This window comes from Barbus barbus (assembly GCF_936440315.1).
Source record: "Barbus barbus genome assembly, chromosome: 38".
Classification (NCBI taxonomy): Eukaryota; Metazoa; Chordata; class Actinopteri; order Cypriniformes; family Cyprinidae; genus Barbus; species Barbus barbus.
The window spans coordinates 3,682,882-3,809,430 of NC_136716.1; the positions used below are offsets into that span (position 1 = coordinate 3,682,882).

Here is a 126,549-nt window from a genome sequence, read left to right on the forward strand (position 1 = left end):
ACTAGAAAAATAATTAAAATGATATTTGAAACATTCATGTATTATATTACATTACATTAATATTTATTTGTAAATTAAAATATGGTTCTTCTGGTAGCACAGTTGAGTTTGGCGGAAGATGCGTATACCACGTTTGTCCTAAATATTTGAGTGCGTTCACAGTCTCCCTCTAGCGGCTGGCCGGTGAAGTGCAGCTCTGCGCTCCGCTCCCTCTAGCGGCGGGCCGGTGAAGTGCAGCGCTGCGCTCCGCTCCCTCTAGCGGCGGGTGTGAGAATGTCTCCCGCCTAGAGGCTTCTCGCTACACGCTCTGCTCAAATCCAAGGGAGACGAACGAGGCGCCATCTTTCGTGCGTTTCTCCCTGCAACGATGAGAAAATGATCTCGAAACCGGTGGTCTACGCCACCTCCAATCTGTAAATAAAGGCGTATATTAAAAGAACTCGTACCTGAGCAAAACATCGATTCATAATATAAAGAAAAAATATACATTTGCTATCCATAATCCACTGAAGGGGACGGCAGCGGCGAGGTGGTGTCTAGTTTCGCCCATTTCGTGATTCCGGAGCCGATAACGACTCACGAAGCGGACGCAGATATGGCAAAAGCGGCGGGGTTGCTTGATCAAACACTTTATTTCGTGCTTTGGTGACATTATTGTGTTGTTGAAGCCAAAGGTCGGTGGAATAGTTACCGAAATTCCCTCGGATCTCGCGCCCGTCACGTGGTAGGTTCCTCCTTTTTCTTTGTTAGTGGACGATCTCGAGCAGCAGCTCTTCTGTTACATAAACATACTCCTGCAAACCTGTTTCACTCACTGTTGTATTTGCAATAACTGAATGTGTAATTGTATTAATCGCTTTAATACAGATGACTATCTAGTGCAATAAACGCATAATATTTAGATTTATTTCCTCATTTTAACTAAAACGGATCTATATACCTTCCTTGTTTTTGATGTTAGCCTGTGCTAACTGATCGGTTCTCGTTCAATTTAGTGGTCAAAATGACTTTCATAACGCAATCGAGGCCATTTGAGAGCATATTAAACATGTGTAATGCCCCTATTTACTGGAATACGAGGCTTATCTAAGTTAGCAATGCATTAAAAACAGAATCCAGTGTATTTTATGAGCTTCTAGGTCTAACGTTAGTCTTCGAGTCTGAGCTGTGGTCTGTTCAGTAAATGCCTGTTAACGCAAAACGTTGCATTTGTGTGTTATGCTAGTAGTAGCTTGTTCGTGTGTGCGATCTTTATAAACAAACTTAACGTTAACCTGATATATGTTATCTGTTATTGATCTGCAGTGTGTGTTATACCGGTATTTCCTGTATTGTGTGTACTGAAGGAGTTCGTTTGTTAACCGGATTTGTCATGTTTACTACTTTGACATATTAACCCAGTTAAAACTCGACAACTCAGAGACACCGCGTTTTATTTGAGCGTTTCAGATCCACTAATTAGTTGCTAATTAACATAACCCAACTTTCCTATTTGAAATGCAAACGCCGGTGTTTTAGTAAAATAATAGTTTTCTGTATGTAGCGGGTCGCCCCCTCATTGGCTCCGTCATGTTGACATCACGTGACCGGTCCGTTTCATGTCATGCAGTTGACCGAGTTATTACTAATAATAACTATTAATAATATATTTACGTTATAAGGTGTTTTCAGCAAGTGCTCAAGGCGTTTTACAAAGCAGAGACAAAGACAACATACAATAAAATAACCGGTTTTGTGTAAATTTACAGCCGTTAGTAAACAATTGCTAGAGTTGTGACCGATAAAAGCCCTGTACTTTTCAAGTAAAATGAAATGTGTCAATATACATCCTTTGATAATGCAATGGCTATTAAAATAGTAGTGAAATACTCTACAGCTGTATGGACTGTATATGAACCATTATGAAGAGATGGTCTCTTATCTGTTGAGGCCTAAAGGCATATCCCTAATTCCGTCGACACAGATGGTCTGCTGAGGAGGAGGGGACAATGAGGAGGCTTGCTCTTACATAAGCTTGAATAGAGTTGGTCTTTCCCTACTAACGACTATGGTAATGGTCCCTGCTCGGTTGAGTTTTCATTCCCTTTTTACTTTGAGGGGAAGAGCATCAGGGCAGATGATTAATGTCTATGAAACACCGATAACACGTATTCCTGTTTGTGCATACTCACACTGTTATCACTAGTTATCTTCTGGTCTGTGTTTATTATATTTATTCAATGTTTTGAGACTAAAATTCAATATGGCATCACAATTGACCTTTATATTTTAAATGTACGTTCCTTGTTTTGCTGTGAATGATTCTGTATTGTTGAAGGCCAGCTGGCTTGAATTTTGGAGAAGAAATATCAGACAGAGATTGCAGTTTATGTTTCAGGTATGTGGCTTATTTTCCTAATTTTGAGCCACATGACGAGTCTTGTAAGAAAACATGTAAGATAAGAACTCTTATTAAAAAATATCTTCACTCAATTCATATGTATAAATTGATCAAATCAAGCTCCACCCATTGAATATTCTTTTTAATCATACATGTGAGGATTACACTAGAGCAATGGGTTGCAAACTGCTTTTCTGACATATGGCAAATATTGGTGCAAATATTAGAAATTAAGAGAACTTTTTAAACGGCTTGTATCTCCAGCAGGTTATTATTAAAGTTATCTTAACTTTCAAAATATTCTGTATATTTGCAGTCTCCTGAATCAATTTTTTTCCTTTTGTAGCCAGGCTGTGTAGGTGGGCTGTAGTGAAGGTTTGGAGGTGCAGGCTGCCGTGCCCATTCCTCGGCCCTGCATGGCTGCGATGGCGCCCGCTTTGACCGACGCCCCAGCCGAAGCCCGCCACATCCGCTTCAAACTCGCCTCTCCCTCATCCAACCTGTCCCCCGGCAGCACCGAGAACAACAGCAACGCCAGCAACATCCTCATTTCCGACTCTGTTTCGGATTCTGCCAGTAGCCACACCAACGGCAAGTGTCACGTCAGTGCCGACGACGTACAGAACTTCGCCCATTACCACAGCGTCAAGGGTCAGGAGCAGGAACCCCTGTCTAAAGCCCCGTCTCTGGGCAAGCTGGCACCATACTTGTGCTCTGATGTCAAACCATTGCCCTCGTCCACCAAAGTCAAGGAGTCGCTGAAGCTGCAAGGTGTCCTCATCAAGCAGTCGGTGCTGAAGAGCCACGGCCTGCTGAGCGGCTCCATATTCCCGAGCGCTGCTGCAGGCAGCGACTTCCTGCTGCGCAAGCGGCACGCACTTGAGCTAACTGGAGGTCAACTGAAGAGCCTTGTCAACGGTGCCGGAGCTGGAAGTACCATGGTGCCTGTGAACGGACTCTCCAAGAAAGTGGCTGTACCTAGTGCCGCCGTGGCTGAGAAAGGCAGTGTGGCCACAGTGAATGGAGACAGCAACCAACCTTCCACCAATGGGGAAGCGTTGTTATCCGTGTCCTCCAAGTCTGTCGGTACCTTTGCACCCGGTGGACAGAACGGCGATGTGAAGCCACAACAGAATTTGACACCAAGCGTTCAAGGCATGTCATCACATAAGGAGCTCACAGCTTTGTCTGAAAGCACGGAGGTTAAAGCAGAACCGGAGAGTCCCGTTGTTGAAACAAACAGTAACAATATCGTCAACTGTCCCTCGTCCATTTACTCTTCCCCAGTCCGTGATGACTCATCCCTTTCAACTCCCAACCTGGAGGCTCTGCTCCAGGATCGGGCTCAGCAGAGCCAACACAGGCAAACGGACATCGAAGGCCGCCTGCTGCGTCTTCGCAAGCGGCTGCAGGTAGTGCAGGCCAAGCAGGTGCAACGGCATTTCAAACAGCAACTCTCTGGTTTTCTGGACCGCACTCTGACCCCGACATCTAGCCATAGGGCAGACCAAGGGGCGTGGAGAGGCTCTCGTGCTTCCGTGGACACCCACGCGCATAATCTGAGTCGGTTTTTGAAGGGTGGTAGGGTGGCTTCAGAACTGGAGCAACTGCATTTGAGCGGCACCACGTATTTGCGAGCAACGGAGGCTCAGTTTGACTCGGACGCCACCGAGAGCAGTTCGGGAGGAGAGAGCGACGTCGAGGAGGAGGAGCTGGCCAGGGCGGATGTTGACCAGCGTCATATTAAACTGTAAGTCAAACAGTTGTTTTCAGAAAGAGTCTGCTTTTAAAGACATGAAATGAAGCTCATGTTGTAGATCTTATTGTGAACGGTTGTTTAATCAAAATGTCAACTGATCTTTCAGTGAAAATGCTAGTCTTCTCTCTGGTGATGTATGCAGAATTTTTCTAATCATGTAGTCCCCTCGATCCCTGTCCAGCGTGTTCATTATCATTATCTAACTTTTGCACCCACACCTCAAAATCCAATCAAAAGCCATGTCCCACCCTACATATTTTATTTCATGATAATCTGTTGCACTCAGATCAGATGTATGTGACAATATGGAATGTTTAGAACATTTTTAGAACACTGTCATGCACGAGGTGCATATGCAGTACATCTGAGGAGAGTGCAAAAACTCTTCCACAACTCAAATGGAACCTCATACGAACCTGATTTGAAACAGTTTAGGCATAAAATACAGTGCATGGGAGACTATTGACAACTGATTTTGGTAGTGTTTGGTGTTAGCATGTTGTTAATGGCGTTTATAAGCACTAGGGTTTGGCGATGTCTACAAAATTGGCATCAGACGATGTCTCTCATCCAGAGTGCAACCAGCTTGAGATGATGGCGAATGATTTGCAAATCCCGAGCACAACTGACAAACATCTGATCTTGTAAAATGTGTGGTAAGTATTGCCGCTCCATAGTATAAACAGAGTACGTGCGATCGTGAATCTCAAAAGTGAAACTAAAAAGCGATCGCGCAAAAAGCAGTTTCAGTGCCAGGCATAATAGCGGCTCCCTGATGCCCACAATTTAGGCTATATATTGTATAATTACCCAATGATATAACAGCGAGAGAAATTAGGCTGCTGAAATATATATTTTCCTCCCATCACGTATTTATTCCTTTTTGGGGTCCCGTAGTAGGCTACACGGCATTTTATTTCCAAACACAGTACTGGGATGCGAGGGGTATTATGTATATATTTGCAAATATATAAATATATATATACATGCAATTTTTGTGGTAAAATTTTATTTAGTTTGAACCATTTATTAATTGGTTTTAGGTGAATAAATTGGATTTGTAATGAACATTCTTTTGCACTATCCATCATCTTGGTTGGATTTTTCTTGAGCCCATATCACCTTTCTTTCAGGGACGTACTGATGTACTATACACTGCACTTACCTGAAACATTCATGGAATATTTCCATTCCCCAAAAGGTTCTTTATAGTGGAAAAAGTTTTTTTTTTAGATGAATAAAACGTCCTTCACACTAAGAAAAAAAAGGTTCTTTTTAAGAAGTACAGGGTTCTTTGGGGAACCCAAAATGGTTCTACTATGGCATCAGTGTGAAAACCCCCTTTTGGAAACTACGCAGTCTATAATACAATGCACTCTATCCTGCAGTCTGTGAATTTTATAAGGCTGTTTTGTCATCTAGCATCAGCGTCTGATAACCCCTCCCTTTCTGTTAGGTAAAGAAAGCTGCTACAGTTGAGTGCACAAAGTGTTTTTGGTTAACAACGTGCATCATCTGGATATCTAAAGTACACTTTTTTTCCTTTTTGGAATTTTCAGTGTGAGTACACCTCTCAACACACACTGCAAAAGTGCATAAGTATGTGAATTGGGATGCACTTTTTGATTTAGTCTTGGTTACCATTGTGCAGCATTACTGTGGTGAAGCAGGCACGTTATGTGGCCTGTTCACAGGAGCCCTAAGGGAGTGTGGGGGCATGTTTGTGTCTGTAGGCCTGTGTGTTCATGCCCTGAACCTTGTAGAGAGTCACTGTTAATTTCCAGTCCGACCTTGTTTGTACAGTGAGATCATAGATCTTTTTGTCATAACGCAGTCTAGTCTAAAGTCATTTCAGCTGTCCTTCTCGGCTGTGGTCTTATTTGAAAACTTCAGCGAGGTTAAATTTCCTGTTTGGCCCCCGAGGGAGAGTCTGATTCATTGTAGGTGAAAATAGAGAGCGTGAAACAGAGAACCCTGATGTTTAGCTTAATATTAAAATCAAAGTAAACCACAGGTGATAGATAAAAAAACAGTTATTTTTAAGCCGTTCCACTTTAAAGTCTAATGTTTGTTCCTACTTCCTGTTTTTTGTTTGCGTATACAGAGAAGAGAATAAGCATTGTGAGCTCTGCCTAACAGAAGCACATGCATTTCAGACCCCTTGTGCTGGTAAACTGTGCATTATATATTCAGGAGCTAAAATCCTGTTGCTTTGGAGTTTAGCCCAATGAGCATTTAGATTTAATATTTAGGGAAATAAGTGGCTGGAAAGATTTTAGGTTGATTTATCAATGCACGCTGTTTTAAAAGGAGCCATTTAGCAGCTTGCTGACTTGGCTTTGCACCTTTGACCTTAATAATCAGGCATCCGTGAATGCAGATTTTGGATGTCAAATTTGAGCTCAATGAAACATGCTCCAGTTTCTCTAAACGCCACTGTCACATGCTCGAATCCATTCAGGGTGTGGGTTTGCTGGGTGAACCCTGATGATGATCCTGCTCTAAATAAGCGATTTTTCAGCCCCGTTTCGTCCTTTGCAGCACGCTCTGACTAATGTTTCTCGGCACATGTTTATGACATCATGCTGTGATGGTTGGGAAATTAGAGCATGAGGAACTGCTGCTTGTTGACCTCTGACTGCAGTTAAATCAAGATGAATTTACACTTTGTGCATCCCAGGGCATTGATCTCAAACACCCAAACTCATTATTGGAAGCTTTTAATGGAACACAGCTGCTATGCAAATGGAAGAGTTACTTTTACTGCAATTAAAGACCACTTTAATCCACCGAGAGCTGGAGTGACTGCTGGAGCGCTTTACAGAGGTGGGGGTTTTAATGGTCTGTGCTCAAAAAGTCGGCAAAAATTGAAAACAAAAGTTGTTCATTTTCCTTTTACGAGTATGTCGACAGATTGTGGAACGGTTATTGGCTGGTGAAGATAATAGTGTGGGTAAATCTCACTAAAATATGTCCAGGTCACATTTCAGTTCAAAATCAAAAAGAATGAAATAAGAAATTATATTTTGCATGAAGCAAAACCTTTGACTTTCTTTCATCTGGGGAACATAAACGATGTTATTTTGAGAAATGTGTTGTTTTTTTCCATATAATGGAAGTCATTGTTTCGTTACCAACGTTCTTCAAAAAAAATATATTTTTTAAGAAAGTCATACAACAAGATTTTCTACCAGAAATACTGTAATGCATACATTTAGTTTTTGATAAAGAGTTTCAACTGTTGTAAAAACAAAATTACCCCAACATTTTCTTGACTTGAGATTCACACGTGCATGTGAGAAAATAACAAGCTAATCAGGAAGTGCCTTTTTTGATCTGATAAAGACAAGTATCCGTGAATTTGTTTGTTTGAGAAAAACAAGCCAGTTTCAGTCCTTCATCCTTAAACTGCATTCATTGTTTTTGTAAAAAATAATCATTCATAATATCTCCAAATCTGCTGTTGGCCTTTGACAAAAGCTGATGTATTTAGGAAGCCTATGTGTGCCCCTAGATGTTTGGAAACCATCATAAACACTTGTGTTTTCAGGTTTTTCCCTGTTCTTTTGTCTCCTCTGACACATCTATCTCTCTCTCATTCTGGAGTCTTTCTTCACCATTGTCCTCTTATGTTCCTCCTCCTCCCATTCTCGCTGTCTGAGCTGAGCCCACTCGTGTTACGTAACCTCTAAAACGTTCTCTTTCTTTCCGACTTGCATTCCTCCACCCCTTTCTCACCATCTTTCCCCCCATAATTCCTCTGCATTTCTCTGCCAGGCCTAACCACCTCACATACTTCTCTATTTATCCCCTCTCTCTCCATCCATCTGTTCAATTCTTGCTCTCTTCCTTGCTTGCTCTTTCACATCATGACTCAAGAATTACAGCTGTGTTTTCGACCCCCATATAAAATATGCATCCAATTTGCGTGGATTCTTATATTTCACCCTCACGCTACACTTACAGCTTGGTCTGTATTTGGGGGGAAAAATACCCAAATACAGAAAAATAGAAAGAACGTTTTTTTCCCTGCTAAAAAAAAACTAAATAGTGATTTAGTAATAAAGTAGTGATAAAGTAATAATAAAAATGATAGTATTAAAATTAAAATTAAATATCATAACAACATAATACTGGTTATTATTACTATTAAATAAAAAAAATAGGAAAATAGGAACGATTACTATTGTAATATTTAATTGTAAAGTTAAAAAATGTTTATTTATATTAACTATTACAATTACAAATATTTATGGTTACATTTTTTTCCAAACATTTAACTTTTTTATTTTGTTGAAAAAAAAGAAATTGGGAAAATAGTTCCAAATGTACGTTAAAGCTACCCAAATTCAGAGCAGATGCAAATTTTGTGTGGAGCAATTCATAGCTTTCAGTCACATGACCGGCTCGAAGACCTGGAGGGCAAAACATCCATAGAACCGCAGGACAATCCTGTTAATTTCCCATCTGTTTCACGGACGCAAATATTTAGATCACCTCTCAAAAGAATAAAACAAAGGTATGTGACCAAAATGCAAGTTTTGGCCATTTGCAATCCATTTTAAGCACCCGCTGCAATAATCATTAAACAGTGCGACAAAATGTGGTAAAAACACTTAAAATGCTTTAATATATTTAATACAGTAATATTAAAATATCAAGTTCGGTAATCTCTATATTAATGAATAGGGTGTTTACTGAATTTCGCCTGTTAATATCTGTGTTTTACTATATTACTACTTAATGCAAACTGCGTAAAACATAATAACTGGCGGTCAGTGGAGCAAAGCTTCGTTTTGCCCTCCAGGTGGGCGTTCCTATAAGGGTGTGACGTCACGCTGCAAATACCAGTGGATAATGAGCTGCTCGCGTGTAAATGAACACAGTGCTGCACAATTTCAGTTATAATTTGATTAATTGTGCAGCTCTACTTGCAGCTCTGTTCCAGAATCTATTTATTTGCTAGTGCTAATATTGGAATCACTTGTTGTTAGTCAAGTCTCCCATGCACAGTTTTCCATTTATTTCAGGTAGCATGCTGCCTTGAAAGGCAACTTCTTATGCAGGCAGTAGACAGCAAGATGGCTGAGTAGAATACTATCATATTGTAAAAGTTCATCTCTCCCTGTTATAATTGCTTTCATTTTCTCCTTAAGCTAAAATACAGTGTAACCCTTGATCTATATGAGTGAAAAATAACAGGCAGGGCTCCATATAAAACAGTTGGCTAAGCCAGCGTGTCAGTCAGCTGGTATTTATCTGTGTTTTTGGTTCATCCAGTCCCCCCCGTCTCACAGTCTGAAACCCAAGAACAAAGGCAGCCGAACATTTATGCTAAACGACTGTCTTTGTACTCCCTCCATCAGCCCAATGTGATTTATGAAACACAATTACGAGATGATTCACTTCACAGCAGGCTCAGTGAGGGAAGACGACTCCTTTGTTGTCGTTCACTCCGTCGTCCAAACGCACACGTGTGGAAGAGTAGATAGTACTCGCCCTCAAACCTGTATCAGTTCCTTTCATCTGTTGAACACAAAAGAAGATTGTTGGTATCCAAACAGTTCGTGGTAGACATTGAGTATCATAGAATTCTATGGAAGTCAATGGCTACCATCAGCTGTTTGCTACCAGTGTTTGGAACAACTTGCTGATTGTTAATTTTTATGTGAACTTAATTGTCATATAGTGAATATAGTCACTGATAAAAGGTCTGTGAATGGCAGCTCTACACTTTGTGTGCCATTATCTTCCATTCATACGCATTCATAAATGCAAGTTCATACAAAGTATGTTTTGCATGAACAGTTCTCATGAACTCTGACCTGCGAATTTGTATGATGTGAAGATTTATGACCAGGGGTGCCGCTACGTTTTCTGGGCCCCGTGGACAGCATATCCACTCGGACCCCTGCTTTAGAAATTGCAGTCCAGGGGGTTGTTCCCCCACCATACAGATTGCGTTGTGCGTTCCTCTCGGTAAATCGTGTTTCCGGTAATCCCACTCGGTAAAAATCATGATTGCGATTCGTCCGGCCCTTAGAATCGTCCTAATACCACCTCCCCCCCCCCCCCGCCCTCACGGCACCCCTGTGTATGACCAAAACAAAAAAGATATGTAATGTAACAACATGCACGTTTGCAGTTTATATTGCATATGTTTACATTTTGGATTTTTTATTATTATTATAATTTATGCATTCAATTTATGTTTTTAAAAAGAAACGCAGAACGTGATGTCATATCACAACCTTTGCGATGTTCTTGAAAATGTTTATGCTAAAAGTCTAATGTGAATGCGGCTAAATTTGCTGTAGTAAACTAGCATAAATAATTTAGTCGCTTTATTTGGAGCAGGACTCAGTGTTGCCCTCTGTTGGCCTGGCTCTTGAAATGATATAGTCTCAGACGGAACGTTGGCTAAACGTCTGATGCATATAGCACACTTATCTGGAAACACTTCAGGAGTGTCGAAGTCGTCGTCGGATTGGTTGAATTATACACGATTTCCTGGAGACGTGTGTCATGTTCTTTAATGTTCCGCCTGGAAACCCCTTGGCGACAAACCCCCCCACGAAAGAAGAAAGCTGTCATGTTTACAACTGTGATGACAAAAGCTTATCTGGATCAAATAAACGCTGGATTTTCAAAAGTATGTGAAATAGTTCGCGGCATAGAATCTTTAAAATACATTTGAAAGTTTCACACACTTATGTGTTACACTTGATATTATGGTGACATTTCCACGCCCCGAAACGTGACGCTGAACAAAACGAACTGTGATTGGTTGTTTGACATTTCAGTCATACGGCCTCATGGGTGGGCCTTGGCCAATGAAAGCTATTCCAGACCTTCAGCCGTCAGTCTGGAGGTCTGGCTGCGCGAGACTAGAAATTATACATCATGGAAGTGATAACGTACAGATAATCAGCCGTGATCATAAAATAAATGTTATGTGACCAACTTACGGTACATTATCCCACTACTTGTTGAATAATTATCTAAATAGATGTTGATTTGTAGATGATATAATAGACTAGGGGCAACTCAACTCAACTCAATTATACGGTCATTATACAACAGCGTTGTTTTAATATCATTGATTTACTATTTTTTAGATTAGATTTCATGTTTAGATTTTCTGTTTTCACTTTAATTTCAGTTAAAGGGGACCTATTATGCTCCTTTTTACAAGATGTAAAATAAGTCTCTAATATCCCCAGAGTGTGTATGTGAAGTTTTAGCTCAAAATACCCCACAGATCATTTTTTATAGCTTGTTAAAATTGCCACTTTGTCACAAATGGGCGGGACTTTTGAACAGAGGGAGAATCTGAAACTGCTCGTTCTGAGACTGTTTATGACTTTTTTAGATTATAAATATATGAGTGGGTGGATTTTTACCATTATAGGCCACACAACTGTGTTCAAACACCTTATAAAAGTGATTTTTGCATAATCGGTCCCCTTTAAAGTTATTTTGTTGTGTGATTTATATAAGTTCTGTTATTTATTTATTAGTTTGTTATTTTTGTGCTTCAAATGAAATGAAATGAGAAGTAGCCTTGACAATTAGCTAAAGTGAAATAAGTATAGTCTATTTTATTTCAAGTTATTAATGATAGTGTTTTTGTTTTAGTTAACAACATCTCTTCCAACCTTCATGGACAATTATATATCACTCATAAATGAATAAATACAAAATGAATAGTAGTTAAGATTGATGTGGTTTGGAATTGGTTAAAATGTGCTTGGAAAAAAATCATCAGAATATCAATGTGGCTAATAATTATGCACACGGTGTATTATACAAAAATGAATGACCTCAGACTGACCAATCAAACAAAGTATTCCAGTGAGCAGTGTAATCATATTGAATATCCCATGTGTGATGGCGGTTCATAGGGCTCATTTATCTCATCACAGTGAGTTGCCGGCTTCCACGTGGGCAAATGTGAGCGGCTGCGTGTGAGGGCGTGCTCTGTGTGTATTCTGAGGCAAGGCGCTGTGGGAATGTGCTGAGAGGGACTTTGCCATGAGATGGTGGTGGTGTGCTTTTGTGTATACCGCTCGCACTACAGTATCATGAAACCCTGATAGACCAGTATGGACAAAAAGTTTCACGTCTGCAGTCACAATAACAACCCATCACACACAAATACATCTTGCACTGCACACGTTTTTGCCCAATAAAAAGCTCATCCTCCATAAGTTATTAAAACCTCATGATAATGGTACAATAAACCAGTGTAAGTTTTTTTTATTATATTTATTTTTAATTTAAGTACATTTAGGCATTTTTAAAGAGAATTCAGTTCTGACAGACAGGCACAGTGCAAGTACTGATTAAAAATTTTTTTTTTTTAAATAATTTGTCATGCATAAACTATGAAAAACTCACAAAGCAAAGCCAAAATGATGGCAGCCTAATATATCTGCTGTGTCATTGATGTTAAAAGATAAAATCACTCATTGCTCTTGACTGAATAACTTATAGCTTTAAAAAAAATCCTATATTCAGTTTATGTAGTTAATTGCATTTAAATCTTTGTTCCATTGTATATGTTCTATTGCTTGTAGTTCATTGTTTTTTATTTTATTATTGACCATTTATGTGTTTTTTTTACTTATATTAGGCTAGTATTACGTGGAATATGCAATTGTGAAATTACAGTGTTATTGTGAAATTATTCATATTCGTATTTTGGTCATATCACTCACCCCAGATATATTTCCCTTTCCTGTCATCTCTGGTTTGTAAAGGATGTTGTTTAAATTCATGCTGACAAGTGTCATTTTGTGGGACTGTGACATAAAAACTACATAAAAACTACAGACTGTATTTAAAAAAAAAAAAAAAAAGAGATGATTCATATTGTGCAGTCTATAAGTGACAAGTCCAGATGGGGTTCTGTACTGAATGTGTTTAGCAGTGCCCACTATGTGTTAAACATCATCATTACAATCTAGATGACTGATTTCTTCTTAATCTTGACCATCAGGGCTGGAAAAGTCAGAGAGAACAATCCTGAGGGTTTCCTGTTTGTTTTAACTGTCGTCACAGTCAGTTTTAACTCACTGAAGTAAACAAAGCTAACCCTCTAATGACTTTCCTAGTTAGCTGAACAACTAAATGTCCAGCTTGTTTAAAAGTGTTTAACCGGATTGTTCACTTTTCTGTCTCAGATGGAGGAGAGCAGAAGGGCGGTTTGCCAGGGAAAGAGCCACAATCATCAGTCACTGGACATGGCTGCAGGCTCAGATATCAGACCTGGAGTACCGCATTCGACAGCAGGTCGACATCTACCACCAGCTTCGCTCCAGCAAGGTTAGCCGACGCTTGATATCTACTGTGTTTGTGTTATAAGACAAAAACAGCACCCAGATTCAGGAATGGTTGAAATTGGGAATTAGTTTAATGGAATCTGGCTGTGTATAAAGGTGTTTTTTTTTATTTTTGCATGCTCTCTGCAGGGTTCTGTGGAGCTGGGAGACTCCACCCCTTCCTGCCAGAGAACCGTAAATATGACGGAGACTAATGAGAATGTCCCGACCTCAGCAACATCCCAGAATTTCACAGAATCCCAGTCTCGTTTGGCGGACACATCTGAGAACGACATCTCCATTAGGTTCGGACTAATTTAGTGGTTAATATTGTGTCGTGTAAATATTTGAACTTATTATTAGTATAAGTTCTTTTCATTTGCTAACATAATGTAATAACAGGACCCAGTTGAAATTAAGTGCCTGTAACTACTGTGTACTCGCATTTAATCACTAATGCACTTGTTGTGTGGACTAAAGTTTTTTTCTATGAATTTATGCATTACAGTACCTAATAAAAGTATGTGTGCATCTGTAAATATATGTGTGCGTGTGTGTGTAAATATATTTATATACATAGACTCACACACAGGGGTGCACATAAGTGGTACGCAAGCAAAATAAAAAATGCGCTGAGTAAATAAGTTCAGACTGCTCATTTGCATACTGACATAGTTGCACAATCATCATTTTAAATCGACTAACTGTAATATTGTGTAAGATTTCAATTTGAGCTGAAAGCATAAATCTAGGCCACGCGTTGACATTTCATTAACTGACATGCTTCACACGGCGGTGCTTAAATCAGCAGTGCGCAGACTTGCTTACTGGTAAGGTTTGAAAATGCTGATAATTCAAAGAAACAAATAGACAGAAAGAAAGAAAAATGTAAATATTAGCGTTGTTTTTTCAAGTGTACTGTAAAATGTTTTTTTAAATTTAATAGTATTATCACACTTTATGATTTTGTTTATCTCATTTAAAAAGTAAGCTAGCTAACCCAATAAAGGGCAATAATACTATTATTGTTATTTAATTTTTTTGTAGTTAGGACGGTATTTGGCCGAGATACAACTAGGCCTATTTGAAAATCTGGAATCTGAGAAAATTGAGAAAATCGCCTTTAAAGTTGTCCCAATCAATAAAAAAATGCATATTACTACTCAAAATAAGTTTTTTAAATTTACAAAATATCTTCATGGAACATGATCTTTATCCTAAGGATTTTGGCATAAAAGAAAAATGGATAATTTTGACCCATACAATGTATTTTTGGCTATTGCTACAAATATACCAGTGCGACTTGGTTGATTGGTTTAGAGGTCCATCTCATATATATATATATATATATATATATATATATATATATATATATATATATATATATATATATATATATATATATATGAGTTGTTATATATGTGTGTATATATGTACACGTGTATGTATATATATTTTAACATTATTAAACATTATTATATAAAATACAGTTAACCGGCCATTCCAGCAAAATGAACTCAGACAGGGTGAATGCAGTGGGGGTCTTGTATCACCATGGAATCATATTACCTGTTAGTTTAGCAAAAACTGGATTTTATGTTGTTTCCTATTTTTGTTATTTCAGTAGTGTGGCAGAAGTGTCTGACGCATGCTTGTCAAGTCTGGACAGCAGCTGTACATCTGCACGAACACGCCCACTGCTGACCTGCAGGAGACGACGTCTTGTCCACCCGAACACTGTCCACAATCTCAACGGCAAGGTGCGTTTGAGTGAAGTTTGTTGGTATATATGTATCAATATTCCAGGAGCACATTTTTGGCTGTTTTTGAAGTGTATCTGAAGTAAGTTTCATTCCTTTATCAGTTTCAGAGAGTGTCTTTCTCACACGTGTGTGAGGTCAACGGCTCGTGTGTCATGTGTGGCAGTGCTCCTCTCCTCTCCAAACCAGACTTACCGTTTAATCGCCCTCTGCTGGAGAGAGTCGCGCATCAAGACCGCAGCATCCACCCTGTTCTGTCCATGCAATCGGGTGAGATGCACAGTCAGATGCAATTAGAGCTAACAACTATTTTCACAATAGGTTTTTTTGCAAATATACAATGTGATTTTATGTATACAGTATGGTATGTATACAGTATTACTTTATAAAATGGTTTTAAAAAGTGTAGGGTAAACGTACCTATTAAGCTCACATACCCATTAAGCACTTCCATTTTTGAGATCAGATTATAAAAAGAAAAAATAATTTATTATCCTACTTGATGTCTTAACCAGTTGATGTTTGTTACTATATACCTCCTGTAATTTCAAGTCAATCAGACCATTGCACTGAGATATGGGTCTCCATGTGTTCACACTGTCTGGGGACTATTTTGAAGGCTAAACTAAAAACTTTCACCAAAAGAGGAGCCCTTTAAATGTGTGTTTTTAGATGTTTAAGACCTAGACTATTTATTTAGCAAAATCCTGTCATTTTAGTAAATATTACATGAAATTTATTAAAAATTGTTGCCGCTCCAATTAAGCTCAGTGTGCTCTCTGAACGTCAATGTAAATACTTCATAAACAGACTTTAAATATTAACTGATGGTTGTCACTTTAAGTTAATCAAGTTTCTATGGATTCGGTCAAGTCAAATCTGCAGACTGGCTCAAAATCATGTAGTGTTCTCCAGCCTTAAGAGACTATAAACAAGATGACATCCATTTAAAAAGAGGCTTCATAATGAGGCTGTGTTCATCCCCATGAATTAAATGTTTTATTTGATTTTTGAATATTTTTATTTAGCTGAACGTGGACTAGTCTAGGTGTTGCAATGTGCTTAAATGACACTTCACTATGAATATAATTGATCGACTTGAGTGCCTTGTTGTTTGATTTTAGTGTTCAGTTGTTTTTTTGTGATTGACTTTGTACCTTAAAAAAAAAAAAAAAAATTTTTTTTAAATTGTCCTTAAAGTAAGCTAGTATTTTCAATAAAATATGATGTGAGCTTAATGGGAACAGGGGTGTGCTTAAAGGGTACAAAATGTACTCATTAAGCACAGCCAAACCTTTTTAATTTAATTATGTATATCTTAATTGAAATGCTTTTGTCATTTAAAATAAAAAATTAAATTTTTGTATGAGAGATTAATATTTTAACATAACTTTTTGTACTGAAATCAATATCTTGTGCACTAAAAATGTCTCAATGTAGATTTTGGTGAGCTTAATAGGTTCGTTTACCCTATATATTGTGTGTATACATATGTTTCTTTTTTAAAACATTTTATAATATATATATATTTCTGCTAGGGAAATTATAAATGATGGATTGGCCCCTTCAAAGTGGCTTTATTTGGTTAGCTTATTTTTTTAATTAGTTAAAATATATGCAAGGAATAATTGACGACGGGCCGTTGAATCCTTATAAAATAATGCACACCCGAATTGGTGATGTGGCCACGACACGAAGCGTTTTTCTACTTAAAACGCTATTGAGAGTAGGATTCATTTCTTTCGCATCTCATCCAGTGCCTCCGGTGCTAATTCCAAAACGTCGTTTTAAACTTCGTAAACGGAGGCTTGAGCGGTTGATAGCAGAATAATGCAGTTAATAACTAAGTTATCAGAGAGAGAGAGAGAGAGACTTACCTGTGAGTCTGTGCATCTCTTAAAAGTGTTCGGCATCAGTGTCTCTAGTAATAGGGAAACTTTTTAAGTTCTTTTTCTTCACAAACAGCACCATTATTGTTACCTCGCTTGTGAGAAGTCATGTAGTTTTCAAGTCAAGTTGTTCAACTATTTTACTGATAAAATCGTTAGAGTAGCGCTAACAAGCGCGTATGTGCAGAACTGTATGTACGTCTGTGAGGGAGAGAAAGAGTATGGGTTTTCCGTACATAATAAAACGTAATTTTGTGGCAAAAACATAGAAATGATCCTATTGTTTACTATATTTATTTGTTTGGCCAGTGTCGTTGTGGGTTTTGGTTCTTTTGCTGTTTTAGACTGTAAAGGAAATTTTGAAATAACTCAAATCATTTGGCGAAGTGATACAGATATGTAATGCGGTCAAGACCTGCCTTGAACTACATTTGCCGTGCGTTTCCCTAAAAATAATTGTACACCTTAGAACGTTCATCAGCCAATCACATTCTCTGTAATTTTGACGGACGGGGGTCATAAAAATTCTGTCATAATCTATTAATACCCGGCATTTTAATTTTCATATTTTAATTATAATAACACTTTTAATTGCTTTTATTTTTGTTCACATTTTCAGTTTTAATAATGAAGCATATAGGCTTATGCATTTACTTGTTTATGATGAGAACAGATGAACAGAGACTGTATGTCACTTTTCATGTTCAACACACCCCGCAGTGACAGCCGAGGCAACTAAAAACAACTAAATATGCTAAGGCTGGGGAAAAAAAAAAAGATTTCTCGATTTTAATGGATTTTCATTTTTATGAACCAATATCGATTCTTAAATCCCAATCGATGCTGTTTTCAGTTGAAAATGAATGAACCGTACATATAGTACGCCTCCCATCCAATAAATCGTAATAGGCTAAGCTTTGTGCTTTGTTACTTTTGATATGAAATGGTCTCAAATTTCAATTTCTGTCCATTTTTTTCAAGCAATAAATATCATACTCTTTAATGTGGCGTGATAGATCGCTGTAGACACCGTAGATCAAGCAAAGCGGCAGCGCACGTGAACTGATCATCTTTCGTTTTACTGATGGGTACTTCCCTGTGCGTAATCAAAGGCATTGCAAAAGAATCGTGACCGTTTTATTTTTGTTCTGGAGCTGATGATCCCACGCTCTGCTGCCACACTGGAGTGTACTCACCACCAACAGGACAGGGGTGGGAATTACAGTTATAAATGACCCCCAGTGTAATCTGTCAAAAAGTGACGGACAGCAAAACATGAATTGTAATGATTCTGTAATTTATTTTCCTCCTTTCCTCTGGTTTGTTTCTCAGATGTGGCTCTCAGCTTACAGTTGCAGAAGGTCTTGAGATCTCATTGGCAGACTCGTCCGTTTGACAGGATCAAACCACTGAAGATCATCTCTCTCAAACACAAGCTCTCCATTACACCATCCTCCTCGTTCCTCTCCAAAAACAAATTCAGACTGTCAAACTCGCATGCGGCTGCAGTCCGTAAGTACACACACATTTCTACTCACAGACACTGACTGTGACAGTCACTGAAGTCATTAATTTTTAATTCTTTCTCTCTGTCAGGGTTGGCCCGTCACAAGAACAGGTCGGAGAGGCTGCACAGGCTGCAGGTGGACAACATTTCATGCGTCCCAAAGCTGGACACACTCACACCCTGCAGGCCGGATCGTGCGCTGGACCGGAGTCACAGCAGGAAGAGGGTCAGAGAGCATTCACTGGACAGAGCAGACTGTGAGTGCACTGCTTTCCATACAAGCATGACCCTAAATGTCTTAAACGGCCTGTCTAATGAAAGCTTTTGGTTATTTCAGCTATGCACAGTTACTGACAGCAGCATAAAACAAAGCATGCAGTCATAAAATCTCATTTCAGTAGACGGAGGAGCACCTAGGGTCAGATATTAATGGGGGCTTGGGGCAAAAAAGACACCAAAAATGAATGCAAGATACCAGGGTGAATAACGCCCCTGTACAATTAAACTAAAACAATCATGACTGTCATGATTGAAGTGAAACATAAACCTAAAAAGTCTTATGGCATTGCATTCAGATATTGTTGCATGTTGCTGTTTATCAACATTAATTAGCATTATTACAATATCAAGGGCAATAATTGGCATTTTTTGTCTAAATATTGCAGCCATATCCTGTAATGAGCTCTTGTTTTGTATTTATATACTTTACGTAGGCTATTTAAAATATTAATCTCATACCATTATGCCATGTGGGATGCAGCTCTTGTGACACCTTTGCAAGTCAAGTCACCTTTATTTCTAGAGCGCTTTATACAAAACAGATTGTTTCAAAGCAGTTTTACAGTGATAAATAAGGAAATAGTGATTCAGTGATGCAAACAAACAAATTAAATTCTACCGAAAAGCTGCTCTAAAAAGACACGAGTAAATAGTGTAAAAATAACTTGTTCATAACATTTTATTGGTTTAAAAAAAAAAAAAAAACTAACACTAGCTTTTCTAATCTTTTTGTATTTTATCTATTTATTTTCTTTTTATTTATTTTACAATTAACAAAAGCAAAAAGGCCTCTAACACTAGCTTGCTCTATTCTTTTTCTATTCTATCTGTTTTCTTTTTATTTATTATATAATAAAAATAAAAAAAACCTTGCTACGTGTACCGTGTTAAGCTAAATGTGACTTGTTATAGCACTTGCATATCATTGCTCTTTTGTTAGTTTAATTGCTTCCGTTGTCCTCATTTGTAAGTCGCTTTGGCTAAAAGTGTCTGCTAAATGTAAATGTAAAATACTGTGGTATTCTGATTGATTGAATCAATTCATTCATGAATTGATTGAAATATTGTCTCTTAATGGAAAAGTACATTTTTGACCCTGGTACCAGACAGCTCAGTGAGACCAACACACCATTTAATTTGAAATTACATGGTTAATAAGCACATATGTGTATATATTTTTTTTTCTTTTCCTCATATAGCACCTAAAGTGGTGATGGATGCATGTCCAAGTCCATGTGCATCTCTGTCCAGCCTTCACTCCTCCAACACCAGTCCCTTGACCAGACAGCTCTCCCTCCCCATTGAGAGCAGCACTCCTCTGGGAAACAGCGTGGTACGTTCATTATTTTCTGTACAATAGTGTTGGTTTGAGCCAAAAGCGCTCATGACATGTGGCATAGTTAAACTTTAAGTGACTAGAGTTTGAATCCCAGCTTGTGGGACAGCCACGTCCCCCTTCCCCTCCACTTTGCTTCCTAGCCACTCAACAGTATACTGTCTAATATTGGCAAAAACATGCCAAAATAAATCTTAGTGCAGTCTTAAATGGTACTTAATACATAGGGCTTAAATTTAGGGTTGAAAGAACGGGAATCATAATATGTCCTAATGGTGATTGTTAAACTTTATATTTAAACAAACGTCAGCACTGGACATTCAAAGTCAGAATACGTGCTCTTGTTAGGATTTTAAATAGAGCTCATGTGTTCACTTTTCATTCATGTTTTAAACAGCCCGTTCGGAGAAGAAGAGGCGAGAGTCCGTTTGATATCAACAACATCGTCATTCCAATGTCAGTGGCCGCCACCACCAGAGTGGAGAAGCTTCAGTACAAGGAAATTCTCACACCCAGGTGTGTCTCCAAGTCACTCACTGTGCGTCTTAGTCCACTGTTCATTCAACTCCATGAAAGCTGACTGTATCGTATTTGATACGCCTATTTATAAGCCCTAAAATGATAAACATGATCCAAACGCACTGAAAAACCTGTTGTACTTGATGTACTACATGCTTTCTGCCGTCTGATTGACAGTTTTATAGCAAGTAAAAGGCCTTTTAGTATAGTTGTAAAAAATGTCGCAGGTGTCTTCTTGCTGTGAAATGATTTTTATAAAGTAAATGTAAGAAGAATCTAAGGATTTCAAGATAAACACTTGATCATGTTAAAATGTAAATAAGATGATACATCAGGCCTTCGAGGAACATTTATTTGTTCATCTCTCAATCATCATTGTATTGCATTGCATTCTAAGTTTTGCCCCCACATTAAAAACTTAAAGAGCTTTGATTTGAAAAACTAAACATTAAATATCATCCTATTATGGCATTATTGTGAGAGATAAAGTGACAGCTGATATTTGAATCATTTTATTAAGTAGTCTTTCACACTGTTCTCATTGATTTAAAATACAAGCTATCGGAATTTGATCTTTTTGGCCATATAAATATCAGAAAATGCCCAGTTGCATAATTTTCTTCAGTTTGGGCCTCTGAATAAAACGTTTTTCCTTCTCAAGTTTGAGCTCTATATTCTCACTTTATCATACTATATGGGTCATAAAATCCTTATGTATCAAATATGATACTGAACAAAAAACACATGCTAATAGTTTTTTATTTTGTCTAAAGGTTTAATAAATTGTTCCATTTCAAACATCTGCTCTACTCACACTTATTTCTCTGTTGTTCAGATGGAGGGAAGTGGACATTTTAGCCAAACCACTGGCAGAGGAAGACAATAACATTCCGGTATAACAGCCATCTTTTTATTCTTCTTCCCATACATTCCAATTCAACCTCTTGTCGATCCTTATTAGTGATGTGACCCAATGATTGATCCGTGTAGGTGGAGGACCTTTTAGATGCCGCGTTCACTAAACTCCACCAGCAGTTAGAGGATAAGGAGCGCTCTCGCTGGCGATGGACGGCTCTCGCACCTGCCAAGAGGAGAGGCAGCAGGTACCTGCCCTACTTGATCTTACCAGACAACGTATTTCCTGTTTTGTGGGTTTATAGTTAACCATGTCGTTCCACAGGTCCTATAAATCCCTGGACGGGCGAACAACACCATCAATAGTGGGAACGAACCCTTCGACGCCTCAGCCCTCATCCCCAGACATAAGTCACTTCCACCTCCTGCAGGACTACGGGCCGGTGCCGTCACCCCTGAGCCCCCCCAGCCCCGACACGCCGTGCTCCCGCGACGCACAAACACCTCACACCAGAGACGCACACAGACTGCTGTACAGCGAAGACACGTGCGGCTCCACTTCAGACTGCACCTTTGAGGAGACGGTAACAGACACGCATTCTCACACCAGTTTCATGATCATCATCCTGCTCATTTTCTCCATAGAAAAAAATGTAAATGAAAAAATACATCCTGCTTTCTAAAGATCAATCTAAAATGAAAGCGTTAGTATTTTTGGAAAAGCGTTTATCTTTATTGGCTTTGTCTCATCGCCACAGTCGCAGCTTAATCAATTAAGTTAACATATAATAGCGGGTATGCAAAATTGACAGATGCACTTTCAACTTAATACAATACAAAAAAAACTTGAAATAATTCAAATTCGTTTACTTTCTTGGCCTTACAGGAACAGTGTAAACGACAATTATTTTATTTTGTAACATTTTGAAGCATTGTTTTTATATAACATAACAAAACATAAATCTGTATAGATGAAAATAAACTATATTTTAGTCAAAAGTTTGAGTTTGGATTTGAAAAGAGTCTCTTCAAAAATATAGTAAAAACTAATTATTTAAATATGTAAATTGTATAAATATTACTACAATTTAAAATGACTGTTTTGTGTTTTAATATCTATCCACACGAACGTTTCAAAACCTTTTTCTGTGCGGTTTGGCCGTTCGTCCACACGCTAACGCTGCACCAGGTCACTGAAACCGAACATTTTTGAAAACTCCTGCCAGGGTGAAGATTTTCAAAAACTCCGGTTGCAGTGTTATCGTGTAGACAGTGAAACCGGAGGCTTATTTGACTTCATGCGGCGCTGCAAAGATCGGCTGCCGCCTGATAAAAGCAATGCATTCTGGTTAGAACATTTGTCTGACTTTGATCGGCGCTGCAGTCGCCTTACAATCACATGTGCCATCAAACTACCGCGAGAGCAAAACGAGACCAGCCGCCGAGGTCAGGTGCTGCAGTTGCTCAAAATCAGCTGCGAGAGCCTTGATGACGACACACTTTATTCTCATTGGTCAGATTCTGTGATGACAAGCAGTGTGTTGTGTGTTTATTCTAACAATTAAATTCCAATAATGCTCACAAATCTATTTTTATAACAGTAAAAGCTTTTTTTAGTGTATACCGTTATCTTGAGTCATTTAAAAAAAAAATCAAAAACACATTATATACCTCCACTTTATTGGTGTTTAAATATTATATATGTTGAACGCTGGCGCTGTATTAAGCAGTATATAAAAAGTGCTTCTGATGCTCATAAAAACATTTCTGTGTATTTGACCAATATTGCATTTAATTCACTTTATCTGTGATAGGAGAATAATAAGTATAATAACAGTAGTATATTTTATGTTATATTTATATTTAAAATGAATAGCTTTTTTGTTGTTAGAGTTCAAAACGTATGTGTTTTGTTTTATAAATGGGAATGGGCAAAACTGCGATAATACATACAGAAACCCCATTTAATTTCTTCACCACAAATTCCATTCTTAAAACCCTGTATGTCTTTTTTACCCTGACAGACGGTCCAGCCCTGGGAACCCAGGTGTTTTCCTTTACCGGAGGACCCGATAGTGGAGCCCGAAACGGACAAGAGTGAACTGTGCTTTCTTACAGGCCTCGGAGCTGACGCCCACTGCAGGGCGGAGTCAGAGAGCGACGCTTCCTCGCCGTGATGATGAACTGATTAACGACCTTAAAACCACACCTCCTATGGCATTAATTGAGAAAAAAGCTCATACTAATCACAACAAATAATCAAAACAAATCTGTCAGGACTTCTGTTGTTTGATATTCAAACATCAGCCAATTATTTTCACAGTTTTTAGTGAATATTACAGAACATAGAAAGCTAAACCTGTCTTCTAAAACGCTTTTCTCAGAAGAAAAATGGAAAGGAGATGTATGAAAGTTGTTTCCATAAATGTTTTCATAGCTAAATATATCATTGGGACTTAGTGTGGTATTCTAACCTGTCAGGTGAACACTATGTAGTGCACTGTGTAGCAGACTTAAGAGGGCTTGACCAAAGGGTGCCTCTCTGCTGGACTTATATATGTATGCTTGTGTTGTGAAGTGACGAACCAAAACCTGTCGAAAATACTTGTCTGTGTTATTCTAGGTTGACGGTCACGTACCAAGCAGAGCTCTTCTCCTCAGTTAAAAAGCACTTCACAGGGCGTCAATATCTTGCTCTCTTCCTCGACCCTCCCTTTTTCTCGTTCTTTTTAATAATTTCCCACCAGCATATGGAGTGTGGCTATGCTGATATTCATGGCATCATGTATCTCAATGTTAATGGAGAAATAGCAAGCTCTGCGAAAACAAAGCCTTTTAGTGCATCAGTTTAGCTCTCACACTTCGGCCCTTTCGTGTTCCAGGCTCTTTCTACATCATCTGTTGAGATTGTACTTTGTATTCCTTCTGAAAGGAGCCAGATGTTTCACACAGACCTGCCCTTCTCAGGTTATGCAGTTGTATGGAAACTTGTGTTAACAAGGCATCTGTTTTCTTTCACTTTGTCGGTGTGACCCCTTATTAGTGTTCTTATTCCGCACTGTCGCCCCTTTGAGAGTCTACTTGCTATGCAACTCAACATTATTGTTGTGGCCCTGTCCTTTTTCTTTTTCATACAATCACAATGTCTTTTTTAAATTTCTTTGTGTCTTTCTCTACGTAGCTGTTTGAGACAGGTTTCATTGTAATTCAGATGTTAAATCATTTGAAGAAAAAAAAAAAACACCCTTTTGTAAATAGTACCATTAAAACAAATCAAACTCTGTTCAGATTGTACGTCTCCTCACTGTGTGCTTAACAATAAATCAATGGCTACCGAACTATTTGGTTACCAACGTTCTTCAAAATATCTTTTATATTCAGCAGAAGAAATAAATTACAACAGGTTTGAAAATTGAGGGTGTCAATGACAGAATTAGTTTTTTTTTTGGTGAACTATCCTTTTAAGTTAAGTCATTAAAAAAAAAGTATCAGGACATTTGCTTAGTATCCTTTATTTCCAAATTCACATGTACATCAACAAGAATCATTGAAAACCAGTTATTAATAAAACACACGAACAATATTGACAACCACAGTTCCCAAGCTAAAATTTACAACTGCAAAAATGGTGTATGGAGTCGATGTCAACAGGAAAAACTGCACCCAGAACCATGTCGAAGGTGTGCTATAGAGAGACATTTAAACCAAAGGACCGACTGACTTTCCCTCGTCCTGTCCGCTGAACACTCACTTCCCTCTCACCACAACATCTAAACCGTAACAAACAGCACATCCGAGCTCTCCCGACCTTCTCAAAATCACCCTACTCAGAAAACGTTCAGAAACCTATTGCCAATTCATGTAAAAACTCAGCATGCAGATTAAAATGTTGCAAGCATGGTTTCTGAACTTCTCTGCTTTTTTTTTTTTAAGTCTCTTCAAGTCCTTATATAAACATACAGTCATAAACATACAATAAACATACATTAAATATCTAATGGTAGTTACACGGCTCCATCTCCAACACAAAGAAACAGGGGTCGCCGTCTGAGTAGTGCTCTTTTCCACTACTATCTACATAGATTCCTAATAAGCACATCAGCAATTATGGGATATACGCAAGTAGGCGTGTAAGAGGCAACGCAGTATCTCGGGCTGCTTACATGAAATGCATGCAAGGAGCAAAGATCATGTGGAGTGGTTCGAAGCTCATTAAACATTCTGCGATGCAGAGGAGAGAATTTAAGCCATATGATTGGCTGAGGCCATTACATCATCGTTCAGTAAAACAAGACCTTGACATTTTACAGCTATAAAGTGGAAGCGGGTGATGTGGTCACATGTGACAGATCCAAGTTGAACGGCATGCTTGTGCTCGAGTGATGCTTTCCGTGAAGAATACAATACTTGATATTGTTAACGTCGCCAGAAAATTTACAATACAGTGCGTGCGTGAAGAACAGTTTGGCAATTCATCTCATAAATGATTTCTCAGCGAGAGAAATGAGAGGAACTGTTGGCAGTATTACGGAGGACGTTTACAGGTGCATAGGTTGTTTTTCCACAAGATATTTCAAATAACGTTCAGATTTCTCACATGCAACCTGTTATTAATAAAACAATAACACTGTACAATAACGTCAGTCAATGCATTTTGAATCAAACGAGACATTTTTTCAAACTTCTTTCCTATGGTTCATTGTTAGTAAATAAATGGTAAAATGCATTAATATATGTAGAAATGAACATTTATAGAGATTAATAAATGCTGTAAAAGTATAGTTCGTTGTTATTTTATGATACCTAATGCCAACAACCTGAACCTCATTGTAAAATGTTACCAATCAAACTGTCCAAAACAGCAGACATGTCCATCTTGGTTAAAACACATGGCTACAATTTTATGTTTATTTTAAAAAATATAAATTAAATGTTCTGTTAGTTGCCAAGTTAGTTGCAACAAGCAAACAAAAAAAGGGAGGCATTTTCAATGAAGCACTGACATGATTGAAACCGATAATTTAAGACTGCCAGTAGGCACACAAAAAAAGTGTTTTCATTTCATAAACATCCCATATTCATCCACAGAATAATACTGGAGGAGACGTTTCCTTATGAAGCACTCTGAATCTCATGATCATTTTAGACGTGAAGTATATAATCTCTGATCAACAGCACATACGAGAGATTGAAAAGAACTACACAAAGCTGTAATGCACCTGTTTTTCTTCCCAAAAGCCTTGCAAATCATTTTGTGGGGCTTTAAGTTTCTTTCTCAAAGTGAAGATACCATGCTCTAATTTCCATTCTAAGCACTGCTAAGCGATTTGTTCATAATCTCAATCTAATTTTAGCCTGATTTAAAATGAGAACAATCCTCTCTGAAAGTAAAAATGGGTTCTGTATGAGCTGGCCTAAATCCAGCAGTAACCAAGGAAATATATAACGGTCAACAAAAGCCATACAAATGCATGAACGTAATTTTGAGCTAATAAATATAGTCAATGGAGGGCGGTTGAGGGAAATTTCCAATTGTTAAAAATTTCATGGGCACTGCCTTAAAGCGAAGGATGAGGCAAATTCATAATTCATAGTTCAAACAGCTTCATTAGCCTATAACAAATCTTAAGTATTACAAAATCGAACAGTGACTGCCAAAAGTTACTTGGCGTTGTTTTCCGGGCCACAAAATGACTTTTAGAGAGAGGTTAGAATACCATCAGGTATGTGGAAGAGAATGGGCGGGGATGGGGTTTGGGGGCCGTATGGTCCAATCACAAGCCCTGCTTGGCCAGCGATGCGGACACCTGGTCAGCGAGGGTGGAAAGCTGCGGTGGGTCTGCCATGTTGATGCTGCCAGAAGAGGAGACGGTGCTCAGGCCGTGTGGCGACTCCTCTAGAGACACGATTTCTGCGCCATGGTCGGTTCGCGCTTTGGCCTGCTCACGGAACATCAGTTTGTGCGACTCAATCTGGGAAAAGGAAGTATATATGAACTAATGACCGCAAATGAAAACTCGAGGGTGAAATGAAGAGCATCCAGCATTGGTTTATGTTGGCTCAGAGCAGGCCTGGGATTATTGGATGGAGATTAAAACCTAATTCTGGACTGAATTTCTAATGTAATGGTGCTACACTATTTCCAAGGAGTATTTGAGTTTCTAAAACTAGCATATTTGATTTAAGAGGCAGAATTTTTGTTGAGTACCCTCAAAATGCTGAATAATAATATGCTTAAATGATCAATGAATTAAAAAATTCATTAACAATAAAAAAAGGTGTAAAATGGCATTAAAAGGGACAAAGGAGCAGAAGAAAATAATAAGTTGATATTTCTTATTTTTGTCAGTTGCACTTTTCTAATGATGCTTTCACATCACTCTGTGCCAGAAGATGGCACCCAAGATGCATTTCACAAGATACTTGTGCAAGCTTACAATTATTGTAATTTATCATTGATCATCTGGCAATTTACACATTCATTTATTAATTGATTTGTTATTTGCAAATGGATTTATCAAATGATTGTTGGCATTTATTCATTTGATATAGTTTTTTTTTTTTTTTTTAAGGCAAGACACTACAGGCTCCATTTTTTTCATACACTGTTTAATTTTGAGAATTTGGCCTATTTTGCTTTTACATGCTTATTTTATTACACTTGCAGATTTTAATTTATAATACGTATCTTTAAAGTCTGTTCTCTCAAAAAAAAATTGTCATGCGTTGAGCCAGAAATCTCCAATGCAGTAGCACTTGCATCAGACTTTACAGGTTTACTCCCATCTATCTAGCTAGCTTTTACAAAAGGGTTTGTTGATATAGTATTCATCTAATATATATTTAACATTTTATTCTACAAACAGAAAATTTAAACATAATTTCAGAAAACAACTTAATGTCTTAATGTACTGTCATTAATCAACTGGGTAAAGTATGGTGATATCTATTAGTTAAAACAATAGTTTTACCGTATTCACCTGTAGTGTCTCCAAATATATGACAGTAAAGTGCTAGATAGGTTTGATGTGGATATCTCCCCCTCTTTGAATACTTACTGGAGTCCTCAATCTTTATCTGCGGGTTGCTGAGGAGGATGGGCTCTGGGGACATACTGGCAGATGAGAGGGTGGGGGTATCAGAGGGGTCTGGGGTGAGGAAGCCCTCATCTGCCCCTCTCCCCTTCTCTCTCTAGAAACGCACCCCAGGGTGGCCAATGGGTGGTGAAATGAACGGTCAACCAAAACAGAAGGAAACACAAAATGATATGGGTTCAACGAAAAGGGAAATGATGGTAACACAAAACTAAATAAATATTCAAATTAAAGATGAAGTATGTAATGCTTATATATTTTAAATCCCCGTCTAATTTCCAAGCAACACACTCATTCTGAAGCTCACGGAATCCAAAGAAAGGACAATGAGAAGAGATTTCAAAGAAGTTCAATTAGTTTAGGGGATTTATTTAAACCTGATCGTCTAAAGAACCAAATTATTCAAACCCAGAGATCACCTGAGACAGATTTACACAGGCATGGTTGTAAAATGATAAGGATTTATGAATGCTCTTATTGAACTTTAGGGTGGAGAGTGAATAATTGGAGTATCATATCCTATCAGCAGAGGACATGTCGTCTTACCCTCCTGCTGCCTCCTCCAGGCATGTGTTTAATGTTGTCCATAGATCCGACCTTTGACTGAGCCTTGAATTCAAGCTTCTCAGACCTGATCTCAATGTTTCCTCCACCTTGAAAAGGCAGGTAAAATTTCTCATGATTTAACTAAATTAAATGCATAATTATTTACATGCATTCAAAACTCTAAGTAAATCAAGTCCAAGGTTTGAGCTGTGCTTGCGTTTGGCATCTGAAATCCAAGGTGCATGATTTACCTGGTCTGTGGCGAATGTTGTCTTTCGATCCGCACTTTGACTGCACATTGGTCAGATCAATCTTTTTGTGGAGGATTTGGACCTTTTCGGAACAAAAAACAGGTTTTTTATTATTCTTCCAGGTAATTATATAAGATTCTGTTTAAACACACTTTCGCAAGAAAGAGAAAAAACAAACACTTTTGATTAGGGACAAATTCTCAGTATTAAATAGTTGTTTATTAGCATGCATATTACTAGCATATTGGCTGTTTATTAGTACTGATATAAAGCACATATTAATGCCTTATTGTGCATGAGCACATATTAGAACCCTTAATCCTACCCCAAACCTAAATTTAACTACCTAAGAGTACTAACTACCTAAGGCAAAAGTCATAGTTAATAGTTACACTCTAAAAAATGCTGGGTTAAATACAAACAAGTGCTGGGTAAATATCGGACAGAACACATGCTGGGTTGTTTTCAACCAACAGTTGGGTTAAATGTTTAACCCAACTTTCTGGGCAGTAACCCAACCACTGGATCTAAATAACCCAATCACTGGGTTTGTCCATATTTTACCCAGTGCTGGGTTGTATTTAACCCAGAGTGTAGTTAGCATGAGAATTGGCCCCCAAATTAAAGTGTGACCAAAGAAACTTGATCAAATTCAATTCATTGCAAAAGTACAACTAGTCAGTAAACTGTTGAGTCCCCCGAACACAAAACACCCTCTTGGTGGTTTAGTCATCTCTGAGAATATAATTTTTAAAACCAATTTGTATTAATAGAGATGTAATCTAACCCCAAATGATGATGAGCCACAACCCCTTCATTATTTTATATGGTCATCATCGTCTACTAAACTAGTTTGGATTTTAGACCATAGATTGAGGAGACAATATGAGAACGGTACTATTGTGTACCATCCTTGCTCCCAAAAATAGAAGCAATGACCTCATAGCCACAGCTGTTGTTTTTTCTGTATTAAAAGGCCTCAGTGTCTTCAGGGTGAGGTCAGCTCTCAGCTCTAGCCAACTGCTCACCACAAAGCAGCACTCGACTGACCAGAGCGCTACAGCAAGACCCCTCTGTGCTAAAGAGCTGATGTCCTTCAACAGAAGACGAGAGCAACTCATCTTGAGTGCATAAGGATCTCTATGGATCAGTCGCTGGCACTTTTAATGAGTGCACTGACTGTCCTTAATGACAGGCATTAAGGGTTTGGATTTGAGTGGTGGTCTGGTCATCTGTTTTTTTAAGGAGACAGGCTTTCCTCAAAGTCAAAATCAGTCTTATAATTATATAGAAAATTGAAGTATGGGAGCTTTCTGTTTTGAGTGCAGTGTAATTGCTCTGAATGTCAATGCCACAAAACAGCAAGTATGTTCTTCCGTGTAAACGCTTAAACATATAAAGATTCACAATGAATTAATGTCACAGTTTTAGGAGGTTTTGCGAAAAGCCAACAGAAGTCGTGACGTATTGTCAAGTATGGTGACCCATACTCGAAATTGGTGCTCTGCCTTTAACCCATCCAAGTGCACACACACAGCAGTGAGTAGTGAACAAATCCACACACACACACACACACACACACACACCGTGAACACACACCCGGAGCAGTGGGCAGCCATGCTGCGGCGCCCGGGGAGCAGTTGGGGGTTCGGTGCCTTGCTCAAGGGCACCTCAGTCGTGGTATTGAGGGTGGAGAGAGCGCTGGACATTCCCTCCCCCCACCTACAATTCCTGCCGGCCGGGGGCTCGAACTCGCAACCTTTCGATTACGAGTCCGACTCTCTAACCATTAGGCCACGACTTCCCCAGAAAATGCAGATTGAGGTGAAACAAGTCAATAAACCACCACAAAACACAGTATTTACGAGATTTAGAGTGATCATAAAGTCCTAAGCTAAGAAACCATTCAGTATTTAACCTGCATTAATATAAAACACAATACGCAATACACCCATTTAATTGTGAAGGCTCCTTTGCCATATTTCAACATTTAGAAGAAGTGATTTAGATAAATGTAATCTTTAAAAGCACTAATGTTTTAATAAACAACACTGTTAAATGTAATATTAAACAAATCTCAAAACGAATATATCCATCTTTCATATTGTACATTATGATGTTGTGATGCCAAAATTCACTTTTAGCATTTAAAAGCACTGATTTTATATTTTATGCATTTAGACAAAAGCGATTTATCGGTTATTGGGCAAATTGGATTATTAGTATCAGTCACAATTGTAATATTGGTGCATTCCTACTATTAGTCTCTTTAGTATGATTTTTGGTTAAACACCAACAAACGGACCCCTGTGTACTCACTTTTCCACCTCCGGGTACATGTTTGATATTATCTTTGGAACCACACCTAGACTGCACGCTACTTATGTCCAACTTCTGATCGAGAATTTGAACCTGAAAGAGTGCACAGTTTGGGGAAGAGAAGGAGTTATCTGTATTTTTTAGCTTGGGACCAGAGAGGAACCCAGAGGAAAGGTTTAGGAAAGGCTTTTTAGACCATGGAAGTGCAGGTGTTTGTGACTTTGAGAGGGTAGATGGAACGGGGTGTCCAAATTGCTAATCCCAAGGTTTGCACAAATGGTCATAACTTCAGGAAGAACCAAAACTAAAAGTGTTGAGTTCAACCCCTCCTGGTGCATGTTTGATATCGTCTTTAGAGCCATATTTTGACTGGACATTACTAAAGTCCAACTTCTGATTCAGTATTTTTACCTGGAAAATGAAGTTGGGAAGAGCAGGAGTTACCTTTCTAGTTATCTTAGAGACAAAAAGAACTACCAGTGAGAAAGAGCCAAGAGTATGTGACCGATACAGCCCAAACATCAATTCACTAAAATAGCTAAGTCTCTTGACTTAGGTTTCAATGTTCAACAATTGAATTGTTAAGACCCTCTTTTACAATACAATATCAATTTTAAATTACTACATTGAATGAGAGCGTTCACTTTTTTCAAGGTTTGCACAAATGGTCATAACTTCAGGAAGAACCAAGACAAAGGGTGTTGAGTTCATCCCATAGTTACTCACATTGCCACCTCCCGGTACATGTTTCAAATTGTCCTTGGAGCCACACTTTGACTGGGCATTACCGAAGTCCACCTTCTGATCGAGAATTTTTACCTGAAAGAGTGCAGAGATCAAGGAAAAGAAGAGTTACCTTTCTTGGGTGAAGCCAAACCAGAAACCTTCTGATAGAACCTAAAAAGTACTTTTACTTATAACATCTGAAGTCATACAGTAATTTTAACTTCACAAGGAGCATCTGAGGAACATCTCAAGTCAATACGGGATGGCTGGGAGTTTGATTAGTCTTCCATCTATCAGTAGTAAGGAATGAAAGGATAATGGTGAATTTAGGAGTGAACCGGGTCTGGATAATGTTTTACCCCAACGTAACTTACATTGCCACCTCCAGGAGTGTGTTTAATATTGTTTTTGAGCCACACTTAGAAGGGACATTACTAACGTCCGATTTCTGATCAAAAACTTGTACCTGTTTAAAGCAAATGTTCGGAAGTTTTCAATGAACAAAAATGCTGAAATGGTTCCCTGATTCTCGTGAAGCATAAAGACATTATAAAGTGCTTTCCCAAAATAGACTTGGAACGGCATTTATTTTTGTTTGTTTGCACAACTGGATAGTTACCATTCTTGGGAAATGTAACCATTATAATACCTAGAGATAATATATTTGTCAATTCTCACTGTAAAGTATAATTCTTAGCTAATATTTGGCAAACAGTGACAGTTTACTGATAATGTCGAGATGACAAATACTCACATTTCCACCTCCTGGCGTATGCTTGAGGTTGGCTTTGGAGCCACACTTGGAGTGAACATTACTGAAATCCACCTTCTGATCAAGAATTTGTACCTGTGAAAGGAAGAACATAGCAAGAGTCGACTTAAAAGCAAATTTTAGCGAATTCATTTCAGGTGAAATTACTTGCACAGCCAATACGATTATACGTCAAAACTTAAGTTGTTGCCATTTAAGTGTTTAGGTTTCCTTTTCTTTTTTATAAATTTTATATTTTTTTTAAACTGCAAAAATGTTCCACATACTTCAACATAAAAATGTTATTTTAACTGTTTCTCAAGCGTAACTGCAAACAGAACATTCAAGTGAATCAATTCAAGATGAATTACCTGGCCGCCTCCAGGCTGGTACTTCAAGTTGTCAGTGGAGCCGACTTTGGATCGTACGTTCTTCAGATCAGGGAGGGGGGCGGCGGCCGACAGTGATGTGGGTGAGCGGTTCTTCGGAGATTTAGGGGTCGAGCGAATCACCGCGACCTTCTTGATTTCATTTCCTGTGCTTGGAGGCCTGCCACCCGCAGCCTTGCTGGCAGGGGATTTGGGAGTGCCGGGGCTGCTGTGCCCGCTGGTCTCCGGGGTCTTAGGAGAGTCTGGGAAACAGTATAAGGTTATGTACATGGCAGTAATCTCATAATCAAATCTTCCATTCTCCAAAAATATATACAAGATTCATTCCTAAAAACTCCTTTGTGAAAGAAACTCGATTACCTTTTCCATTTTTGGCAGCCGCAGTCATGGCAGGAATCTTTGTACCGGCAGCATGAGGTCTACTGCTACTAGGAGCCTAGAGATACACAGAAATATAGAGAGAGAAAGAAACAGAAATACATTAATAATTATATATTATATTTAATATTATATGAAATTATAGATAACAAAACAACTGCTAAGGGTTTTTTTTTTTTTTGTCACAGGGGTTGGTTTACAATTAAAACTTTCATAAAACATATATATTTATTTTTTTAATTCAAGGTCACTAACAAGTTGAACTTATTATACCATGATCAACATTTTTTCTACTTTTCAAATCTCTATTAGAGCTCAATTTTATTGTTATACCCTTGACTAAGATCTGTGAAAATAATTAAAATACTAATAATATTTAGAAAACTATGATAACATAAATACAGTGAATTAAATATGAACTATTTCAATATTTATTGCGTAAAAATAATGTGACATAACCAACAATTTTGTGTAAATTCAGTTTACCAAGAAAACTTGAAAGAGCTTGAAATAAGTTAAAAAAAAGAGATAACCATCACTTGTGACAATACATTTCAATCAAGCTGTAATTTTCACAAATTATGCAAAAGCTGTAAAAATACTATTTAAAGACACAAATGTTATATTTGCCTTAAGACAAAGAGTTTTGCTATTTTTATTACAAAAATCTTTCCAGCACAGTATGTCATTTTCACTAAATGACATTGTTAGCATTTCAAAATGAAGATTCTCTAGCAATACATGTACACCCACTGTTGAAAATTACTGGACAAAAGCACTCATATTTTAAGAAGCATTCATAAAAAATAAAATAAAAAAAAAGGAAAATTAATGATTGGCCTAATAGCATGTTTGTCTGCTCCAACATACAGTTTTTTGAAAGCACATTCAATAATTATGAACCCATCCACTTGAAGCATGATAGCATAGCTGCAGCGGAAGTTATGCAGTTCAACCAATCTACAAACACGCTGACTATTTCAGCCGTCAGTGCTGATGCTGCATCCTAAACCAAAATTAACATCAAAGATGTGTGAATGAGATGTTGGTCAGTTAGTTGGAGGAGAGAAGAAGTTGCCATTAATCACACCAGACAGTGCACAGACGGCCAGTAAAAGAGGCGCAAAGTTAAAGCACTCTCCACAGAAGCTACAGGACATGGGGTCCGACACCAGCAGCTGTACTCACTCTTAGCCTGGATTCTTTGGGCCCAGAACTGATGGAAGACACTGAGGGAGATCTACTAGAGCAGGTCTTTTTTGGGATGGAGGAAGGTGTTTTATGGGAGGAGGGTCTGACTTTACTGTTTTTAGGGGTCTTTATATAAAGAGCAAAACAGTAGATGAAAACTCCATGGAGTACAAATAGCGACAGAAAGCAAAATAAAAGGCAGAAAATACTATAATGAAAGTGGAAGAGAACAGAAAGATTATGCCAAACAGCTATTAGCACTCACCCTCTTCTCAGCATCACCATTGGTCTTGGACTGAGCTGTGAAGAACCAAAAAATGCACCAATATGAATACAATCAGTATATCGGAAATAGCATGTGAATAAATGTGTTGTTAAACCTACTGAGCTGCCTAACCGTTACTAAATCACTACTAAACCTCACAAGGGACTAGTCTATAACACTAAAGACTCAACTCACAATGATTTCAATGCGGTTTGATGCTAACATGTTGCTAATAAGGTGACACAATACATAGCACATACAGTTACTGGATAAAATAGTATGTTTCAAATGATCTACAACTATTTTCCAAAATTCTAAGAAATGTTTTTTTTTTTTTATAATCAACATTTCTCTCACCTGGCCAGCCATCTTGGATTTAAAAGTTCATCGTAATGCATTTTTATATTGCCTTTTCCATGAAGGGTATAAATAATGTTACTTTAGAATTAGAAAGCCTAAATAAGATGTCTACGGCAATGCATACATGCTTCTTTATAATTCTTCCTCCGTACACTTTTAAAAATAAAGGTTCTTTATACAGTTCCATCAAGAACCTTGAAAATGAATGGAATTCATTTAAAGGTTCTTTATATTTTAAAATGTTCTTCACAGTAAGAAAAAGTGGTTCTTTTTAGAACTGTTGACCGAAAGGCTCTTTGGAGAACCAAAAACAGTTCTATGGCATCGCTGCGGAAAAAAACCATTTTGGAAACTTTATTTTTAAGAGTGCAGGCCCGGAATACCTTTGCTAAATTGACTACAGTTTGCTACACTTATTCCTGATCCTTTCGCTCATTTTCTTCAATTTGCGAATTTTAACTTCATCTCACGTAATTCTATTGTTTTTAAGAAACATTTGAGAAACGTAAGCTTGTAAATGAAAGTGAGGGGATCTGTTAAAGCAGCGCTGCACCAGATGGTGTTATGAACGCATGCAAGCAACACGTTCATGCACACAGACATGCCAAACTGAACTCATTGAAACACGGCCAGCAAACATGGATTTCATCAGTCGGCGCAAAACAGGCTACAAGACCACCGGAGGGAACAAAAGAATGACAGAGTGAGGCTGAGTGCCCAAAAAAAGGACGACGTTTAGCAAACAATTGCAGGACAACAGATCGTTCTCCTCAGCACGCCGTTCGTTTTGGAGGATGTTCGTTATAGACAGAAAGTGGTGCATAGCTAAGCGGCTCTGTAAAACATAGGTGGAGGCAAACCAAGGAAGAGACACTGCACTGGGATTCTGTGAGCTTATCTGCACAGACCTTTGAACTGAGCCACCGGCACCATGGATTTTCTTGCCGGGGAGACGTGGACACCTTTTGGAGAACCAATTGTGCTTGTAGAGGGAGGAGTGGCTTCTGTCTTTCCAGCATCTTCGGCGCTGGCGATAACGCTGCGATCAACCGCTGATAACGTAGCATCGGCTTTCTCCTGCACTTTTCCCGTTGCTTGAATGTGTTCATGAGGTAGAGTTTTAGAAACACTATGTTCTTTGGTTTCAGAAGGTGCATATCCAGCGAGAGTCATCTGAGCCCTGCTGGCCCACGCCGGAAGCGTTTCTTCGTCAACATGGCTCTCGTTGCCGTTAAAAGACAGCTCTTCCTCTTCCTGGAGGGTCTCGCTGTAAGGAGCCCTGACATCTGCAGTCCTCTCCCCGACGGATGTCAGGTCTTCCAGGGCGGAGCTGCGGACCAGGAAAGTCGCAGGTGGCTCATTCTCCAGAGACAGGCTCCTGGTATGGTCTGGACTGACGGCTGTCCGCCGATGATGGGAATGAACCGGTCGTCCAGACCAGCTGCTTCTGAGGAGGTCTTCGTCCTGCTCTAGTACTCTCTGGGGGTCTACACGGCTCCAGTCCGAGTGTTGATCATAACCATCTGATGAAAACCCTGCTGCTAAAGCTGGAAACAATGCCGCTTTTGCCTATCACTAATGCACGTCCCATTCACCATGGACAGAGTGTGGTCAGAAGATTTACACAAAGCAAAGACAACATCTATATCACTCTTCTCAAGGAAGCTGTCACTTGACAAGGAGGGAACAAAAACACTTGTGGTGACAACCGTAGAGGAAAAACAACGGGTATAACAAACATAAACTGGTTTGCTGGCCTTTGCATAAAAACATAAAAAACAGCAGTGATGGAACTGGACTTCACACTGAACACAGAAATATGAGCTGATAGGTACAATTGAAGAGCGAAAAGTGTTTTTTTTTTTATAATTTTTTTATCTGACTTAAACATTAAGCATGTTGTTTTTGTGCCATAAACCTTGAGAAAAATAAGTACACTTTAGCATAATTCTTTATTTAGTATTCATTATGGAAATAATATCCATTAAAAGAATGTACTTGTAATGTAATGTTTATTTTATATTATTTACAATTAAATAAAAATGCATTTAGTTTAAATTTATATATTAAATGCAAGAGTTCTTCTTGACCCACTAAATTAAATATTATTTCATAATTACTTCTAATATTTCTGAAATATGGTTACTGACAAGCATTCAAGATTACAAAAATATAGGCGCATGTCATGTATTTGAGATTGCACTAAACTGAAACGCAACTTTTTATTGTAATTAAATATGAGTCAAGACATTAAAATAAGCGTTATCACTTTTAAGCATGTCAAAAATGTAAAATGTACTTTAACACTTTTAATTTGAAATAATTATAAAATGTATTTATAGTCAATGTCGTGAAAGTGGACTTTTTTATTCTTATTATATAAGTACAGGTTTTTAAAAACAGGTTTTTAAGTACACTACCAAGTGCACTTTCAAGCGTGCTTCTTTTTCACAAGGGTAGCAATTAACAAACAAACATGCCTCCCTTCTGCCATTGGTTGGTTAAAACTGAAACAGTTCCACCCCAAACTTCCACCACTGGCTAAATAAACACAGCGACAGTGTTTGCACAACCAATGAATGCTTCTATACTATTTTTTTCTACATATTTAAGAGAAAAATGAGTGGAGTCTGCTCTTTAAAAGCACCTAGTTGCTCCTGATTATTAAAATAAAATGGACATACGATATCTGTGAATTCACAAAACCAAATAATCAGTACAAGATACAGATCAGTGAGGTGGAGTACTACCAGACAAACTGTTAAAAAAGAAAAGAAAAAATCTACGAGATCATAATTCATGTTGCATAATGGCTATTCTACAAAGCATGACACTAATATGGTAGATTTGAAAGAGAAAAAAAATTCTGTTTTACCTGCAGGCGCTATTCCTCCAGCTTATTAATGATCAAGATATGTAGCAAACAGAGAGAAAAACATAAAAGACAACATTAGAGAATCACATAGCATATTATCTGGCAATTTCAGCCGCAGAGATGGACTATAAACACTATAACCTAGCGTGAAATCGCACCATCAATTTACTACACTTCATTTCGAAATCACAAAAGCAACAAATACTTGCAGTTAAAGCAATGTGACTTGTGAGAGAAAGAGCTTTGGCTGAGATCCTATTTGGCACAAAGCATTAATTCCAGACTTGGCATAACATCACACCTTCCCTGGCAAAGGCAGCTGAGCTCTCTGAGGTCTTTGTGACTAATCACATGGGAACTAAACTGAGAATGGCGCTGGAGTCTCCCTCAAGTTTATTTTGATTTAAAAGCCTGAAACCTGTCAGCATGCCTCAGCAGTGATGTCAAAATCAAACTGTGTGCTTGCAGACATGCATATTACCTTACACTTTACAAATCACCCCATTGTAAGCATAACATAAAAAGGATTTCAAAGCAAGAAATGGCAATTTGAAAAAAACTCCATCCAAGATGGCATTCTTGTTACCAGTAGGCCTATTCAAACAGAAGCAAATGCATCTTGCAGGCTTTAAATATGCAAAAAAAAAAAAACCTGTAGAAAATGAGAAGCATTAGGATGTAGGGCACAAAGGCATCCGCATATATTAAAGCACAACAGGGCAGTCAAGCAAAGCAAGTCAGTCAAAAGAGGCAGCAGTCGATGGAGCAGAAGATCCGTACCGCTCCCCATTTCCACTACAGGCTGGGACTGATCTTCTTTCTCTTCCTGTCTTGAATCCTGGGGGCTCTCTATAAAACAGTCATTTGAACAGTTTACACACCAAGCTACTAAGGAAATCCAGGTTTACTTGTGAAAGTGAAGCTGCTGTTAAAGTCAAAAAGCAAGCCAGAAATGAAAGCTTTAGCTTCACAGCTCAGCTGCAGTGAGACTTTAGTTGGGTTCCAAAGTGCTCTGCTGAAAGCAAAGAGCTGGATGGTAAACTCACACGAGCACTATGACAAAATGAATTAAAAAGGTGAAAAACATATGCAATCAACCGGAAATGATGGTAACCTGGTCTTGAAACTGTATATTTATCAAAGCATAGTTAGGAAAAGGCATTCCATTACATAAATAAAAATAAATGCTTAAAAAAAACTTTTTGCTTAATAAAAAAGGGCAATCTTAAAGGAAAAGGGAAGACAAAATGCATTTCAAAGCATCTTTATTAGAAGTGCAGCAATGCATACCACATTGCTTCTCCTCAGCAGAGGACTTGCCTTCAGCATTACTGTGCTCATCATCCACCTGTTCTTCTGAAAACCCCTCTGTGAGAGAGAATGGTGGTTAAAAACACATAAGGCACTACTAATGTGGAGTTATCAGTTGTTTGGGACAATCAGTATTCATAGAGACATGTTTAAAATCTCTTAAGGTTTTTCCATTTGACATTGTATTCATTTACACAAGTTTACACAGGTAACAAGACATTTTTTTGTTTTAGTTTAAAGTATAAAATTTTTCCAGAAATTAATGTCAAACAGCTGGAGCAATCAGTCACACTGTACTGTGACCTCTATGCGACCTCAACAGGATTTCCCTGCAACTGGCTCTCTGAACTTGGTAGGGGAAACGTTTTATTAATTTAGTTGTTGTAAGGACACCAGTAAATTTAAAAACACACTGCAAATTGTACTGTCAAATAAAATATAAGGGGAGAAACAGAGGCCATCTGAATGAACTGGCATAAAAGCAACAACCTGCAATGCTGGAAAGTAACTGCTTATTAAATTTAGCCCATTTAGGTTTACAAAAACAAAAACTGGCATTCAAACAGTATAAATCAGATGCAGAACTTTTTACTATGGGTCAAAAATGAAACTGGATTGAGAGAAAAGTAAAAGCTGCATTATACCCAACTATTTCATAATGTAAACATTTATTTTCAATCAAATTCATGTATATTCTCTACTCTTAAGTGGAACAAAATAATGAATTAGAAATGAAGATATGATTCATTGGCATGGCGGGCCAAATTAAAGGTCATCATGGATCAGCACTGGCCTGCAGGCCCTGGTTTGGGCTTTTCTGGTATAAATGTTAAAACTTCAAAACGTAGACTGCATTAAACACTGAATCACATGCACCTCCTCAACACTAGGGGTATTCTGCTTTACTGAACGTTACTGTTTACTGAGTCTACTCCATTTTTGGTGGTGTCATCATACTATTATTTTTTCACAATATAGTATGCGTAAGTACGTCCATTTTGATATTAAGCAGATTTCTAAAAGTTAAAACATTTTTACACAAAACGGATTTAACTGCTAAAAAAATCCAAGATGACAGCTGATGACAAAGGGATCATATGGATCACAATAATGGAGTATACGACCATTTGATTACTGCATAATAGGATGACACTGGTGAAAACATCCATGAAATGCTCTGATGACAATTTACTATTATTCAAGTTTTTTTAAATGTGCAATAATGTGAATTCTATAAAAACAAGCAAAATATGTCAGCAAGTTAAAAAACACCAGTACATTTTTTTTTACATTATAGTTCATTTCCAGATGTAAACAAGGGGGTTTCACACATACATTCTGGAAAATCACCACTTAAGAGATCATTTATGAACAGGACCTTTTGAGAAATACTGGTAAATTTGTTCTAGAAATTTCCTGAATGAAACATTAATTTGCTGGTAAAATTGCCATTCTGATGGAAATGATGCAATTACTCTGCGCTAAAAATTAAGTCTGGTTCACACACAACACTTGGTTTTTTTCCCACTGCGATGCTTTTAATTGTTTTTCTATGTAAACAAGCACTAGATAGACACCACATCTCACTGGTTTTTCAGCATCTTGCTCATGAACGTTGAGTCATTTAGGGTTTTAGCCCCCAAAACCAGTCACTTGGAAGTCAAAACATACTGCCATATAGTGAAACTGAAGTATTCCTTCTCATTCTTACAGACGAAGAAAATGGCTCAGCATTTAAAAACTATTTCTGATGATTTACATTAGTTTATCTGTATTTTGATGTGGATGTGTGAATGGTATCTTAATGGTATGTTAAGCTTTTGCGTGTGTGAAAGCAGCTAATGTTTAATACTGTGCTTCTAGAACCACTACTAGCTTTAATATCTCTAACATACTCACTCTCTGCTGTGCCATTGCAGTATCTGCCTTTTATTGGTGGCAGATGCTCTGAGTAGTGTTTCCTCCTTGTGTGTGGCATTACAGGAAGAGCAAAAGGGGAGAAATTGTGCACTAGTGAAGGCTGTAAACTAGGGAAATATAAGCCACGCACTAAAGAATGCAGGGGGTCACAGAGGAAAAAGAGAGAGTGTTATGGTCCCATTTATGGCATGTGAATACATACAACACAACGGATGACTCAGTGGCAAACTGGCACCTTTACAAAAGACTGCCAGTCAATCCCACCACTGTGTTTGTTCCTTCCTTCCATACACATGCTTGGAGTTCAGCGATTGGCTGTGGTTTTAAATAAGAGACTACATTTAGAAAACTGTGTTTGGATTTTCCCAGGACTATATTGCAACATCATTAATTTAAAGGAATAGTTCACCCAAAAATAAAAAAATATTGTCTGAAAATATACCCACCCTCAGGTCATCATCTCAGTTTATTCCTGAGAATGAGAGTCCAAACAGCTGATAAAAATATCACAATAATCCACAAGTACCCACTCCACTCCTGTCCAACAATTAACATCCTGTGAAGTGAACAGCTGCATGTTTGTAAAAAACAAATCCAGCATTAATGCATTTTAACTGTTGTTTCTGCAAAAATACCCATAATCAATAATAATGCTTCCTGCAGTGACCAAGTCCATCCCCTGTTATCTTCTCACATCAAAATCCACCCACATATTTGTTGGCTTGTAAACGGTGCTTGATCTGTGCATATATCTCTCCTGATTCAGATAATTTTATTTTTTTACTTGTGGGTTATTTTGATGTTTTTATCAGCTGTTTGGACTCTCAAGCAAGTGATGGAATGCTAAATTTCCCCAAATCTGTTCTGATGAAGAAACAAACTCATCTACATCTTGGATGGCCTGAAGGGGAGTATAGCAATTTTTCATTTTGGGATTGAACAATTGCTTTAAGAAACTATAATCTAGTTTTGATTACACTATATGCTCGAATGATTGAAGCAATCACAGTAAAGAATGCCAGATGAGTCCATTTTCATTGTTGTGATTGAGTTACTGAATAAGACAACTGTTTATACTTTTGGTGGAGCAGTGAATGAGGGGGTTTCAAACTCAATCAATGTCCATTGATTGTGCATGCCTTCCTTTGTACACTGTTGCCTTGCATTTTCTGTAACCCAATTGAGAACCAATTTCATTACTGTGTGCTTTTCAAAAAGCCTAATGGTCTGCAAATAAAACACACATACACACACAAAACCTCACACACATGCAGAAGAAAGCAGGGTGTGTGATGGCGTTGAATTAGTACCAGAGAACGTCCTGAGAGGAGGGTGACCCACATGCCTGGATTACTGCGCGAAGCAGCTGCAAAGCCTGGATTGAGGGCCCAGTCAAGCATAGCCTTGTGGTTTATGTAAAGGAATTAAAACACAGGGCTGTATCAAAAAGCTGCTGCCACTGAGGCCACATTCATCGCTAAAATATGTTTAAAGATCATACGCCCTGCAATGTCTTTGATACGTTTAATTTGCTCATGACGGAAGGAAACACACGTTAGCGGTCATGCTAATTGATGCTCTGAGGGATAACACATCTGTATGTATGCCGTATCACAGTGAATTCATGTGCTAATGAAGTCATTAATATAATCTCATTATTTAGTAGGCACGTGTGCAAATCTTTCTCTGGTGTATTATACAGAACAGCATTGACTGATAATATCGTCCCCTGGCAGCCAAGATATATCTGAATTTGCCAGTCATAACATTGCCCTTGTAATATTTAATAGTGTGCACTACATGATAATAGATATTATTCATGAATATTTCATCCTTATTGGCTGTGGATCTTTTATACACTCTTAAGAACAAATATTTTGGCTCACCAACACTGAAAAATAACAACGCATCAATCTTTTTGAGTTATGACAACTTTCAGCCCGATCTCACGGCAATTCGTACATTTTTGACAAGGTCGCTAATTTGTAAGAATTCGTATAACCTCACTCGTACGAATTCATATGACTTACGAGGTGGTAAATTCATACACCTAACCCTGCCCTGCCCCTAAACTTAACACATCACAAGCTAACTTTTGCAAAAAAAAAATAAAATAAATAAAATATAGGAGCTCATATAGCTCATACATAGCCTTTCACAACTTAAACGAAAGCACTACTTTTCAGCATAATGTTAACCATAAAACTTTCAACATAACAGAAACTCTTTTGTTGGGTTAATCCACCCCAAAATGAAAATTGTGTCATTAATTACTCACCCCCATGTTGTTCCAAACCCATAAAAGCTTTGTTCGTCTTCGGAACACAATTTAAGATATTTTGGATGAAAACCGTTAATACTGTTAATACTAAGTAATTAACACTGTCAAGGCCCAGAAAAGTATGAAAGACATCATCAGGATAGTCCATCTGCCATCAGTGGTTCAATCTGAATTTTATGAAGCGACGAGAATACTTTTTGTGCGCAAAGAAAATAAAAATAACTTTTTTTCAACAATTCGTCTCCTCCGTGTCTCTCCGTGAGAATATCCGCTGAACGCAAACTGCATATGCTCTTCTGTGACAGCCGTAACACAAGGATACGTTTTCTATGTATATTTACTCTTTGATTTGAACGGAAATAGCAGCTGACACAAAAGAGCGTATGCAGTTTGCGTTCAGCAGATATTCGCCAAAATGCGTTACGGTGACGCGGAGAAACACAGAGGAATCCAAAATATCTTAAATTGTGTTCCGAAGACGAACAAAGCTTTTACAGGTTTGGAACGACATGGGGGTAAGTGATTAATGACAAAATTTTCATTTTGGGGTGGAGTAACCCTTTAAATGTCAAACATTCAAACACATCAGCATTACACAATAACAGGTCTTTCCATTGACTAAAAAACACATAAAATACCAATTCAACATTTATTCTTCTTATCGAGTTCTATGCAAAGCATAATGAAAACTAGAAATCTACTGCTTAATTCTCAAAGTTATCAAGGCAATGTGTACGCTGAATGTGTAGATCACATTCCATACCAGTATGTCCTTCAAAGTAGGGCTGGGCGGTATATCGAGTTTTTATAAGAAATACGGTATGAAGCAATACCGTTAATATCGATATACAGTAGTTTGATACGAGCGCATCTGAAAAATATCTAGGGAGGACACAGACTGAACTGCTGCAGAGAAAGTGCATAATACAATTTGTTCTAAACTTGTGACAAGCTTTATATGAAGGGCTTTAAAAAACTGGTAAGATATAGTAGCCTATAGTTTATAGCTTCATTTGAAATGAGTTTGAGATGTGCTGTTTTGCTTAATGCATAACTTACATTTCACAGGTATATTCTCCATCTGTAAATGTTAAAAAAGCCATGGAAATATTTCCATTTTGCTGTCAGAGGTGCATGAGCTTTTGCTTTGTGATTCTCCAAACTTCAGACTTAATTTAGAACGTGCGCGCCAAACAGACAGAGCGCAATGAAATAGGAGCGCAATGACTCTAACTAAAATATACATTTTGTTGAAATATTTCTAGTTGGACAATAAATGTGACATGTAGAATTTTAAACCTACAAGTTAAGTGTATTTGTATGATAGCACTAACTGTAATGTGTAATGGGGAAATCAAAATCGCCCTTTTACTCAATTAGTCTGTGCTTTTTTATTATTTTCATTTTTAGTTTAGTAAATTTAACTTCTGCTTTAAAAGGGTTATTTTTGTTTTTAGATTGTAATGTTAGAATGTAATGTGATTTAAACTTTTTTGCACATAATATATGCCTACATTCCCATGCTTACATTTGTTTAATCCAAATACAAAATACAGAGATATATACCGTATACCGCAAATCAGCCAAAAAATACAGAGATATGAATTTTTGCTCATATCGCCCAGCCCTACTTCAAAGACAATTAAACTTGTCCTTTAACTGCATGTAAATGCTGTCATAATACACACACACCCTGTTCACACTGCAGAGCTTGTTTAATAGTTCTGACTAATCAGTTAATCAGTATGTGTGTGTTTTTATTTTGACTGGCTGTGACAACCAACCTGTTTTCCCACAGAAGCGAGCTCACCTTTCATTGGACAGTCCCCTGGTCTCACGAGCCCCACCGCAATTCCATTCTCCTTATGGAATTGGTTGCCATGGTGATGATCGTTGATGGTCATTCCAGAAAGGGAGGTTGCCATGGTATCGCCAGAGTTGTAGTGAGCTGTGTGGCTATTGGGCGAGGAACTCAATAAGTGGTTCTGCTGGTCCATCGCAAGTCCAAATGAGGATACTGAAGGGGGAGGCGAGGACGGAGGATAAAGGTAAGAAAGAAAAAAAAGAAAGGGAAAAAAGGGAATAAGTTAGTGGACGCACAAGAGAAAAGTGGTTCAAAATGCTTTTGCTTGGCACTAATTGTTTTGCTCTGATTCCTAGTGCCAAAATTATGGTGGCCCAGTAGTGCACAACACAACAAAATCAACACACAACATAACAAAATCGCCACAGCACAACAGAAACAAGCCGCAACACAACAAAATTAGCTAAGCACAACAAAACGGAAACAAGTCACAACACAATGAAATTAGCACAACACAATGGAAACAAGCTACAACACAATGGAAACTAGTCGCAACACAACGGAAACAAGCTGCAACACAATGGAAGCAAGCCGAAACAAAATGGTAACAAGCCGCAACACAACAGAAACAAGCCGCAACACAACAGAAACAAGCCGCAACACAAAGGAAACAAGTTGCAACACAACGGAAACAAGTCTCAACACAACAAAATTAGCACAACACAACGGAAACAATGTGCAACACAACAGAAACAAGTGCTAACACAACGGAAACAAGTTGCAACACAACGAAATTAGCACAACACAACAGAAACAAGTTGCAACACAATGGAAACAAGTCGCAACACAACGAAATTAGCACAACACAACGGAAACAATCTGCAACACAACAGAAACTAGTCACAACACAACGGAAGCAAGCTGATACAAAATGGTAACAAGCCGCAACACAACAGAAACAAGTCCTGACACAACGGAAACAAGTCGCAACACAACGAAATTATCACAACACAACGAAATTAGTCCTATGTGTTGTGTTGTGATAATTTTGTTGTGTTGTGGAGATTTTGTTGTGTTGTGCACTACTAGGCCACCGTTCAGAATGGCTTTTCAGTGCTGACAGAAGAAAAAAGTTTTTTCGGTGAAAAAGTTCAGGTTGAAAATCCACAATCCATTAGCAGAAACCTCAGAAACAACTGTCAAACCAACCATATTACTTCAGTGAGTCAACAATAGAGGCGTCCATCAACTTTTCGAAGGACAGCATGGGTTGAATCAATATCCAATCGGCAGGATCTGTCTCTTCACACAGGGCTGTCACAAGCTCATTGTAAACAGAGCCAGGGCGCCAGTGTGAACCTGGATATTTATACTGCCAAACATGCCGGTCTAGCTTAAGGTTACTGCCATGCAGCCTAAAATAGTGCAGTCAAGCAAACGTGTCCCTATTCACCTCCAGCAAGCCTTTCTGTAGTCACTTTATTAAACCATTTTATCGCACAACACAGTGCACTTGAAAAACTGTTTTGGTATGTTCTTATTTGTAAGATGAAAGACTCACGACTTATATGATGACAGAATGTAATTAACAATCTAATTGCCAAATTACAGAAAACACCCTTTTTTCAACTGAACGCAATTGTTGTTTCTACAGGGGACACTCCCGCTCATGACTACATAATCATTTTGTAATACTATAATCGCTAGTATAGAAAATCCATCCCATTAGTGGTACTTGTTATAAGGATATTTAGTTAGCTACCCAGCCCAAAGCAGATTATACATGTTGGATATTTCACAGCCATCCTGATGCGCTATTCATCCTATATACAAACACACACTCATTACACAGCGCCCAGCCCTCCAGATATCCTGACAGCTCATTCTGACGTGTGTGCTTGTAGCACTTAGAGACAGTGTGTGTGTGTGTGTGTGTGTGTGTGCTTTCATTTTTCTTTCTAGAGCAATGGGAATGTATTGACTTTTCAATACACAAGTCTCTTACACTTTTCATGGCTGAAAAATACAGTAAAAATGGCAGTACTGTGAAATATTATTTCAATTTAAAATAAAAGCTTTCTATTTTAATATACTTTAAAATATTATCAACGTCACATGATCCTTCAGAAATCATTTTAATATGCTGATTTATTATTCATGTTTGGAAACAGTTGTGCTGCTTAATATGTTTTTATAAACTGTGATACTTTTTTCAAGATTCTTAGATTAATAAAAAGTTAAAAAGAACAGTATTTATTTAAAACAGATTTTTGTAACAATGAAGTCTTTAACATCAATTTTTCATTAATTTAACATATCCTTGCTGAATAAAAGTATTAATTTATTTTTTTCTTAATTTCTAAAAACAAAAAACATGAGAAAGCTTCATGCATTATTAGTTTCATCATCTGAGGTTTCAGAAGTGTCAACCATGAATTGACTGGAGTAATGAGCAGCATATTATAGTAGATCTACATGATTTAGAGAGGGAATAAGTAAGCCTAATACTGCTGTAGACCATTACCAGCATCTTCACTACTACTATAAACACAGCTGTTGATGTAACCCATTAGCATTTATTCAATACACCCTGCTCTGCTTTACTAAAACCCACAGCCAAAAGAAAAAAATAATAAATACCTGTGTGGATTTTCCAGGTCATTGCATTGGGCAGTGGGAAAAAATCTCACCTGTTTTATGTGCATCTGGCACACAAGCTGTCTGGAACACAGAATTTGCTCAAGGATTCAGGATCTTTGCTCTCTCACCTTTCTCAAAGCAAACTACACTGGGGATGTGATGACTGCTCAACATTCACTGTTTACCTAATATACACATCTTCAAATAGAGCAAGTAAACTCTACAGTATAACAAAAAGACTATGAGACAGTGGGATCCAAAAGACTTGAGCATTTTTGTAATCTATTCTACTAATTTTACATTATTATCATCCCAACTGCAGTGAAAAGTTGAACTGACATGACTTACATTTCAGATAATTTTAGTATTTGGTATGCCACCCGTTTGCTTTAATTACACCAACAAAGCACGATTCATGATCATGTTATCCCATATAATTTGAGAATTTCAAAACAACATCTTGTTCTTCGATGGAAGCAGGAACATCTGATCATCGGTCACATTGATCATGTGAACTCCTTTGTACGAATTTGTTAATTTTATTAGTGACCTAAATAGTGCAGAATCGCAATCTGTTTATCATTTATGCCATAACTTTCCAAATGTAAATCAATGTCATGTTGAATCCATGATGTTCAACATGACATTTGGACCACACTGTATGTCCAATGAGTTTGAGTTAAAAGACCTTTTAAAATTGTCCTGACTCCACCTAGTACCATAACACCACATGCCTCCAAGGGCAGTTGAAGAACACCATCTAACCAGGCACTAACATCTGTTGTCTTTTGTGTGGCGGTGCCTCATTCTGAGTGTTAAAACATAAAAACGTGCACAGTTGGCTCTCTAATGTGTGTGTGTGTGTGTGTGTGTTCAAGGAACAAGAATGATGATCCTGGCACTGCTCATGGCCCTTCTGCAAACCCACATAAACAGGGTGATTTAGAGGGTGTGTGCAGCTAGAGAAAGCACAAGATCAACATAGATGTTTGCACAGCACCTGCGATACTCTGCAAAGATATATTTACTACACAGCACACACATAAAGCCATCTGAAGTGTCAGTAACTGAACGCAGGAATTCAAATGAATCTCTTTTTGCAAAGCAGAGGTGAGGGTTAATATGTATAGTTGCCTGGACACAAGATCAGATCACAGTTGTCTTTCGTTTGAGTTTGCTAATGGACAACATGTGGCAATAAGTATGGTGTTCTTCCTTTTAAAATGAGGCAATTGGTGGTGAAATACTTAACTAAACTTAGAAAAAACATTAACTAAAACTTATTATTGAATAATTGTGCAGTTCACACTTCACAAATGAAACAGAATTCATTATTCCACTCTAAACATTTTAAACAGTACAGAGTTGTCACATGACATCATCAAATTACATGTGGATGCTGTACAGTTAAAGGGATAGTTCACCCAAAAATAAAAATTCTGTCATTAATTACTCGCCCTCATGTTGTTCTAAACCCATTAGACGTTTGGTTCATCTTCGGAACACAATTTAAGATATTTTTGATGAAATCCAAAAGCTTTGGATTTTCTGACAAAAATAACGACTTTATTCGACGATTTCTTCTCTTCCATCTCAGTCTTTGAAGAACCTTTATCACGTGACGAAAACGACACGAGACGCAACGTAAATGCTGGTCATGTGACGATGACGATAACTAAATGTATAATGCAATATTGTTGACGAATAAAAACGAGACTAAATGTGGTTTACAAAATAAAAACTATGCTAAAATGTCATTTTCGTTGACTAAAACGAGACTAAACGAAATGTTATAACGTTATTTCGTCTCATTTAGTCGCGTTATTATTATTATTTTGCAGTATTTCTGTTTCCGGTGTCTCACTTCAGGTCGCACTGCGCAGACGCAGGCGACATCACTTCCTCAAGCCCCACTCGCGGCATTATTTAGAAGACGACAACAAAGTTAAGTCTGACACAGAGAAAGGGACCGATGGCCGGCCAGCCGGGGTTCGTCTTTGGGAGATGTGTGTGTACTTCTAACATGTTTGGTTGGTAAAATAAATGTTGTAAATTCAAATCGGAGCGTCTTCCGTGTCTGGAATGGATGTATTCTTGAGTCTATAAGGTAACAATAATATAATAAGATAACCTTGTTTGAAATGGTTTTGGCTAAAAGAAAATTTTGGTTTCGTCTGTACTACTAGGTACTTATACTATATTGACTGGGTTAAATAGAATTGTATTACTAAAAAGAGACTAAAATACAATTTTCATCGACGAAAACTAGACTAAATGTCATCAGTTTTCGTCGACTAAAACTAGACTAGACTAAAAAGAGTATGAACGTGACTAAAACTAATAAAAACTCAAATGACAGCTTCACACAAAGACTAGACTAAAACTAAAATTAAAACAGGCCGCCAAAAACAACACTACTCATAGCTTCATAAATTACGGTTGAACCACTGATGTCACATGGACTATTTTAACAATGTCCTTACTACCATTCTGGGCCTTGCTGTCTATCCAGGGTCAGAAAGCCCTTGGATTTCATTAAAAAATCTTAATTTGTGTTCTGAAGTTGAACGAAGGTCTTACGACTTTGGAACAGCATGAGGGTGAGTAAATAATGATAGAATTTTCATTTTTGGGTGAACTATCCCTTTAACATGATAGAAATCTGATAACAAAATTTATAGTATATGATTCTGTTTTGTGAGCAGACTATCAAGGACCATTGCATCGTAGGATACATTTTACCATGCATTGTGCTCTGTTATATACTGCTTATTGTGGAAGCACATCCGTGTATTACATGCATACAGAAAACGTGCATACTGTGCATAGTATACAGTACATACTTAGTAATATGTTATTAAGTCATTCTGAATATAAGCCTTGTATCACATAACATCAATAAGATTTTTTTTTTTTTTAATTATTATTTTAATAATGCTTTGCTTCTTTCTCCAATACATGAATAATCAGCATGACGGCACTCTGGATCATCTCAATAGTCTGGTTTGAACTTCAGCTTCAAACTAGACTGCATGCTACTAATAGATGCAGACGAATGCTTCCTTGTGAACATACACTTCCCCTTTCATTGAACGCTGTGAAAGTGATAGTTCAAACAGACGTGGGAACATTTGATTCTTCTCATGGAGCGTCAAGATGTCTCACGAAACAATGCTCCCACTGTTACTCTGACAGGACGTCAACAAACTTCTGGAATATTTCAGCTGTTCTTGTCAGTGTGTGTGGTGCTTGTCATATTGTGGAACATTTTAAACTGTGCTTCTAATGCCAATAAATCTAGTAAACATCTAAAATAGCAATTCATTCTTATAGTTTTGTTATTGAAAATATGCTGATATACTGTAACCAGTGTGTTTGCATCACTGGATCTTACTGTTCATAAAACAGTTGTCAAATATTCATTGTTTGGCTACTTGCATCTTACCTAACATTTTCAAAAACTGAATTCATGTTTGGTATGTGAAACAGTACAGCCTTCTTTGTTTTGATTGGACATCTTGATTATTTTGACATTGACAAGTCAGATGAGGCGGCAGACCAAGCTAAAGATGTAACTAAAACTTCTTGCCTAAAATCTAAAAATGTTGTCATCCTAACAATAAACAGAGCAGCATCACATCTATCAAATATTGAGAAGGATAAGTTGGTCATTTCTAATTATTTTCTATGATTGTTATGGGCTGCACTGAGGTCCAGACAGACAACCTGCTCAACTTCTAATAATTGTTTTTTAAAACAAAATCATTGGTGTGTGTGTGTGTGTGTGTGTGTGTACCAACTCGACAGGTATTATTTGTTATGCAACCAGGCAAATCTCTAATCAACAGATCTGACCATGTCAAATACTGCTTGGTTGGATTTAGCAATAAATCCATGGATGGCACCAGGAAAAGTCTGAATGTATCTCCTTAGGGTTTATTTGCTTGTTTATCTGGCACCAAACTGAAAAACGCCACTCTCCACTGGCACGCGCTGGGGGTGTGCTTTAGAATAGCTGAATGTCTGTGATGCTCTCATCACGGATGACTACCCTTGTACCCCTGACCTAAATTTGCTCTGCATCGCTATGAAGCACAGTTACTCCTCTCTCATATTCTCTCTCGGCTCTCGATCCCAACCTCCTTTTGGGCAGGGCCAGTCATGTTCGAATTCAAACACAGTCCCATAACGGGGTAACAAAAAGGATTCTTCAATATGAAATCCACCAGATCATAATTGCATAAGATCCTTGCAGTCTACAGAGCCTGATATTGGATTAGATGTCAAGAATACAGACTGTAAAATCTGATGCCACAAAAAGCATTCTGAGTGCTGTGATGATGACATAAGCAACCTCTATTATCTCAGTAGCATGTGAAATGATTCTTATGATGAGTCAGTCACTCCCTTATGAACTGGGTGTAGAATGATTCCACTGTACTGGGGTGGAAAGACAAATATTCATTTCAGAAAGTGATGTACTCTATGTTAAACATGTTATTTTTCTTTTACTACTGCAGCCCAGTCCATCAAGTAATACATATTTTAATTTTTTTAATATTCATATATTTACTAATATTTGAACAAATATACAACCAGGTTTAAAATATATAATCGTCCAGCTCTAATATAAAAGCTAAATGTGATTATACGGCATATTATAAACATTAACATCATGCTGCTTTAAGATAATAATGTGTATTGTGAACAGCACTATACAAATACATTTTGACTTGACTTGGATTTTGAATTTAGAAATGTATTAAAAAGAAATTTATGAACAATATATAAGAAATATTCAGGTGCTTGTCATGCAGTATAAGATGGATCATCAGGTTTTGCACCAACTTGTGGAATTCATGCAGCTTGAGTACTGCTTTCTTTAAGGACAAACCAACACTGAATTCTGAAATCACTATTAATTTTTCAATTCATCTATATACTTATGACTATATAATTTGTCATAATTTGGGATCATTAAATTACTAATAAAATGTTGTTTCGATCTTCTATTTCGGTAGTCTCAAACTTTTGTAGCCCACTTTACATATGCTTCAGTTCATGGCCAACAGCATTCCAGAACAGTCATGCTTAAGTTCTCAGGGCAAAGGACCATGTGGATGCATGTAGACATGGAATTCTGGAATTCTGCTCATCACGCTTCTGTCAGAGAGGTAATGGCCTAAGTCTCTACAGCTGCAAATTCACCTCAAATTACACAAACTGCTAGGTTTGTGGCAGAAACCCCAATCACACCCTCGCATGCCAGTTAGTCTGAGAAGACTGGTGTTGCAGCAAGCGAAACCCCTCTGTCAGTGCCTTGCCAATTAAACACTCATGCAACACATGAGAGACTTCATATGGCATTATGTCAGAGATTTTATGCTCTTTGTAAGCCTGCCTATATCACTAAACCACAGCAATTTGCTCAGATGTTTTCGTGCAGCTTAGTGACCATTAAAAATAATAAGCTAATATTTAATAATGCTGCAGCTAAAGTTTATCTTTTTTGTTGTTGTTGTTGTTGCAACAGTAATGTTTATACAAATAGCACAAACAGCAATCACTGTGATGTGATAAGGACAGAAATAACCTAATTATTATTTTTTTATTCCTTCTTCAGAGCAAAGATAATACTTGTATCTAATTATACAAGTACATTTTAATTTTTTGATTCAGTGGTTTGTAATATTTTATGATTTTAGATATGCCTTAATAATGGCTTATGCTGAAATTCCCCATTAGTGTGTTTGGAAAAACCCCCAGTTGGTTGGTTAAATTAACCGAACACTAATGAATTAGATTTGACACTTTTAGTGTGGATTATTTGTAATGAAAATGCCACAGCTGCTCTTTTCCATTCAATGAAAGTGCATGGCAGTCATTGTTTGACAATTTCAGAATTCCAGTTGATTGTTTCCTTGGTTTATTAAAAAAAAAAAAAAAAAAAAAAAAAAAAAAATATATATATATATATATATATATATATATATATATATATATATATATATAAACTAATAAAAAAAAAAACAAAATAATAGATGGTTTCACTTTATTTTGATTGTCCCTTTAACAAATTCTGTTGACTATAAGTAGCATTGCTCCTACATATTTACTTACTTTCATTAAGAGTGTTAGGAGAGTATTAGTATAGTGGGAGGGTTAGGGTTAGAGTTGGCATGTACTTGCAAAGTTACTTAAAGTCAGTAATGTCTTGGGAGACTATTGCAATATAGAGTTAGCAGATATTAATCAGATAAAACTCTAATAAGATTTAGTTGACATGCACGTGTAGGGTTACCTATTGTCAACAGAATGTTAAAAAGGGACCATATAAAGCGTTGCTGAATAGATATGTGCATGACGCCTCTGGATACACCCTACAGGGTTCTTTGAAGGGTCTTGTCAGAGGGGCATGTCTGTAATCCAGAATCAGCCACCTCAATACAGTATCATAGCATTTTAAACTATCAAAAAGCAATCAGCCACTAGGAATGGCAAAAAAAAAAATCATGTAAATGATAGAAAACGTCAACTGTAATTAATGATAAAAAGGTGAGGCAACCCAATAACACAACCAGAGAGGCGTGTGCAGGCAATACAAAAAATCCTCAACTCAACCCCCATTTTAAATCGGATTACATACAGTCCACAGGGATGCAATGCAACACAGTGATAATATACTGAAGGGCGCATGTGAGAAGCGCGGTGAACATATGCAGAATAATGCTGCTTTCTGAATGAAATGATGCATCCCATGATTAGACAACTGTCGTTGAAGAAAGGCGTTGCATGCCATTATTTGAACACCGAATCAGCATTATATCGTTTCAGACACAGAGCGTGATTTCAGACACTGAGACACTGTGATGGCTGAATTCAGATACATGAACACAGAGAAAAGCTGGAATCATGGCCGCATCTCTGTTCTTCACAGATGGAGGGAGGAGGTGCTCCAACAAAGCATCCTTCAACCAAAACCGATTTACAATGAGCTGAACTCGCAGACATAAGAAGAAACAGCCTCACTTAAAATCATTATCCCTTTTATATGATATATATAATTCTTTATATATATTTAGCTAGTATTAAAATGACACATCGCACGCAACAGCTCTCGCAATTTGTGTGCAACTGATAAGAAATAGAGGAAACGTGCAGAAATAAGGTTTTACGCGTCTATGGGTTTAATCTTGTAAATGACCAAGACAGTATATGGGTATTTGGCGAAAAGTCCCATAAACACCATTACATCTACGCCTTGTTCAATTTGAGTAATCTTGTTTCTGATGAGACCGGGTATTTTTTCCCCTCTAATAAGCGCATATTCTATATTCAGAGCATTAGTTAATTAATACGTAAGCAGCGAAGGCCAGATTTAACAACATGACATGACCGACGCCGATTTAAAATTGCTACAGGGCACGCGTGTTTTATGTTTAATATATCTATAGTGCACGAAAACCGGTGGATACACTAATAAATCGCGTTTAAGCATCACATACGGCAGCTTTGACAGGTTTTACTTACCTGTGCACGGCTCGCTGTTATTGTCTCTCCAGCTGCAGTCGCTCGCTGAGCGCTCGAGGAGAACCTGATCAAGAGAGAGGAGGCGCTAGAGAGACATTCTTCTGCTTTCTCCAGAGTCACAGCGCTCGATAAAACATGCTAAACATGAGTGTTTAAAAACACATAGCGGATGGGAATATGCCGCATGTAAATCTACACTCCAAACCTATTTGGCTGCTATATAGCAAAACATCAAACAATGCGCCATTTAATTCAAATAAACATAGGAAAACATGCTCCGAAGATAAATACTAAAAATAAGTTTAGTGCACACAACAGTGTGATCTGTCACAAAAATCACTGTCATGGTTAAAACTGGTAGGTTAGATTAGCTTTTTCATCACTACACAAAAACTAGATGCTGAAATGATTTTTCACATGATATTTCTTTTGCTTGTGTATATCATAAAGTGATAACCATAAGTAGTTTATATTTTCCACAATTAGCTCATGAGGTGCATTTCTGTCTCAACTGTACCCATATGGTGTACAGTATAAACAGTAGCATGATTCTTAATGCCCTAAGTAATAGCAGTACACAAACATGTGCATTTTATTTTCTATGATTGGACTGTTACTGTATACAGTACATAGCAACCTATAAAGGGTGTCTCAACTGTACCCACTATACCACCTTGTATATTTCTTAAAATGCTATGTAGTCCTTTCATGTTAGAAAATATGTCCATCAATAATAGACAGTTGAAATATCACAAATATAATTTAACAGAATTTGCGTAGCATGTGTAAATGTGACTTTTATCATTATCATAACACTGTACAACTAAACAGTTGATACAATGTGTCTCAACCGTACCCCACTGACTTGCTCACATGTCTCTCTAGATTATGAAAAGACCATGATCATGAAATATGTCTATTTTTAGTGCACAGAGTAACGTTTGCAATGATATATGTACGCCATAACGATCATAAAAGATTAATAAGCTATTCATTGTGGAAGGGACATGGTGAAATGAAAATCTCAACTTGGAAAAAAAAACTTTTGCCGATATCTTTGGAGTGGAATGACGCACACATTTCAAATTTTCCACGATCAAAGATAACACTAAAACACATGTGTGGAGCAAAAATCACGGCTCGGGGTTCTTGTGTACGCAAGTTATTTAAGGTCTTTCAACTGTACACGTCTCAAATGTACTCAGTCTACCCTACTTGAGCTTTTCTTAGAATTAATTCTTTGCAGAGTCATACCCGAAAGTGTCTAAACACTTTTTGGGGCCACTGTGTGGCGTGTCGTACATATTGGCCAACCAAGGAGTATTTCTTGCCTCTTTTCTCATAGCAGTCATGAGACTTGTACTAAGAAATCAACTGCTATGCAATCTCGGGAGATTATTGTGCTCTCCAAAGAGCTGTGAGAACGTCTAAGCAAGTAACAGTCTCTCTATCTTCTCACTCTTTTCTGGACATGAGCCCAGGGAAACATCTGTTAGCCTAGTTGATATTCCAGGCATAGGGATTTGTCTTGAGCTGGACTTGAGCTTTTCCCATCAGGTGTCACTTTATATCCTGATCAGCAAAAAATTACAGGTCACTTCCCTAAGCACCTGCTCATAACATGGCAAGTAGGTTTTGGGTGTGGATGCCCCTCTTTTTAAATGCTGTTTACGTTTAATGTTGAACACTGTAGATTTAGGCCCAAGATTTTTTAACACAAGAGCAATAGTAAAAATGTGATTTGACAGAATACAAATATGCAAATATTGGTACTGGAGCTCCTCAGGGCTGTGTTCTCTCCCCACTGCTTTTCTCTCTCTATGACTGCACCTCTAAAGACCCCTCTGTCAAACTCTTGAAGTTTGCAGATGACACCACAGTCATCATTCTCATCCAGGATGGCGACGAGTCTGTTTACAGACAAGAGGTTGAGCAGCTGGCTGTCTGGTGCAGTCACAACAATCGTTCAAAACTGTGGAAATGATAGTAGACTTCAGGAGGAAGCCCCGTGCACTCCTCCCACTCACCATCATGGACAGCACTGTGGCTGCAGTGGAGTCATTCAAGTTCCTGTGAACCACTATCTCTCAGCACCTGAAGTGGGACACTCACATTGACTCCATCTTAAAAAAGGCTCAGCAGAGGTTGTACTTCCTTCGTAAACTGAAAAAGTTAAACCTGCCACAGGTGCAGATGACACAGTTTTACTCTGCTGCTATTGAGTCGCTTCTGTGCTCCTTTATAACAGTCTGGTTTGGGTCAGCTAGCAAATCAGATATAAGAAGACTGCAGCAGACTGTAAGGATAGCAGAAATGATAGTTGGTCTGCAGTGCACCAGCCCAACCTTCAGGACTTGTACAACTCCAGAGTGAAGAAACGGGCAGGAAACATCATCACAGACACCTCTCACCCCGTACACAACCTGTTTGCACATCTCCCCTCAGGCAGACGCTACAGATCTCTGTGCACTAGAACATCTAGGGATAAAAACGATATTACGATATATCTATTAGAAGCATTAAATGTTTATCTAATAGATATAAATTTACCTTTGTTCCAGAGGCTATTCGTTTTTGTAATTTAAAGTCTTAAGGTGTTTTAGTTTTTATTTGTATTATTATTATTATTTATTTATTTTTTTCAAGAAGAATTGAATTATGAAGCATGTCGGGTTTTTTTTTTTTTTTTTTTTTTTTTTTTTTTTTTGTATCTTCTATGTGATGTCTTGTGTTTGCTGTGTGATTCTGCTACCCTACTTGAATTGCCCCTTGTGGGATTAATAAAGTTGTTAACTTAACTTAACTTAAAAAACGGTTTTTTCCTCCATGCCATCTCCAGCCTAAACAGCTAACAGTAATTATTACCTGTGTTCTGTAATTCATGCCTGTAATTAATTCTCCATCTCTAATTATTGCCTCTCTCTCAAGTAGCCTACTATGTAAATACATATGCACATTTTCTATACAGTTGTATATATAGAGTAAATAATGCACAAATCTGTACATACATCTTCTGTTCCAGATTCATACACATGATTATTTATTGTTAAATCTTATTTAAATGTTTCTGTTCTTATGTCAGATATGTATGTATATATGCATGTATGTACCAGGAGCTTCTTAAAAAAACACAACAAATTCCTTGTGTGTTTGCGCACACTTGGCGAATAAAGCTAATTCTGATTCTGAAATAAATAAAATTGGTATGTATAAAGGGAGGCAACACATGCCACCACAAATGAAGAATGACCCAACTTGTTCAGTTGTCTTCAGAAATTAGCACAGACTGTACAATTAGAATCAATGTACATCCATGTGCTCTTCAATTAATCAGCATTTCAGAATGCAGCAAATGAAATGGTCAATGCTATTTTTTTCAATTCAATGCAATGCTTTTACCTGAGCATTTTGTGCATCTGACCACAGTTGAAGTACCACGGTTAACCAGTAGATGGTGGAATAATGCAGCATATGCTGTGATGACTGTCTTAAGAGTTTTCTAGAATATCATGCAAGGCAGATAACATGCATAAGGGAGGTGCTTATAGGCCTACATAAAGGGAGATAAACTTTACAGTGATATTGTGTGAAAAAACTGAAATATGACTCCAGTCATAGTCAATACCTTAACATCTATTCCATCTTGGAATAGATCCAAGATGGCGCCGCTGATGGCAGCTATTGTGCGTTGCTCTCCAGTGTTTGTACTGTTTTTGTTTGTTTTTCCTGTTTTTTGTTTTTCAAATACGATCAGTTTTACCAGGGATGACCTGCTGAACATTCGGCAGAACACACCACAAAATCTTTTACCAGATTTAGATTTTTCGGACGTTTTGCTGGACATTGTAGTTGGTGGAGCCGTAGCTCTGGTCAAACGCTACAGGAGGCGCAGGCGGGGGAAGCGAGCCGGAGCGCTTGTGAAGCTTCGTCAGTGTGGATTTAGAACGGCGTTGCCTAGCATCCATCAGGTGAATCTCTGCTCTCTACCCAATAAAACGGATGAGCTCCTTCTGCTCTCCCGGACAAACAAGGATTTTTCTAACTGCTCCTCTGTGTTTCACAGAAACCTGGCTGAATGGCGACATACCGGACAGCGTACTACATCTGCCTAATTACCAGCTGATCAGAGCAGATCGGGACACAGTATCAACGGGGAAATCGCGCGGTGGCAGGACATGCTTTTACATCAATGAGAGGTGGTGTACAGATGTAACTGTGTCAAAGAAGATGTGCTGTTCAGATCTACAAACACTCTTCATTAACTGCAAGCCGTTCTACTCGCCGCGGGAGTTCTGCTCATTCATTCTCGTGAGTGTCTACATTCCATCGCAAGCGCACGTGAGCACAGCTTTACAGAAACTCGCTGATCTGATCAAAGAGAGTGAGCAACAACACCTGGACTCTGTTTTAATCATTCTCAGGTACTTTAATAAAGCAAATCTCTCCCGTGAACTGCCAAAATACAGACAGCACATCACATCATGTCCCACCAGAGACAGTAATATATTGGATCACTGTTACACAACAATAAAGGATGCCTATCACTCGGTTCCACGAGCAGCTTTAGGACTCTCTGATGACTGTTTGGTTCATCTTATTCCGACCTACAGGCAGAAACTTAAATCTGCAAAGCCTGTATTAAGATCTGTTAAAAGATGGACTAATGAAACAGAGCGGGATATAGAAGCCTGTTTCTCTCTCACTGATTGGAGTGTTTTTGAAGCCGCTGCCATCGATCTGGATCTCATCGATCATTGAGCTCACAGAGACTGTAACATCTTATATCAGTTTCTGTGAGGATATGTGCATTCCTAACAGGACTCATCTAATCTACAACAATGACAAACCATGGTTCACTGCAAAAATCAGACAGCTCCGTCAGGCCAAAGAAGATGCTTAAAGAAAAGGGGATAAAGTCTTGTACAAACAGGCCAAATACACACTGGAAAAGGAGATCAGAGTGGCAAAGAGGAATTATTCTGACAAGCAAGAGAAAAAATTATCTTCCAGTGATCCTGCTTCAGTGTGGAAAGGAATGAAGGATATCACCAGTTACAAGTCGCCATACCCTAGCACTGTGGAGAATCAACACCTGGCAGACGACTTGAATGAGTTTTATTGTCGTTTTGAAAAATCACCCCACACCCGCCCTGAAAAATTCCCCACACAACCATTAACACCTCCAGCAACCCTCCTCTCCCCAACACCTACAATTCAAATCAGCGAAGAAGATGTGTGCCAGGTCTTCAGGAAGAACAAAAGGAGGAAAGCACCAGGCCCAGATGGTGTGTCACCAGCCTGTCTGAAAATCTGTGCTGACCAGCTGGCCCCCCATCTTCACACAGATCTTCAACAGTTCACTGGAGCTGTGTAAAGTCCCCTCATGCTTCAAACGCTCCACCATCATCCCCGTCCCAAAGAAACCAAAATTACTGGACTTAATGACTACAGACATGTGGCCCTAACGTCTGTAGCCATAAAATCATTTGAAAGACTGGTTTTGGCTTATCTGAAGGACATCACTGGTCCCTTACTGGACCCCCTGCAGTTTGCCTACAGAGCAAACAGGTCTGTGGATGATGCAGTCAAAATGGGACTGCACTTAATCCTGAAGCATCTGGACAGACCAGGGACTTTTGTGAGGATCCTGTTTGTGGACTTCAGCTCCGCTTTTAACACCATCATCACGGAAACCCTTCAGAATAAACTAACCCAGCTCTCCGTCCCCACCTCCGTCTGTCAGTGGATCAACAGCTTCCTGACAGACAGACAACAGCTAGTAAAGCTTGGTAAATTCTCAGGGCTGCGTACTATCCCCACTGCTCTTCTCCCTCTACACCAACGACTGCACATCTAAAGACCCTTCTGTCAAGCTCCTGAAGTTTGCAGAAGACACCTCACTGATCGGCCTCATCCATGACGGTGACGAGTTTACTTAGAGACAGGAGGTTAAGGAGCTGGCTGTCTGGTGCAGTCTTAACAACCTGGAGCTTAACACGCTCAAAACTGCGGAGATGATTGTGAACTTCAGGAGAAACCCCCCTACTCTGCGGACTGCTGAGAAATCATTGGTACAACTCTCCCCACTCTCCAAGAGCTGTACTTATCCAGAGTGAGCAAAAGGGCTGGTAAAATCACTGTGGACCCCTCACATCCAGCACACTCCCTCTTTGAACTGTTACCGTCTGGTCGACGCTACAGAGCTCTGAGCACCAGAACGACCAGACACAGGAACAGTTTCTTCCCTCAGGCAATCCATCTCATGAACACTCAACAATAAAGATGGAACACACAACTATAATACATTATCCATTCACCACACTCACTTATTTTATTTTTATTTTCTAATTTCTAATTTGCACATACTTGACCTGTACATACATAGTTGTCTATATTATATATTGTGTTTTTGCTGCTTTGTACATTGCCTTTTTGGATATTTGTATATTATTCTTTTATTATCTGTGTCCTGTCCTGTTGCTGCCTTTCTGTTGCACCGTGGAGCTTTTGTCACTACAACAAATTCCTCGTATGAGTTAACATACTTGGCCAATAAAGCTCATTCTGATTCTGATTTGTATTGTACTGAATTAAAATTGTGTATATGATGTGTTCATTTCAGTGCTGAATCGTTTTCCTTATTTTGTCAACCATTTGGGTGGGATGTAAATCCAGTCTGAGCTCTGAACTAAGCAGGACACTGATCCTAACCCACCCATGAAAAAGGTGGCAACAGTTCCTCATAGATGAAACCTACTGTTGTGTTTCAGGCAGTGTTTTATGTTAAATTTTTAAAATGTAATTTAAAGCACTTTACTGGCCTGGTTGCGTTTACATACAATATTGCAAATGCATTATACACAAACAAGTAGCAATAAGATATTGTAACAGCACCTTTTTATCTGTTATTTGTCTGTAATGAATTAAAATAAGGAAAACAAATACTGTAATACAGTTAGGTCCATATATATTTGGACACTGACACAATTGTCATAACCTCGGCTCTGTATGCCACCAGAATAGAATTAAATTGAAACAATCAAGATTAAATTGAAGTGCAGACTTTAAGCTTTGACTCAAGGGGCTGAACAAAGAGTATAACATAAAATTTTTGGAATTACTACCACTTTTATACACAGTCCCCCCATTTTCAGGGGCTCAAATGTAATTGGACAAATACATATAATCATAAATAAAATGTTCATTTTCAATATTTTGTTGAGAATCCTTTTCCAGGCAAAGACTGCCTTAAGTCTGGAACTCATGGACATCACCAAAGACTGGGTTTCCTCTTTTGTGATGCTTTGCCAGGCCTTTGTTGCAGCTGACTTCATTTGTTGCGTGTTTGTGGCTTTAGTTTTGTCTTCAGCAAGTGAAATGCATGTTCAATCAGGTGGAGATCAGGAGATTGACTTGGCCATTGCAGAATATTCCACTTTTTTTACCTTCAAAACGTCCTGGGTTGCTTTTGCTGTATGTTTTGGGCCATTGTCCATTTGTACTATTAAGAGCCACCCAACCAACTTTGCTTCAGTTTACTTAATCTGGGTAGAGAGTATATTCCTATTCACTTCAGAATTCTTCCGGCTGCTTCTTCTGTCACGTCATCACTAAACACCAGTAACCCAGTGCCACTGGAAGCCATGCATGCATGGGGGAAGTTGTGGCCTAATGGTTAGAGTAACCTTTGGATTACGAGTCCGAGTCTCAGGTCCGGCAGGAATTGTAGGTGGGGAGAGTGAATGTACAGGCCCCAACTACTCCCCGGGCGCAGCAACATAAATGGCTGCCTACTGCTCCTGGTGTGTGTGCACTTGGATTGGTTGAATGCAGAGCACAAATTCCGACTATGGGTCACCATACTTGGCCACATAACTTCACTTTCACTCATGCCATCACACTGTTCCACCATGTTTCACAGATGATGTTGTGAGCTTTGGATCATGAGCTGTTCCAAGCCTTCTCCATATTTTTTTCTTCCTGTCATTCTCGTAAAGGTTGATCTTAGTTTCAGCTGTCCAAAGAATGTTTTTCCAGAAGTGGTCTGGCTTTTTTAGATTTTTTTTTTTTTAGCAAAGTCTAATCTGTCCTTGGTTTGCACCTTGTGGTGAACCCTCTGTATTTGCTCTGGTGATGTCTTCTCAGGCAGAAGCTGGTTGCTGTGAAAGGGATTTTCTTTACCGTGGAGAGGATCCTCCGATCATCCACCACTGTTGTTCTCCGTGGACGTCCAGGCCTTTTTAAGTTGCTGAGCTCACCAGTGAATTCTTTTTTTTTTCTCTCAAGAATGTACCAAACTGTAGATTTGGCCACTCTGAATGTTCCTGCTATCTCTCTGATGGATTTGTTCTGTTTTAGAAGCCAAACAATTGCCTGTTTCACCTGGATGAAGAGCTCCTTTAACTGCATGATGTGGGTTCACAACAACAGCTTCCAAATTCAAATGGCACACTTAGAATCAACTCCAGACCTTTTACCTGCTTAGTTGATGTAGAAATAAAGGAGGAATAGTCCACGTCTGTCCAAGAAATAGCTTTTTGAGTCAACGGTCCAATTACTTATGGTCACTTGGGGGGGGGGGGGGGGGGGGTACATATTAAGGAGCTGTAATTCCTTAACCTTTCCTCCAACTGTGATGAGAACACCCTCAAATTAAAGTGTGTACAAAGTGTTTAAGGCCATATTCATTATATAATTGTAACTTGGAATATGTTTTGGTCAACAGCTAAAATAATAAAAATTGTTCCTGTGTCCAAATATATTGACCTAACTGTACAGGTACATCTCAAACAATTAGAATATTGTGAAAAAAGTTCATTTTTTCTTGTAACTTATTTCAAAAAGTGAAACTTTCATATATTTTAGATTCATTACATGTAGGGTAAAACATTTCAAAAGTTTTCTTTTAATTTTGATGATTAGAGCTTACAGCTCATGAAAGTCAAAAAGCAGTATCTCAAAATATTAGAATATTTAAATTTGAGTTTCAATTAATGACCATCCCTACAGTATAAATTACAGGTATCTCTTGTTCTTTGAAACCACAATAATGGGGAAGACTGCTGACTTGGAAATGATCCAGAAGACGAACATTGACGCCCTCCACAAAGAGGGTAAGTCACAGAGGGTCATTACTGAAAGGTGTGGCTGTTTACAGAGTGCTGTATCAAAGCATATTAAATGCAAAGTTGACTGGAAGGAAGAATTTGGGTAGGAAAAGGTGCACAAGCAACAGGGATGACCGCAAGCTTGAGAATACCATCAAGCAAAGCGGATTCAAACATTTGGGAGAGCTTCACAAGGAGTGGACTGAAGCTGGAGTCAGTGCATCAAGAGTCACCACGCTCAGACGTCTTCAGGAAAAGGGCTACCAAGCCACTTCTGAACCAAGACAACGTCAGAAGCGTCTTACATGGGCTGTGGAGAAAAAGAATTGGACTATTGCTCAGTGGTCCAAAGTCCTCTTTTCAGATGAAAGTAAATTTTGCATTTCATTTGGAAATCAAGGTCCCAGAGTCTGGAGGAAGAGCGGAGGCACAGAATCCATGTTGCTTGAAGTCCAGTGTGAAGTTTCCATAGTCAGTGATTTGGGCTGCCATGTCATCTGCTGGTGGGAAGTCGTGGCCTAATGGTTAGAGAGTCGGACTCGTAATCGAAAGGTTGCGGGTTCGAGTCCCCGGCCGGCAGGAATTGTAGGTGGGGGGAGTGAATGTACAGCGCTCTCTCCACCCTCAATACCACGACTGAGGTGCCCTTGAGCAAGGCACCGAACCCCCAATTGCTCCCCGGGCGCCGCAGCATGGCTGCCCACTGCTCCGGGTGTGTGTTCACGGTGTGTGTGTGTGTGTGTGTGTGTGTGTGTGTGCATTTGTTCACTACTCACTGCTGTGTGTGTGCACTTGGATGGGTTAAACGCAGAGCACCAATTTCGAGTATGGGTCACCATACTTGACAATACGTCACGACTTTGACTGGTGTTGGTCCACTGTGCTTTCTGAAGTCAACGTCAACGCAGCCATCTACCAGGAAATTTTAGACCACTTCATGCTTCCTTCTGCTGACAAGCTTTATGGAGATGCTGATTTCATTTTCCAGCAGGACTTGGCACCTGCCCACACTGTCAAAGGTACCAAAAGCTGGTTCAATGACCATGGTGTTACTGTGCTTGATTGGCCAGCAAACTCGCCTGACCTGAACCCCATAGAGAATCTATGGTATTGTCAAGAGGAAGATGAGAGACACCAGACCCAACAAGACTGCTATCAAAGCAACCTGGTCTTCCATTACACCTGAGCAGTGCCACAGGCTGATTGCCTCCATGCCACGCCACATTGATGCAGTAATTCATGCAAAAGGAGACCCAACCAAGTATTGAGTGCCTAGAAATGAACATAATTTTCAGAAGCCTAACATTTGTTTAAAATATCCTTTTTTTTTATTGATCGTGTAATTTTCAAATTTTCTGAGACACTGAATTTAGGGTTTTCATTATCTGTAAGCCACAAGTGTCAAAATTTCAAGAAATAAAGGCTTGAAATATTTCTCTATGTGTGTAATGAATCTATATAATATATGGGTTTCACTTTCTGAAATGAGTGACAAAAAATATTCACCTTAATGATATTCAAATTTTATGAAATGTACCTGTTATATGTACTTTGAATGTATGGATCCAAGACAATATTTGTTTTTTTATGGGAGTATGAATTTTGCTGCAGTTGATGTCTGTCTCCCCCCAGTAATTGGAGTTCGACCGTTTGACAAAATATTTCTCTCACCCCTTTATATTATTACTGTGAAGGAGAACGTGTGTGTCTCTCTCGACCTCACCAGTGTCACAGTAAGTTTGTCTGTGGGTGCTTCTCATTTCTTGTTACCGTGCCTTGCTTCCTATCAAATGAGGACAGAGGAATCAAAGAAGAGCTTATTTGTACATTGGAACATTCTTGATTACTCAAATGTCACTTTTTATATTTTCAGTCTTTATGGAAGGCTGAACTACCTCCTGTGTTTCTGGCAAGCACTGATAAACAAGTACATGGCGCACCCAGGAACTGGAAAGTATATGCCAATTATATGCCAATGCATGTAGGCGATGGATGTAGTTGTGATTTCTGCGTTCTTTGCCATTATTCGCTACTTCTGACACTTGACTAGTAGGCAACATTAATAAAAGACTGAAGATGTGAAGGGGAAGGAGAATATTATTTTTATGTATTTTAATGCATAGTGTTAACAGACACTATGTTTGTTTTTTAAAGTGAAAAAATTAAAGTGAAGTGACATGTGGCCAAGTATAGTGACCCATACTCTGAATTTGTGCTCTGAATTTAACGGGGAGCAGTTGGGGGTTCAGTGCCTTGCTCAAGGGTCTCACCTCAGTTGTGGTATTGAAGGTGGAGAGAGTGCTGGTTATTCTAGCAGAAATGTTTATTTACCCCCAAGTTTATGCCACAGCAGTGGTAAGCCAGACCATCTATTATACCCAGTTTAAACAAACGAGCATTGCACTACAAACTTCGATCATGCTCCCCATACTTAAGTTGACAAAACTGCAAACACCAACATCACATTGCTTACAGTGCAGGTGGTTATTTGAGTATTTATTTAGTCACTCTGTATTTAACTAATTTATCCATTCATTTTTGTTCTTTTATTTAAAAAGGCTTCCAACACTAGCTTTCTCTATTTTTCTATTTACGGTTTTTCTTTTTTGCACACAAGCACACAAGTTGCTACACTGAGACTAGTCATAACACTTGCATATTATTGCTCTTTTGGTGGTTTGATCGCTTCAATTGTCCACATTTGTAAGACGCTTCGGATAAAAGCATCTGCAAAATGACAATGTAGTCAAGATAACATTTCATGTTGACCATAGCGAAAATCTTTTATTCATTTAATACATTGATATTTACATTACACAGACTATAAAACACTTTCAATTGCAACAAATAAAATTCAATATATTTTGTCAAATGCCTCTTCAGATGCTTACATTTTTTTTGCATTTATATTCCCATATTAAGAAGCATGAGCACATAGATCAGTATTTGTAGCAGAGTTGCAGTCTTTAGGGAATACCACAAGACATTGTCCTCATCTCTTTAGCCATCGTCTGCTTGTCTCAGAGGCACGATCAATGGTATGCTTGTTCCTTAGATAAACACGAACAACTGCAAAACATGATCATTACAATTAGTTTATTAAAAGGTTGTGGATTAATATACTTAACATGAAAGGAAAACACTCTAGGTTCAGTTTACCAAAAATGAAAATGTCATTTGCACACTCCCATGCCCTTTCAAATCTATAAAAATTGTTCATTTTCAGTCTTATTTTTATCCATCCACTGAAAATCTATATGAAACCTACATGTATGGTGTGCAAGAACAAACCTCCTTGGTCCGTGTAACAGTTTGCAGTTCTTTGTTCATTTTGCACCAAAATTAACCAGGTAAAAAGTGGCTTCAAAATTACATTTTCCATTTTATTTGGAATACCTCACAAACGGATAATTGTCTGTATAATTTCTGATTCTACAAGTTTAGGTTGTTGCGTCCAAATAAGATTTTAAACTTAAAACATGACCCATTTCTGACTGGGATAAAAATGGTGTAACATTAAAAACAACACCATTAAACTGTAAAGCTTGCCTTAATGATGATTTACTACAGGTGAGATTTTGCCAATACCTTCCTTCATACATGTACAGTACACCGTAAAAAAAAACCCCAAAAAAAACTACTGCAAGTACCCAAAAGGCTGTTCATAAAGGTTCTAGGGCTAGTACATTCCTAGTGTCCAGACTGACTTACTACAGGTGAGATTATACCGATGTCCCTCACTGAAAATGTACAGTATACACATTGACATGAAAACTGTATTTCACCAGAAGTTTTTTTAATATTCCAATGGTTGTAATTTTCTAGTTACAAAACACTACAGGTGTGATTTTGCCAATAAGTCCTTTACTGTATGCAAAGTACACAAAGATTTTTAGGGGAATGAATGTGATATATAATCCCCTTTAGTAAATTTATATGTTCCAAAGGTTGTAGTATGTTCCTAGTTACATAACTAACCTACAGGTGAGATTACTCACAGTACAGTAATTTACAAGTAGGGTTTTTCTTGTTCCAAAGGTTGCGTTCCTAGTGGCCAGACAGATTTACTACAGGTGAGAATTTGCCAATAGTTCCCTTCATCTACATACAGTACACTATTTTCATAAAAAAAAGGTACTGTATGGCCGCATGTTTTTTTCCTTCATGTTGCAAAGGTTGTAATACACTTGCAGTTACAAGACTGACTACAGGTAAGAATTTATCGTCTCCCTTACTGTATGTACAGTACACTATTGTCATAGAAAAATACTGCAAGTCCCCAGAAGTGTTTCTTCATGTTCCAAAGGTTTTAGTATGCATGTTGTACCATGTTCCTAATGACCAGACTGACGTAGTACAAGTGCAGTTTTGCCAGTATCTCGATGTATGTACAGTACACATACTTCATGAAAAACTATTGGTAAATTACTAATTTGTTCAAACCTGTAGTATATTTCCATTCCTACTATATACCCATTCCAACAGGTGAGATTTGGCCAATATCTCCTTTCATATGTGCAATACTTGTTTAATTTTTTTTTTTATTCCAAAGACTTTAGCATAAAATGTTTGTGCTGTATGCACAGTAAAGGAGGTATTGGCAAATGTCACCTCTAGTAAGTCAGTATTGTATCCAAGAACATTCTACAACCTTTGGAATGTGAGGGAGGAGAAAAAAAAAGCTATTTTTTCATAAAGGTGAGATTTTGCCATTTACAGTTTGCAAATTTAAGTCTGTTGTAACTAGGAATGTACTACAATCTTTGTACCACAATCACGAAAAGCATTAAAAACTGCTAGATCTGCTTACTTTTCTTCTAAAAGAGACGCAAAAAAAAAAAAAAAAAAACCGAGTACTTATTTAATACAGTGGCTAAATTAACTAAATTATATCAGCAGGTGTAGACATTACTCAGCAGCACAGTAGTATGACTATTAACTACTTTACTTCCAAGATCGAAACTATTAGAGATAAAATTGTAACCATGCAGCTGTCAGCCACAGTATCGCATCAGATTCCACTCACTCTTCTATTGGAAATGAAGAATTGTATAAACTTGTTAAATCTAAACCAACAACCTGTATTTTAGACCCTGTTCCATCTAAGCTCCTAAAAGAGGTGCTTCCAGAAGTAATTGATGAATTAATATTCAGATGAGGATCTTTGTCAGTAGGATGTGTCCCAAAAACCTTCAAACTGGCTGTTAAGCCTCATTTAAAAAAAAAAAAAAAAAAAAAACCACGACCAAAGAATTAGAGACTGATCTCGAATCTCCCTTCTGTTAAAGATATTAGAAAAAGGTAGTATCACCACAACTATGTTCCTTCTTAAGGGGTTTTGGGGTTTGTCTTAAAAAAAAAAAAAAAAAAAAAAAAAAAAAAAGAGGGTATGGCTTTAAATGCAAATAAGCTGCATACTCCCACCCCGTCTCCAGAAGAGGGCGTCGCGTATGTGTCTCTCTGCATTGCATATGTACAGCAATAAACTGCCGGTAGAATCAACATAACAGCAAGAGAAACGGTGTTTAGCTGTACATATGGGAAGCCAAATGGACTGAGAGTGGAACATGTTACAGAGACATGTGATGTTACAGAGCTCGCGCAGCGCTGACCTGTCATTGGCACGGATCAATGGACCGAGCAATGCGGCCGCGCTACCAAATGAATCCCGCACTATGAACTGCGTGAACTAATTTCACAAATGCAGTGCTGATCAGTTAAAAATACTTAGTGTTTTAACCATTTGTGTGTACATTAAGCATTATAAAGATATGACAGTCACAAAGGAGTCTGGTGTGATACACATTTAGGTAGATTGAGGCGCATTACCTTGAAAAATTAAACTAAATCGACAGCGTCCTCAGGAGCTTGGGAGAAAATGAAGACTTATGTTCAGTCTTACATTTAAACACTGAGCACGGGGATTGCTTGCGAGACATTGTTGACGTTACAACTGATCGAGCGCGGAGAAAAAAGGACAGCGTAATCGCTAAGGGTGGAAACTATAGCAATGCAGGGCTGTCAATCAACCCCCGTAGCCCGGCCCTCTGAAATGGTGACGTCACACTACGGTGAGAATCAAAACGGCAGACCTAGTGAGACTGGCTTGATTTAAAGGGGTAGTTGACTTTCTAGGCTTGATTGTTTATGGGGTGCAGTGAAACAAGGGTTCATACTTTTTAAAAACTTTTCACAATTTACCTTTATTCTAGTACACCATGTCCCTTCTCTGATAAAAGCCCCAATTATTTCCTGGTTTTATGAATCCCCTCCCTCAGAAATACGAGGGCGGGGTTTATCTGGGTTTGTGATGTAACGACCTGGGAAGTAACTCATTGTAGTCCCTACGAGCCGTTTTTTTAGACATTGAACTGCCAGAATTTTAAGACCTCTCCATGATTCGCAGATTAATTTGCCAATTTACATGCTCAAGCAATTTTAAACCACAAGGAGAAACAAAAGAGCTCAATTCGATACTCGTGCTGTTCTCGCACTCAAAGCGTGCACAAGCATAGAGACTAGTTTTAGACAGTGCAGAAATGCGTATATGTACACAAAATTAGCTTGTCAAAAACCCTGTATATAGTGCGTGCGTGTGTGTGTGTGTGTGTGTGTGTGTGCGCGCATGCATGCACTTGTTTTTGCCCCCATTTTTCATGAGCTGAACTCAAAGATCTAAGACTTTCCATGTACACCAAACGCCTATTTCTCTCATATTGTTCACAAATTGTCTAAATCTGTGTTAGTGAGCACTTTGCCGAGATAATGCATCCACCTCACAGGTGTGGCATATCAAGATGCTGATTAGACAGCATGATTGCACAGGTGTCTTAGGCTGGCCACAATAAAAGGTCACTCTAAAATCTGCAGTTTTATCACAGCACAATGCCACAGATGTCGCAAATTTAGAGGGAGTGTGCAATTGGCATGCTGACTGCAGGAATGTCCACCAGAGCTGTTGCCTTGTGAATTGAATGTTCATTTTTCTACCATAAGCCGTCTCCAAAGGAGTTTCAGAGAATTTGGCAGTACATCCATTCCAAACGGCCTCACAACCGCAGACCACGTGTTATCCAAACCAGCCCAGGACCTCCACATCCAGCATCTTCACCTCCAAGATCGTCTGAGAACAGCCACCCGGACAGCTGCTGCAACAATCGGTTTGCATAACCAAAGAATTTGCAAAACTGTCAGAAACAGTCTCAGGGAAGCTCATCTGCATGCTCGTCGCCCTCATCAGGGTCTCGACCTGACTGCAGTTCATAGTCATAACCGACTTGAGTGGGCAAATGCTCAAATTCGATGGCGTCTGGCACTTTGGAGAGGTGTTCTCTTCACGGATGAATCCCAGTTTTCACTGTACAGGGCATGTGACAAACAGTGTATGGCGCCGTGTGGGTGAGCGTTTTGCTGATGTCAACGTTGTGGATCGAGTGGCCCACGGTGGCGGTGGGGTTATGGTATGGGCAGGCGTATGTTATGGACAACGAACACGGGTGCATTTTATTGATGGCATTTTGAATGCACAGAGATACCGTGATGAGATCCTGAGGCCCATTGTTGTGCCATTCATCCACGGCCATCACTTCATGTTGCAGCATGATAATGCACAGCCCCATGTTGCAAGGATCTGTACACGATTCCTGTACGCTGAAAACATCCCAGTTCTTGCATGGCCAGCATACTCACCGGACATGTCACTCATTGAGCATGTTTGGGATGCTCGCGATTGGCATATACGACAGCGTGTTACACTTCCTGCCAATATCCAGCAACTTCGCACAGCCATTGAAGAGGAGTGGACAACCTGATCAACTATGCGGAGATGTGTTGCAGTGCGTGAGGAAAATGGTGGTCACCAGATTATGACTGGTTGTCGGACCCTCTATGCTTGTGCACGCTTTGTGCGAGAATTGTCCTGTCTGTTCCAATCTGTATAATTAATTGCAGTGAATGGTGCCCCCGTTTCTGAATACAAAAAAAAATAAAAAAAAATAAACCATGCATCCATCATAAAACTGCTCCACACGGTTCCGGGGTGTTAATAAAGCCCTTCTGAAGTGAAACGATGTGTTAGTAAAATATATATTCTTAACTTTATAAACTATAATGTGCAGCTTTCGGTCTATCAAGCAGGCGCGTTCACAACAAGGCAGTTGAGCATATGACATAGGCGCAAGATAAGATCCGGAAAGACTGTAGTCTCGCAAGAGCAAGCTCTGGGGAGAAACGGGCACCATTCACTGCAATTATACAAATTGGAACAGATAGGACAATATAACTCCGAATGAGTTCATCGGAAGAGAAATGTCAGACATGCCTAGGATGCCCTGAGGGGGAGTAAATCTTTGGCCAATTTTCATTTTTGGGTGAACTATCCCTTTAACTTGAAAAAGCATGTCAAATTATATTTTGTTGGACAACAGGTTTGTAAACCGGCTCATACACATGCAAAACTGTATCGCTCATGCTATTGTACATATTCAGACCAGTTTTGTGTGGACTTTACAGCCCTAACCAGCTCCAGATTGGAGAAGGAGCTCCTCATTTAACGATAAACTGCTCAATTTCACATCCGCTTTCCGTGATGTCGCTCCGCACTATTGCACACACAAATGTCAACAACTTGACTTTTCCTATGATTATAACGATAGACATTCTTATTGTGGGGAGAATTTTTACTAGTATATCGCAGACAAGATATCGCCCACCCCTACAGTTAGGCTTCTGAAATAAATAAATCTGTACATTTGATATGCTTCTGAAAGTCTAACCTGAAAAACAGTTCCGGTCATACACCATACATCCTTAAATCTGCAGCCTCCGTTGTAGCCATTGTGCTCACAAACAGCAAAGCTGAATCACCTTAAACAAAACAAAAATTAGATATACTCAATGAAAATGGACAGATGCACTAAAACGTTGATAATTTCTCTTTTTGTGGACTTTTCATACATGTTGACCTTTTAATTGAGAGAAATCTAAAAATTGTTTTTTAAAAAGGTGTGAATTTTAAAACTACTTGTACCATCTACAAAACTAGTTCTTAAAAAAAAAAAAGTTCTAGTTTCCAAAGTAATAGGGCTTATACAGCAAGGGAGACAAGTGTAGTTACAGTAAAGTATGACTTTGCAGCAGGTGTCATTTCACACGTGTGAGAAGTTGAAAAACATCTAGGGCAACTATTTACTTACAGCTTGCACTGTAGTTGGTCTATTAGTTGATTTCCCTCTTGCCCTACTTGTTTTAAAGTCAATAATGGCGTAGATGTTTGCAAAATTGAAATCAAGTTGTTTCAAAGGAATTGGTACTACTTACTACAGAAGTTGTAGTTTTTTGAAGATTACAGTAGTTTCTGGATAAACCATGCCCAGGAAAAGTTTCCATAAAGTGGGAGTTTTCAGAGCCATTGTGGTTTCAACAGATGCTAAGCCAGAAGTAGTTTCAGATGTGATTGTTCCAGCAGTTGTCATTACTAGTGTGGATATTTCCTTTTTAACTTTTCCTGTTGAATAAACAGTTTCAGTAAAAGTGATGCACCAAATCTGTAGATACTACAACCGTAGGCAAGGGGCACCATAGTTTCTGCAGAAATAGTAGTTTGAGTTACGGATTCAAACAGACGTTAAAGCCAGGCATAATATCTGAGATTGCTGTTCCGGCAGTTGTCAACAGTTATGGATGTTTCCAGTATTATGGCTGTTGAACTAAAAGGGTTTCATTTTTCTATTGCGGTGGTACCTGTAGGATATATTTTTGAAAGGGTACTAGTGTGTGCACAAGTGGTACCCAGGGAAGTACCTTCTACAAAAGTGGGACCAACGATGGTGTTTTTTTTTGCAGAATTGGTGCCAAGTGTTGTAGTTTCTGCAGTAGTGATGCCTAATGGTATTTTGAGCCATTGTGGTTTCAACAGCAGGCGTTAAGAAAGGTGTGCCTATAGCTGTAGTTCCTGCTGAGCTAACTGAGGGTGTTTCAGTAGAAGTGCTATCAAGCATTGTTGTTACTGCAGAAGTGGTTCCAATTGTAGCTTCTGGAGAAGTAGCGCCCAAGTTAGTACCGTCTACAGATGTAGTGCTAAGGGCAACGCACAAGTAGTACCCAGGGAAGTACCTTCTACAAACGTGGGACCAACGGTGGTGGTTTTTTTTGCAGAATTGGTGCCAAGTGTTGTAGTTTCTGCAGTAGTGATGCCTAATGGTATTTTGAGCCGCTGTGGTTTCAACAGCAGGCGTTAAGAAAGGTGTGCCTATAGCTGTAGTTCCTGCAATTGCGTCTTCAGATAATATTAAGGGAGGTGCAGTTATAGCAAAGTTTGTTCCAGCAGTTGTTATAACTGGTATGCCAAAAGTAGCAGTTTCTACAGAAGTGGTGCCCTGGGTTATGCTTTCTACAGAAGTGGTGCCCAGGGTAGAAGTTTCTGCAGAAGTGGTAGTTTGAGCAATTGGGGTTTCTACAACAGATAAGGCACGGGTAGTTGAGGTTGTTCTAGCAGTTGTTTTTACTGGTGTGACTTCCAATTCTATTCCTGTTGAATGAACTGAGGGTGTAGTTTCTGCAGAAGTGGTAGTTTGAGTCATCGTCATTTCAACCATAGATGTTAATCCAGGTATAGTTGTAGCTGAGGTTGTTGTTCCTGCAGTTGTCAGGACAAGCATAAATGTTTCCAATATTCCTGTTGAACTTACAGAGGACGTTGTTTCAACAGAAGTGGTGCCCTGGGTTGTGCTTTCTACAGAAGTGGTAGTAGCCTCTGCAGAAGTGGTGCCAAGGGTAGTAGTTTCTACAGAAGTGGTGCCCAGGATTGTGCTTTCTACAGAAGTGGTGCCCAGGGTTGTACTTTCTACAGAAGTGGTAGTTTCTGCAGAAGTGGTGCCCAGGGTTGTACTTTCTACAGAAGTGGTAGTAGTTTCTGCAGAGGTGGTGCCCTGGGTTATGCTTTCTACAGAAGTGGTGCCAATGGTAGTAGTTTCTGCGGAAGTGGTACCAATGGTAGTTTCTGCGGAAGTGGTGCCCAGGATTGTGCTTTCTACAGAAGTGGTGCCAAGGGTAGTAGTTTCTGCAGAAGTGGTGCCAAGGCTAGTAGTTTCTGCAGAAGTGGTGCCAAGGGTAGTAGTTTCTGAAGTGGTGCCCAGGGTTGTACTCTCTACAGAAGTGGTAGTAGTTTCTGCAGAAGTGGTGCCCTGGGTTGTACTTTCTACAGAAGTGGTAGTAGTTTCTGCAGAGGTGGTGCCCTGGGTTGTACTTTCTACAGAAGTGGTAGTAGTTTCTGCAGAAGTGGTGTCAAGGCTAGTAGTTTCTGCAGAAGTGGTCCAAAGGGTTGTACTTTCTACAGAAGTGGTAGTAGTTTCTGCAGAAGTGGTGCCCAGGGTTGTGCTTTCTACAGAAGTGGTACCAATGGTAGTAGTTTCTGCGGAAGTGGTGCCAAGGGTTGTACTTTCTACAGAAGTGGTTCCCAGGGTTGTAAATTCAACAGAAGTGGTGCCAAGGGTTGTACTTTCTACAGAAGTGGTACCAATGGTAGTAGTTTCTGAAGTGGTGCCCAGGGTTGTACTCTCTACAGAAGTGGTTCCCAGGGTTGTAAATTCAACAGAAGTGGTGCCAAGGGTTGTGCTTTCTACAGAAGTGGTACCAATGGTAGTAGTTTCTGCGGAAGTGGTGCCAAGGGTTGTACTTTCTACAGAAGTGGTTCCCAGGGTTGTAAATTCAACAGAAGTGGTGCCAAGGGTTGTACTTTCTACAGAAGTGGTACCAATGGTAGTAGTTTCTGAAGTGGTGCCCAGGGTTGTACTCTCTACAGCAGTGGTGCCCATGGTAGTAGTCTCTGCAGAAGTGGTGCCCAGGATTGTGCTTTCTACAGAAGTGGTGCCCAGGGTTGTACTCTCTACAGAAGTGGTAGTAGTTTCTGCAGAAGTGGTGCCCAGGGTTATGCTGTCTACAGCAGTGGTGCCCATGGTAGTAGTCTCTGCAGAAGTGGTGCCCAGGATTGTGCTTTCTACAGAAGTGGTGCCCAGGGTTGTACTCTCTACAGAAGTGGTAGTAGTTTCTGCAGAAGTGGTGCCCAGGGTTATGCTGTCTACAGAAGTGGTACCAATGGTAGTAGTTTCTGCGGAAGTGGTGCCCAGGATTGTGCTTTCTACAGAAGTGGTAGTAGTTTCTGCGGAAGTGGTGCCCAGGATTGTGCTTTCTACAGAAGTGGTTCCCAGGGTTGTAATTTCAACAGAAGTGGTGCCAAAGGTAGTAGTTTCTGAAGTGGTGCCCAGGGTTGTACTCTCTACAGAAGTGGTGCCCAGGGTTATGCTGTCTACAGAAGTGGTAGCAATTTCTGCAGAAGTGGTGCCCAGGGTTGTACTCTCTACAGAAGTGGTAGCAATTTCTGCAGAAGTGGTGCCCAGGGTTGTAATTTCTGCAGAAGTGGTAGTAGTCTCTGCAGAATTGGTGCCCAGGGTTGTACTTTCTGCAGAAGTGGTGCCAAGGGTAGTCGTTTCTGCAAAAGTGGTGCCAAGGCTAGTAGTTTCTACAGAAGTGGTAGTAGTCTCTGCAGAAGTGGTGCCAAGGGCAGTAGTCTCTGCAGAAGTGGTGCCCAGGGTTGTACTTTCAACATAAGTGGTGCCAAGGGTAGTAGTTACTGCAGAAGTGGTGCCAAGGCTAGTATTTTCTGCAGAAGTGGTACCAAGGGTAGTCGCTTCTGCAGAAGTGGTAGTAGTCTCTGCAGAAGTGGTACCCAGGGTTGTACTTTCTGCAGAAGTGGTGCCAAGGGCAGTAGTCTCTGCAGAAGTGGTGCCCAGGGTTGTACTTTCTGCAGAAGTGGTAGTAGTCTCTGCAGAAGTGGTGCCCAGGGTTGTACTTTCTGCAGAAGGGGTGCCAAGGGTAGTAGTTTCTACAGAAGTGGTAGTCTCTGCAGAAGTGGTGCCCAGGGTAGTAGTTTCTGAAGTGGTGCCCAGGGTTGTACTCTCTACAGAAGTGGTAGTAGTTTCTACAGAAGTGGTGCCAAGGCTAGTAGTTTCTGCAGAAGTGGTGCCCAGGGTTGTACTCTCTACAGAAGTGGTAGCAATTTCTGCAGAAGTGGTGCCCAGGGTTGTACTTTCTACATAAGTGGTGCCAAGGCTAGTCGTTTCTGCAAAAGTGGTGCCAAGGCTAGTAGTTTCTACAGAAGTGGTAGTAGTCTCTGCAGAAGTGGTGCCAAGGGCAGTAGTCTCTGCAGAAGTGGTGCCCAGGGTTGTACTTTCTACATAAGTGGTGCCAAGGGTAGTAGTTTCTGCAGAAGTGGTTCCAAGGGCAGTAGTCTCTGCAGAAGTGGTGCCCAGGGTTGTACTTTCTACATAAGTGGTGCCAAGGGTAGTAGTTTCTGCAGAAGTGGTGCCAAGGGCAGTAGTCTCTGCAGAAGTGGTGCCAAGGGTAGTAGTTACTGCAGAAGTGGTGCCAAGGCTAGTATTTTCTGCAGAAGTGGTACCAAGGGTAGTCGCTTCTGCAGAAGTGGTAGTAGTCTCTGCAGAAGTGGTACCCAGGGTTGTACTTTCTGCAGAAGGGGTGCCAAGGGTAGTAGTTTCTACAGAAGTGGTAGTAGTCTCTGCAGAAGTGGTGCCCAGGGTAGTAGTTTCTGAAGTGGTGCCCAGGGTTGTACTCTCTACAGAAGTGGTAGTAGTTTCTACAGAAGTGGTAGTAGTTTCTGCAGAAGTGGTTCCCAGGCTAGTAGTTTCTGCAGAAGTGGTGCCAAGGCTAGTAGCTTCTGCAGAAGTGGTTCCCAGGGTTGTAATTTCAACAGAAGTGGTGCCAAGGGTAGTAGTTTCTGAAGTGGTGCCCAGGGTTGTACCCTCTACAGAAGTGGTAGTAGTTTCTGCAGAAGTGGTGTCAAGGCTAGTAGTTTCTGCAGAAGTGGTCCAAAGGATTGTACTTTCTACAGAAGTGGTAGTAGTTTCTGCAGAAGTGGTGCCCAAGGTTGTACTTTCTACAGAAGTGGTAGTAGTTTCTGCAGAAGTGGTGCCCAGGATTGTGCTTTCTACAGAAGTGGTAGTAGCCTCTTCAGAAGTGGTGCCAAGGGTAGTAGTTTCTGCAGAAGTGGTGCCCAGGATTGTGCTTTCTACAGAAGTGGTACCAATGGTAGTAGTTTCTGCGGAAGTGGTGCCCAGGCTAGTAGTTTCTACAGAAGTGGTAGTAGTTTCTGCGGAAGTGGTGCCCAGGATTGTGCTTTCTACAGAAGTGGTATCAATGGTAGTAGCTTCTGCGGAAGTGGTGCCCAGGATTGTGCTTTCTACAGAAGTGGTACTAATGGTAGTAGCTTCTGCGGAAGTGGTGCCCAGGATTGTGCTTTCTACAGAAGTGGTTCCCAGGGTTGTACTCTCTACAGAAGTGGTAGTAGTTTCTGCAGAAGTGGTGCCCAGGGTTATGCTGTCTACAGAAGTGGTGCCCATGGTAGTAGTCTCTGCAGAAGTGGTTCCCAGGCTAGTAGTTTCTGCAGAAGTGGTGCCCTGGGTTATGCTTTCTACAGAAGTGGTGCCAAGGCTAGTAGTTTCTGCAGAAGTGGTTCCCAGGCTAGTAGTTTCTGCAGAAGTGGTTCCCAGGGTTGTACCCTCTACAGAAGTGGTAGTAGTTTCTGCAGAAGTGGTGCCAAGGGTAGTAGTTTCTGAAGTGGTGCCCAGGGTTGTACCCTCTACAGAAGTGGTAGTAGTTTCTGCAGAAGTGGTGTCAAGGCTAGTAGTTTCTGCAGAAGTGGTCCAAAGAATTGTACTTTCTACAGAAGTGGTAGTAGTTTCTGCAGAAGTGGTGCCCAGGGTTGTACTTTCTACAGAAGTGGTACCAATGGTAGTAGTTTCTACGGAAGTGGTGCCCAGGATTGTGCTTTCTACAGAAGTGGTTCCCAGGGTTGTACTCTCTACAGAAGTGGTAGTAGTTTCTGCAGAAGTGGTGCCCAGGGTTATGCTGTCTACAGAAGTGGTGCCCATGGTAGTAGTCTCTGCAGAAGTGGTGCCCTGGGTTGTACTTTCTGCAGAAGGGGTGCCCAGGGTTGTACTTTCTGCAGAAGGGGTGCCCAGGGTTGTACTTTCTGCAGAAGTGGTAGTAGTCTCTGCAGAAGTGGTGCCCTGGGTTGTACTTTCTGCAGAAGTGGTGCTAAAGCTAGTAGTTTCTGCAGAAGTGGTGCCAAGGGTAGTAGTTTCTACAGAAGTGGTGGCCAGGATTGTGCTTTCTACAGAAGTGGTGCCCAGGGTTGTACTTTCTGCAGAAGTGGTGCTAAAGCTAGTAGTTTCTGCAGAAGTGGTAGTAGTCTCTGCAGAAGGGGTGCCAAGGACAGTAGTCTCTGCAGAAGTGGTAGTAGTTTCTGCAGAAGTGGTGCCAAGGCTAGTAGTTTCTGCAGAAGTGGTAGTAGTCTCTGCAGAAGTGGTGCCAAGGGTTGTACTTTCTACAGAAGTGGTAGTAGTCTCTGCAGAAGTGGTGCCAAGGCTAGTAGTTTCTGCAGAAGTGGTAGCGATTTCTGCAGAAGTGGTGCCCAGGGTTGTACTTTCTACAGAAGTGGTAGTAGTTTCTGCAGAAGTGGTGCCAAGGGTAGTAGTTTCTGCAGAAGTGGTGCCAAGGCTAGTATTTTCTGCAGAAGTGGTACCAAGGGTAGTCGTTTCTGCAGAAGTGGTAGTAGTCTCTGCAGAAGTGGTGCCCTGGGTTGTACTTTCTGCAGAAGGGGTGCCAAGGGTAGTAGTTTCTACAGAAGTGGTAGTAGTCTCTGCAGAAGTGGTGCCCAGGGTAGTAGTTTCTGCAGAAGTGGTGCCAATGGTAGTAGTCTTTGCACCCAAGTTAGTACCGTCTACAGATGTAGTGCTAAGGGCAACGCACAAGTGGTACCCAGGGAAGTACCTTCTACAAACGTGGAACCAACGGTGGTGTTTTTTTTTGCAGAATTGGTGCCAAGTGTTGTAGTTTCTGCAGTATTGATGCCTAATGGTATTTTGAGCCATTGTGGTTTCAACAGCAGGCATTACGACAAGTGTGCCTATAGCTGTAGTTCCTGCAATTGCGTCTTCAGATAATATTAAGGGAGGTGCAGTTATAGCAAAGTTTGTTCCAGCAGTTATAACTGGTATGCCAAAAGTAGCAGTTTCTACAGAATTGGTGCCCTGGGTTATGCTTTCTACAGAAGTGGTGCCCAGGGTAGGAGTTTCTGCAGAAGTGGTAGTTTGAGCCATTGTGGTTTCAACAGCAGGCGTTAAGACAAGTGTGCCTATAGCTGTAGTTCCTGCAATTGCGTCTTCAGATAATATTAAGGGAGGTGCAGTTATAGCAAAGTTTGTTCCAGCAGTTATAACTGGTATGCCAAAAGTAGCAGTTTCTACAGAATTGGTGCCCTGGGTTATGCTTTCTACAGAAGTGGTGCCCAGGGTAGGAGTTTCTGCAGAAGTGGTAGTTTGAGCCATTGTGGTTTCAACAGCAGGCGTTAAGACAAGTGTGCCTATAGCTGTAGTTCCTGCAATTGCGTCTTCAGATAATATTAAGGGAGGTGCAGTTATAGCAAAGTTTGTTCCAGCAGTTATAACTGGTATGCCAAAAGTAGCAGTTTCTACAGAATTGGTGCCCTGGGTTATGCTTTCTACAGAAGTGGTGCCCAGGGTAGGAGTTTCTGCAGAAGTGGTAGTTTGAGCCATTGTGGTTTCAACAGCAGGCGTTAAGACAAGTGTGCCTATAGCTGTAGTTCCTGCAATTGCGTCTTCAGATAATATTAAGGGAGGTGCAGTTATAGCAAAGTTAGTTCCAGCAGTTGTTATAACTGGTATGCCAAAAGTAGCAGTTTCTACAGAATTGGTGCCCTGGGTTATGCTTTCTACAGAAGTGGTGCCCAGGGTAGGAGTTTCTGCAGAAGTGGTAGTTTGAGCCATTGTGGTTTCAACAGCAGGCGTTAAGACAAGTGTGCCTATAGCTGTAGTTCCTGCAATTGCGTCTTCAGATAGTATTAAGGGAGGTGCAGTTATAGCAAAAATTTCTGCAGAAGTGGTGCCAAGGGTAGTAGTTTCTACAGAAGTGGTAGTAGTCTCTGCAGAAGTGGTGCCCAGGGTAGTAGTCTCTGCAGAAGTGGTGCCCAGGGTTGTACTTTCTACAGAAGTGGTGCCCAGGGTAGTAGTTTCTGCAGAAGTGGTATCCAGGGTTGTACTTTCTACAGAAGTGGTAGTAGTCTCTGCAGAAGTGGAAGTAGTCTCTGCAGAAGTGGTGCCAAGGGTAGTAGTTTCTACAGAAGTGGTAGTAGTCTCTGCAGAAGTGGTGCCAATGGTAGTAGTCTCTGCAGAAGTGGTAGTAGTCTCTGCAGAAGTGGTGCCAAGGGTAGTAGTCTCTGCAGAAGTGGTGCCAATGGTAGTAGTCTCTGCAGAAGTGGTAGTACTTTCTGCAGAAGTGGTGCCAAGGGTAGTACTTTCTACAGAAGTGGTAGTACTTTCTGCAGAAGTGGTGCCAAGGGTAGTAGTCTCTGTAGAAGTGGTGCCCAGGGTTGTACTCTCTACAGAAGTGGTAGTACTTTCTGCAGAAGAGGTGCCAAGGGTAGTAGTCTCTGTAGAAGTGGTGCCCAGGGTTGTACTCTCTACAGAAGTGGTGCCAAGGGTAGTAGTCTCTGCAGAAGTGGTGCCCAGGGTTGTACTTTCTACAGAAGTGGTAGTAGTCTCTGCAGAAGTGGTGCCTAGGGTTGTACTTTCTGCAGAAGTGGTGACAAGGGTAGTACTTTCTACAGAAGTGGTACCCAGGGTTGTACTTTCTACAGAAGTGGTGCCAAGGATAGTAGTCTCTGCAGAAGTGGTGCCCAGGGTTGTACTCTCTACAGAAGTGGTAGTACTTTCTGCAGAAGTGGTGCCAAGGGTAGTAGTCTCTGCAGAAGTGGTGCCCAGGGTTGTACTTTCTACAGAAGTGGTAGTAGTCTCTGCAGAAGTGGTGCCTAGGGTTGTACTTTCTGCAGAAGTGGTGACAAGGGTAGTACTTTCTACAGAAGTGGTAGTACTTTCTACAGAAGTGGTACCCAGGGTTGTACTTTCTACAGAAGTGGTGCCAAGGGTAGTAGTCTCTGCAGAAGTGGTGCCCAGGGTTGTACTTTCTACAGAAGTGGTGCCAAGGGTAGTAGTCTCTGCAAAAGTGGTGCCCAGGGTTGTACTTTCTACAGAAGTGGTAGTAGTTTCTGCAGAAGTGGTGCCAGTGGTAGTAGTCTCTGCAGAAGTGGTGCCCAGGGTTGTACTTTCTACAGAAGTGGTAGTAGTCTCTGCAGAAGTGGTAACCTGGGTTGTACTTTCTACAGAAGTGGTGCCCAGGGTTGTACTATCTACAGAAGTGGTGCCAAGGGTAGTAGTTTCTGCAGAAGTGGTAGTAGTCTCTGCAGAAGTGGTGCCCAGGGTAGTAGTCTCTGCAGAAGTGGTAGTAGTCTCTGCAGAAGTGGTGCCAAGGGTAGTAGTTTCTAGAGACTTGGTGCCCAGGGTTGTACTTTCTACAGAAGTGGTGCCAAGGCTAGTCGTTTCTGCAGAAGTGGTGCCCAGGGTAGTAGTCTCTGCAGAAGTGGTGCCCAGGGTAGTAGTTTCTGCAGAAGTGGTAGTAGTCTCTGCAGAAGTGGTGCCCTGGGTTGTACTTTCTGCAGAAGTGGTGCCCAGGGTAGTAGTTTCTGCAGAAGTGGTAGTAGTCTCTGCAGAAGTGGTGCCCTGGGTTGTACTTTCTGCAGAAGTGGTGCCCAGGGTAGTAGTTTCTGCAGAAGTGGTAGTAGTCTCTGCAGAAGTGGTGCCCTGGGTTGTACTTTCTGCAGAAGTGGTGCCCAGGGTTGTACTTTCTACAGAAGTGGTAGTAGTTTCTGCAGAAGTGGTGCCCTGGTTTGTACTTTCTGCAGAAGTGGTGCCAAGGGTAGTAGTCTCTGCAGAAGTGGTAGTAGTCTCTGCAGAAGTGGTGCCCAGGGTAGTAGTCTCTGCAGAAGTGGTGCCAATGGCAGTACTTTCTGCAGAAGTGGTGCCCAGGGTAGTAGTCTCTGCAGAAGTGGTGCCCAGGGTTGTACTTTCTGCAGAAGTGGTGCCAAGGGTAGTAGTCTCTGCAGAAGTGGTAGTAGTCTCTGCAGAAGTGGTGCCCAGGGTAGTAGTCTCTACAGAAGTGGTAGTAGTCCCTGCAGAAGTGGTGCCAAGGCTAGTCGTTTCTACAGAAGTGGTAGTAGTCTCTGCAGTAGGGGTGCCTAAGGTTGTACTTTCTGCAGAACTGGTGCCAAGGGTAGTAGTCTCTGCAGAAGTGGTGCCCAGGGTAGTAGTTTCTGCAGACGTGGTGCCCAGGGTTGTACTTTCTACAGAAGTGGTAGTAGTCTCTGCAGTAGGGGTGCCTAAGGTTGTACTTTCTGCAGAACTGGTGCCAAGGGTAGTAGTCTCTGCAGAAGTGGTGCCCAGGGTTGTACTTTCTACAGAAGTGGTGCCAAGGGTAGTAGTTTCTAGAGACGTGGTGCCCAGGGTTGTACTACCTACAGAAGTGGTGCCAAGGGTAGTAGTCTCTGCAGAAGTGGTGCCCAGGGTAGTAGTTTCTGCAGAAGTGGTGCCCAGGGTAGTAGTCCCTGTAGAAGTGGTGCCCAGGGTTGTACTTTCTGCAGAAGTGGTGCCCAGGGTAGTAGTTTCTGCAGACGTGGTGCCCAGGGTTGTACTCTCTACAGAAGTGGTAGTAGTTTCTGCAGAAGTTGTGCCCAGGGTAGTAGTCTCTGTAGAAGTGGTGCCCAGGGTTGTACTTTCTACAGAAGTGGTGCCAAGGGTAGTAGTTTCTGCAGAAGTGGTAGTAGTCTCTGCAGAAGTGGTGCCCAGGGTAGTAGTTTCTGCAGAAGTGGTAGTCTCTGCAGAAGTGGTGCCAAGGGTAGTGGTCTCTGCAGAAGTGGTGCCCAGAGTTGTACTTTCTACAGACGTGGTGCCAAGGGTAGTAGTCTCTGTAGAAGTGGTGCGCAGGGTAGTACTTTCTACAGAAGTGGTAGTACTTTCTGCAGAAGTGGTGCCAAGGGTAGTAGTCCCTTTAGAAGTGGTGCCCAGGGTTGTACTTTCTGCAGAAGTGGTGCCCAGGGTAGTAGTCTCTGCAGAAGTGGTGCCAAGTGTAGTAGTCTCTGTAGAAGTGGTAGTAGTCTCTGCAGAAGTGGTGCCAAGGGTAGTAGTTTCTGCAGAAGTGGTGCCCAGGGTAGTAGTCTCTGCAGAAGTGGTGCCCTGGGTTGTACTTTCTGCAGAAGTGGTGCCAAGGGTAGTAGTTTCTGCAGAAGTGGTAGTAGTCTCTGCAGAAGTGGTGCCCTGGGTTGTACGTTCTGCAGAAGTGGTGCCAAGGGTAGTAGTTTCTACAGAAGTGGTAGTAGTCTCTGCAGAAGTGGTGCCAAGGGTAGTAGTTTCTAGAGACGTGGTGCCCAGGGTTGTACTTTCTGCAGAAGTGGTGCCAATGGCAGTAGTTTCTGCAGAAGTGGTGCCAAGGGTAGTAGTCTCTGCAGAAGTGGTAGTAGTCTCTGCAGAAGTGGTGCCCTGGGTTGTACTTTCTGCAGAAGTGGTGCCAAGGGTAGTAGTTTCTAGAGACGTGGTACCCAGGGTTGTACTACCTACAGAAGTGGTGCCAAGGGTAGTAGTTTCTGCAGAAGTGGTAGTAGTCTCTGCAGAAGTGGTGCCCTGGGTTGTACTTTCTGCAGAAGTGGTGCCAAGGGTAGTAGTTTCTACAGAAGTGGTAGTAGTCTCTGCAGAAGTGGTGCCAAGGGTAGTAGTTTCTAGAGACGTGGTGCCCAGGGTTGTACTTTCTGCAGAAGTGGTGCCAATGGCAGTAGTTTCTGCAGAAGTGGTGCCCAGGGTAGTAGTCTCTGCAGAAGTGGTAGTAGTCTCTGCAGAAGTGGTAGTAGTCTCTGCAGAAGTGGTAGTAGTCTCTGCAGAAGTGGTGCCCAGGGTAGTAGTTTCTACAGAAGTGGTAGTAGTCTCTGCAATAGGGGTGCCTAAGGTTGTACTTTCTGCAGAAGTGGTGCCCAGGGTTGTACTTTCTGCAGAAGTGGTGCCCAGGGTTGTACTTTCTACAGAAGTGGTAGTAGTCTCTGCAGAAGTGGTGCCCAGGGTAGTAGTTTCTACAGAAGTGGTAGTAGTCTCTGCAGAAGTGGTGCCAATGGCAGTACTTTCTGCAGAAGTGGTGCCCAGGGTAGTAGTTTCTGCAGACGTGGTGCCCAGGGTTGTACTTTCTACAGAAGTGGTAGTAGTCTCTGCAGTAGGGGTGACCAGGGTAGTAGTTTCTGCAGACGTGGTGCCAAGGGTAGTAGTTTCTGCAGAAGTGGTGCCCAGGGTTGTACTTTCTACAGAAGTGGTAGTAGTCTCTGCAGTAGGGGTGACCAGGGTAGTAGTTTCTGCAGAAGTGGTGCCAATGGCAGTAGTTTCTGCAGTAGTGGTGCCCAGGGTAGTAGTCTCTGCAGAAGTGGTGCCAAGGGTAGTAGTTTCTACAGAAGTGGTAGTAGTCTCTGCAGAAGTGGTGCCAAGGGTTGTACTTCCTACAGAAGTGGCAGTACTTTCTGCAGAAGTGGTGCCCAGGGTTTTACTTTCTACAGAAGTGGTGCCAATGGCAGTAGTCTCTGCAGAAGTGGTGCCCAGGGTTGTACTTTCTACAGATGTGGTAGTACTTTCTGCAGAAGTGGTGCCCAGGGTTGTTTCTGCAGACGTGGTGCCCAGGGTTGTACTTTCTACAGAAGTGGTTGTACCATCTACAGAAGTGGTAGTACTTTCTGCAGAAGTGGTGCCAAGGGTAGTAGTTTCTGCAGAAGTGGTGCCCAGGGTAGTAGTCTCTGCAGAAGTGGTGCCAAGGGTAGTAGTTTCTACAGAAGTGGTAGTAGTTTCTGCAGACGTGGTGCCCAGGGTTGTACTTTCTACAGAAGTGGTAGTAGTCTCTGCAGAAGTGGTGCCCAGGGTTGTACTTTCTACAGAAGTTGTGCCAAGGGTAGTAGTCTCTGCAGAAGTGGTGCCCAGGGTTGTACTTTCTACAGATGTGGTAGTACTTTCTGCAGAAGTAGTGCCAAGGGTAGTAGTTTCTGCAGAAGTGGTGCCAAGGGTAGTAGTTTCTGCAGAAGTGGTAGTAGTTTCTGCAGAAGTGGTGCCCAGGGTTGTTTCTGCAGACGTGGTGCCCAGGGTTGTACCTTCTACAGAAGTGGTTGTACCATCTACAGAAGTGGTAGTACTTTCTGCAGAAGTGGTGCCAAGGGTAGTAGTTTCTGCAGAAGTGGTGCCCAGGGTAGTAGTCTCTGCAGAAGTGGTGCCAAGGGTAGTAGTTTCTACAGAAGTGGTAGTAGTCTCTGCAGAAGTGGTGCCAAGGGTTGTACTTCCTACAGAAGTGGCAGTACTTTCTGCAGAAGTGGTGCCCAGGGTAGTAGTTTGTGCAGAAGAGGTAGTAGTCTCTGCAGAAGTGGTGCCCAGGGTTTTACTTTCTACAGAAGTGGTGCCAATGGCAGTAGTTTCTGCAGTAGTGGTGCCCAGGGTTGTACTTTCTACAGAAGTGGTAGTAGTCTCTGCAGAAGTGGTGCCCAGGGTTGTACTTTCTACAGATGTGGTAGTACTTTCTGCAGAAGTAGTGCCAAGGGTAGTAGTTTCTGCAGAAGTGGTGCCAAGGGTAGTAGTTTCTACAGAAGTGGTAGTAGTTTCTGCAGAAGTGGTGCCCAGGGTTGTTTCTGCAGACGTGGTGCCCAGGGTTGTACTTTCTACAGAAGTGGTTGTACCATCTACAGAAGTGGTAGTACTTTCTGCAGAAGTGGTGCCAAGGGTAGTAGTTTCTGCAGAAGTGGTGCCAAGGGTAGTAGTTTCTACAGAAGTGGTAGTAGTTTCTGCAGACGTGGTGCCCAGGGTTGTACTTTCTACAGAAGTGGTAGTAGTCTCTGCAGAAGTGGTGCCCAGGGTTGTACTTTCTACAGAAGTGGTGCCAAGGGTAGTAGTTTCTGCAGAAGTGGTGCCCAGGGTAGTAGTCTCTGCAGAAGTGGTAGCAAGGGTAGTAGTTTCTGCAGAAGTGGTAGTAGTTTCTGCAGAAGTGGTAGTAGTTTCTGCAGACGTGGTGCCCAGGGTTGTACTTTCTACAGAAGTGGTAGTAGTTTCTGCAAAAGTGGTGCCCAGGGTAGTAGTCTCTGCAGAAGTGGTGCCAAGGGTAGTAGTTTCTGCAGAAGTGGTGCCCAGGGTAGTAGTTTCTACAGAAGTGGTAGTAGTTTCTGCAGACGTGGTGCCCAGGGTTGTACTTTCTACAGAAGTGGTTGTACTATCTACAGAAGTGGTAGTAGTCTCTGCAGAAGTGGTGCCCAGGGTTGTACTTTCTACAGAAGTGGTTGTACTATCTACAGAAGTGGTAGTACTTTCTGCAGAAGTGGTGCCAAGGGTAGTAGTTTCTGCAGACGTGGTGCCCAGGGTTGTACTTTCTACAGAAGTGGTTGTACTATCTACAGAAGTGGTAGTAGTCTCTGCAGAAGTGGTGCCCAGGGTTGTACTTTCTACAGAAGTGGTTGTACTATCTACAGAAGTGGTAGTAGTCTCTGCAGAAGTGGTGCCCAGGGTTGTACTTTCTACAGAAGTGGTGTCCAGAGTTGTACTTTCTACAGAAGTGGTAGTAGTCTCTGCAGTAGGGGTGCCCAGGGTTGTACTTTCTGCAGAAGTGGTGCCCAGGGTAGTAATTTCCACAGAAGTGGTGCCCAGGGTAGTTTCTGCAGAAGTGGTGCCCAGGGTAGTAGTTTCCACAGAAGTGGTTCCCAGGGTAGTTTCTGCAGAAGTGGTGCCAAGGGTAGTAGTTTCTGCAGAAGTGGTGCCAAGGGTAGTAGTTTCCGCAGAAGTGGTTCCCAGGGTAGTTTCTGCAGAAGTGGTGCCAAGGGCAGTAGTTTCTACAGAAGTGGTAGTAGTCTCTGCAGAAGTGGTGCCAAGGGTAGTAGTTTCTGCAGAAGTGGTGCCCAGGGTAGTAGTCTCTGCAGAAGTGGTGCCAAGGCTAGTAGTTTCTGCAGAAGTGGTAGTGGTCTCTGCAGAAGTGGTGCCAAGGGTAGTAGTTTCTGCAGAAGTGGTGCCCAGGGTTGTACTTTCTACAGAAGTGGTAGTACTTTCTGCAGAAGTGGTGCCAAGGGTAGTAGTTTCTGCAGAAGTGGTGCCCAGGGTTGTACTTTCTACAGAAGTGGTTGTACTATCTACAGAAGTGGTAGTAGTCTCTGCAGAAGTGGTGCCCAGGGTTGTACTTTCTACAGAAGTGGTAGTAGTCTCTGCAGTAGGGGTGCCCAGGGTTGTACTTTCTGCAGAAGTGGTGCCCAGGGTAGTAGTTTCTACAGAAGTGGTAGTAGTCTCTGCAGAAGTGGTGCCCAGGGTTGTACTTTCTACAGAAGTGGTAGTACTTTCTGCAGAAGTGGTGCCAAGGGTAGTAGTTTCTGCAGAAGTGGTGCCCAGGGTAGTAGTCTCTGCAGAAGTGGTGCCAAGGGTAGTAGTTTCTACAGAAGTGGTAGTAGTTTCTGCAGACGTGGTGCCCAGGGTTGTACTTTCTACAGAAGTGGTAGTAGTCTCTGCAGAAGTGGTGCCCAGGGTAGTAGTCTCTGCAGAAGTGGTAGCAAGGGTAGTAGTTTCTGCAGAAGTGGTAGCAAGGGTAGTAGTTTCTGCAGAAGTGGTAGCAGTTTCTGCAGACGTGGTGCCCAGGGTTGTACTTTCTACAGAAGTGGTAGTACTTTCTGCAGAAGTGGTGCCAAGGGTAGTAGTTTCTGCAGAAGTGGTGCCCACGGTAGTAGTTTCTACAGAAGTGGTAGTAGTTTCTGCAGACGTGGTGCCCAGGGTTGTACTTTCTACAGAAGTGGTAGTACTTTCTGCAGAAGTGGTGCCAAGGGTAGTAGTTTCTGCAGAAGTGGTGCCAAGGGTAGTAGTTTCTACAGAAGTGGTAGTAGTTTCTGCAGACGTGGTGCCCAGGGTTGTACTTTCTACAGAAGTGGTAGTACTTTCTGCAGAAGTGGTGCCAAGGGTAGTAGTTTCTGCAGAAGTGGTGCCCAGGGTTGTACTTTCTACAGAAGTGGTGCCAAGGGTAGTAGTTTCTGCAGAAGTGGTGCCCAGGGTTGTACTTTCTGCAGAAGTGGTGCCAATGGCAGTAGTTTCTGCAGTAGTGGTTGTACTATCTACAGAAGTGGTTGTACTATCTACAGAAGTGGTAGTAGTCTCTGCAGAAGTGGTGCCCAGGGTTGTACTTTCTACAGAAGTGGTAGTACTTTCTGCAGAAGTGGTGCCCAGGGTAGTAGTTTCCACAGAAGTGGTTCCCAGGGTAGTTTCTGCAGAAGTGGTGCCCAGGGTAGTAGTTTCCACAGAAGTGGTTCCCAGGGTAGTTTCTGCAGAAGTGGTGCCCAGGGTAGTAGTCTCTGCAGAAGTGGTAGCAAGGGTAGTAGTTTCTGCAGAAGTGGTAGCAGTTTCTGCAGACGTGGTGCCCAGGGTTGTACTTTCTACAGAAGTGGTAGTACTTTCTGCAGAAGTGGTGCCAAGGGTAGTAGTTTCTGCAGAAGTGGTGCCCAGGGTAGTAGTTTCTACAGAAGTGGTAGTAGTTTCTGCAGACGTGGTGCCCAGGGTTGTACTTTCTACAGAAGTGGTTGTACTATCTACAGAAGTGGTAGTAGTCTCTGCAGAAGTGGTGCCCAGGGTTGTACTTTCTACAGAAGTGGTAGTACTTTCTGCAGAAGTGGTGCCCAGGGTAGTAGTTTCTACAGAAGTGGTAGTAGTTTCTGCAGACGTGGTGCCCAGGGTTGTACTTTCTACAGAAGTGGTTGTACTATCTACAGAAGTGGTAGTAGTCTCTGCAGAAGTGGTGCCCAGGGTTGTACTTTCTACAGAAGTGGTAGTACTTTCTGCAGAAGTGGTGCCAAGGGTAGTAGTTTCTGCAGAAGTGGTGCCCAGGGTAGTAGTCTCTGCAGAAGTGGTGCCCAGGGTTGTACTTTCTACAGAAGTGGTTGTACTATCTACAGAAGTGGTAGTAGTCTCTGCAGAAGTGGTGCCCAGGGTTGTACTTTCTACAGAAGTGGTAGTAGTCTCTGCAGTAGGGGTGCCCAGGGTTGTACTTTCTGCAGAAGTGGTGCCAAGGGTAGTAATTTCCACAGAAGTGGTGCCCAGGGTAGTTTCTGCAGAAGTGGTGCCCAGGGTTGTTTCTGCAGAAGTGGTGCCCAGGGTAGTAGTTTCCACAGAAGTGGTTCCCAGGGTAGTTTCTGCAGAAGTGGTGCCAAGGGTAGTAGTTTCTACAGAAGTGGTAGTAGTCTCTGCAGAAGTGGTGCCAAGAGTAGTAGTTTCTGCAGAAGTGGTGCCCAGGGTAGTAGTCTCTGCAGAAGTGGTGCCAAGGCTAGTAGTTTCTACAGAAGTGGTAGTAGTCTCTGCAGAAGTGGTGCCCTGGGTTGTACTTTCTTCAGAAGTGGTGCCAAGGGTAGTAGTTTCTACAGAAGTGGTAGTAGCTTCTGCAGAAGTGGTGCCCAGGGTAGTAGTCTCTGCAGAAGTGGTGCCCAGGGTAGTAGTTTGCACAGAAGTGGTGCCCAGGGTAGTAGTTTGCACAGAAGTGGTGCCCAGGGTAGTTTCTGCAGAAGTGGTGCCAAGGGTAGTAGTTTCTACAGAAGTGGTAGTAGCCTCTGCAGAAGTGGTGCCCAGGGTAGTAGTCTCCGCAGAAGTGGTGCCCAGGGTTGTACTTTCTACAGAAGTGGTAGTAGTCTCTGCAGAAGTGGTGCCCAGGGTAGTAGTCTCTGCAGAAGTGGTAGCAAGGGTAGTAGTTTCTGCAGAAGTGGTGCCAAGGGTAGTAGTTTCTACAGAAGTGGTAGTAGTCTCTGCAGAAGTGGTGCCCAGGGTTGTACTTTCTACAGAAGTGGTAGTAGCTTCTGCAGAAGTGGTGCCCAGGGTTGTACTTTCTGCAGAAGTGGTGCCAAGGGTAGTAGTTTCCACAGAAGTGGTGCCCAGGGTAGTTTCTGCAGAAGTGGTGTCCTGGGTTGTACTTTCTGCAGAAGTGGTGCCAAGGGTAGTAGTTTCTACAGAAGTGGTAGTAGTTTCTGCAGAAGTGGTGCCAAGGGTAGTAGATTCCACAGAAGTGGTTCCCAGGGTAGTTTCTGCAGAAGTGGTGCCAATGGCAGTAGTTTCCACAGAAGTGGTGTCCAGGGTTGTACTTTCTACAGAAGTGGTGCCAAGGGTAGTAGTTTCTACAGAAGTGGTAGTAGCTTCTGCAGAAGTGGTGCCCAGGGTAGTAGTCTCCGCAGAAGTGGTGCCCAGGGTAGTAGTTTCTACAGAAGTGGTAATAGTCTCTGCAGAAGTGGTGCCCTGGGTTGTACTTTCTGCAGAAGTGGTGCCAAGGGTAGTAGTTTCTACAGAAGTGGTAGTAGTCTCTGCAGAAGTGGTGCCCTGGGTTGTACTTTCTGCAGAAGTGGTGCCAAGGGTAGTAGTTTCTGAAGTGGTGCCAATGGTAGCGGTCTCTGCAGAAGTGGTGCCCAGGGTTGTACTTTCTGCAGAAGTGGTGCCAAGGGTAGTAGTTTCCACAGAAGTGGTGCCCAGGGTAGTTTCTGCAGAAGTGGTGTCCTGGGTTGTACTTTCTGCAGAAGTGGTGCCAAGAGTAGTAGATTCCACAGAAGTGGTTCCCAGGGTAGTTTCTGCAGAAGTGGTGCCAATGGCAGTAGTTTCTGCAGAAGTGGTGCCAAGGGTAGTAGATTCCACAGAAGTGGTTCCCAGGGTAGTTTCTGCAGAAGTGGTGCCCAGGGTAGTAGTCTCCGCAGAAGTGGTGCCCAGGGTAGTAGTTTCTACAGAAGTGGTGCCCAGGGTAGTAGTCTCCGCAGAAGTGGTGCCCAGGGTAGTAGTCTCCGCAGAAGTGGTGCCCAGGGTAGTAGTTTCTACAGAAGTGGTAGTAGTTTCTGCAGAAGTGGTGCCCAGGGTAGTAGTCTCCGCAGAAGTGGTTCCCAGGGTAGTTTCTGCAGAAGTGGTGCCAATGGCAGTAGTTTCTGCAGAAGTGGTGCCAAGGGTAGTAGATTCCACAGAAGTGGTTCCCAGGGTAGTTTCTGCAGAAGTGGTGCCCAGGGTAGTAGTCTCCGCAGAAGTGGTGCCCAGGGTAGTAGTTTCTACAGAAGTGGTGCCCAGGGTAGTAGTCTCCGCAGAAGTGGTGCCCAGGGTAGTAGTTTCTACAGAAGTGGTAGTAGCTTCTGCAGAAGTGGTGCCCAGGGTAGTAGTCTCCGCAGAAGTGGTGCCCAGGGTAGTAGTTTCTACAGAAGTGGTAGTAGTCTCTGCAGAAGTGGTGCCCAGGGTTGTACTTTCTGCAGAAGTGGTGCCAAGGGTAGTAGTTTCTACAGAAGTGGTAGTAGTCTCTGCAGAAGTGGTGCCCTGGGTTGTACTTTCTGCAGAAGTGGTGCCAAGGGTAGTAGTTTCTACAGAAGTGGTAGTAGTCTCTGCAGAAGTGGTGCCAAGGCTAGTAGTTTCTGCAGAAGTGGTGCCCAGGGTAGTAGTCTCTGCAGAAGTGGTGCCAAGGCTAGTAGTTTCTGCAGAAGTGGTGCCAAGGGTTGTACTTCCTACAGAAGTGGTGCCCAGGGTTGTGCTTCCTACAGAAGTGGTGCCCAGGGTTGTACTTCCTACAGAAGTGGTGCCCAGGGTAGTAGTTTCTACAGAAGTGGTGCCCTGGGTTGTACTTTCTGCAGTAGTCTCTGCAGAAGTGGTGCCAAGGGTAGTAGTTTCTAGAGACTTGGTGCCCAGGGTTGTACTTCCTACAGAAGTGGTGCCAATGGCAGTAGTTTCTGCAGAAGTGGTGCCCAGGGTAGTAGTTTCTGCAGAAGTGGTAGTAGTCTCTGCAGAAGTGGTGCCAAGGGTAGTAGTTTCTGCAGAAGTGGTGCCCAGGGTAGTAGTTTCTGCAGAAGTGGTGGTAGTCTCTGCAGAAGTGGTGCCAAGGGTAGTAGTTTCTGCAGAAGTGGTGCCCAGGGTAGTAGTTTCTGCAGAAGTGGTAGTAGTCTCTGCAGAAGTGGTGCCAAGGGTAGTAGTTTCTGCAGAAGTGGTGCCCAGGGTAGTAGTTTCTGCAGAAGTGGTGGTAGTCTCTGCAGAAGTGGTGCCAAGGGTAGTAGTTTCTGCAGAAGTGGTGCCCAGGGTAGTAGTTTCTGCAGAAGTGGTAGTAGTCTCTGCAGAAGTGGTGCCCTGGGTTGTACTTTCTGCAGAAGTGGTGCCAAGGGTAGTAGTTTCTGCAGAAGTGGTAGTGGTCTCTGCAGAAGTGGTGCCCAGGGTAGTAGTCTCTGCAGAAGTGGTGCCAAGGCTAGTAGTTTCTGCAGAAGTGGTGCCAAGGGTTGTACTTCCTACAGAAGTGGCAGTAGTCTCTGCAGAAGTGGTTCCCAAGGTTGTACTTTCTACAGAAGTGGTAGTAGTCTCTGCAGAAGTGGTGCCCAGGGTTGTACTTTCTACAGAAGTGGCAGTAGTCTCTGCAGAAGTGGTGCCAAGGGTAGTACTTTCTGCAGACGTGGTAGTAGTCTCTGCAGAAGTGGTGCCCAGGGTTGTACTTTCTACAGAAGTGGCGTCCAGAGTTGTACTATCTGCAGAAGTGGTAGTACTTTCTGCAGAAGTGGTGCCAAAGCTAGTCGTTTCTGCAGAAGTGGTGCCCAGGGTTGTACTTTCTACAGAAGTGGTGCCCAGGGTAGTTTCTGCAGAAGTGGTGCCAAGGGTAGTTTCTGCAGAAGTGGTGCCCAGGGTTGTACTATCTACAGAAGTGGTGCCCAGGGTAGTTTCTGCAGAAGTGGTGTCAAGTGTAGTAGTCTCTGTAGAAGTGGTGCCCAGGGTTGTACTATCTACAGAAGTGGTGCCAATGGTAGTGGATTCCGCAGAAGTGGTGCCCAGGGTTGTACGTTCTACAGAAGTGGTGCCAAGGGTAGTAGTTTCTGCAAAAGAGGTGCCACGGCTAGTCGTTTTTGCAGAAGTGGTGCCAAAGCTAGTAGTTTCTGCAGAATTGGTATCCAGGGTTGTACTTTCTGCAGAAGTGGTAGCAGTCTCTGCAGAAGTGGTGCCAAGGGTAGTCGTTTCTCCAGAAGTGGTAGTAGTCTCTGCAGTAGGGGTGCCTAGGGTTGTACTTTCTACAGAAGTGGTAGTAGTCTCTGCAGACGTGGTGCCAAGGGTAGTACTTTCTGCAGAAGTGGTAGTAGTCTCTGCAGAAGTGGCGTCCAGAGTTGTACTTTCTACAGAAGTGGCGTCCAGAGTTGTACTATCTGCAGAAGTGGTAGTACTTTCTGCAGAAGTGGTGCCAAAGCTAGTCGTTTCTGCACAAGTGATGCCAAGGGTAGTAGTTTCTGCAGAAGTGGTAGCAAGGGTAGTAGTCTCTGCAGAAGTGGTGCCAAGGGTTGTACGTTCTACAGAAGTGGTGCCAAGGGTAGTAGTTTCTACAGAAATGGTAGTAGTCTCTGCAGAAGTGGTGCCCAGGGTAGTAGTCTCCGCAGAAGTGGTGCCCAGGGTTGTACTTTCTACAGAAGTGGTGCCAAGGGTAGTAGTTTCCACAGAAGTGGTGCCCAGGGTTGTACTTTCTACAGAAGTGGTGCCAAGGGTAGTTGTTTCTGCAGAAGTGGTGCCCAGGGTAGTATCTGCAGAAGTGGTGCCCAGGGTAGTAGTTTCTGCAGAATTTGTGCCCAGGGTTGTACTTTCTACAGAAGTGATAGTAGCCTCTGCAGAAGTGGTGCCCAGGGTTGTACTTTCTACAGATGTGGTAGCAATTTCTGCAGAAGTGGTGCCAAGGGTAGTAGTCTCTGCAGTAGGGGTGCCTAAGGTTGCACTTTCTGCAGAAGTGGTGCCCAGGGTTGTAATTTCTACAGACGTGGTAGCAATTTCCGCAGAAGTGGTGCCAAGGGTAGTAGTCTCTGCAGTAGGGGTGCCTAAGGTTGTACTTTCTACAGAAGTGATGCCCAGGGTAGTAGTTTCTAAAGTGGTGCCAAGGGTAGTAGTCTCTGCAGAAGTGGTGCCCAGGGATGTACTTTCTACAGAAGTGGTGCCAAGGGTAGTAGTCTCTGCAGAAGTGGTGCCCAGGGTTGTACGTTCTACAGAAGTGGTGCCAATGGTAGTAGTCTCTGCAGAAGTGGTGCCAATGGTAGTACTTTCTACAGGAGTGGTAGCAGTTTCTGCACAAGTGATGCCAAGGGTAGTAGTTTCTGCAGAAGTGGTAGCAAGGGTAGTAGTCTCTGCAGAAGTGGTGCCAAGGGTAGTAGTCTCTGCAGAAGTGGTGCCAAGGGTAGTAGTCTCTGCAGAACTGGTGCCAAGGGTTGTACGTTCCACAGAAGTGGTTCCAAGGGTAGTAGTTTCTGAAGTGGTGCCCAGGGTTGTACTTTCTACAGAAGTGGTAGTAGTCTCTGCAGAAATGGTGCCCAGGGTTGTATGTTCTACAGAAGTGGTGCCAAGGGTAGTACTTTCTACAGAAGTGGTAGTAGTCTCTGCAGAAGTGGTGCCCAGGGTTGTACGTTCTACAGAAGTGGTGCCAAGGGTAGTAGTCTCTGCAGAAGTGGTGCCAAGGGTAGTAGTCTCTGCAGAAGTGGTGCCCAGGGTTGTACGTTCTACAGAAGTGGTGCCCAGGGTTGTACTTTCTACAGAAGTGGTAGTAGTCTCTGCAGAAGTGGTGCCCAGGGTTGTACTTTCTACTGGAGTGGTAGCAAGGGTAGTAGTTTCTGCACAAGTGATGCCAAGGGTAGTAGTTTCTGCAGAAGTGGTAGCAAGGGTAGTAGTTTCTGCAGAAGTGGTAGCAAGGGTAGTAGTTTCTGCAGAAGTGGTGCCCAGGGTTGTACTTTCTACATAAGTGGTGCCAAGGGTAGTAGTCTCTGCAGAAGTGGTGCCCTGGGTTGTGCTTTCTACAGAAGTGGTGCCAAGGGTAGTGGTTTCTGCAGAAGTGGTAGTAGTCTCTGCAGAAGCGGTGGCCAGGGTTGTACTTTCTACAGAAGTGGTAGTAGTCTCTGCAGAAGTGGTGCCCAGGGTTATGCTTTCTACAGAAGTGGTGCCAAGGGTAGTAGTCTCTGCAGAACTGGTGCCCAGGGTTGTACGTTCTACAGAAGTGGTGCCAAGGGTAGTAGTTCCAGCAGAAGTGGTGCCAAGGCTAGTAGTTTCTACAGAAGTGGTAGTAGTCTCTGCAGAAGTGGTGCCCAGGGTTGTACTTTCTACAGAAGTGGTAGTAGTCTCTGCAGAAGTGGTGCCCAGGGTTGTACTTTCTACTGGAGTGGTAGCAAGGGTAGTAGTTTCTGAAGTGGTGCCCAGGGTTGTACTTTCTACAGAAGTGGTAGTAGTCTCTGCAGAAGTGGTGCCCAGGGTTGTACTTTCTACTGGAGTGGTAGCAAGGGTAGTAGTTTCTGCACAAGTGATGCCAAGGGTAGTAGTTTCTGCAGACGTAGTGCCTAGGGTTGTGCTTTCTACAGAAGTGGTGCCAAGGGTAGAAGGTCTTGCAGAAGTGGTTCCCTGGGTTGTGCTTTCTACAGAAGTGGTGCCAAGGGTAGTGGTTTCTGCAGAAGTGGTAGTAGTCTCTGCAGAAGCGGTGGCCAGGGTTGTACTTTCTACAGAAGTGGTAGTAGTCTCTGCAGAAGTGGTGCCCAGGGTTATGCTTTCTACAGAAGTGGTGCCAAGGGTAGTAATCTCTGCAGAAGTGGTGCCCAGGGTTGTACTTTCTACATAAGTGGTGCCAAGGGTAGTAGTCTCTGCAGAAGTGGTGCCCAGGGTTGTACTTTCTACATAAGTGGTGCCAAGGGTAGTAGTCTCTGCAGAAGTGGTGCCCAGGGTTGTACTGTCTACAGAAGTGGTAGTAGTCTCTGCAGAAGTGGTGCCCAGGGTTGTACTTTCTACAGAATTGGTAGCAAGGGTAGTAGTTTCTGCAGAAGTGGTGCCCAGGGTTGTGCTTTCTACAGAAGTGGTGCCAAGGGTAGAAGGTCCTGCAGAAGTGGTTCCCTGGGTTGTGCTTTCTACAGAAGTGGTAGCAAGGGTAGCAGTTTCTGCAGAAGTGGTGCCAAGGGTAGAAGGTCCTGCAGAAGTGGTGCCAAGGGTAGAAGGTCCTGCAGAAGTGGTTCCCTGGGTTGTGCTTTCTACAGAAGTGGTGCCAAGGGTAGTAGTTTCAACTGCAGATGTTGAGGCAGGCGTAATTGCTTTTGTTCTACCAGTTGTTACAAGCGTGGATGTTTCCAAGATTCCTGTTGAACTTACAGAGGATGTTGTTTCCACAGCAGTGGTTCCCAGGGTTGTTCGGTCTACAGAAATGGTATTTTGAGCCATTGTGGTTTCAACAGCAAATGTTACGGCAGGTGTTGGCTCAGGTGAGATTGTTGCTCCAGCAGTTGTCATAACAGGCGTGTATGTTTTTAATACAATTTCTGTTGAGCTAACCGAAGGAGTTGTTTCTGCAGAACTCAAAGGAGTCAATGGGATATCTGAGAAACCCCATTCATAGTCAAGTCTTCTGCTTGTCAATGTAGTCTGGCCTGTTTGTGTGGGAGTACTTGATGTAAGTGTACTTTGAGTAGTTTTCGGGGTTTCTTCAAATTCCCCATGAGGAGTAGTGGGTTTGACATCAAAATAAGAAAAATCAAAATCTATCCAATACTCTACATCTGCCTCAACAGGAGTTGCAGTTTTGGTGATCCTGTCTGGTTGTGTAGCTGCACTCGAGTGTAATACTTTTTTTGTTGCACCAAGAGTTATATCTGGTGGCCTGAAGGGATCCGTGTTTGTCCATGAAGTTATGTGTGGATATTTAGGTGTGCTGGATGGAAGTGTCCTTTGGGTAGTTTTAGGGATTTCTTCAAATTCCCCACAAGGAACAGTGGGTTTGACATCAAAGTCCAAAAGCCCAAAATCTGCCCCAAGAGTAGGTATTGAATCATCTTCCCAAATAAAATCAAAAGGGTCTTGTCTTCGTTTTCTGATGTACTTTTTAAATGTCTGTTGAACACAGGACAACATGACTGTCTGTGATTTTCCAGTCACATCAAGATAATCCAGCTGGAGAATACCATCCTTTAGAGAGGTAGCAAAATCAATACATTGTAATCAAGTTGCTGCCATTTTTTTGTAGTCTCAAATTTTACACAGGTCTTACCTCGACTGCGGAGTGTTTCAATTTGATGAACACAGTATGACGACTTTTCCGAAGGACAGCACGAGGCAATTGCCTGGACATACCTTGAGAACAGAAGTAGATAAGAATTTTAACAACGTTTCAAAACCGTTACCAGTTTACAGCTGTTCATTGCATTATTATTGCTGGGAATCGATAAAAATGCATAACAAGAAAAATAAAAACATTTCTTAAATTGTGATTAATCCCACCTAACAAGTTTTTAAATTTACTTTTATATTGCAATAACTTCACATACAATCTTCAAATTAATGTAGAATCAAAGACAGTACTTGTAATGCGTTTAATGGCATCTTTATGACTGAAGGATACATAGAAACTAATTAAAGTTATGAAACACTAAATTCTATATTAAAATACAGGTTAAATCAAACCTACAAAAGTTATCGATTTCCTCTTTTGTTCTTTGATTAACAGACACAGCAGCTGGGTTATTAGGTTATTTTGGTTGCTATTACTTTAAGAGATGCTGCTGCTGATCATGAAGCAGATCTTACATGCATTGTATTTCAGGAATTTTCAGGGGTTCGTTTCTCCGAGTTCTCACCAGATTCAAGTTTGTGAACTTGAACGCGAATTCGCCGCTATTGATATAAGCTGATAGACTCGGAAGTGACCCGAGCAAGCACTGCTTCTCACAATGATATATAATTGACAGATTCTTTGCCTGCAATGCGCTGAAGTTGTGCTAATATGACTATCAACAACACTTTTACAAGAGATCTGCTTTCCCCGCTGGAAGCAGCAAACGATATCAAGGAGGTTTAAAGCATCCACGTAACAACTGAACATTTGACCCTTTGCTTAGATTCGTGAAAACATTGAGAGATGAGTAAAGTTCTTTTTCCATTCTCATTGCCTTATGCCATGTTGACAATTATGCTATCAAATATTGCTTGTTCAAGGCAGTTGTTCAGTAACATGTTTGTTGGCTAGGCATGCTGTTGCTTTAGGCTCATTGGTTGTATTTTGACACGCTGGTAACGTCACAAGTAACGCAAGTTACGTAATCAGATTACTTTTTTCTTCAAGTAACCTAAAATATCTAAGGTACTTTAAAAAAATAAAAATAATTTGTATTCATCAAAATGAATTAAATCAGTGAGCTGCAAACTTGGAGTGATGCAAACTTGCAATAATTAAATGTTAAATAAACAGTGTACAGCATCTAATCCCATTTTATTAATCAATGTCTTTGCTGCTGGCCTTTGATGATCCAGTTCAACCATACTAAGCAAAAATGACTTCTTGCTGAAGAGTGTTGAACTTTCTCTTGCGTTCTACTGTATAGACGTGAATTTACTCTTCCTTCAGCTTGAGGTTTATTACACTTTTTGGTGAGAAAAGGCTTTTACATTTGCTTTAACCCTCTGGGGTCTGAGGGTGTTTTGGGGGCCTGGAGAAGCTGACACCCTGACATTTGTGCTTTTTTCAGTTGCTTATAAACATAAGTGGCTAAAGTCTAACAACTTTAAACCGCACAAAGTGGGCTACAATAATATGTTTGCAGCATTTATGTACATAATTGTGTTTGAGAACGCAACGTTTATGCGTGGTTAGTGAAAAAGTAAAATTGTCACTGAAATAAGGCCATAAAAAAAAAAAGAAAAAAAACTGAATTTGTTTACAAGACTCTTGAGAACTGGATCTTGTCTAGAATTTTTGCTTCAAAATAATGTGAAAGTCATCGTTTTCTTGCTCACAGAAAACAATATTGATTTAAAAGTCACTGAGTAAAAAGGGTCCACGCGAGAAGGCGTCAACCTTCACATTCACACAAGATAAAGGCCTGCATAATGAGCTTCGTAATGGGCTTCATAATGAGCCATTTAGTCAAGTATGTGAGAGGTTGTAGTTTATTTGGAATATATTTAGCTATCACACAAAATAACTTTATTCACTTGCGAGTGCAGAACATTTTATTAGGAACAATGAAAGCTGACTTTTTAGCATCATTACTCCAGTCACACAACCCTTCAGAAATATTCTAATTTGCTGGTTTAAAAAAAAAAAAAGAAAAAAAAAAAAAGCGCTGAAGAATTTGTTTGAAAGTTCAGAAGAACGGCATAGTTTGTAACAAATGTCTCCCCCCCCCCCCCCCCCCCCCCACACACAGGGTTAAATAGAACTCCTTACATTAAAAACAAACAATCAAGCCCTGCTCATATTTTAAAAAGCAAAAGTAATGCTAAAGTAATGTAACCGTTACTTTTTATGGAATGTAATAACGCAATGTTACTTTCTTAGGGAGTAACGCAATATTCTAATGCATTACTTTTAAAAAGTAACTTTCCCCAACACTGCTGGTAACATTACCCAGTTAAACTTACCACAGCAAGGCTTTTTAATCTGTTGTTTAAGCCTGTCTGATATGAAACAGGCTTGCTACTTAAGGCTCATCTAGTATTGGGAATGGTTTCATTAAAACAGTGTTTTGGAAAATATTAGTTGGACAAGTTTAAAGTTAGTGCTATGCTGTTGCTTTAAATTAGTGTAACCTGTAACGTGCTTGATACTAACAGGCACTATGTAGATTTTGCAGCCAAAGGTTATTAATGCTAATGATTATGTGGATAAGGGCAACATGGTGTTGCCTACATGTCTGGTATTGACCGTATTCTGTACTGCATTAAAGGGGCATGCTGCTCTTCTCAGCTGCTTATTGAAGAGCAGCACCCCTTCGCTGCTTTTCTTAAAGGGCATGCTGCCCCAGTCTATGCCACTTCAGAAGGTCTTGCTTTAAAGCTGTTAGGGTATTGGGATTTTGCTTGCTTTTAGGGCTTCTCTAGTGCTCAGTATCATGTTTGTTGCTAGAACGGCTTGTTGGTTGTTACTGCAAGTGCTGGTACTTGGTTAAATTTGCAACAGCAAGAAGCTAATGTTTCGCTGTCGTTTAGGCCATCTGATTGTTCTCGGAATATGCTTGCTGCTTATGGCTCATCTAGTTACTGGGGCTGCTATTTCCTTAAGTTTCTCTGACTACTGCAACATGCTGCGATTAAGCAAGCAACATGCTTGTTGCAAAGCTATCTAGTGTGTTGGTTAAGATTTTTGTCTTCGCTCACGTGGGTTGTCAGATTGAGGACACGTAACAACGAGCACAATGTCAATGGGAGACGACACCTGTAAACTGATGAGTTGATTGAGTTATTATATGCTGTTTTTATAGAGCTTAAATGGATGCTGAAGCTTTTAGGCCAGGTAGAACCTGCGATCTCGGAACAGTTCATTGCTCGCATCTATGGCTGCAGTACGCCGATTTTTTATGGCTGCCAATTTTAGTGGCTTTTCTGCATCTTTTTCAGGTATTGCATTAAAAGGGGCTTGCTGCTCTTAGCTGCTTACAAAAGAGCACCCCTTCACTGCCTTCTCCTGTAAGGGGCTCCTGCCCCAGTCTCTGCTATTACAGAAAGATATGCTTCTTTCAGAATGCCATCAGTTGTGGTTTGGGCGGTTCTGGCCTATCGTTGTGTCGGGGGATTCTGGCCTATCGTTTGTGTAGGAAGGGGTTATTGCGGCTCTCCCTGCTCATTCATGACAGGCTGCATGGATGGGCAGGGAGTTTTTGCCCAGAACATAACCATACTGCCAAACCAAACTTTATGCCAAGTATCATTTTGACGATAGTGGTCCTGACAGAACTACAACAGTGCATGCTCGTAGTTTCTTTTATGCTTTAATATGAAATGCACAACACTGGCTACCCCGTTTGTATGTGCAATTGAAGAGCATGTGCTGTGAGCACAACATAATGGCTGACAGGACAGGAAAATGTTTTTACTGACATATACATCACTATTGTTCAATGTTGTTCTACTGAAGCTTCATGAATATTTAATAAAATTGCTAGTCTAAAATTAGTGGTGTAACTCAAGTACTCACCCAAAACTTTAACACTTTTAATCCTCTTGGCTGGTAATTTTACAATCACAAATGGCTTTTCACAGATGATTTCAGGTGATTCTTCTGTAGGTGCATCATGTGGCAGGATGGCAGCATGACAGGTGGCAATGCCGGAGAAACTCTTCATTAGAAGGCGATCAAAGTAAAGTACTCTTACATGGTACATCCTTCTGTCTCGAGTCTGAGGGATTAAATGGACAGTTTCACTTTCATTCTGGCAATACACAATTGGCAATAGCTGATGAACAGAAACAAACACATTAGGTTTGTGTGAATTGTGGGGACTCTCCACGGACTTCTATTGTTTTCATACTGACCAAACAATATTTTCCATCCCCTAACACTGTACCTACTCCTTACAGACAAACTGTTTGCATTGTTGTAAAATAAATAAACATTTAGTATTTTACATTTTTCCCCTCATGGGGCATGCAAACCCCATCATTTTGGAAATCAATTTGATTTTTAGTTCTCAAAATCCTGGTCGCAACAGGCCAAATTTATTATATTTATCCCCCTGGGGTCGAAGCCCACACTGGTGCGGTCCGTCTCATTTTCTTTATGACCGCGAAAAGAACTAAAAATACTCCATTAGTTTTAGTCGTACAGATAAGAATAAGGTATTGTTTGAAACGGCAAAGGGTCTACATTTGTGTAGTCATCAAAACGCGCTTTCGAAAAAGAAAATAAACAGTGCGTGTCTCTGCCATCTCAGTCCCTGTCACCTCTTCACAGACATGTAAATAAAACCTGAATCTCCACAAATACTCAACTCAAAAAGACATGAGAAATGTGTATAGAAAGCTTGAAATGTCTACTATTAAAATGTCACATCCAAAATAAATATTGTTAAAGTAACCCATTTGAAACCAATGTGATGTCCATTGTTTCCCGTCTCTACTCATATCTAACACAGTCACACCCACGAGCCAAATCGCGCTTTTCAAATTGACGCGTGCATGGAAAAAAAAAAAAAAAAAAAAAAAAAAAAACACATCCCTTATACTCAGTTCAGCGGTCTATACACCGTTTTATGAATGAATCTTACATCTGCACTGTTTATGATGAAGAGATAGCGTGAGCTGAGTTCAGTGAACAAAACTCATCTGAACGCCTCTCATTGGCTATTGCGTTCAAAAGCTCAGACTTCTGTGAGATTGGCTGTAATGCGCAACACTATAAAAACAAAAATCATGGTGCAACACTGAACAGATCTAAATTTAATGCTGCGGTAAACACTTAAATTCATTTTATTCACGACAGCTGTAATGATTTAGTTTTAACACTGCAAGTAGTTTGATATTTTAAGAAAATCTTACATATTGTGCCTATAGTAGGCTTAAACTGTTACATGAAAAACGCCTAGAAATCCTACAAAAAGTAGAATAGGTGTGCATTATGCCAAAAAAAAAAAAAAAAAAAAAAAAAAAAAAAAAAGAAAAGGTGTCTTGAGCATTATAGGGTAGGCCTAGTTCTAATATTTTGGCACTGTCAAATTGGTCAAAAATTAAAGGCTTGAAACTTAGTTAATTTGCTGATGCCAGCGATCGGGATTTCCTCTGCGTATTTGGAGTTTCTGCGTGAAAAAGTGGTAGAAGACAACAAAAGTGATCAGTCTATAACTTTAATGGTCGGTTTATTTGAACAGTGAGGGACAAAAAAAAAAAAAAAAAAAAACCCAGAAAAAACGCAAAAAAAAGGAATAAATTGACTTGTATTTTAGTGAGTGAAAAGCATTTGATCCCCTATCAATCAGGAAGATTTCTGGCTCCCAGGCGCCTTTTATACAGGCAAGGAGCTGAGATTAGGAACACTATTAAAGGGAGTGCTCCTAATCTCAGCTTGTTACCTGTATAAAAGACAACCTGTCCACAGAAGCTAATCAAGATTCCAATCTTTCCACCATGGCCAAGACCAAAGAGCTGTCCAAGGATGTCAGGGACAAGATTGTAGACCTACACAAGGCTGGAAGGTGACTTCAGTTGGTGCGATTATTTGCAAATGGAAGGAACAAAATAACTGTCGATCTCACTCTGTCTGGGGCTCCATGCAAGATCTCACCTCGTGGAGTTTCAGTGATCATGAGAACAGTGAGGAATCAGCCCAGAACTACATGGGAGGATCTTGTCAATGATCAAGGCAGCTGGGACCATAGTCCCCAAGAAAACAATTGGTAACACTACACCGTCAAGGACTGAACTTCTGCAGCACCCGCAAGGTCCCCCTGCTCAAGAAAGCACATGTACAGGCCCGTCTGAAGTTTGCCAACGAACATCTGAATGATTCAGAGGAGAACTGGGTGAAAGTGTTATAGAGCTCTTTGACATCAACTTAACTCACCGTGTTTGGAGGAGGAATGCTGCCTATGACCCAAAGAACACCATCCCCACTGTCAAACATGTAGGTGGAAACAATGCTTTGGGGGTGTTTTTCGGCTAAGGGGACAGGACAAATGCACCACAAAGGGACGGGGCCATGTACCATCAAATCTATGGTGAGAACCTCCTTCCCTCATTGAAAATGAGGAAATAGTGGATGGCTATTCCAGCATGACAATGACCAAAAACGCACAGCCAAGGCAACAAAGGAGTAACTCAAGAAGCACATTAAGGTCCTGGAGTGGCCTAACTAGTCTCCAGACCTTAATCCCATAAGGCACTTTTCCACTGAAATTACCTGGAACAATTTGTCTCAGGAACTTTTTTTTACCCCAGACCTGTTGATGTCTGCGTTTCCATCACGGTCTAAAAGTACAGAGAAGAATAGGCAAATAGTCTGGTGACGTAGGTCTGCGTGCGTTTCTCAATAAACAAGTACCAAATTTCTGGTAATTCTGCAAAGAGCAGCGTACTTGATATGTCAGTCAGCTCGCCTACTGCAATTTTCCCTCACTGCATTTACAATAGGATGAAATGTCAAACAGCACTGCCTCTTTTTGTTCATTTTTTGTTTATTAATAGAATAAAGACCAAAGACTACCTGTTAGATTTACCCAAAGCGAATTATATCACTATACCACTAGAGAGACCGAGCTAGCGCAAACGTCAGAAGGACTAGCCAAGGTTAAGCTCCTCTCAGTGGGAAACATCAGCACTGAGCAACCGCTGATCGCGTGGAGCTCACCTCTCTGAAATCAGCAAAGCACATTTTCAAATTGGCGCCGTCTTTATAAATAAACCACAGACTTGTAGTTTTCAAAGTATTTCAGGCAAGAATGTAGTCGTTTAAAACTCATTTCACGACAACAGTAATATTTAAAAAAAAAAAAAAAAAAAAAAAAAAGTGAATATGGTGGTTGAAATGCAGTGCTGCGTGAAATCAACCAATCAGCTTGCTCAGTGCCCAAGTCCCGCCCCCAAAAGCGCCAGACCTTTGAAAAAGTACTACCTTGCGAGCAGGGACTTTGAGGGGAAAATTTGGACCCGGAAGTTTTAGATCCTAGTTCCTGGGTTAAGTTCCTGCGTTGGAAAAGGGGCTATAGAAAATCTGTGGAGAGAGCTGAAGGTTCGAGTTGCCAAACGTCAGTCTCAAAACCTTAATGACTTGGAGAGGATCTGCAAAGAGGAGTGGGACAAAATCCCTCCTGAGATGTGCAAACCTGGTGGCCAACTACTAGAGACGTCTGACCTCTGATTACCAACAAGGGTTTTGCCACAAAGTACTAAGTCATGTTTTGTGAAGGGGTCAAATACTTATTTCACTCATTAAAATGCAATCAAACTTATAACTTTTTTGAAATGCGTTTTTTTTTGGTTATTCTGTCTGTTCAAATAAACCTACCATTAACACTCACAAGCCACTTTATTAGGTACACTTACTATGTTTTGTAATTGGCTATGAATTAAACGTTTATTGATAAGAACCATTTAAATGTCTTTTCATTTACAGTAGCATGAGAGTAATAGAGTAACTCGAGTATTTACTTTTTTTTAAATAAGAAATCGACTAGCAGAAATCAGTAGTCATGCAACCCCATATAAATATAATATACAAGTACATAATGTAATGCATGCATAGTGTTTTAGCAGACGCTTTCATCCACGATAAAAGCCAGTGGAAAATATATTAGGGTTGTCAGTCGATTAAATATTTAAAATCTCAATTAAAAATCACATGATTGTCATGAGTTAACTCGTGATTAAAATCGCAACACAAAAAAAAAAAAAATACGTATACTTTATGCAATGTTTATTATTAGTGAAACCATAGTTAACGGAGCATGAAGCGTAGACATGTTTTATAGGTCATAGATGTTTTTCCAAAAAAACCTTGTTCGTGTCTATTAGACAAGAAAAAGGGAACAGAAATACCAGGTTCCTATTACTTGTCTTTGCACTGAGCAATTTAGTTAAACCCATTTATATTTTTCACACCACTTCTTCTGAACATGCAAAAATGTACACTACTGTATTTTGATGCAGCTAAATTCTCAATAACTGTTTTCATTGATATATTTGACCGTTTCTGTTGTCAGACAAGGGGATGAATATGAAACAGTGACTGAAATGCAACCCATTAAGACTAAATAACCAGCTCTCCCTTCCAAGATGTTAATCTGCACAAAAATACTGATTTATAATAGTCGTCGTCTGATAAAATCAAATAGGCTACACAAGATAAAGGCAATTGCTGTGCTGTGACTTCAGCTATACTTGCATGTAAAATTAGAGAAGCAACATCCATTTTAACTGAAAGCGCAGCTCCTCTCAGCCCCTCGCTGAACAGCAGACGCGGGGTGGGAGGGAGGGAGAGCGAGCGAGCGACAAGTCTCAAAGCACAGAAAATGCGGTGCCCAAATGCAAGCAGGGCTCTTCAGATTTTATCTGATAAAAACCTGAAACAAATTTACAAGCACATCATAATCCACACAGGAACAAATGACCTACGAGCAGCGACGGGTAACGTGGCTCCTATGCTCAGAGGGGTGGCCATCAGAGCCTTAGAACGCTTCCCAGAAGCTAAAATAACGGTCCACGTTACTGCCACGGAGTGATGTACCTTTTCACGTGATCCATGGAAACGGTGTAGAACTTTCAAGAACCTGTGCATTCCAAATGTTCACCTGGCTTACCATAAAGACATTCGGCCCAATCATATGTATGACTACATGCACCTCAACATGAAAGGAGTACAACTCTTCGCAAGAGTGCTGAAAAGCACAGTATTTGGTAAAACAGAAAACAGCAGAAACCTACACAGCAAGAGCAGCTCCCAACCACAAAGCGTCCATCCTCTTCCAAGAACCAGAAACGACTCGACCCCTGGAGCGCCATCACAGAGCTACACCGCAGCAGCCCAATAGCCACAGAACCCTGCAGCCGCCGAACTCAATCAGATAAGACACCCGCTCAACATCATCTGCTCTAAACTGGTCAAATAATGTACAAGAGTAATACACACAAACACTTAAAATGACTGTCAATATCAGTGGAACATTCAAGGCATGAATTCAACAATCACAAAAACTCAGTCCATCAGGGGAGAGACTGAGGACGACAAATAATCTGGTACAAATCAAAATTCCACAACACAGTAAAGGCAAATACTACACCTGGCTTAAAACCCACAAGGAACTGCTCCCATCCAGAAAAGATATTCATGTGCGCCATATACAGTGGCATGTGAAAGTTTGGGAACCCCTTGCAGAATCTGTGAAAATGTGGATAATTTTACCAAAATAAGAGAGATCATACAAAATGCATGTTATTTTTTATTTAGTACTGTCCCGAGTAAGATATTTTCCATAAAAGATGTTTACATATAGTCCACAAGACAAAAAAAAGCTGAAATTACTAAAATAACCACATTCAAAAGTTTGGGAACCCTTGGTTCTTAATACGGTGTGTGGTTACCTGGATGATCTACGACTGTTTTTGTGTTTTGTGATGGTTGTTCATGAGTCCCTTGTTTGTTCTGAACAGTTCAACTGAGCACTGTTCTTCAGAAAAATCCTCCAGGTCCTGCAGAATCTTCAGTTTTCCAGCATCTTTTGCATATTTGAACCCTTTCCAGCAGTAACTGTGATTTTGAGATCCACCTTTTCACACCGAGGACGATTGAGGGACTCAAACACAACTATTAAAAAAAGGTTCAAACATTCACTGATGCTCCTGAAGGAAACACGATGCATTAAGAGCTATTTTTTGTCTTGTGGACTAAATGTAAACATCTTTTATGGAAAATATCTTACTCAGGACAGTACTAAATAACATGCATTTTGTATGATCTCTTATTTTGGTAAAAGTAGCCACATTTTCACAGATTCTGCAAGGGGATCCCAAACTTTCGATCACCACTGTACATCCCGCCATCAGAGTCTCCCTACTACAGCGAAGACATGTTCTCCACATTAGAGGAAGAGACAAGCCACTTCCAGAATATAAGAAAGCACTTAGCAGCCAAAAAAATACAAGTGCTGGTAGATAATTTTCTAAATAACACTGATGCTCACACTAATGAAGGTGTCAATCTTGCGGTCAGAAATATAAGTTACATATTTGAAAAATCAGCAAAACCCAAATTGAAAAAAGGGAAAAAAAAAATAAAAAAAATCAAATACCCAAAAATGACAAATTGGTTTGATCAGGACTGCCAAACTACTCGCAAAAAACTGAGAACATTGTCAAATCAGAAACACAAAGATCCAGATAATGCAGAGATTTGTCCTCTTTACAGTGAAACACTAAAATACAAAACATACACTCAGAACCAAAAAAAGCACAATACATCCAAAAACAACTGACAATAAATCGAGAAGTCAGTGAACAAACCAGTTTTGGGAAAATTTGAACAATCTGAAAAAAAACTGATCATGAAGAATTGGCAATCCAAAAATGGAGAAATATGGGAAAGTCATTTCCAAACATTGTTTAATAAAGTACAAACAAACACTGTAAGCAAATATAAACAGTCAACCAATTGGATAAACTAGAATTAACAATCAAAGATAACCAAAACCCATTAGATTTCCCAATAACTGATAATGAACTTAAGAAAAAAGAAAAAACGCTCCAACACAAAAAAGCATCTGGACCTGATGGGATATTAAATGAAAAAAAACACAAGCAGTAAATTCCAGTTGGCCATTCTAAAACTATTCAATGTGGTTCTGAGTGTAGGTTACTTCCCTTACATCTGGAATCAAGGCTTGATAACTCCAATCTTTAAAAACAGAGATAAATTTGATCCTAACTACAGAGGCATCTGTGTGAGCAGCAACCTGGGAAAGTTAGTGTAGCATAATAAATGCTCGACTATTAGACTTCACACACAATGTACTGACCAGAAGTCAAATTGGATTTTTACCAAATTGCCGTACATCTGATCACATCTATACATTACATACTCCAATTGAAAAACCATGTTAACCAAGATAAAAGGTCAAATATATGCATGCTTCATCGACTTCAAAAAAAGCTTTTGACTCAATTTGGCACCAAGGATTATTTTACAAAGTTATTGAAAGTGGCATAGAAGGTAAAACCTATGACCCTATCAAATCAACGTACACTGAAAGTAAATGTGGCGTAAAAATCAGCACCAAACGTACAAGGCATCTTTCCCAGGAGTGTGGAGTGAAACAGGGCTTCTGCTTAAGCCCAACATTTTTTAACATGAACAATGAACTGGTGCTCAGTCTGGAGCGATCTGCAGCCCCTGGCCTCACTCTACACTAGGGCTGGGTATTGTGACCAATTCTGCGATTCGATTCTTATTTTTATGGTTTCGATTCGATTCTATAAATGTTAGTTTTGCAGACATGGGATCCATATTTTGATATAAATGCTGGTAACTGAAACTCTCCTACTTAAGTTTATTACTGAAATACACATCTACATTAATAATAGGGTGCACACAGTTGTTTTTTTTTAGTGGAGCAATTCAAGAGATGGTGACACCTTCAGGACGAGAGGTAAATATTCATATCCTCTTACGTGAAGCACGCGCATTAAGAATCGATTCGGGGATTTCCCGAATCGATATCGTTGCGTTAAACTGAAGATCGATTAAAATCGGAGAATCTATATATTTTTTTTTTACACAGCCCTACTCTACACAACTCACAGATCAGATGCCTGCTTTATGCGGATGATCTGGTTCTGCGGTCTCCCACTCAACATGGTTTACAGCAGAACATGGACCTGCTTGAGCAATACTGCCACACCTGGGCCCTGACAGTCAACCTGAAGAAAACCAAAGCTATTATATTTCAAAAAATATCCAGATCCCAGGGAACACAACACATTTACATTAAGCACTAAACAGATATCACACAACTACCTGGGTTTGACAATCACATCCATAGGAAACTTGAACCATGCTGTGACAGGACTGAGAGATAGAGCACGCAGGGCCTTCTACGCCATAAAACGGCAATATCCTATAGAAATCCCCATTAGAATTTGGCTGAAAAATTAGAATCAGTAATTGAGACCATTGCCCTCTATGGCAGTGAGGTGTGGGGTCCACTGACAAATCCAAATCAAGATCTCTCCAATTGAGACCCTGTAAAGCTCTGTAAAACTATTACACATACACCGGCGCACAACAAATAACGCATGCAGGGCAGAATTAGGCAGATATCCTCCAATCATAAAAGATACAAAAGAGGGCAATTAAATTCTGGAAGCATCTGAAACTCAGTGACCCCCAATCATCTCACTATAAAGCCCTGCAATACCAAGAGATGAGCAAAGAAAGCAACCCCTTCCCTCAGCTGATCCAGAGCTTCAGTCCTGATGCTTCACTAACATCTACTGATGCTCTGAACCACAACATCAGAATCAATCAGATTACTGCACAAATCAAACAGAGTTACATCACTCATTGGCAAACCAAAACACAGTAAAATGCAATGCTATTCAGCCCTAAAGAGAGAGTACAGTATGGCAGAGTATCTGTACACCCTGTCAGATAAGAAGCTGAGAAGCACATTGACCAGATACAGACTCAGCAGACACAAGCTGATGATAGAGACAGGCAGACACAGAAAAACATGGCTGCCTCCGGAGCAGAGATTGTGTTCACACTGTGATCTGAATCGGATGGAAACGGAACTGCACTTCCTAACAGAATGCTCCAAGTACACAGATACATGGACAGTGTTCTGATAAAATACAGCAGATCCATCTGAGATTTAAAACTTTCAAACCAGGAGAAACTACCCTATCGGTTACGAGAACACAAGAAATGCTTTGTGTTTGCTGCTCAATGCATGTCTGCCTGTCACCATAGAAGAGAAAACTCAATCTGCCCTGATCTGATGTTTCCAGCACATCTAGATTATATTAAACCATATTACTTAGATGTACATTTTGCCGCTGTAAATCTGTCTAATCCTTATTATTTCTAGTTTATATACATTAGTAATTCATTTTGTACTACATGCTAAATACTTATACCTTATTATTCTTTTTCTTTCTGTTAATACATGCACTATTTGTAAGCAGCCCAGCTGCAATTGCTTTGGCAATACAAATGTATAGTTTGTCATGCCAATAAAGCACACTTGAATTGAATTGTGTGAGAGAGAGATGTGCATGCTGGGAAAGAGAGCTCGCATTCGCACACCAGTACCAGCGAGTCTCAGAGAGTTAAGCCCGGCTCACGCGGTGCGATTTTTGCCACGATTTGGTCATCTGAGAAAAATTGAAAATCCTAAAAGATTAAATGCGTTCTCAGATATCAAAATTTGGTACCGAATGATTTAATGTGAATCGGTACTCTGTAGTACCGACGCAATTCGGTATGTACCCAACCCTAGTGAAAACACCCTAAATTTACATGCAGAAACGGAATGGATTAATACAATTTAATTCATGTCTATTATTAATTATTATTAATTATCCAGTCTGTCAAGGTGACAACTGATGAATACTAGTAACATGGCATTTATTGTAATTTAAGAGAATCTTACCCAGTCTGAAGCACAGCAGTCTTTGAAATTGATCCTTAGCAGCATTGATGGCCCATGATTCCCTCTGATGCATCGGCACTGCTTTTGTGCTCGTGTATCTGCCCATTCAGTCTCTGCAAATATAATTTGAAAATTTCATTAAACTTCAAAAAAAAAGTTGCACTATCACATTTGATATCTATATACTATCAAGCACATGCAAACTGCACGAATGAAACTGAAAATAAGTCAGACGCTCAACAATCATCTTCATTAGAAGTAGTGAGACTAACCCATCTTTCCAGTGCTGATGCCACGCTCTCCTATTGAAGTTAGCTGATAATGAAATGCTGCGCATATCTATTGCTTTCATTGACATGAACTGCGTTATATTTGCATATAGCGTGGGAATTGAAGATCGGATTTGCAAAGACACTTATGTGGCCAAGTGTAAATGGAAACATTTGAACAAATCAGACAGATATCCGATCAGAGAAAATACATGAAGTGACCAGGCGTAATCAGGCCCTAAAAGCAGTGTGGCCTCTTTAAAACCCATTGCACACGGCACAGATCTGAAACATCTCCTCCCAAGTTTCTATAGGGTCCATTCAGGACCCAAGTTAGAAAGTAAGTTACCCAAAATAGAAAGATGCATAAATAAAAACTTCATACTTGGTTTGCAAAGCTCAAATCGATTTCACCTCTTTTTAACAGGAGTACTCACTGATAATCAAGCGTGGATTTGAGTGCTGCGTCTTAGAAAACTTGATCCAAAGGTGTTCCTTGCCACAAGTAAACACAGGCTGAGAGTCATCAGGCACCACGACTCCATTCAAGTTCTGTTGATCTCCTTGATGAACGAATAAGCAGATTTTATATGTCAGTAAAACAAATCATTTTCAAACACCAATGCCCAGTTTCACAGACAGGGTTTAGACTAAGCCAGGATTAGGCCATAGTTCAATTCGGACATTGAAGTGAATTTTATAAACGTGCCTTTACTGGTGTCCATCTTGAGACCATACAAAGGCACTGATATATTTTAAGATCAGTCAGTGCAAGTTTCTTTCATGCATTTTAGTCTGGGACTAGGCTTAAGCCTCGTCTATGAAACCGGGGGCAATAGTATTACAAGCAGTTTAACTTCTTACTCAAGAATCGCCAAGTCACGGGTCCTCCGAGAACCTCCTCATATTCGTCATTTTGCGAGGGACTCGCTCCGTTTCGGTCCGCATTATTAACCAAACTGTGGTCCTCACATGCATGGCATTTGAAAGAGGCCTGGATCGCCGACTCGTCCGCTGGATCACTTGATAACGCTGAAGAGTTGAGATATCGCTCACAATCATCTTCATGAGCATCAGCGGCTCTCAAATAAAGCCTCTCCAGGTCTGTCTCGTTTGATCGATTTGTCTCGACTTCTGCATCTTCTTTGTTAAGATGGGCTAATGTCAATATTACAAATTCCCAATTTATCAGTAACGCTATCATTATCTTAAAACTCATGTCCCACTTCATTTCAGGGCCGTGCGAGATAATGACACGTCATGAAGCCAGAAGAAGAAAAAAATCAAGCCTCATAGACCTCCAGCGCAGACAAGTACCAAGACCAAACTTGAAGAGGAACACAGCAGGGCCTTTTTATCGGCTGCGCAGACCAATCGGCGATCGCCTCGACGCAGTGCATGCCGGACTTTCATCATTAGCCGATCTATATAATTATAATCTATAATATTTTGATTTTGGCCAATTACTTCATTCATAAATGTAGATTCTTTAATAACCCTCCCACTTTATTACTTTTCCAGCAAGATTTAATGATCTTCTTCAAATCCTTGAAGATCATGCTTTCTGAAAAAGCCCTTAAACTATGTGGCCTTTTGAAGGTGTTTTTTGATGATTTAGCCCCTTGTATTATATTACTGTATTATTTGTTTTTCTATATTTATTTATTTGTTTATTTATTTTTTGGTTTTCCTGTTATGTTTATTTTGTTTATCTGTATTTTTTTGTTATGCTGCTATTTGGACTTTTTAAATTTGTATTAACAATTTTCTGACTGTTGTTAATTGGTGCTTTTGTATGTTTAAGCAATAAAAAAAAAAATAATAATTATAATCTATTTTCATGTAACCCAATCTGAAAAAACTTAAATTTGCTGTTATAGTTGAGATTATATTCTGCTTGCGATTGTCTTCTTTTAGTCTACACCAACCTCAGCTCCTCAGGGGAAGGACAGGCTTTAAAAATGGATGGATGGGGTGGCATGGTCCATATGCACCATATAGAATTAACATTACTGTCCACATAAGAGACAAATTAATTGTCTAATTCTCAAACCTTGTAAAAGACACTAAGCTGCATTAAAATTATTAAGTAGTCTGATTATATTACCTAAAATGTGTAACGTTTTTGCTATGTAATTTGTAACGGACTACAAACATAATTGTTTGTTAATTAACCCATTTCAAAATATGTTTAGTTACAACAAAAAACATCTGTGGTTTGGAGTCACTGTCATTAGCATACCTCTGAAGTAATGACATCCTTTTAACTCAGAAAAAGGTGATTTATGTTCACTCATGCAGTAAATAGTGCTGGATAAAAGTCTCATTTAACCTCCCTGATGGAGTAGGCAGGTAAAACACACACACACACACACACACACATACACAAAAACAGCTCATTTTCAGAATTAACATAGGTCATCTTTTCAAAATCAAGGTTCTTTTAGACGCAGAATGTTATTATTATAAATATGTGCATGCTTTTTTGGTTGTTAGTGCTGTTTTCAATGAAATAGCAACAATTAAGTAGAGCATGAAAAAAACTAGAGCATTTCAAAAGATCAATGTTTGCAGAAGTTTTTATGCACTTTTATACGTTTTCCAGGTGAAGACAGTTCATCTTGAATGTTCTATAGTGTTGCATTTACAAGAGAAAGAAGCTGAATGTCAGCTCAAAATCAGTTTAGCACAGTCTTTGTTCAACTATAGCGCTGCAAACACAGGTGAGCTTAGTCACATAAGCACTAATACTCAATACCTCAGAAATTACATTTCACCCAGATGTCATTGCACACCTTTGATTTGATTATTTAATGATATAGTTCAGCCAGTTCTGTCATTTACTCACCCTATAATGCCATTCCAACACTGTGTGACTGACTTTCTTCTGTGGAACATGAATATAATTTGAGAAATGTGTTGATTTTTTCCATACAATAGAGGTCAGTATATCCAAAATGGTTACCGACTTTCTTCAAAATATCTTATTTTTTGTTCGGCAGAGGGTAAAAGAGGGCATTTATTTTTTTTATTATTAATCTCTTTGTTTTTCAAATAAAATGCAAATATATGACTGACTAAAAATAAAGCTCTTACAGGTTATTAAATTGTCCTCGTTCAGTGGCAATTCCAATGAAGTTTTACAAGATCTGCATTGTTAAAAAAAATAGTTTATGGACAATAAAAAAAAATTAAAAAGCAGCTTAAAATTTTTCCTTTGAACTTGTGTGCTGTAGTCTAAATTTTCTAAAGCTACTAAGAACAGTGTGTTAAGACTAAACAGACTAAAATTCAAGTCATTACTCCAAATCCTGCTTGACTGCCATAGTCCATTCATTTTCATTGTTTTTTTTTTTTTTTTTAAATCTGTACAGAACTATAAGATGTTACTATAAGACTACATGATTTTTTTTTTTTGCATTTTTAACCTTTAGAAGAGTTCACAGGCAAACATATATTTCTGACTAGGAGTGAATAATGATACTTTTGTCTTTTTAGAGCTTCTTTAGAGCAGAATTTTACTATGTCATATATTTGATGAAGTTTGTTACTTCCTGTTTTATCAATTTATTGTAATCAGTAGTTTGATTAAGAAGAAGACTTCTGTAACCTTTAATTGTACCCCTATGGATGTCTTCAGGTTGTCTGGTTGAGTGGGACGGTGTGAACTGCTGGCCATCAGTCAGTGTAGGAGTCAGTGTCTTGCCCACCTCCTCTCTTCAAGTCCCATGGTAACTTCAACCACAACAGTATCGTAACAAAATAATTCGTACTCTTTTTTACTACTGTGGCCATAAAAGTTCAATGCTATGTCATAAATATAAAATAAGTGTTTTTCTTGACATCTTTAGAGCTGATCACCCGCACCTGCACTAGTGAGGGATGGAGTAGGATAAGAGTGTGTCTTATTATAATGCCTGCTTTCAGGACAACAGCACAGAGCAGGAAGAGACTGGACACAGAGTAAGTGTAGCAGAGGCCAGCGGGTAAGTGCTGTGCAGGTTAAACCTCACTCCCCGATCTCAAGTGGCGCTCTAGCGACTGACACTAGAGGCCGTGGCCTTTAGCCTCCTTGTTAGAGCGCCCGCCTCCCACGCCGGAGACCGCGGTTCACTCAGAGCGGGTGGCGTAGGACCGCGACATTTGGTGCCGTGACCCGGACGGGAGTGAGGTTTAGGGGGGTGAGTGTAACAGACGTAGGCAAGTAAGTGCTGGTGCGTGTAAACCTCACTCCCCTGATCTCAAAAAGAGGCGCTCTGGCGACTGACGCTAGCGGCCATGGCCTTTAGCTTCCTCGTTAGAGCGCCCGCCTCCATCGCCGGAGACCGCGGTTCGAATCCCGCTCGGAGCGAGGCGAAGTAGAACCGGTGACATAAGCAACCTTGAAGAAATCATATGGCAATGTTTGATATTATTTGAAAATAATGGAGAATAATGCCACTGTGTTTCTGGACTGGCTTTAGGTTCTTGTATAGTGTTATTGTACTGTCAGAAGCGATGATTACAGTTTTTGCACCACCAGTGTTACCAAATGTAAAAATGATCTGTTATCAAACAGGTTTCCTCAACACTTCCCCCTTTGTCCAGTTCACTTTAAAAAAAAAAAAGAAAAAAAGTGAGGCGCGAGAAATGCATATTGGTTGATATTTTGCCACTTCGTTTGATATTTTATCTCACAATCATACATGATTTTATGCACTGCATTTGTGTAACATTAAACATTCTCTACTTGTTTCAATTACTCATTCACTTTTCTGATGCATGCTGGAACTCAGGAGACATTTTTTTGACATTTGCATCAAAGAATGCTTATACTTTATCATATAATATTGGTAGATTTTCCTTAATCCCACAGGAAGCTTCTGTGTAGACGGACCTACATCCACCTCAACCTCTTCTCCTCATTCATCATGAGGGCTTTGGCTGGGTTTGTAAAGGAGGCAGTGCTATTCGCCGATGAGACTGTCAATCACTGCACAGTCTCCACGGTTCATTACACCAAAGAAATGACAGATAAGATCAACAAAAATGCCATAACATGAATCATATTTTAAAGTGGTCATCTGCACCTCTGTAACTGATAGCTGTTTTTCATTTGCCAGGTTTTGTGTGTTATCAAATTTCTACTGGCTGCTCGTTGAGGGACTTTATCTTCAGACACTGCTAGCATTCACCTTTACCCACACAAGAACATTTTTCTGGTGCTATATTCTTATTGGCTGGGGTAAAACCACATTTTGCATTTACAGAAAGTACACATTAACTGCTGATTATATAACTTATTCTTAAATGCTCATAGATTGTTTTCTCTGTATTACAGGAATGCCATCTGTCACAGTAGCAATCTGGACATTCCTCAAACATAAATATGGCAATCATGGGTGAGGATGAGATTATTGTGGAGTGCATTTGGACAATAAATACAAAATACAAATACAAAGTTCTGTCATGAAACTAGATTAAATAATCACATGATTATTCACATGGCACAGCTGATTGGTTTCTTACACATCAGCAGCCAATGACCTTGCTGCTTAAGATTCAAATACTTGTCTAGTGCTTGCTGTAGTAGTTGCAGCACGCTTCAGAAACCTCCACCTTCCCCAGCTCCTCCTGTATAGTTCTGCTTCTGAGTAATTTCATGTATATATGCAGGGTTATTATATATACTGTATGTTATATGTGCAGCAGCAGTATATCTTACATGCTCATAGTAGTATGTCTGTGGGTTTTATTGGCAGGATCAAGTCTTGCTCATGCCACAGCATCATAACAGATCTATTCCACCAAGACCAAGACCAAACACATTAACATTGCCATGTATATTACCATGCAAAAACTCTCTGAAAGTTGTCATGACAGAACTCTATATGGGAAGCACAGTAACAAGATATGGAGCTAACAGTTACAATAAAGGTATCTATGTGCATGAGTGCATCACAAACGACAGTGTTTATATGTGTTGGTAGGTGCTGGTATGACCTGGACAGTGGCTACTGGTGGATCATCAAAATTCCCATTTTGCTTTCTGTATTTGTATGTAAATGCAGAATACGATACCTGTTTGCTTAAGACAGACTATGTGTTTACTGATGTATTTATTGTGGATGTCTTCATTCGTTCATTCATTCATTCATTCATTCATTCTTGTTAAAATACTTTCTCCTATGTCAGTGTAATATGCAGTGAAAACTATAAGGAATTGTAACATTTGCCTGAAAACTCTGTGGCTGTGGTTTGGTACACTATAAGACCTGCAATTCTTATTCAAGAATGCTATTCAATTGCTTTATTAATTAATGTATTTGGGTACACTGTAAAAGAAGTCCCATAAAAAAAAAAAAAAAAAAAAAAAATTTAAGTAAAATATCATAATTGGTAAAGGAAAAATCTGTAAAATAACCGTTTTTTACTGTAAAACCTGAGAATGAGAATTTTTGTAAAATTATTGTTTTTGCACTTTATTTCAATTAAGATATTTTACTGTAATTGTACATTTTGGTTCTGCAGCCATAGCTGCAAGTCATTTGACCTTTTTTTTTATAGTGTACATGCAGAGATATTGAATAATATTTTATTATTACTTATATTCAGAGCTGGGTAGTAACTGATTACATGTAATCTGGATTACATAATCAGATAAATTACATTATTAATATATTCATGCAATTATTGATTCTTCATAATTTTTCCTTTTCATCTTTGAAATTTTCCTTTCTAAGCCTACCACTTATATATATTCAGAAAGTTTTCCAGTTTTGTGGACATTCACACAAAAACCACACACAAAGACTAGTCAGGTGGCTACACAGCATTTGAGCGCTGGATTTACAGAAATCGTTTGAAAAAAAAGTATTTTCTTATCACTACTGATGAGTACATTTATTTTTATTTGAATTATCACTTCATAGGTTATTTAACCATGTGTCTTTGGAAGGCTTTTGTCTTTCAAACACATCAAAATGCACAAATTCACGTTATTTCTTATTTACATGTAATGCAGGGATTCCTATACTTTTTTGTCAATCGAAAATCTTGCATATAAATCATTTACTTCAAGTATTCTTGAGATTTTAAGGTAATAATTAATAATGAAGTAATGCATTTGGATGTTCACAGTTCTCTGATGTTGGTTAATGCTCACGTGACATGCAGGTAAACAAATAATATATATATATTTTTTTTTAGTAAGTGTTTTATTTTTATTGACGTTATTTTAAAATGATTTAATTTTACATTGTTATGATATAATTAATTATTTGCTTTTCATAAAACTCACAAACCCCCTGCAGTTCCTTTACAAACCACAGTCTGGGAAACCTTGATGTAATGTTTAATGCACTTCATTTTGTTAATGCAATATATTTCATTTTTTATATCAATGTGGTATATTTAAAAATCGATGTCTTAAATGAAAAGTAATCTAAAAGTAATCAAAAAGTAGTCTAAAATGTGTAACGTAATGGATTTTTTTCTATGTAATTTGGAATTTGTAGCGGACTACAATTTTTTTCTCCATCAAATTTCTTAGCATGATTGACTATGGACCAAAATAATGTTCTTTTAAACTTTACAGGTGAACTTTCTGGTGTTTGTTAACATAAGCAGGATTATCGCTGTCAAGACAAAAACCCCAAAATCAAATGGAGGAGACAGGAAACTTTACAGGTGAGATCTGTTATTGTATTACAAATACATCATTTTACATACAAAAGGTGCCCTGATCTCTTTTCTCTACCATTCAGGAGACTGGCAAAGTCAACTCTTCTGCTCATCCCTCTTTTCGGAGAGCATTACATCATATTTGCTCTGTTTCCCGAACATGTGGGTCTAGAAGCCAGACTCTTCTTTGAACTTGTGCTAGGTTCCTTCCAGGTACTGTTCAGGCACTTATAATGCAACATACATTGTACAATACAGACCATCAAATCAAATATGTCCTTTATCCTATCTCTCTCATTTGAGAGGTATGAAGCTTAAGAGATGCTTCTATGGAGCCTGTTCATAAGTTAAACTCTGCCCTCTACTGTAAATGTACTTGAAATACAAAAGCTAGCTGAACATATTGTCATCTTTATTAATAATATAAAAAATGCTAATCAAGTACTAAAACAAATCCATAAAGTTTCATTAAAGGCTTGACTTTAAGCTACTGCGAATGTCAAAATATTAACTGTGATATTTCTTTGAAGGGTTTGATTGTGGCGTTGTTATACTGCTTCTTGAACTGTGATGTAAGATCTAATAAACTTTTAATTGCATATGAAAATATAAAGAAGCATTTTATGATCTGATAAGATTAGAATTAGTTAATTAATTGCTTTTATAGGTCCAGAATGAAATAAGAAAAGAAATTGGGAAATATAAGTTCCGAACTGACTTTCTGAACACTTTTCAAATGGCAACCCAAGATTTCACTGCATAACCTGAGTATGTTTTATCACAACTGCACTTTATACTGTTATAACCTCTGTGATGATAATTGTGTTAATATTTTGAGTTAAATATTACATATTAATAATTGTGTTACTATCACACATCAAAAGTTAGTTGAAAAAAATCCTAAGGTAAAAGGTGTGAGAAATGGCACTTCATATTTTGTCTGATGTAATGACATCCATAGGCTACATACTTAAGTGTTGCTTATGTGTCCACTGTATTTTTATCTCACTGTAGCATTGGTCTAACCCGTGACAAAATCTTTTGGCATGTTGACAGATGTTTATATCTTATTTGCATTATACTTTACAATTTTTAATTATCTGTCATTTTAAAATAGAAAATAATGCTGACTTTCGTTTTTTTGAAATATATGACACCAGATGATGGCGCTACATGTTCAATATGTTCAATGTGATGTATTACGTCATCAATAGGCTATCAGTTTTCAGATATGAGCTCTTTTTCAGTCAGTACAGTAACATGCTGTAAATATTAAACAGTGTGAAAATCATGATGTGAAAAGTTTCAGGGTTTTTTCGTTCGATGATAGTTCTTCATCTCTTCCAAGAAGCACCTGCAACATTATCTGTGGCACTGATCAAGTATATTTGATTTCTGCTCAGCTGCCTGGTCTACTTTAAACGGTCTGTGTGTGTGTGTGTGTCTGTGTGTGAGAGAGAGAGAGTTGTATATATTTGTTTTATAGGCCTATAAAATATGCTTTGTGTATGAAAATAAAGTATTCAAGGACCTGAAGCTTAAAACACACAATTTATTAGCCCTAATTTTGTCACAACTAATTATTTAGCATGTAAAATCGATAATAGTTTAAATGAAATCTTAGAAATGAGAGATTTTTAGGTTATTTTCGTTTACAAATAAGGAAAACAAACTGTTTATATACTCATTCATATTCCAGCTAGTAGGATATGTTAAAAGCTTTACATACTCGTATGTGGAAAACCCTTCTCCATAGGCAAAACAGAAATTATTATACAGTAAAACAACCCATAAAAGCATCTGTCCAGGAAAGGTAAAGTAGACATAGCGTTTCAGGATCCTAGTAAGAGTTTTCCAGTGATGATCCTCTCTATACCTGCGGCTCAATCTCAGGTTTCATTCAAGACGTTTCTGCGTCAGCAACAGCTGTCCTGGAGCTCACGCTGGCCCCGGGTAAGAGAGACAGACTTCAGCTGGAGGAAAGACCAAAGACTGAGGGTTTTGTGGAAATATTTACCTCACTGTGACAGGTAAAGCTGTGATCTAGAGCACTGCATGACGAATAGGTCAGTTGGTTGAAGGCAATGCTGTGTCTGTATCTGGAAAGCTGCAGGTTTCATTTTGGCCCCCAAAGGTTTTGATTTCACTGTTGATTTAATATGCTGTTGAGCATGTCTTGACAGAAGTTTCTAGCTTGAACAGAAGCTTGATATGAATAGAATATAAAATAGAATGCTGAGGAATTATGATTTAAAATTGTGTCAAATGTGACCCTGGACCACAAAACCAGTCATAAGGGTCAATTTTTCGAAATTGAGATGTATACATCATCTGAACGCTGAATAAATTAGATTTCCATTGATGTATGGTTTGTTAGGATCAGACAATATTTGGCCGAGACACAACTATTTGAAAATCAGGAATCTGAGGGTGCAAACATATCCAAATATTGAGAAAATCACCTTTAAAGTTGTCCAAATGAAGTTTTTAGGAATGCATATTACATATCAAAAATTAAGTTTTGATATATTTACAGTAGGAAATTTACTAAATGTCTTCATGGAACATGATCTTTACTAAATGTCCTAATGATTTTTGGCATAAAAGAAAAATCAATATTTTTGGCTATTGCTACAAATATACCCCCAGCGACTTAAGACTGGTTTTGTGGTGCAGGGTCGCAAATATTCATTTGTCTTGATTTAAAATTTAGGTTGCAGCCTAGGTCCAATACATTAGCAGAAATTCAAATTAGGATTTCACAAAGTCAGTAAAATGGAAAGTGAGAAAGATTTGAAAACATTTCTCTCTAAAATACTTTATTCTGTTTGGTCAGTCGTGTCATTCAGCAGGCAAATCTTTTTTGTATAATGACCACTAAATATATAACAAAGACTATAGAATACCTTTGATATATAATACCCTAATTGTATAATTTACCATAGTTTCAGGCAAACTGTTTTCTATAGATTCATGTCCCGAAATCACACTGTGGCTTTTCTTTTAAAACAATAAAATAATTCAAAAATAAATAATGAATACTGAAACTCAATTCAATATTCATGTCTGTTTTATATACTTTGTAAACATTTGTGTTTATAAAAATGTGTAATGCATTTTATCCTTTAAATTTAATTTCTAAATGAGATTGGCAGTGTTGCCTCATTTTCCAGTCTTGTCTTTATCACTGTCATGCTCATTTACCCTCCTTGCGACTTCCACAAATGTAAACTTGAACTATATGCAACACTTTTCTTAATGTCTAATGTGTCAGGTCTATTGTTCCAGCAGATGCTGACCATGTAGCCGTACTCTTTTCCCCATCCCAACAGCGTATGGAGTCACAGTTAAATATAGCTTGTGTCTTCATTTCAGGGCTCGGCTTATGATGCTCGTAGTGCTCAGTTGTACCCCACCATTCCTCCCCTGTTAATCCATGTTGCCCTGATCAGAGGTGTAGGATGATGGAGACTTTTGGACTGTTGGTCCAGAGATGCTCGTCAAAAGCACTCAGTCAGATCGGATTTTGCTTAACCCCCCTTCAGTTTTATGCTCTTGTCTTTCACAGAGGTAGTGGAAGTGGACTTTGTCTCATGTAGATAGCACTGTTTCACAGAAGAGCCAGCTAGCTAAATTTAAGGTTATTTAATGCTAGCTATTGCTTGAGACCGAAATAAAAGGAGATGCTTGGTTTTAGTTTGATCTCTAAGGGCAAGATTGAGACATGAGGTTGGACCTTGTGAGCTTCCCTGGCTAGTTTCATAATATTAGCCCAGACTGGACGGGATGGATTCACCATCATGTATATGATATGATCTTGGGTATATGGATGGAGCAACTATCCACGCTATCATTCAGCGAAATACTAGGTATTTGGTGTGGATTTTGTTGAATTAGAGGATGTATTATCTAGAGTGTGTGCGTCTCTATGAGTGAGTACTGGGCATCACATGTTCTTGGACGCAGAAGGTGTTGGTTTTAGGTTTCTTTCACCGGTGGAACCATGTGATCTTCTGGCGATCCCCCTACCAGCACTCTCCTAATGTGTGCAAAAGGGGAATCAGTGTTGAAGGTGCAAACAAAAATTTGACCCATTTCATAGACACCACACACTTGTGTGCATTCGGAGTTTATAGCATCATGATATTTGATATCTTTTCACATGAGATGTGTTGATTAGGGCTGTTAGTAGCCCCCATCAAAAAATTGTCCCAATATCTTTTATTTTCCCATTGGATACTGTTACGGATATAATTATATAAATTGGCTTTGCAGTCAAGCTGCTTCATTGCAGACAACTGTTAAAAGACATTTGCGGGTTTCTTTTCCTGCAATGGATTGTAGGTAAATATCTGATCTATTGCTTTTATGTTTTTGATTTTCAAAATATCTTATTGCTATTTCAGAGTGAGAAATTCCTGAAAACGATTCAGTGTGAATGAATCCAACCGAATCACAAACACATTTAGAACATTTTGCAAACCTAATAAGATTACATCAAAAAAGTTATTTATTCACAAATCTGGCATTTAGTTCTGATTCTAAACAACGGATAGAAAACACACACGACATGACTGCTGAAGTATTATCAGAGAAAATTATTCTCAGATCTGATAAGGGGAATCAGTGCCTCAGTAAAATGGGTCTATAGTAACACCCCAGGTCTCAATGAATTTTCATTTCATTTACTAGTTCATTTTAAAAGGAAAACTCAGTGTTGTTTCAAGTCTGTAGTACTATGACTTCTTTCTTCTATGGAACACAAAAGAAGCTGTTTTAAAGAATGTTCACGCTGCTCTTATCGCCATGACGAACTGAATGCCAGTCAAAAAGGACAAGAAAAGCATAATCAAAATCAGAGATGTGGTTTATAGAGGTAACCTGAATTTGAGTATGTCTCATATTTTTTATTTCCCTCTCATCTGTATCACGTTGGTCAACATTCAAATATAAATTCAAAGTTGCCGTGTCTTGAAGGTGTACAGGTGTAAATGTGATTTGAGAGCTAAAGGGGAGGGAGGACTTTCAGCTGTTCTCACAGAAAGCTATAGTATGGCTTCAGAATACTTCAGATATTATGAATGTTTATGCAAAATATCTCCTTTAGTGTTCGACAGAAGACAGGGAATTGCACTGGTTTCAAATGGCATGAGTGGGAGTAAATGATATCTGCAGTGTTAACACGCTCGTATGCTGGACATGCTGACGCTTTCTGCTAAATATAGATCTTTTACTATTTCCTCAAAACGTACAAATGCTTTTGACAGTTTTTAAAATCCTACTCTCCCACATTTTAGTGAATACGCATACATGCCTTTCTAGAAGATGAATATTTTTTATATTTGGAATGAAATGATTTACCTTTTAAATGGTTTATATTTCACATTTCTAAACCTTACATAGTTATTTCAGTTGATAGCAGTGGATCTTTGCAAGTAAGGCTCCA

The 126,549-nt window shown here is 40.2% G+C and overlaps 4 protein-coding genes across 6 annotated transcripts; 2 read left to right on the top strand and 2 right to left on the bottom strand.

The window, feature by feature from the left end:
- Positions 1-302: 302 nt before the first annotated feature.
- On the top strand, positions 303-24,890 carry LOC306857313 (KAT8 regulatory NSL complex subunit 1-like). 2 transcript variants are annotated; one of them, XM_079397207.1, is made up of 15 exons: positions 312-724; positions 2,318-2,377; positions 2,727-4,130; positions 13,325-13,466; positions 13,613-13,767; positions 15,087-15,222; positions 15,327-15,492; positions 18,444-18,623; positions 18,708-18,875; positions 20,097-20,230; positions 20,631-20,749; positions 21,588-21,645; positions 21,743-21,855; positions 21,933-22,191; positions 23,632-24,890. In XM_079397207.1, the coding sequence occupies exons 3-15, from the start codon at positions 2,797-2,799 to the stop codon at positions 23,782-23,784; spliced, it is 3,117 nt and encodes a 1,038-aa protein (XP_079253333.1). In that variant the 5' UTR covers positions 312-724; positions 2,318-2,377; positions 2,727-2,796; the 3' UTR covers positions 23,785-24,890. The 2 variants fall into 2 exon arrangements, with proteins under 2 accessions (XP_079253332.1, XP_079253333.1); XM_079397206.1 differs by lacking the exon at positions 2,318-2,377 and having other exon boundaries at positions 303-724.
- Positions 24,891-25,106: 216 nt separating this feature from the next.
- Positions 25,107-56,293, bottom strand: LOC306857314 (uncharacterized protein). Its single transcript, XM_079397208.1, has 15 exons — positions 56,239-56,293; positions 46,075-46,281; positions 41,963-42,112; positions 40,043-40,120; positions 39,533-39,601; positions 38,753-38,773; positions 35,518-35,552; positions 34,044-34,119; positions 33,666-33,925; positions 33,298-33,390; positions 31,818-31,910; positions 29,499-29,580; positions 29,248-29,354; positions 28,666-28,798; positions 25,107-27,579 (listed from the first exon to the last, which is right to left on the bottom strand). The coding sequence occupies exons 2-15, from the start codon at positions 46,259-46,261 to the stop codon at positions 27,575-27,577; spliced, it is 1,389 nt and encodes a 462-aa protein (XP_079253334.1). The 5' UTR covers positions 46,262-46,281; positions 56,239-56,293; the 3' UTR covers positions 25,107-27,574.
- Positions 56,294-68,105: 11,812 nt separating this feature from the next.
- Positions 68,106-114,824, bottom strand: LOC306857430 (uncharacterized protein). 2 transcript variants are annotated; one of them, XM_079397372.1, is made up of 8 exons: positions 114,306-114,824; positions 113,879-114,004; positions 113,173-113,285; positions 103,236-103,437; positions 99,315-99,397; positions 74,664-74,850; positions 74,120-74,210; positions 68,112-68,414 (listed from the first exon to the last, which is right to left on the bottom strand). In XM_079397372.1, exons 1-6 carry the CDS (start codon positions 114,670-114,672, stop codon positions 74,821-74,823), a joined length of 921 nt encoding a protein of 306 aa, XP_079253498.1. In that variant the 5' UTR covers positions 114,673-114,824; the 3' UTR covers positions 68,112-68,414; positions 74,120-74,210; positions 74,664-74,820. The 2 variants fall into 2 exon arrangements, with proteins under 2 accessions (XP_079253497.1, XP_079253498.1); XM_079397371.1 differs by lacking the exon at positions 74,664-74,850 and having other exon boundaries at positions 68,106-68,414.
- A 2,530-nt stretch (positions 114,825-117,354) lies between these two features.
- On the top strand, positions 117,355-121,866 carry LOC306858106 (vasoactive intestinal polypeptide receptor 1-like; the record flags this gene model as incomplete). The annotated part of the gene is made up of 9 exons (XM_079398503.1): positions 117,355-117,404; positions 118,297-118,368; positions 118,526-118,665; positions 118,762-118,822; positions 119,411-119,477; positions 121,018-121,109; positions 121,187-121,316; positions 121,634-121,675; positions 121,771-121,866. The coding sequence occupies 9 exons, from the start codon at positions 117,355-117,357 to the stop codon at positions 121,864-121,866; spliced, it is 750 nt and encodes a 249-aa protein (XP_079254629.1).
- Positions 121,867-126,549: the final 4,683 nt, after the last annotated feature.

Bases quoted from the DNA above. Each gene is read 5' to 3' on its own strand.
- LOC306857430 (XM_079397372.1), bottom strand. From the start codon at position 114,672: ATGAAGTGGGACATGAGTTTTAAGATAATGATAGCGTTACTGATAAAT. The intron at 114,005-114,305 runs GTAAGAAGTTAA...TCGTTCATCAAG, and splicing joins CGTGACTTGGCGATTCTTGA to GAGATCAACAGAACTTGAAT. The intron at 113,286-113,878 runs GTGAGTACTCCT...TTATATTTGCAG, and splicing joins AAATCCACGCTTGATTATCA to AGACTGAATGGGCAGATACA.
- LOC306857313 (XM_079397206.1), top strand. From the start codon at position 2,797: ATGGCTGCGATGGCGCCCGCTTTGACCGACGCCCCAGCCGAAGCCCGC. The intron at 13,467-13,612 runs GTTAGCCGACGC...TGCTCTCTGCAG, and splicing joins ACCAGCTTCGCTCCAGCAAG to GGTTCTGTGGAGCTGGGAGA. The intron at 20,750-21,587 runs GTGTGTCTCCAA...TCTGTTGTTCAG, and splicing joins AAGGAAATTCTCACACCCAG to ATGGAGGGAAGTGGACATTT.
- LOC306857314 (XM_079397208.1), bottom strand. From the start codon at position 46,261: ATGGACCAGCAGAACCACTTATTGAGTTCCTCGCCCAATAGCCACACA. The intron at 39,602-40,042 runs GTATGCATTGCT...ACTGTTTTATAG, and splicing joins TGCTGAGGAGAAGCAATGTG to AGAGCCCCCAGGATTCAAGA. The intron at 34,120-35,517 runs GTGAGTGCTAAT...GTGTATCTCTAG, and splicing joins ATGGTGATGCTGAGAAGAGG to GCTCCTAGTAGCAGTAGACC.